The following is a 144179-nucleotide window of genomic DNA, read 5'->3' as shown; positions in this document are numbered from 1 at the left end:
TTACTTAATATTTATTTATATTTATATATATATATAGAGAGTATATTACTTTTAGGATTTAGTACGCCAGCCACCCCCTCCAAAGATGTTTAAGAAACTTCAACTCAGCTCAAAATGTCAGAGTCGAATTTCAAAAACTATATTTCCTCCATCAAGTAATACTATTAAGGCCCGTTTGTGAAGCACAATTGTTTTGTGCCCCCGTTTGAGCAGAAGTAATGTTCTATCTTGGAACGTGTTCAATACCATTCGGAAGCCTTGTTGATAACTGTTCGCGCGGTTTTTGTTCCCTACGCCGGTCGATGGACTCTTCGCGGGCGTGCCAGAGTATTTGTACAAAATACCCAAAATATGTAATTGAACACCAGCCTATCCCTTTTTCCGATGGCTGACTCTAAGGCAATTGTGTGGGAGAGAGACTAGTAAGAACTCCCAGCAAGGTTCTTTTATACCTTGTTTGTAGCAAGGACTTTTTAGAGTGTCTAAATAAATGCAACGGCTGATGAATGTTTGAATGGATGGAATGGCCGAGTGAAGACAGGCGGCAAGAACTTAATCGGTCGCCGGCCGAACGTGATGGCGAGAACTTAATCAATCGCCATCAGCCAAACACAATGGCAAGAATTTAATCGATCGCCACTGAAACGTGATAGCAAGAATTTAATCAATTGCCAACAGCCAAGTAATGACAAGAATTTAATCAATTGTCACTACGATTCAATGGCAAGAATTTAATCAATTGCCATTGAATTGAAAACCTAACTAAAATTGCGTAATTAAAATTGGCATAATTGAAATTGAAAGAAAGTAAATGGCTGAATTGAAATAGTTGACAATGATCTAATCAATTGCCATTAAATTGAAATAAAGAAATTGATAAGAAAATGACGTTGAGTCAATTGAAAACATTTTTAGTTGAAATGCATGTTTTATGGTGGTGCTGGACAAATTGGAATAGGAATACAATACTTCTATTTATAGAAGTTCTATCTCAACTTATTTTCCTAAGTTATTGCTAAAAAATCTCTCCTTCTTTGATTCTTTTTCTTCACAATTTGAACTCAGTCAAATCCTATTGTTATTCCGCTTCCTTTCTTGTTTTGTTTCAGTAGGAAATCTTTATAAAAACAACCTTCCTCGATTTAATCACATGTAAGTTGCCGAGATATTGCTAAAACGTTGCTAGAAAGTTGCTGAAAAGTTACTAATTTTTAGCAACTCCCCTCCTTAAGTTTAGCAGCCCGTTTCATTCCCTTAAATGGCCCAAAAGCCATTTATCGCTTTTATATTCATGACGCGGCTGCCTTTTGTATTTTTTCCTTGTTCCATCCAACTAGAATTCCTATAAAATAGGAATTCAGTTGTCTGATTTCCTTAAAACTTTAGTCTTTCCTTTCCTGTTGATAACCCAACTTGAATAAAGTCAAAAGTTTGTTGCTATATTTTAGCAACTGCCTTGTTAATGAAGTGGCTGAGTAACTTTCTCCAATACTTGCTCCTGATATTTCTTAACTGGCTGATTCCCTTGACGCCATGTTAAAAATGCTTATCAGCTTTTCATTGGTCCACGTCATCGCTGAGATGGCTGCCAAGTTTTGGTGCCAACAAATGCCCCCCAAATTTCAAATGTCTTATCTGCCACTCAGGCCGATTAGATTTTTGGAATTTTTATAACATGAAAGAAACTGGCAGCCAGCGAGCTTCTAGATTTTATTTCTTCCGAACCACCTCTATGTTGGTCTTTATTTTGCGTCGGCCAGAGCCAGGGCTGGCCGATCCTGGTTCTTCTATTATTCCCACAAAGCTGGCTGATACCTCTCAAAACATTGGCCATTTATAAATACATGATAGACCTCACCATTGAAGTTTCCCAACTCTACTAGTAAGGTATGATCGTAATCGGCCGGGATCAAGTTGTTATGTAATATTATTTGGGCCGATCTAACTGGCTTCTCCATTAAAAGAATAACATTCTACCAGTATAGAGCTTTTCTGATGGCTGATCCTCTTGAATTTTTAAACTTTCTTCCGCGAATTTCTTCTCCACTTAACCCTTTTTAGTTTCCATCCCCGCTTTCTTTTCTTGAAATTCGGTTGAGGATGACGAGCTAAAAGAATTCTCTCAGCCAATGATGGTTCTGGCTGAGGATTATATACCATAATCGGCCAAGCATTCTGGTAATCTAGCCGATTTAATTCTGAAATTCTTTTACCTTTCCATTCAGGGCAACAATCGTGTTGTATGAGAGCCTTGACACTCGGAATGGCTGATGGTGTACTCTCGGTAACCTTAGGCTGATTCCCTTCATCAACCTTCCTTTTGGGAGCCTGGCCGATCACATTACTACCTAGTATGAAAATATCATTGTCGACCTCCATGACTTCATCATCTGCTCCCTTTTTGGCAGATATGGTAGATGTTTGAGTGTCGGATGTGGCTGATTTTGGCTTTTTGTACATTGGTCGACCTATTCGCTTAAGGCCATTACCATATTCTTGCTTAATAGGATCAGCCAACTGAACCTTATCGACCGTCGTTGGCTGATTAAGATAATCAATGACCGGTCGATCTTAATTTACCACCAGCGGCTGATTATAATTCGGCCAACCTTCTGGCTGATTATAATTCAGCCAGCCTTCTGGCTTATCTTTGATCATTTTTTCGATGATCTCTATTAAAATTTTGTTTGAAGATTCGGCCTGGCCATTTGCTTGAGCATAGTATGGCGTAGAGGCTGACATATGAATATTCATGTTGTGGCCGAATTGTAGTACATCAGTTGCCCTAAATACTGTTGCATTGTCTGAAACAAGTGTTTCTGGAATCCCAAATCTGTGGATGATGTTTTGTTCCATGAAATTAATCACTGTTTGCTGATCAACCTCTTTGCAAGCCTTGGCCTCAACCCATTTAGTAAAATAATCTGTGGCAACAATCACCCAGTGATGGCCTTCGCTTGATGGTGGATTAATTTTACCAATAAGGTCAAGGCCCCAACCTCTGAATGGCCAAAGTTTGATTATTGGCTGTAATTCTTTTGCTGGTACATTTTGAATCGGCCCGTGTCTTTGACAAGCTTGACAACCTTTTAAGTAATCTATGCAATCTTTCCTCATTCTCGGCCAATAATATCTATACCTGCGAATCAGCCATCTCATTTTAATCCCAGCTTGGTGAGCCCTATAGCTGCCCTCATGTACCTCGGCCATAACCTGAAGTGATTCCTCCTTGCTTATGCATTGTAGTAAGAGCCCATCTTCTAACCCTTTTCTATATAGATCCCCATCTAGAAGCACAAAGTTGATCGCTTTTCTTTTAATACTTCTATCAGCCTTGATGTTTGGATTTTGAAGGAACATTATAAATGGTATCCTCCAGTCATCGTCGACCAAATCTTCTACATCAATTGTCCAAGTATCAAACATAGTATTTCTCAATTCGGCCGATGGCAAAGATCTTCGTGTTATCTTTATCAACTGATCTTCTATTCCGGCTGGTACTCTTATTCCTGAGGCTGTTTGGGCCATGTTGTTGGCCTCCTTATTCTGCCCTCTCGGCCAGAACTTAAGTTGAACATTATCAAATTGATTGATTAATGAAGTGGCCAGAGAATGAAACGGCCTTAATTGCTAACTTAGGCACTTAAAATCTTCAGAAATTTGGCTAAGGACTAAGTTTGAATCTCCCAAAATCTTTACATCTCTAACAGCCATTTCAATTAAAATCTCCAGGCCGATTATAAGCGCTTCATATTCGGCCTGGTTATTTGAACATTTAAAATCTAAAAAGAAAGAGAATGAAGCCTTTCTGCCAGCTGGCGAAATAATAACAATACCTGCTCCTGCTCCATCAGCCGTGCTTGATCCATCAAACATCAAGATCCAAGGAGTCAAGAATATAGCTGATGACTCCAATTCATCATAAACCCATGGATCAATATCAGTTGAAGGATGATCGGCCAAAAAATCAGCCAGAACCCTTCCTTTTACTGATTTTTGTGAGACGTAGATAAAATTGAATTCCATCAAAGCCAAAGCCCACTTACCTATTCGGCCAGTGATCAATGGCCTTGATAGCATATACTTGATCACGTTAGTCTGACAAAGAATGTAAACATCAACAGGCCGCATGTATACTCTCAACTTCATGGCCGAATAGTACAAAGATAAACAAAGTTTCTCAATTGAGGAATATCTGCATTCTACATCAGTCAGTATTCTACTCAGGTAGTAGACAGCTTGCTCCTTTCCATGTTCATTGTCTTGTGCGAGCATACTACCAATTGATTCTTCTGCGGCCGATAAATAAAGCTTTAACGGCCACTTCTTTCTTAGAGGCATTACAACCGGGGGGTTTGCCAAATACTCTTTTATTTTGTCAAAGGCCTTCTGATGGGATTCGTCCCAATGAAATTTCTCATGTGACTTTAATTTCACTAAAGTCGAAAAGACATGCACTCGGCCGGCATGGTTAGAAATAAATCTTCTAAGAAAACCTACCTGGCCGAGGAACCTTTGCACTTGTTTTTTGTTGGCTGGGGCCCTAGCATTTATAATAACTTTGACCTTGTTCTGATCAACTTCAATACCTCGTTTATGTACCAAGAACCCCAAGAAATTCCCGGCTGAAACTCCAAATGCACACTTCAATGGGTTCATTTTCAATTTGTGAATCCTCATCCTTTCAAAGGCCCTTTTCAAGTGTTCCAAATGCTGTCTCTTGGCCGATGATTTCACAACCACATCATCTATATAAATTTCCATGAATCGGCCAATCATATCATGAAAGATAGAATTCATTGCCCTTTGATAAGTAGCCCCGGCATTTTTTAGGCCAAATGGCATCACAATCCACTCAAAAGTACCAATTGACCCAGGACATCTAAAAGCCGTTTTATGAACATCTTCCTCGGCTAAATAGATTTTATTATAACCTGAATGGCCGTCCATAAAAGACAATATTTCACGTTTAGCGGCCGAATCAATAAGTTGATCGGCCACAGGCATTGGATATTCATCTTCTGGAGTGGCATTATTTAAATTGCGAAAATCCACATAAACTCTAAGTTTGCCATTCTTCTTCATTACCGGAACAACATTAAACAACCATTCAACATACCTAACTGTTCGAATAAATCCTGCCTTAAGAAGTCTTTCAATTTCTTCTTTAATTTTGAGCATTACTTCCGAAGACATCCTTCTTGGTGGTTGTTTATATGGCTGAAAATCTTTCTTGATCGATAATCTATATTCTACCAATTTTCTAGACAGGCCAGACATCTCTTCATAACTCCAAGCAAAGCAATCCTTATATTCATTTAATAATTTAATCAAATCGGCCTGGAATTTAGGCTCAAGCAAAGCACTAACAAATAATGGCCGATTATCTTTTTTAGTACCAACATTTATTTCCAATAAAGGATCTTGCACCTCTGCTTTATTATCTTCCATCCTGGAAGGGGCTGACTCCAAATCTTCAAGTTGGATTGCATCCAGCTTTTCGAAACCTTCTTCAATTATATCGGCCGTGCTGGCCGATACCTCTTCATATAGTTGTTCTTCTCTGGCCAGTCTCTTCTCAGCCAGATATGCTTTCAGTCTGATGCAAGCGGCCCTGAAAGCTTGCCGCTTCTTTTCTTCATTGGTTTTGTGATCCATCAGTAACATCTTCAATGTCCTTGATGGTCGACCTGAAAATATCAATTTTCGACTGAGCTGCTTCTGACAATAATTCTTTAATATCAGCATTAATTAAATTCTTCTTCATTGTTGCCGCTGCTGGTCGTCCCATCCTGTTAATGCCAACAAATTTGATAGGTACAACAGTTTCATCATAAAGTGCAGCCTCAGCCGAATACACCCTAGCTATAAAGGGTTTGTTATCGGCCTCAACAATTTTTACCTTATTTCCATCCCAAAAAATCAACATTTGATGCAAGGTTGATGGGATGCACATGTTAGGATGAATCCAATCTCGGCCTAAAAGGAGATTATAGGCCGCGGTTGAATCAATGATAAAGAAAGCCGTAAAGGATGTCTAACCGCCAATAGTAATTTCCAAAGGTAGAATACCTTTGGTGTTACTAGATCCTCCATTAAAACCACTGATGGCCACGTCGGTTGGAACTACATCATCCATGGTTTTACCCAATTTCTTCAAAGTAGTTGATGGAATGACATTCACCACCGAACCATTGTCAACCAAAACCCTATTGATTGGCTGACCCTCAACCCATACTTTAACATACAACGGCCTCAACTGCTGTGTCATGGACAAAGGTGGTTTTTCAAAAATGATTTTATCGGCCTTAGATGGCTGATCCTGAGAGATCAATCCTATCCCAGCCGATGAACTTGTCGAATCGTTCTTAATTTCTGAAGATTCAGCCTTTTCCTCCTGCTTGGCTGACTCAACATCCCTGTTCACCGTTGGTTCCATCCTTGCTTCAAACACAGAAGGCAAAACAAATACCATGTTACAATTTACCTTATCCGGGAGAGAACCAAAACGAATTCTGTACTTGGCCGCATGCTTTGGATCCTGGTCGGGCTGATCATCTTTTTCTTCATAAAAGCATGCCTTATTCTCAAATGATGTAGCGACCTCCATGTCTTCAGCCACCACTAGTTCATTTTTTCTTTCTAGTTGATCATGGTCGATCTTGTCTTCTTTCCTTTTGAGTTCTGCATTTTTCCTTTGCATCCTCCTTTTTTGGGTACGTGTAGGAGGCTGCTTAGGAAACTTTGGGTGACTTACTCGAGTCCATCTGCCATGGTCAACCAAAGGAGGTCTAACCGTTCTTACACGACTAGATTCTTCTCCTTTTTGAACCCATATTTCTGACTGAATTGTTGGTTTCCTTTTGAAACTAGGATAAAAATGTTGTTCTGGCAGGACTCTATTGGCCACCGATGACCGAATGATTCTCACTGCCCTCGGCCCATTTTCTCTAAATATTGATCGATTGATTTCTTCGTGATTCTGTCTAGGCTGATGGCCTAACCTTTCATGGACACTGCGCTTTCTGGTTGATTGGAAATAGCCCCTCTTGTCTGAGTCATTCCTTCGGCCTTTGCAATTTGGACAACAACCATGGTTGATGAGGGTAATTTGAGCTTCTCTTAACTGAATTTCTAAGTCCTTAACTTTCTGCTCATCATTACTGGCCGATGAACTACCAAGAACTTTTGGTAATTTTTCCTGTCTACCATTATCAGCGGCTTTTTCAGTTGCCAAGCTGATTACATTGGTACTGACAATATTAGGAAATGGATCGCCATCGACCCCCATTACATCTGGCTTCTTTTCAGGGAATTTCAATACACCTTCATCGATAGATTTCTGCAATACATTTCTAAATACATAACAATTGTTAGTAGTATGATTCCATGAATTATGAAATTTGCAGAACTCTCTTCCTTTTAAATCATTGGTCGATGGTATATTGTGTCCTTTTGGCAAAACGATTTGTTTGTCGGTCAACAAATGATCAAAAATTTGTTCTGTTTTGGCCAGATCAAACGTATAAACCTTACCAGTATCAGCCGTACCCTTCCTGGCCGATGTAGTCGATGGCTGAGTACCACTGGTGGATACATTTGGTTTTGTTAAAGCGTCACATACATAAGGTTTCTTTAGAATGACTTCGGCCAAATTAGCTTCAAAATCTTCCTCTTCAACCATATCAGTTGAATAAACTTCATAGTTGGGGTCCCTATAGTACGTACCTTTAGAGGAATTTTTTCGTTCTTTCTCCTCTTTGAGAACCAACTCATACCTGGTAGCTTTCTCGGCCAGGTCATACATGTCACGAAATGGAACTCCTTCAAACCTCTTCCGAAGTTCAAAATCAAGGCCGTTCAAAGCCAAACGAATGTACTCCTGTTCTGGAAGAGGTACACGACATCTTAATCTTGCTCTCCTGAATCTTGCAATGAATGTCTCGACCGATTCACTAGGCAATTGACTTAGCCTGGATAAATCGGCCAGAGTAGGTTCTGTCTCCGTACGGTGGAACTGATTGTGGAATAATTCCTCCATCTGTGGCCAATTAAAAACAGAGTTAGGAGGTAGACGAATATACCATGAAAAAGCTGCCCCTGTCAAAGAGTTAGGAAAAAGTCTCAATTTCAACCACGGGCTAACACTGGCCTCTCCACATTGAACCGTGAATCGGCCAATGTGTTCCACGGTCGATTGATTCCCCTCTCCACTAAAGGTTACAAAGTCAGGGACTTTATATCCTCTAGGGAACTCAACTTGGTCTACCACTTCTGGATAAGGAGTTCTATAAATTGGTCGGCCGGCACCTCTAAGTTCCAGGCCATATTCTTCTGTGAGTAAATCAGCTAATTGTCTTCTATCTAACATGACTTGAGGTGGCTGATTTAATATTGGTGGTACCTGATTAAAAACTGGCGGCTGATTAGCCGCTGGTTGATAGCAATTCAGCCAATTATGTGGCTGATTAGCCATATTCTGCCCCCCGAGCCCTACCTGTGGCGGCACATGAGTATACAGTGGGTTCGGTGGCCTCCACCTGATCTGATTGCCCCCCGAGTTCAAAGGCATCCGAGGAGGGTTTGGTAGAATTACCTGTGGCTGCGAACCTACTACTGGTGGCTGATTAGAACCTGCCAACGTAGGCTGAGGATAGCTTTCTGCCCAGGTGAGTAACGTATGAACCGGCTGACTTGATGTTGCACCTGGTTGGAGTGTCACTACTGGCGGCCATGGCTGTGATGTTTCAATGGCCTTCTCTGGCCGAGCAGCTTGTGATAGATTCGGCTGAGAAGCAGATTCCTGATTGTTGGAGCTGCTAGCTTGAGTCGGCTTGTTCAAAATAAAGGCTAAGAGTTGGGACATATTTTCATGCAAGTCGTTGTAGCGTGCTCCCATCCTTCCCATTGCATCTACCAAGGAGCTAACCTGTGCCTGAAGTACGGCTAACTTATCAGTAGGACCTGCTGCAGAGTTCTCAGCCTGTGCTAGCTGATCGCCTTCCTCCAAATCTTCATCAGTAGCCACGGCCTTAGAATTTTTTGTGGGCCGCGGCATATTTGCCTCTTTTATAACACTCTAGTAGTGGTCCCACCGGGCGTGCCAAAACGTGTTCGCGCGGTTTTTGTTCCCTACGCCGGTCGATGGACTCTTCGCGGGCGTGCCAGAGTATTTGTACAAAATACCCAAAATATGTAATTGAACACCAGCCTATCCCTTTTTCCGATGGCTGACTCTCAGGCGATTGTGTGGGAGAGAGACTAGTAAGAACTCCCAGCAAGGTTCTTTTATGCCTTGTTTGTAGCAAGGACTTTTTAGAGTGTCTAAAGAAATGCAACGGCTGATGAATGTTTGAATGGATGGAATGGCCGAGTGAAGACAGGCGGCAAGAACTTAATCGATCGCCGGCCAAACGTAATGGCGAGAACTTAATCAATTGCCATCAGCCAAACACAATGGCAAGAATTTAATCGATCGCCACTGAAACGTGATAGCAAGAATTTAATCAATTGCCATCAGCCAAGTAATGACAAGAATTTAATCAATTGTCACTACGATTCAATGGCAAGAATTTAATCAATTGCCATTGAATTGAAAACCTAACTAAAATTGCGTAATTAAAATTGGCATAATTGAAATTTAAAGAAAGTAAATGGCTGAATCGAAATAGTTGACAATGATCTAATCAATTGCCATTAAATTGAAATAAAGAAATTGATAAGAAAATGACGTAGAGTCAATTGAAAACATTTTTAGTTAAAATGCATGTTTTGTGGTGGTGCTGGACAAATTGGAATAGGAATACAATACTTCTATTTATAGAAGTTCTATCTCAACTTATTTTCCTAAGTTATTGCTAAAAAATCTCTCCTTATTTGATTCTTTTTCTTCACAATTTGAACTCAGTCAAATCCTATTGTTATTCCGCTTCCTTTCTTGTTTTATTTCAGTAGGAAATCTCTATAAAAACAACCTTCCTCGATTTAATCACATGTAAGTTGCCGAGATATTGCTAAAACGTTGCTAGAAAGTTGCTGAAAAGTTGCTAATTTTTAGCAACTCCCCTCCTTAAGTTTAGCAGCCCGTTTCATTCCCTTAAATGGCCCAAAAGCCATTTATCGCTTTTATATTCATGACGCGGCTGCCTTTTGTATTTTTTCCTTGTTCCATCCAACTAGAATTCCTATAAAATAGGAATTTAGTTGTCTGATTTCCTTAAAACTTTAGTCTTTCCTTTCCTGTTGATAACCCAACTTGAATAAAGTCAAATGTTTGTTGCTATATTTTAGCAACTGCCTTATTAATGAAGTGGCTGAGTAACTTTCTCCAATACTTGCTCCTGATATTTCTTAACTGGCTGATTCCCTTGACGCCATGTTAAAAATACTTATCAGCTTTTCATTGGTCCACGTCATCGCTGAGATGGCTGCCAAGTTTTGGTGCCAACAATAACTTATATTTGTTGCAAGATTTTGGAAGCAAATATATACAAAAACATGTTTGGTAAAGGAGTATTGCAAGTTTGGAAAATAAAATGGCTAGTTAAAAAGGTCATTTTAGAGTTTTTTTTTTAATAAAATAGCTAATTAAAAAGGTCATTTTAGAGTTTTTTTTACTATTCATTGCCACAATACTTTTTGTTATAGACCGGAAGCATCAATTTGAATCGACACGCTTCGTGCTTTTACTTCGCTACATTGACCGAAGCAACAACAGTTGCCAAATAGGTCACAAGAGAGCTCCCTCACGGCACGAGTGAATAGTTCTCCATTTTTAACCATGAAATTAAACGATGTAATAAATGATTCATTTGACTCTTCACATATCTGAAAAACCTATGTCAATCTAATGATTATTTAATTAATGTAAAGGGACGGGGGCAAAGCCACAAATTCAATTGCTATTATTTAGCTAAAATTTAAAATTTTCATAAACTAATTGTAATATAATTTTATTTAAATATTAGATATAGCTTATATACAGTTAGAAAATCTAAAAATGAGAAAAATACAACTTAAATAAATAGACAAAAAATTGATATGAGAAAGAAAAATATAGAAGAAGAAATGATACGTTGCAATTAAAAAGAGAAGAGGTGAAGAAAATAATTTCCTTCATCAATTGTTTCAGTTTTTCAAGAATTTGATTTTTTGAAAAAAAAAAAAAAAAACCAGAAGAGTACTTTGATTCCACTCCAGAAAAAGGTATATCATTATTACTCATATGAAGAAAAAAAAAAATTAACTAAACAAAATCTTTCCGGTTCAAACTAAACAAAACTATTAAGCAGATATGATAACTAAACAAAACTATTAAGCAGATATGATATTAGTGTTGTTGACACGGTCTCACTATATTTTAGTTTATCCTCCTTCCCAATATACAAACCAATATAAGCTCATAAGTAACACAATACCAATCCAAATTTGTAGTATATTCTTTAAATAAATTTAGTAATTTTTCAATTTGGGTATATAAAGACAATTGTATTCTTTTGAAAAAAAAAAAAAACCTTTGGGATTGGTTTAACCCGAAAGAAAATGGGTAATGATTATTTTTTAAAAGTTTAAAATTTTATACATGTGTCTAAATTGTATTAGGTCACATCAATTAGGAGGATGAACTTTATCCTTTAAGAGGAGGACCCAAGTATTCTCCGGTAAATAATAATTCACGATATTTTTTCTTATAAACATTATTTTGTAAAAATATTTTGACAAAAAAAGATTCATGCATTTTTACTAAACATGAAAGAACACTAAATTAATATATACATGTATATATATAATCTGAAACTATGATGAAATTTGAGATGAATTATTAATATATTTAAGGGTGAATTACATTAAATTTCCTTTTCTATTTTTTTTGTCAAAAAAAACCCCCTTAACTATTAGAGGGGAGTGATTTAACTAACTTCCGTTAACTAATTATTAGAGGGGGTGATTTAATTCTCAAATATATATATATATATATATATATATATATATATATAACAAATAAATTTCAAGAAAAAAAACCTAGATTTATATATATTGAAAAAAATATATATAGGCATTATTTCTGGTAATATACCTTTAATAAATCTATATAAATGAAAATTAATAAAAAAAAAATAAATGAATGCACAATATAATTCTCAACTATATATATAGCAAATCAATTTCAAGAAAAAAAAAAAAACACCTAGGTTTACATTGGAAAAAAAAAAAAATTAAGCATTATTTCTGTTAGTATCCCTTTAATAAATCTATATAAAATGAAAATCAATAAAAACCAAATAAATGAATGAACAATATAATTCTCAAATATATATATAAATAACAAATAAATTTCAAGAAAAAAAACCTAGATTTATATTGGGAAAAAAACCATTGCAACAATATGTACTCTTCTTCTTGCTCAACTTCTTTTATTTACCCATCATTATAATGTTATATATAATTTGTATCATAATATAATGGTATATATAATATGTATCATTAAATATTATTTAAATATATTTTCATTTTCATCTAACTTTCAGACCAATATAAATCTAGGTTTTTTTTTTTTTATTACTTTGGAAAAAAAATCTAGGTTTTTTTTTTTTTTTTTTTTTTCTAGAAATTTATTTGCTATATATATATTTGAGAATTATATTGTGCATTCATTTATTTGGTTTTTTATTGATTTTCATTTTATATAGATTTATTAAAGGGACACTATCAGAAATAATGCCTAATTTTTTTTTTTTCTAATATGAATCTAGGTTTTTTTTTCTTGAAATTTATTTGCTATATATATATATATTTGAGAATTAAATCACCCCCTCTAATAATTAGTTAACAGAAGTTAATTAAATCACTCGCCCTCTTATAGTTGAGGGAGATTTTTTTGACAAAAAAATAAAAAATGGAGATTTAGTGAAAAATACAAATAGAAAAGAGAAATTTAATGCAGTTCACCCTATATTTAATGACAACTAGTCTAGTTCTCCACTTTGAGGTATCAATATGTACGCTTTTGATGAAATCACCTATGGATGTGTGAATCAAAATTAAAAATATAGGATTTACAACAAGCTGGTTTACTTAAGTGATGAGATGCCAAATTATAACAAATTGGTGAAGTGAAAATATATAATATCAAAAGTGATTAAAAAAAAAATCACCATCATTAAGGTCTATCAATGACTTTTCTATTTTATTTTTAATTTCAAATCACCTCCTAATAATATTTAATTTTTTAAAATTATTTTTAATAATCACAAATACATGCATGTAGATAATGATTAATATTCAATTCTCATTATGATTCTTTATGTTTCTATATTAATCATAAAAACTTAAAATATTTTGATATGAAATTGAACAACTTAATTTTTCACAAGAAATTATGCTATATCATCATCATTTCGCTTACAGAAAAAAAAAAAAATGCTGTCATCATTTCAAACAAATTAACACTTTCACAATCTTTTGATGCAATAAAGTGGAATTTATTGACAATTTAGTATTTTTTTTGCTGCATTAAAGTGGGATGTAATTGTGAAACTATCCATCGTTGAAGTCTATTGAAGAATCTTTTTTTTTTTTAACAACTCCAGTCAGTACTCAAGGTGTCTGTCATTGACTCATTAAGTTGTTTGAAGCGTATCCTTAAATTAAGATTATTTATATATGAGTAAAGTAAAAACTGTAAAACCAACTTCTACTGTATAAAAATTGTACAGAAATTTTTTTCCTACATATAAATCTCTAACATTTGAAAAATTGTAATAAATTGCCTTCTAATAAGGGTTGCTAATCAATTTTGACCAAATAAATTTATTTAAAATCCTATAATACCCTTAAGGGCTTTTTTTGTATTTGAGTCTCTAATTTTTATAAAAACTTTAATAACTCTATAATTTTTATAAAATTGCCAAAATATCCCAAAACGTCAAATATATATTTTATAAAACTACAAAAATATGTCTTTAAAAAAAAAAAATTAAACCCCAAAGTTCTTATAGCACTATTTTATTTTAATCCTTTAGTTATTTGAGTCATCAAATAAAAAAATTGTCTTTACTCGCTCAACTCGAAAATTTTAAAGAATTTTTTTTTAACCCATATTTGCATATTTAGTATCCAAATGTGTCGATACCTCAATGTGTTGAAAAAAACCATTTTTTTTACTGTAGTAGTGTCTCTGGTAGACTTTAAAAAAATAATAAATAAATAAATAAAAATTAAGTATATTTAAGGTTTATTTATTGCACTTCGTCATTCATATATTTGTGAATAGAATACAAGTAGGCTCTTAATTAGTGATTAACAAGACACGTGTAAATAAAAAAATGAATCATTCTCCTTGTGAATGAACTCTTCTAGGTTAGGGGTCGAATTCCTGCTCCCTGGTGAGGCACTACGGTTGAGAATAACTGAGTTGTTTGGGGTTTATCAGAAAGGAGGAGGGTTTTAGGGAAGGAGATCCAAATTTGCTACAAAATCTCCTCAGAAGAACCAGACCAGAACAGGTGAGTCCTTTCCATCACTGTCCATGTTTAATTTCATATTCAAATCTTTGCCTTATTTGAGGTGTGTCGTATCAACTTCACCAATCCGGACACTACATTTTCTTCAACACGACCCTTTATCTTCATCACCATCTCTCAAATCCATATCTACCACTTCAGATCAACACTCATTCACAGTTGATTACCTCACTAAATCATGTGGGCTTCGTCCAGAAGAGGCTCTCTCGGCCTCCAAGTACATCACCATCAAAACCCCAGACAAACCAGACTCCGTTCTCGCATTCTTCAGCAGCCATGAATTCACCGAAACCCAGATCTCACTTCTCATTAGAAGATGCCCTCGGGTACTCATGTCCGATCCCGAGAATACCCTTTTCCCCAAAATCGTATTTTTCCACTCTAAAGGTTTTTTAACCCAAGACAGTGCTAAAATACTGTCTACAACACCAGCTGTTTGGAAAACCAAATCATCCCATCGTACAATTTCTTCAAGGAATTCCTCAAGTCCGAAGAGAAAACGAATGCCGTTATTAAACACTTTGCTGGGATTTTGTTGTATGATCTTCACATATTTGTAGCACCCAATATTGAAGCTCTGAGAGAAATAGGTGTGCCTGAATTGAATATTGTGGCTCTCTTTACAGAAAAACCTCAAGCTTTCACGGCTAATGCTGATAGGTTTAAGGAGATTGTAGAGGAAGTAAAGAAAATGGGTTTTAACCCTACAACAATGATGTTTGGTATAGTAATTCATACACTAGGGGCAATGAGTAAATCAACTTGGGAAAAGAAGGTGGAGGTTTATAAGAAGTGGGGTTTGTCCGAGGATGAGATGTTGGTGGCTTTTGTGAAGCATCTAAGGTGTATGATGGCATCAGAGGATAAGATTATGGGGATGATGGATTTTTTTGTCAATAAAATGGGTTGGGAGTCTTCTATTATTGTGAGGAGGCCAGGGCTTCTTTCCTTGAGCTTGGAGAGGAGGATCATTCCAAGGTGTTTGGTTTATCAAATTCTGTTGTCAAAAGGTTTGATTAAGAAGGATTTTGGCTTGATTAAGATGATGGACTATCCTGAAAGTTACTTCATACAGAAGTATGTGAAAAAATATGAAGAAGAAGCTCCTGAGCTTTTGAAGTTATATCAGGACAAGTTGAATCTTTCAAAGTAACTAGGGTATGGGAAAATGACCATTTTAAGGTCGTACATCTCTAATCCCATCTATACATTGGGTAGTGAATATGCTTTTGTTTGAAATACAACAATGGCAATCAAATTTCATTAATCTCTGAGCAAATTTGTGTTCTCTGTTTTAGTTCCGGCAATTGAAACTTGAAGCTCAACAACATGGTGCATTGAATTCTCCAGTACTTTTGTAGTGGTTAAGGCTTGGTGTGATATGCCATTGTTTGTTATAGTCTGGGAGAGCAGTGTAGGTGATCTTGGTTTAGTTTGACAAACAATTTGGTCTATTAATGATTTGGAATTTCAATTGTAATGATGCAAACATCTGACTCAGTGTTGTACTTTTTTATCCAGCAACTGTTATCTTCCCCTTTCGATTAGAGCATAAATAAATGAGATTATATGACATTGTTCTATTTATGCAAGTGTGACATTGTTGGTTCAATTCATGATTCAGTCCATCTATCATCTTCCTCCCAGTCTGTATTGAGAACTTTCTTTCAGTTTGTCCAGGATGAATTCAGGTTTACACTCTTTTCTTTTGCTGCTTGGTGTTTATAGCACGAATGTTATAGGATGCTCACCTTGGTGCATTGCTGTCGGATACCTCAACAACAAATATATTGACGACGATTAGTCCATAAAACTGGAATGGAGAAGAAAGTGTTACTAGATCAGCATGGTGAATCATCGATTGTTAATCAATATGTTCCCTTCATAGCCCATTTATATAATGCTCTGTTTTTAAGTTCATTTGTTACTTCCTTTGTTTGTGTTGGGAAATGTACAATATTTAAAAACTTTTCGAGGGATTTAAATTCATAGATCTTGATTCATCACATAGAAACAAGTTTTATGCAAAAATAAAAATATGATGTATCATTCAATTAATGGATTGAATACTTACATCAAAGGTCTGAGTAAATCTTTAAATCTTTCTTCTAAAGTGAATGTTCTCATTTATTGTAGATCCCTTAGCAAGATGCCTTCTCCTCGGATCTCTATTTTCTTGGTAATTGTTTTGCCTTTAGGAATCACTCATAAGCCTCCATGAATGACCTTGGAAAACTAGGCTTGTGGAAGCCTCCATTAGATGAGAACATAAACCCTAATTTTCTAGAGAGAGAAAATTTATTCCTTTTTCCTTCTTTCAAAAATCACACCTCAAATATTCATAGACCATGTCTATTTATAGGCAACATAAAGGTAAAGAAAAGGAAATAACAAATCCTTCTCAATCTCTAATTCACATGTCTCAAATCTAATATGATTCCAATATCAAGTTGGGCTATGAGTGAGAATCCATTGGGCCTATTATTTTATTGGCTACAATGAATTAATAATTGACCCGGTCCATGGACCCAATTCAATTAATTCATAAATTAATTTCTACTCCACTAAAGGAAATTAATTGAATTCCAATTAAATAATAAATAACCACTAAGTCAATATTGCACTTTGACCCCTTTATGCATAATTAGTTATCGGATAAATAAAGCCATCAATCCGACTACTTAATTAATATATTTATTTTGGTACCATTGATTATTTCTGGCTCGATCACAATAAAAACATTTATTTGACAAAAATAATAATTTAAATAAATAAATATATAATAAATCATTTTGTCTAAAAACATATGAAGGCCTTCAAATTTACTTTGTGATCAATCATAATCAATACAAAATAAATACAAGTAGCAATGATGCAAATATTTAAAATATAACCCTCTAACTATTAATTACATAACTACCCAAAGTGTTGGTCTAAGGATCCCGAAGAATCCGCCAAACAAATCAAAGTAATTATTAATTAATAAAAGAATCTATAATTTTCTCATGCTTAAGAGTCAAATGCTATGACGGTAATAGGGAGCAATTGCATACGACGGCTCTCGCAATATATCTCAACCTAACGCGGATCCAATTCAAGTCTTAATTTATTATGAGTCCATCCATAATTACCGACTATGAACAATTTATAATTACTATTTATATATCATGCATTGATTGCCATCACATACATATATATAAATATTTCTTGTAATCACAGGGACACTATCAATTTCATAATGAATCGAAACATAATACATTGAATTCACCAATTATATAAATCATAAATATTTCAGATATGTCAGGAACATATGTCACTATAATCCAGATAGGAATTTGCTATGCCAGGGCATATAAATCCCAACAGTTTGTACATGCAAAACAAGGCTGTTTGGAGAATGAGGTTTTAGGGACAAATTGTGGAGGAGCTCTGAAGGGGAATGAAATATATTTAGGGACTCTTATCAAACCATAATTATTTGCATGCCATTCCACACAGCTCAAGAAAAAGCCCCATATATGCCTCAACTTCAAAATGGAACTTCAAAAGCTCCTTAGCAAGTAGAACAAAACTTGTTATAAATTTGAAGTGTAAAGGAACATAAAATATTATGCATATATATATACTACCAATAATAAACAGTCAAAGAAATCCTTTTGAGTGTATTCAATAGACATGCTAATCAATAATTTGAGGGCTTTTATTTTGTTGACTGAAGACTTAGATTATAAAACATTGCAGTACCTTGCAGATGACAAATAATATGTATTATTGAATGCTAATATATATTCTGTATGTGTGTGTGTGTATTGCTGCTTTTTCAGCAGCCAAATTTGGTAGAGGAAACAGCAATTCGTTGCACACACGCAAGTTATATAGAGGCTAACAATTCATTTTCATAATTATTACATAATGTTCTCAATTTTAGCATGAACATGACTATATATTATTGTAGAAAATGAATTAAGATCATTGTGGAAGATAGTTAGGACAAATTATGAACTACCCAGAAACAACTTCTGGGTATAATTAGGACAAGTTATATAATTAGCAAAAAATTCCACTTACCTTGCCCCAGTTTCCAAAGTTCCTAATCCCTCAAGAATGAAAGATTTTCTACCTAATACCTGTTGTAATACTATTTATAAGGTCATTTCTAAACTTACTTGCTATGAAATTTCAATCTATTATTTCCAGTTATTGATCAGAATAAAACACAGAAGAATAAGGAATCCTTTCTTTTGATGAAACATAAAATTACCAAAATACCTTTGCTAAGAAGGGCTTAAACCTCACTTCCACACCAAACATAAAATCTGGAAAAACAAATGTAAGAGTGAGATTTGAATCCAAGACCCCTTAAAACCAAAAGTTGATGATCATATTAGGTTACTTTGTAGCGTTTTTTTAATTAAAAATATATTTACTTAACCCAATATATATATATTGATTCCAGGTGTAAAGATGGATGTTTAAAGTAGGAGGTCAATAATGTAAATTAGCAATTGGGACTAAGTAACAAACACTGTGTGTGTCCTAATTTTTTTAAAATATATTAAAACAATATCTAACACAATGTTTAGTATCTGAGAGTATTTTGTTTAGTTTCCATAAAAATGTCATCAACAAATCTATGGCAGCTTAATTAGGACTGCTATATATATCCTCACTCTAAAGTCCATGCACGAGACTTGCTTGTTAAGCACCTTGGGGTTTCTACAATAGAGACCCAACCTCTCATTATAAAATAGTTGCGCCGCCTCCAAATTAAAGCATTATTCAAATCTAGAGAGAGGGAGGGGTGGTGTAGAGTCTAGAGAGAGAGATCAGAGGGCGAGCGTATCCACAAGCAGGACAAACATTCCTCTTGGCCAGCACGTTTGCTAAAGGACTTCTACGAAATTAATCCCAATTCTGAAGAAGGAATTAATAACTAACGAAAAGTCACGTAATAATAGTTTTCAGAAGAGAAGAAAGTGTTTGGAACAGAAGACGTTTGAATTATCCACTCTTTGTGGTGTTGAAGCCTGTGTGGTAGTTTATGGTCCAAACCATTACCGTCGATGATGATCAACAACTCCACATGTGGCCTAACGATCTTAATACAATCCGGCATATGTACACCTTGTACAAGCAACAATCTGATAAAAATCGTTGCAAATAGACCCTTGATTTGTCTGACTTCTTGGAAGACAACTCGAGGAAGAAGAAGAAGAAGAAAGAGGGTAATGAAACAACTGATCATCAAAAAGGTACTATTTCTTCAGTAATTGTAAAAGTAGAGAATAAGAAAGTTGATGAGACCACCAAGAATATCAAGTTCCCTACGTGGGATAATGAGTTTAACAATCTGTCCGAGCAACAATTGAGACAATTTGGTACCAAGTTGGCCATCAAAACTAGGGTTCAACTCTGGAAGTCTAATTACCAAAAATAAAAATAAAAAATTTGGGATTCGGTTTAACCCGAAAGAAAATGGGTAATGATTATTTATAAAAAGTTTAAAATTTTAAATATGTGTCAAAATTATATTAGACCATATCAATTTAGAGGGTGAACTTTATCTTTCAAGAGGAGGACCCAAGTATTCTCCGATAATAATTCAAGATATTTTTTTATAAACACCATTTTACAAAAATATTTTGACCAAAAAAGATTCATGCATTTTTACCATGATGGAACACTAAATTAATATATACATGTATATATAATCTGAAACTGTGCTAGCAATTGGCGGATGAAATTTGAGATGAATTATTAATATAGTTCTCCACTTTGAGGTATCAAAACGTACGCTTTTGATGAAATCACCCATGGATGTGTGAATTAAAATTAAAAATATAGGATTTACAACAAACTGGTTTACTTAACTGATGAGATGCTAAATTATAACAAATTGGTGAAGTGGAAACATATCACATCAAAAGTGATTAAAAAAAAAATCACCATCATTTAGGTCTATTAATGGCTTTTTTATTTTATTTTTAATTTCAAATCACCTCCTTATAATATTTAACTTTTTAAAATTATTTTTAATAATCACAAATACATGCTTGTAGATTATGATTAATATTCAATTCTCATTATGATTCTTTATGTTTTTATATTAATGAGAAAAACTTAACGTATTTTGATATGAAATTGAACAACTTAATTTTTCACAAGAAATTATGCAATACATTATTAATTTCTCTTAAAATCCTAATCTTACATTTATTTGAAACTTTGTTTTCTTATTCGTTCAATTAAAACTTAGTGAGAGAAAAGTTTCATATTTTCTATTATTTCAAGCTATATCATCATTTCGCTTATAGGGAAAAAAAATAATAATAAATAACTGTCATCATTTCAAACAAATTAACACTTTCACAATCTTTTGATGCAATAAAGTGGAATTTATTGACAATTTAGTATTTTTTTGCTGCATAAAAGTGGGATGTAATTGTGAAACTATCCATCGTTGAAGTCTATTGAAGAATCATTTTTTTTTTTTCCACAACTCCAGTACTCAAGGTGTCTGTCATTGACTCATTACGGTGTTTGAAGAGTATCCTTCAATTAAGATTATTTATATATGACTAATTTATATAATCCTATTAATTTGTATATACATATAAATCCCTAACATTTGAAAATTTGTACTAAATTGCCTTCTAATAAGGGTTGCTAATCCATTTTGACCAAATAAATTTATTTAAAATCCTATAATACCCTTAAGGGCATTTTTGGCACTTGAGTCTCTAATTTTTATAAAAACTTCAAGAACTCTATAATTTTTATAAAATTGCCAATATCCCAAAACGTCAAATATGTATGTTTATAAAACTACAAAAAAAAATGTTTTTTTTTTATAAAAATTAAACCCCAAAGCTCTTATAGCAGTATTTTTATTTTATTATTTTAGTTATTTGAGCCATCAAATAAAAAAGTTGTCTTTACTCGCTCAACTTGAAAATTTTAAAGAATTTTTTTTTTAACCCATATTTGCATATTTAGTATCCAAATGTGTCGATAGCTGTGTTGAAATTTTTTTTTTTTAATGTAGTAGTGTCTCTGGTAGACAATAGACATAAAAATGATAATAATAAATAAATAAAAATTAAGTATATTTAAGGTTTATTTATTGCACTTCGTCATTCATATATTTGTGAATAGAGAATACAAGGCTCTTAATTAGTGATTAATAAGACACGTGTAAATAAAAAATGAATCAGTCTCCTTGTGAATGAACCCTTCTAGGTTAGGGGTCGAATTCCTGCTCTCTGGTGAGGCACTACGGTCGAGAATAACAGAGTTGTTTAGGGTTTATCAGAGAGGAGGAGTGTTTTAGGGAAGGAGATCCAAATTTGCTACAAAATCTCCTCAGAAGAACAAGACCAGAACAGGTGAGTCCCTTCCATCACTGTCCATGTTTAATTTCATATTCAAATCTTTGCCTTATTTGAGGTGTGTCGTATCAACTTCACCAATCCGGACACTGCATTTTCTTCAACACGACCCTTTATCTTCATCACCATCTCTCAAATCCATATCTACCACTTCATATCAACATTCATTCACAGTCGATTACCTCACTAAATCATGTGGGCTTTCGTCCAGAAGAGGCTCTCTCGGCCTCCAAGTACATCACCATCAAAACCCCAGACAAACCAGACTCCGTTCTCGCGTTCTTTAGCAGCCATGGATTCACCGAAACCCAGATCTCAGTTCTCATTAGAAGACGCCCTCGGGTACTCATGTCCGATCCCCAGAATACCCTTTTACCCAAAATCGTATTTTTCCACTCTAAAGGTTTTTTAACCCAAGACATTGCTAAAATACTGTCTACAACACCAGCTGTTTGGCAAAGAAGTTTGGAAAACCAAATCATCCCATCGTACAATTTCTTCAAGGAATTCCTCAAGTCCGAAGAGAAAACGATTGCCGTTATTAAACACTTTGCTGGGATTTTGTTGTATGATCTTCACATATCTGTAGCACCCAATATTGAAGCTCTGAGAGAAATAGGTGTGCCCGAATTGAATATTGTGGCTCTTTTTACAAAAAAACCTCAAGCTTTCACGGCTAATGCTGATAGGTTTAAGGAGATTGTGGAGGAAGTAAAGAAAATGGGTTTTAACCCTACAAAAGTGATGTCTGGTGTAGCAATTCATGCACTGAGGGCTATGAGTAAATCAGCTTGGGAAAAGAAGGTGGAGGTTTATAAGAAGTGGGGTTTGTCTGAGGATCAGATTTTGGTGGCTTTTGGGAAGCATCCATGGTTTATGCTTGTATCAGTGGAGAAGATTATGTCCCCATTTTTTTGTCAATAAAATGGGTTGGGAGTCTTCGATTGTTGCGAGGAGGCCAGTGCTTGTCAGCCTGAGCTTGGAGAGGAGGATCATTCCAAGATGTTTGGTTTATCAGATTCTGTTGTCGAAAGGTTTGATTAAGAAGGATTTTAGCTTGAAGCAGTCGTTGGAGTCTCCTGAAAGTTGCTTCCTAAAGAAGTTGGTGAAAAAGTATGAGAAAGAAGCTCCTGAGCTTTTGAAGTTATATCAGGAAAAGTTGGATCTTTCAAAGTAACTAGTGTATGGGAAAATGGGGAACAGAGTGGACTTTTGGGTAGTGAACATGCTTTTGTTTGAAAAACAACATGGCAATCAATTCACATTCATTAATCTTTGAGCAAATTTGGCATTGTTTGTTATGTGGGAGAGCAATCAAGGTGATCTTGGTTTTGTTTGACATACAATTTCAGAAGTAGTTCAATTTGGTAAATTAGTGGTTTGGATTTTCAACTGTAATGATGCAAACCTCTAACTCAGTGTTGTATTTCTTTTTATCCGGCAACTGTTATTTTCCCATTTCGTGTAGAGCATAAATAAATGAGATTATATAACATTGTTATCTTTATGCAAGTATGACATTGTTGTTTCAATTCGTGATTAGTCCGTCTCACATCTTCCTCCGCGTCTGTATTGAGAGCTTTCTTTAAGTTTGGTTATGATGTTCCATTTGTCCGGGATGAATTCAGGTATACACTCTTTTCTTTTGCTTGGTGGCTGTTTGGAGAATGATGTTTTAGGGACAAATGTTGATGGAGCTCTTAAAGGAAACGAAATATATTTAGGGACTCTTATCAACCTGATTTATTCACGTTGACATGTAACCAAGAGCCAGAAGTATTTGCCTGCCATTCCACAAGCTCAAGAATCTAATCGTGTGGCTTGTCTGAAAGTGAATTGAATCCTAAATCTTCCATGGAGCTCAATGGATCAACGCGTATTTCCCATAGACGTCACCATTTTGCAGAATCAAACAAAAATTCCCAGTAATCCTTAGTTTGTCCCTCCCTGCTACGAATCATTAAGACCAAAATTTGTCCCAAATCTGAATTTCAACTTCTTTTTGGGATTTGTCACTGCAACAGATAAATATACCTCAGAATGAACAAAGGGCACAGTATAAATATAACCCTTTGTTTGTTTTACTTTTAATCCTTTTTCTTCCTCCTCTTCTTTTGTTTCTTTGACTCCGGCTTTTCCACTCTCTTCTCTGGAAGAACACTGTCAAATTCATAGCCACTTAAAGATCAAGTTAAGGCAGCGAACTGTCAAGTCCACCACATTTGTAAAGAAGGGAATCAAGTTCAAAAAGAAAATGCTTTCTTCAAAACCAATAATTCTCACCTCCCCAGATATCAATTAAGAATTTAAGATGTGAATCAGAAAGTAAGAACAGGACTGAAACTATGAAAAGAAGGAGAAAAAAAAAAATTCTTGGGGATCAAACACTGTATTTCTATATGACAATGCATTATCCATTTTTTCACTAAGGGAAACAAATCATAAATTTATCGAACCATCACCTATTTTTTCATTAGGGAAACAACTCATAAATTTATGGAACAATAAAGTGGGACCTTCCAGGTCATGAAAAAAAGAAAAAAAAAAAAAAGAAAAAAACAAAATGTAATAGGGTCATTAACCGAGTAATGTTGGATATCAACTTGTTTAATCAGACTCCATTGGACACTAGCCTAGTGTTGGAGATAATTAACTCCCTCCAACTCACTTAATAGTAAGCTGTTGTTGATAGTTAAATCTCTTATTTATCGAAAGTATTATCATCAACACAAGCATATACTTACACACATTCACACACAATACAATATTTTACATGGTTCACCCAACTTTATAGCTACGTTCATAGATAGAGATTTTACTTTTATGAATCAAGAAGAGAATATACAATCAAATATCAAAACCTCACTTAGTCACTCATCATCTCTTTTGAAGCTATGTCTATACACGGGAATTACATATGTTAGAAAAGTGTGTGAATAAAACTTGCTTGCAACGTGTCCATCACGTTTAGGACTGCAAGTTGGGTTGGCCCAACCCAGCCCAGCCCCAACCCAACCTTAACCCGAATCGGGTTGGGTTGGGCCAACCCGAATTGTACCTAACATGGGTTGTGGTCATAACCCGAACCGAATATTTTCGGACGGGTTGGGTCGGGTTGACGAGTTGAGTTTTTTATTTTTATATATATAATTTTTTTTTTTTGGAAATTTATATATATTATATTATATATATATATATATATATATATATAGGGCAAATCGATTCAGCCTCCCCAATCGCCGCCTCCAACTCTCTTCTCGTTCCCAACTCTGAACTTGCCTTCTCTCTCTCTCTCTCTCTCTGCAACTGCGAAATACTAAATCTACAAGAATCAGAATTTCAAAACCTATATATTTCAGTTTATCTATTTGTTGCAATAATCAAAAGTTCAAAACCGAATATTCTCAGTGTTAATTTTATTTATTTATTTTAAAACCCAAATGTGGTTCCTCCAAATCACCACCACCATACGCCAGAATCTGATGCCAACTGCAGAGCTCCTCCTTCGCCGCCACCCGAAGAAGAAACCGTCAAAGAAGTGCCCTGCGAAGGTCTCAAAGAGACGACCGTCCTCCGCCTGAGCGAGGGAAAGGAAACCCAGATCTCCGGCGAAGAGGCAGGCGCCATCGCCGGAAAAAAGAAACAACATCACATCGAGGCCGGCTGAGGATCAGACAACCACAACCAGACGGCTCAAGAAGAAGCAACCCAGATCTCCGGCAGAGAGAGAAAGAGAAAGAAAAGAGAGAGGAGAAAAAAAAAATAATAAATAATTAATTTTTGGTTTTGTGTTACCCGAACCCAACCCGAATATGTCTAGGTTTTGACAAAACCCATCCCGAACATAACCCGATTTGTGAATTGTATGTGCAGATTTCAAAATTTCTGGGTTGGGGCTGGGCTGGGCTGGGCTAACCCGCCCAAGTTGTAGCCCTAATCACGTTACAATTGCAACGTGAATATGGCTTTGGTTGTCTAAGCACATCTCGTTAGACAAACTACATGAATATCATTCATGCATATACCATAGTCATATATGTTAATACATACCCTAAATAAAGGCTTAGTAGCGTATCCTCTAAGGGAAAACTCGACCGATCTTTTAAAGCATTTTGTTGGGTTTATTGTCAAAGGCTGTGAATGTTGGTCACAACGCTTTGGTCGTGACTGTTTGTAACAATGAAATGATAAGTCCCTTGATTGAGATACCTACATCCTACTAGGTGTGAGTTTTGAATCCTGTTTAAATAAACCAAGGCTGTCATTTGCAATTGGTTCAATTATGAAATTTGAATACTTCTTTCTCCTCCCTCCAAACAATCTCAAATGGTTTTAGCCATTACAAATTTAATCTACGTATTATTGGTAGTGTTAATTTTGGTCTAAGCCAATGGTCAAGTGATCGAAGCCCGTTAAACCCGAAGCCAGTGTGGTTAAGCTGCATAGAAATTAGTTTGAACCAAATAGTTCGAATTGAACCCATTTTTATTCTTTAGTATTATAGGTGCATTTTTTAGCCAGATATAGTATTACACAGAGAATGTTCGTCGTATCCACAAGTTTGAAGTGTTACTAGTGGTGGATGGAGATTGTTGAATCTTAGGAGACAATTGTCATGCAGTCCATCAGCACCTTGCGGGCATAAATTGTCTTAAGGACATAATATTCAATATTAGCCTTGGTCCAGGTTCTTTATTTATTATTATTATTTTATTGCTTCATTTTGCATGTTTAATTAAATGTTGAGTTAAATATTTAATTAATTATTTCTTAACATATTATTATTAGTCCCATAGCATATTAGTATAAGTTTTGTTGTATTGTAAATATCACATGAAGCATAGATTTTCCAACAATATATACTCTTTCTTCTCCTCACAACACTCACTCTTAAACCATTTACATATTTTCTTGGGTAAAGTTCCAAATAAAAAATAAAAAATAAAAAAATCCTACACTATGTTCGAATTTTCAAATAACCCCCTTCAAGTATATTTTATGCATAATACTCCCTGAACTATCATATTTTGTTGCAAAATACCCCAATGCTTAGACTATTTTTCAGTAAATGACCATAATACTCATTCTTATTGAATTTCACTTTTTTAATTAATTTTTCTGATTAAAATAAATTATGAAAAAAATCATACTAATTTGATGACGTATTCTCCATTAAATGTCCATAAATTTAGCTTTAATTTTTTAAAATTAATTGTTTACATAAAAATTTTAAGTAGAAAATTTTAAAACAATTTAATTAATTTCTTAATTTTTCATGAATATATTGTATAAAAAAGAATGTATTTTTTATTTAAGTAATCTATTAATTTTTCATGAATATATTGTATGAAAAAGAAGGTATTTTTTTTTACAATAAAAAAGTTTAAACAGGGTATAATAAGTTTTATTATTAATAATAAAGTTCTAACAATAAGTTAGTCCTTTTAGAAAATGGTAGTTCCAAATTTATTTTATTTTCATTTTTATAATAAATTGATACTAATAAGAAAATTAAGGTAAATAGTATAATTAATATTTGGATAAGAGAGATGATAATAAAAATAATTTACTAAGAAATGATAAATTTAATGAGAATGAGTAAAATGGTCATCTGTGATCGATTTATCCTTAATTGCAACAAATCAATAGTTCAGGGGGGCAATTTGTAGTTCAGGGGGTTATTTGGAAAAAGGCAATAGTTCAAACCCTATTTTCTTTCTTCTCTCTCTCTCTCTAAACATCTCACACCCATCTCTATTTATAAAGTCTCTCAAACCCAATTCTTTATTGGACTAAGTATTCCTCAACTTGCCTATAAGGAGTTACCATATGAGTTTTTAACTCTAAAATAACAATCTTCTGGCTTCCACGTCTAACTAGTTCAACTTTTTTTGAAATGGTTCAATTAGAGTTACAATTATGTCTAACTGATTCAAGAAAAAGTTGAACTAGTTCCAAATAACTTGAACACCGAATTCGAGCCTCAAAAGCCCAATACCGAATTCCACCTGGTTCATAATAAGCGTTGAATGTTGCACATTCGAGCCCTTAAAGTTGCATATCATAGTTCTTTAGTAATGCTTATGTAGCAGTACTTATATCGATTTCTTGGTTTCGGTTATTTTCATATATTCACTTCAAAAACGGTTAATTTTACTTGTTTCGAGCCTTTGGTGATGTTTTCGAGGATTGAGGAAGGTACCGGCTTGCTTGGGATTAAATTAGAGCCCAATCGGACTAAATTCAACTTTTCTCAGTATAGAAGTTTGAACTTTCATTTTGTCTGGGCAAATTTCCTAATTTTCGCTGGATTGCTGTTTTTTACTCTTTTCCAATTCTAATTGGGTCAGAATTCCTCCAAAAGTTGGAGCACGAGTTTAGGGCCTATTGTTGGTCAATAGAGGTCAGAATGAATGCCTATTGAAGGAAGAGAATACATAAGAAAGGACTTGGCGGCTCGGAGCAATCTTCCATTGTTAAAGCTTGAAGAAGGTGATTCCGATCAGATTTGCAGTCCATGGAGATGACGTTCATCACATCATTGAAGCTTTCTATCTTCTCCATGAATAGCTAAACTCCTCCTTAGGAAATTAATATAACCCTAGCCAAGTAACATGGTTTAATTGTATTTATTTTTGGGGAATTCTATATGTAAGTGTATGAATTGCATAACTTTGGGAATTGTTTTGGTTGTGCCAATTGTAGTTGGATTTAATGTTTAAACTTGATCTTAATGAAATCATTGTCTTGTCTTAGAAATTAGTTTTGTTTCAATTGGACTCATGTCGTTCTTATTTTCTATGATTATAGGAATTATTAGTATTCATTCTTTATGTTAGCAAATAATTTAATAGTTCATGCTTAAGAAAGATAAGTTGTATTACACCCTAGTTTAGATTAGTTGGGTAGACAATTCATGCCAACTGAAGATAAACTATGGTTATTGGTTGTTAATATATTTATCATCTTGACATAATCATTGTGAGCTTATAACCGCATGATTCATAGTACATATATAATGAATTTCCCCGGAATTAATATCATTGACCATTGTTATGAGGTTAGTAGTGAAATTCAATCCCCTAAACCCCTTGATGCAGAACAAGTGGCTGAAGATTTTAGAACCCGTTTGAACCGTTAGAAGGTCAAATAGGCAGGCTAGGCTGACCAGTTTTTTTTCATTGCAAGTAGAAGTAAGAAAACTAACAAATCCATCTTTCCTTTTAAATCAAATTAGGGATAATTTTATACTTAACAATACCAACACGGTTCTTGAGGTTCGACATCCTCAATATAGCCCTATACTAGGAATGACTTTAAAGTTTGACCTATCTTTATGTTGTTCCAAGGATCAAATATGAATATGTTTATGTATGATTCTAGATATGAGCTTCAAATGGATTCATAAATACTTTGATATTGAATCGTAAACACTCATCAACCTATTTACCTATTTGTTCATGCTTTGGCAATGATCGTTTAAGCTTTAAGGTGAACTTGTTTCTTTTTTTGAATTGTCTGTTTGTTTATTAAAGTCCCCGTCATCATTGAGTGGACTTTGGATCTTTCTATTAGCAACTTCAATTCTTATGTATCCGTATCTTACCATTAATGTGATCTTGAGTTATGGAGTGCTTGGAATAATCTTTTTTTTTTTTTTTTTTAATCTTTATTGGCTTATTGAGGTCATTCTTGAAATGTGAAGTATCGATAACACTCAATGTAATCGATAACACTCAATATAAATATTAGTCCATAAACATCGTTAATAGTTTGTAATCATCAAAAATTTTAGATTGCCCTTGAATGAAATCTTTAGGGTCGGCTAATTTATTTATTGCTGAAAGCACATGTGACGTCTCACATTGCCCCAGGAGAGGAGGGGGCAGAAGTCTCTCAAATCTATATCTAGCACTTCAAGTCAGCACTCATTCACTGTCGATTACCTCATAAAATCATGTGGGCCTCGTCCAGACAAGGCTCTTTTGGCCTCCAAGTACATCAACATCAAAACCCAGACAAACCAGACTCTGTTCTCGCATTCTTCAGAAACCATAGATTCACCGAAACACAGATCTCACTTCTCATCACAAGAGTCCCTCAGGTACTCGTGTCCGATCCCGATAAAACATTTTTGCCCAAAATCGAATTTTTCCACTCTAAAGGTTTTCCAAAAAAAGATATTGCCAAAATACTGTCTGCAACACCAGAAGTTTGGAAAACAAAATCACCCCATCATACAATTTCTTCAAGAAATTGCTCTAAGTCGGAAGAAAAACGAATGACATTATTAAACGCCAGGCTAGGCTTTTGTTTTATGATCCTCACATATTTGTAGCACCCAATATAGAAGCTCTGAGAGAAATAGGTATGTCCGAATCAAATATTCTGGCTCTCTTCACAAATCAACCTAGTGCTTTCACCACTAATGCTGATAGGTTTAAGGAGATAGTGGAGGAAATAAAGAAAATGGGTTTTAACGCTCAAAGAATGAATTTTGCTTTAGCAGTTAACGCACCGAGGGGAATGTGTAAATCCACTTGGGAAAAGAAGGTGGAGGTTTATAAGAAGTGGAGTTTGTCTGAGGATCAGATTTTGGTGGCTTGTGGGAAGCATACACGGTTTATGGTGGCATTAGAGGATAAGATTATGGGGATAATGGATTTTTTTGTCAACAAAATGGGTTGGGAGTCTTCAATTGTTGTGAGGAGGCCAATGCTTGTTTGCCTGAGCTTGGAGAGGAGGATCATTCCAAGGTGTTTGGTTTATCAAATTCTGTTGTCAAAAGGTTTGATTAAGAAGGGTTTTGGCTTGAAGCAGTTGTTGGAGTCTCCTGAAAGTTATTTCCTAAACAAGTTTGTGGAAAAATACGAGGAAGAAGCTCCTGAGCTTTTGAAGTTATATCAAGAGAAGTTGAATCTTTCAAAGTAACTAGGAGGGTATGTTAAATGAGGAACACAATATCCTTTTTAAGGTCCTACATCTCTGATTCCAACTATACATTGGTTTCTCCTTGTTTACTATTGGGTAGTGAATATGATTTTGTTTGAAATACAACATGGCAATCAATTTTCATCAATCTCTGAGTAAATTTGTATTCTCTGTTTTAGTTCCGGCAATTGAAACTCGAAAGCTCAACAACATGGGGAATTAACCTCTCCGCTACTTTTGTAGTCTAGGTGATCTTGGTTTTGTTTGACATACAATTTCAGAACTAGTTCAATTTAATAATTAGTTATTTTGATTTTCAATTGGTAATGATGCAAACCTCTAAGGTTTGTATTTCTTTTTATCCAGCAACTGTTATTTTCGCATTTCATTCAGAGCATAAATAAATAAATGTGATTATATAAGATTGTTCTCTTTATGCATGTGTGACATTGTTGTTTCAATTCATTATTAGTCCATCTCCCATCTTCCTCCGAGTTTGTATTGGGAGCTTTCTTTAAGTTTGGTTATGTTGTTCAGTGTGTCCAGGATGAATTCAAGTTTACACTCTTTTCCTTTGCTCATTGGTGTTGATAGCTCAAACGCTATAGGATGCTCACATTGATGTACTGCTGTCAAATACCTAAATAACAAGTATATTTTTACCTATTATTGACGAGAATCATCTGACTATTATCCAATGTGTTCCCTTCATGGTGCCCATTTACATAATGCTCTGCTTTTAAGTTCGCTTGTTACTTTGTTCATACATGCAAAACAAGGTTGTTTCAAGAATTATGTTTTAGGGATAATGTTGAAGGAGCTCTAAAAGGGGAATGAAATTAGGGACTCTTATCGACCTGATTTTTTACTGTTATAGTTAATTTCATCATTGGGAACAATTGTAATCCCATCAGTTGAATATCTTATCTGATTTTATGACGTGAGCTGAAGCAATAAATTTGTTCACAAGAAACAGTTTATTTTGAATCCACAATGTAGATGTTTTAAATCAACAAAACAAAGGATAATTTCAAAGAAATCTGATATTTGTATTGATAATTGAATGAATAAAAGTTAATTCTGCACCTACCAGTACACATATTTAGAATAAAAGAAAACCTAATTCTATCAAAAAAACAAAAAGAAAAGGGAAAAAATAAATTTTCTCTAAAAATTCGGAAAAAAATAGAATAATAAACCCAATAAATAAAAAAATACTAAATCTAAAATTTTAGAGTATTTGGACTTCTTTAAGGCTTTGAACAAAAATCCCGAAATAATCGGCATGCCTCATGTAACACAATAAAATGCAATTTCAGAGCCTAAATGAAGGTTTTCAGCCGAAAATCAGCATAGCCCATAAGCTAAAGCTAGTGGATTTTTCTCAATGCATCGTTTCCACCCAAAAAAACACTATTGGTTTGTCGAAAACGGACTTGTCAAACTGTTTGTCGAACTGTTTAGAATTCTATCCTACATTAGTCCCCGCTACTTAAAAAAAAACTTGTCCACTGCCATGAAAATCTTCAAAGCACGACACCAAAGTATTTTCACTAGCACCTTTCGAAATAAATACTTCTTCATTGACAATCTGCTCAAATATTGATACTTGACCAACTTGAAGCCCAAATTCTTCCATACCATCTTGGACACCTGATTTGGAAAAATTATTAACCTACTGATCATCAATTAATTCTTGATTCGAACTCCTTGTCACCATCTTCTACTTTTGTTGTGCTAAAATGTTTTTCTGCATCTACCAACTCTTACAAAGGAATTAATATTTTCACATCCTTGACTTCGCACTACAATAGGTGAATAAAAAAAAATATTCTTTTGGTCAACCTCAATAATGTCAGTCGTTGCCTCAATAAAATTATTTTTATTCTTGATGTCAATATTTTTTTTGTAAATTCCATCTTCTTCTTTTGTTATGCTAAAGTATTTTCTGCATCTGCCAACTCTTTGGAATTAATATTTTCACATCCTTGACTTCACCTTTTTCAACTACAATAGGTGAATAAAAAAAAAATTCATCAACCTCAATAATGTCAGTCATTGCCTCAATAAAATTATTATTAATCTTGATGTCACTATCTTTCTTGTAAATTTTCTCCGTAGACTTTTTAACAGATAGAATCTCTTTCCGACAATTCCGACATTTTCGAAACATCAACTCCTCATAATTTGATGGTAAAAATTTAGCCATGAACATCTGTTTCATCTTGTACCACGACCGAACAAGATGTGATCCATCTCTCCTTCGATGAAACTGTATTTGTTCCCACCAAATTGAAGCCGATCCTTTAAGTTTGAAGGCAACAAGCAAAACTTGCTACTTTTCAGGTACATCAAAATATTCTAAAAATTCTTCAACTTCTTCAATCGATTTCAAGACATCTTCAATAATAAAACTTCCATTGAAAGTAAGTAGATTAAGTTTTACCTGAAATTCATGATTGTTGCGTCTACCTCAATCACGGAATATTCACTCCTCATCATGATAAGAATCATCGAAATAATTCGCATAGGCTGAAGACCTATGTGGATAAATAGGAACATAACCCATGGTTGGTTGGATGTGAGACACATCATCAGTACGAACACGAACTGAACCACGAATCTAGTTGCCACCAATTCCAAAACCAGCTGCTACGAACCGATCTTGAGCTGCCCAGGGGCCTTCACTCTACGATCATCATCGGCAAAGTGGGTGCTACCAAAACGAGCAATCGTCATCAGCCCAGGGTAAATCAAGGGTCTGATATCAACTGACGTAGCAAAAAGTGATAAATTTGTTCACAAAAAATAGTTTACTTTGAATCCACAAAACAAAGGATAATTTCAGAGAAATCTGATATTTGTATTGATAATTGAATGAATAAAAGTTAATTTTGCACCTGTCAGTACAAATATTTATAATAAAATAAAACCTAATTCTAGAAGAAAACTAAAACATAAAAAACCTAATAGCAAAAGGAAGATAACACTAAAAGTCATCCTAAAAATAAATTTTCTCTAAAAATTCAGAAAAAATAGAATAAGTAACCTAATAAATAAAAAATACTAAATCTAAAATTTTAGGGCATTTGGACTCCTTTAAGGCCTTGAACAAAAATTCTGAAATAATCGGCAAACCTCCTATAACACAATAAAATGTTACTTCGGAGCCCTAAACGAAGGTTTTCAGCCGAAAACCAGCATAGCCCACATGCAAAAGATAGTAAGTTTTCCTCATTGCATCGTTTTCACCCAAAAACCACTATTGGTTTATCAAAAATGGACTTGTCAAATTGCTTGTCAAACTGTTCAGAATTCTGTCCTACATCAATCAGATCGAACTATTCAGAATTCTGTCTTACATCAATCATTTAGGTTACCATTTAAAAAATTACGTACCACGTAAAACAGGTCAAAATTTTAAGTGATACAGATTACAGTCTTTTTCGAGCTTTCTCTCGGCTAGAAACGAATACTAGTAATACTAGTAGGGGAGTTCCCACCTCTTAGGGAAAATCCATCAACTGCACCAAAGGACTCAAACTCTCCTTAATGCATAACTGGGGTAACTCGAGTTTCCTAAGGGTATGCCGCTTCTATAACCTTTTCATCTCCCTCACGGGCTTCCACATATGACATTTCCAGGCTCAGAAGCTCCCGGACTTGCTTAATGCTTATGAGGATAAGTAATTTTAGGTTTTAAAATATTTTATTAATGACAATTTTGCCCTCAAATATTATTTTAGGTGTTGTTTGATAAAATAAAAAATTAAGTACTGAAAAATTTAAGAATTGAATTTAAGTACTAGAATTTTTGAGTGTAATTAAAAAATAAATATCTTTTTGATATTTTTAAAAAATTTCATTGTTCAGCATTCCGAGATAAGTAATGTCCCTATAACTTAAAATTATTCAAATTGCATTATTAAATGCACTTAATAGAATAAACGTTAATTCTGAAGCGCTCAACTGAGTTATCAAAACAACACTTTAGATTCTCCAACATTGATCCCCACTCTCTAGCAATTTTTTTATTTTTTTACATTCCAAATTAAACTTATTGATTGGGTTTCTATATTCCCTTTGCATTTATTCTAATTTCTCAAAAGTTTCAACAAACATTGCACTTTTCTTCTCAAATAATGTGAATATAAATAATATTCAAAAAATATAAAAATAATTTATATTGTATGGTCCACTCAAGTTTATAATCAACAATCATGCAGTGCAACCCCTCTCACCATTGTTATGATACAAAACTACTATTTAAATAAAAATATAATGATTTGTGTGTGAATTTTAATATTCTTTTCCTAAATATTTAATTTTATAAGTTATTCATTTTGTATTTTGTATTTTGATTTTGAAATTTTTATGGTCAAATTTTAACATTAATATCCATTATTAAATTGATATGTTTTTTTGGTAAAATTTATTATTTTATATGTGTGTTTATATTTTAATATAATATCATTTATAATAAGATAAGCAAAACAAATATGTAATATATACAACATTCAGATTTCAATATTTGCACTTAAAAAATAATTTTAGTAAATTTAATTTTTAAAATTAATACAGGATCAAACAGGACATTCAGCAATTAAAATTTAAACTTTCAAAATTTAATATTTAAAATTTTTAGTGCTTAATTTTTAATTTTATCAAACATCACCAAAATTTTAAAATTAATATTATTTTTATATATATGTGAATTAGTTCTTCTGGGTTAGGGTCGAATTCCTGCTCTCTCGAGACGGCGTCGTGTGACTGTGTGAGGCTGTATTAAACAGCTTGGGAATTGGGGAATGGGGAATGTGTTTTAGGGTTTATCAGCAAGGAGATCCATATTTGCGACAAGATTTCATCAGAAGAAAGACTAGAACAGGCGAGTCCCTTCCAACACTCTCCATGTTTAATTTCATATTCAAATCTTTGCCTTATTTGAGGTTTATTGCATCAACTTCACAGACCCAGAAACTGCATTTTCTTCAACATTACCCATTATCATCATCATCATCATCATCTCTCAAATCCATATCTAGCACTTCAAATCAACACCCATTCACTGTCGATTACCTTATAAAATCATGTGGGTTTCCAGTAAAAAAGGCTATCTCGTTCTCCAAGTACATGAACTTCAAAACCCCAGACAAACCAGATGTTGTTCTCGCATTCTTCAGAAACCATGGATTCACCGAAATCCAGATCTCAGTTCTTATCAGAAAATACCCTCGGGTACTCATGTCTAATCCCGAGGAAACCATTTTGCCCAAAATCGAATTTTTTCACTCTAAAGGTGTTTCTAGGGGTGTAACCTGGGCGGTTTAGCCCAGTCCAACCCTAGTCCAACCCATGAATTCTAAAATTTGGACATATAAATTCACAATTCGGGTTTCAGTCGGGTTGGATTTTTTCAAAACCCAACCTTATTCGGTTTGGGATGGGTTCAACCCGAACCCAACCCGAAAGCCCAAATTAAACATTTCATTAAAAAAAAAAAATCACGATAAAGAGACCCTAACTTTCTCTCTCCTCATCCTTCTCTTCTCTCTCGCCTTCCTGCTGATCTCCTGTGAAACTCGAAACGCAGCTAAGCTCGCAACGACTCCCTCTATCTCATATCTCTCAGCAACTCCCTCACCTCCATCTCACATCTCTCGAGGACTCCTTCTATCTCACATCTCTGGTGGGTTGAGGTAATAATTAACTTTTTCGATCTTTAAATTATGCTTAATAATAGTATTTGATTTCATGAATTTTCACAAAGTCACATGACTCTGTTGCATTTTCAAAGCGGTTAATGTTTAACAAATCGTGGACGTGAAAGCTTTGTACTGCTGAATTGAATTTTGTTCGAGTTTTTTTGATCTCTCATATACTTTGTTTATGTTAATACATTTCTACAGAGGCTAAAGCTTAACTAAGATGTGAAGCCCAGAACTATTCTATCCATTGCATCCCATTTTCTGTTCAGATCTGGGTTTTGAATTTGGAAGTTTATATGTCTATCCATCTGTAGTTTCTAAATTCATATATTCTTCTTGTTTGTGTCGCGGTTCATCAAAATTGTTAAATATTCATGCAGTTTTTCCTGACTTTCTTTCTTTATTTTTTTTGTTCTCCAGCTTATTAGAGATATGAACATAGCTATTGCAGTTGAAGCCATTCAAGCAATTGGGAATCTTGCAAGGGGCCTAAGAGCCCATTTTTCTGGGAGTTTACGTTTCCTATTTCCTGTTTTACTTGTAAGTGTGTCATTGAATATTAAAAATACTCACACAGCCCAAAAGCTTTGCATGAATACGTGAGAAGGAGACGAGCTATTTTGTTCATTTTGCTTATGTGATAATATTTATACCTTTTTCCTGCCACTCCCTTATCTGTTTGTGTGTGTGTGTGTGTTTGTGCTAATCAATTGCTTATTTGGTAAATCCATATATATATATATATATATATATATATATATATATATATTTAAAAAGACCTTAATTACTCTCCCAAACTCTGTTAAGAGAAAGGAAATACCACTAAGATTAAAAATGTAAATTAAAAGGAGCTTTTAAATAGATGAACTGTTAAGATTTTAGTTAAAATTTCTTGCAAATATTTCTAAATTTCCTTTGGCAATGTGAGTTGAAATCAATAATCTTCTAAATGCATAATGTTGGAACTTCTAGTATGTGGTCTCAGTGACCACAATGAAGTTGTCTTTCTATTATTCTTAGGGACTTGAAGTTTTGTAATGTGGGCTTAGCAACCACATTTTTTGCCTTTCTGTAATGTCAATGTTTCTAAACCACCAATTGAGTACAATTGAATGGAAAGAGTAAAGTATAAGAAGAGATTCTAATTTATAGACCGTGGGACAGATTGGTGGCTTTTTAGAAGTCTGAATGGTATAACTTTGTCTAAAAAATAAATATAAAAAAATCTAAATTGTCTTTGTCTTGATGTTGAGAAATAAGACCTAGAATTACGTTAAAATTAAATTAAAGATTACTATTATTTTTATTATTATTTTCTTGGCTTATTAATTTATTTATGGTTTTTCAATTTTTTTTTTTTTTTGGCTGTTGCATAGGAGGATTATGTGCTTGTTATTCCTTAAAATATTAGAAAGAAGTCCATGGTTGCAACTATTAAGGTGATTCTCTCTCTTATACTTGTGTGTAAATTCCTGCTAATTGTGTTAAACTCTTGTTGGCATTTTGGCTCCCACATTTACGGTAGAAATCGAAGTATATTACGGTAGAAATCGAGTTTATAATAAGCTTGAGAAGAATATAGTTTATAAGTTTAGATTCAGAAGTATATTACGGTAGAAATCGAAGAGAGAAATATAGAAGAAACAAATAGAGAGAGACGGGAATTGATTGGGAAAGATAGAAACAATATGGAAAGAGTATCCCAGAGAGAGAGAGTATAATTTTTATTGAGAAAGGGAAAAGGGTTTAGCTTTCCCCAAAAACACCCAAAGATTGTCCAGTAAACTTTCACAACAAAAGTAAACTGCTCTCTTCATTTTTTATTTTTTATTTTGTGTAATATATTTATTATTCAAGTTTGTAATTGTAATTGTTAGATATTTTATATATTTTTATGTTTTTGCAGGAAGTATTACTTGAAGATGTCAGACATGGAAGAAAGTGGATTTGAAACCCAACCAACTTCAAACTCATCAACTTGTTTTGAGGTAAATCGTAAAAAAAGGAAAAAACCTTATAAGACTACATCTTTTGTTTGGGACCATTTTACAAGAGAATTGTTAGAGGATGGATCATACATGCAAGCCACATGTAATTATTGTCAAAAACTATATAATTGTCCGAGTAGTCATGGTACTACTACCCTTAGTAGGCTCCTTAATAGGTGTTGTGATTATCCTTATAATAAGAATAAAGTTGAAAAATTCTCAGCATCAACTCAAAACCAGGATCCCAATTGGACATTTGACCAAGATGTTCTTCGAGAGGATGATTATTTCACGTAAGGTGTTTTGCACATATTTTGAACCTTATTGTGAATAATGGAATAAATGAGGTAAAAAAGTCCATCTTTCGTATTCGTGAGTTTGTGAAATATGTAAGGAGTTCTCCTTCAAGATTGCAAAGCATTCAAAAAATGCGTTGAGGAGGAAAGAATTTGGAGTTTAAAGTCTTTATGTTTAGATGTTCCTACTAGATGGAACTCAACATATCTAATGTTGAAATCAGCCATTGATTTTCAAAAGGCACTTGAATGTTTGGCAGAGCATTACGTTTGGTGGAACAAGATACAAGTTTGGAAGTTTCTGAGGAGCCGATGAGTGAGGATGATTGGTTGAAGATAAGGGATCTTTCTAAATTTTTAGAGTACTTCTACAATGTCACAAAGCGCATATCAGGGTCTAAATATATTACTTGCAATAAATACTTTCGTGAAGTGTTTGGAGTGCAAATTGTCCTCTTAAAATGGACAAAAAGTGAGGATTTGCGTTTTAGAGAAATGGCTATTAAGATGAATGCCAAATTTAAGAAGTATTGTAATATTCGAAAGTTGAATTTGATCTTGATTATTGCTGTGGTTTTAGATTCATGTTTTAAGATGAAGTATGTGAAGTTTTGTTACAAGAAATTATATTCATCAGAAGAAGTGGATGAGATCATTGGAAAGGTGAAGAGTTTGATGGAAAGGCTTTTCAAACACTACAAATCATTAGAAATAACTTCCCCTACAGGCTTTGGTGCTCAATTAGCTCAAAACCTTGAAGATGTTTATGTGCCCAATGAAAAAGAAGATGGTTTGGAAGAAGACAGAGATTGGAAATTTTTTTTGAGAGAAGAGGAAAATGAGGTCGCTAAATCTGAGTTGGATAGATACTTGGAAGATGGTGTGGAAGAAGATTTATCAAATTTTGACATTTTAAGTTAGTGGAAGGGAAAATCTTCTACATATCGTGTACTCTCTCTTATGGCCCGGGATATTTTGGCCATTCATTTGTCAACAGTTGCTTCTGAATCTGCTTTTAGTACGGGAGGTAGATTGCTTGATAGATTTTGAAATTCTTTAACTCCGAAAATTGTAGAAAGTTTGATTTGTGCTCAAGATTGGCTAAGAGCTTCACCTAATCCAGTTGAGATTGAAGAGACGTTGGAGGCTCTTGAGGTTGTCGAACAAGGTATTGAATACTTAATTTGTCCCCTTTCTGTTTAGATTGTATAATTACCCTTTTACTTGTCCATATATGTATAAATTATACAGTATAATAGGAGAATCTTACATATTTTTAATTTGCATTTTGTAGGAATTGAAGAGACGTTGGAGGCTCAAAATTTCCTCTGATCTTTTTCATCTATGGATGACAAGTAGTCATGATATGCTTGATCAACCAAAGTGCTGCTCATATATTGAGAAGGAAACTGAGAGTAGAGAGACTGTTTGAGGAAGAGTTGCCTGTTAGTAATGAACTAGCTGTATCTGTTTTTAATGTTTGAAATTTTAATTCTAAAAAGGAGAAAGTATTCAGTAGCAGAATATAATAGTCCATTTCATATCAATGGTATTAATTTTGACATTGTTAACTTTTATCTTGTTATTTTGCTGTTCACAAGAGTATGCCTTTGGTTGCTCTCTGTACATTATTGTCCGATCCTTGTTCTTCTTTGTTGCTGAATGACAAGAACAGTGCATTAGATTATTCTCATATCTTTATTTATTTATTTATAATTAATCCTCCTTATTATGGTTATACAAGTATTCAACTTTCAAGCTGTCTGATGGAATTGTTATGTCCCCTTAGGTACTCCCTTTGTTTACCGGTGTTTCACCTTCTTATTTTATTTTATTTTTTTTATTTATTTTTTTTTTTTTGGCTTTCATCCTTGGAAATAGCAATGGAAGATTAAGGTGAAGCTGTTATAGGTTGCAATTTATTAGGAGACATAACTCTTTGATTGGTTAAACTTTCAACCCAGTGAGATTAGAGAATGTATCAATACATTTTAGGATAGTCACTAAATTTAAATCCAGCATAAAATAGCATTAGTAGCTCATTGGCAAATGCTACATGTGTAATAGTCATTTCCTTGCATCCCCAATGGTACCTAAAGATGGATTAGAGGAGGCGAGTTTGGTGATAACAGAAGAGATGATATCCATTGCAATGACAAAAAGTAAAGGTGAAAAAGGGTCCCACTTTTACTCCGTGAATAAGGGGATGTGATGCTTGATTTTATCTAGCTGATGTGTTTAGGAGGAAAATTGAGCAAGTAAAGTGCCTCAAGAATGAAGTCCCGGCGTACCGAGTCAAATGCCTTCTGTAAATTAATTTTTAGTGCACATTTAGGTTATATATTATCACAAATATTTCTTCCCTGAATGAATGATGTTTAAGACTGACCATTGATGGATAGTAGGACATGTTTTAACTTGTTGACCAAAAGTTTGGATGGTGTTACAGCAGGAGATGGGTCTGAAATATAATTATATATATATATATATAAATAAATAAATTTAAAATTTTTTTATTTTATTTTATTATTATTATTTTTTAAAATAATTTTAAAAAAAAAATCAACCCGACCCGACCCGACCGAACATATTTGGTTCGGGTTATAACCCAACCCATGTTGGGTGCAATTTGGGTTGGCCCAACCCAACCCAATTCGGGTTGAAGTTGGGTTGGGGCTGGGCTGGGTTGGGCCAGCCCAAGTTGCACCCTAGGTGTTTCAACAGGACATTGCCAAAATACTGTCTTCAACACCAGCTGTTTTGAGAATTAGTTTGGAAAGCAAAATCATCCCATTGTACAATTTCCTCAAGGCATTGCTCAAGTCAAAAGAAAAAACGAATCTTGCTATTAAACACTTTGCTAGGCTTTTGTTGTATGATGATCTTCACATGCGTGCAACACCCAATATTGAATCTCTGAGAGAAATAGGTGTGCCGGAACGGAATATTGTGGCTCTCTTCACAAATCAACCTGGTGCTTTAGCAACTATTACTGATAGGTTTAACGAGATAGTGGAGGAAGTAAAAAAAAATGGGTTTTAACCCAGAAAGCATGATGTTTGCTCGAGCAATTCAGGCAGTGAAGAGAATGAGTAAATCAACTTGGGAAAAGAAGGTGGAGGTTTATAAGAAGTGGGGTTTATCTGAGGATGAGATTTTGGTGGCTTTTGGGAAGCAACCAGCGTTTATGGTGGTATCAGAGGATAAGATTATGGGGATAATGGATTTTTTTGTCAATAAAATGGGTTGGGAGTCTTCGATTATTGCGAGGAGGCCAATGCTTCTTTGCTTGAGCTTGGAGAGGAGGATCATTCCAAGGTGTTTGGTTTATCAAATTCTGTTGTCGAAAGGCTTGATTAAGAAGGATTTTGGCTTGATAAATATGTTGGAGTCTCCTGAAAGCTACTTCCTAAAGAAGTTTGTGAAAAAATATGAGGAAGAAGTTCCAGAGCTTTTGAAGTTATAGCAGGAAAAGTCGGATCTTTCAAAGTAACTTGGATATGGGAAAATGAGGAACAGAGTGGACTTTTTAAGGTTCTACATCTCTAATCCAAACTCTCTTCTTGTTTACTCTTGGGTAGTGAATATGCTTTTGTTTGAAATACAACATGGCACTCAATTCACATTCCTTGTTTACTCTTGGGCAGTGAGCAAATTTGAGTTCTCTGCTTTTGTTCCGGCAATTGAAACTTGAAGCTCAACAACATGGTGCATTGAATTCTCCCGTAATTTTGTAGTGTTGTACTTTTGGTTCAATTCATGATTCAGTCCATCTTCCATCTTTTCTTTTGCTCGTTGGTGCATTGTTATCAGATACCTCACGGAGAATCATCGAGTATTATCCAATGTGTTCCCTTCATGGTGCCCATTTACGTAATGCTCTGCTTTTAAGTTCACCTATTGCTCCTTTGTTTATTCTGATCATTGACTCAAATTTACATTGCAAGACATTGCAGTACCTTGTAGATGACACAATATATATATAGGGATTATATATATATATATATATATATATATATATATATATATATATATAATTGCATGCTAAGATATATTCTGTATGGGTGTGTGTATTGCTGCTATTTCAGCAGCCAATATTGGTGGAGGAAACAGCAAGTCGTTACACGTACAGTTATATAGAGGCTATGCAATTTATTCTCATAATTATTACATGATGTTCTCAATTGTAGCATGAACATGACTATGGGTATTGTAGAGAATGACTTAAGATGAGTCTAGAAGATAATTGGGACAAATTATGAACTGTCCAAAACAACTAAAATATGCCCTATTCAAAATGCGAAATTTTGTTATTAAAATATATATATATATCACACACAGAATTATATAGGTTTATTGTATGTTTATAAACATATATACAATACACATATAGATATGTGTGTTCAGTGATTGAAATATATATAAGAACTGGGGCTGAGAATAGGAGGGAAGCGGTATAGATGGAAGCGGAGCAAATTTGCTTTGCTCCCACGAAGAGCCCTTCGTACCTCGTTTCCTTGTCCATCCCTCTCTCTCTATTTTATGTTATTTCTCTTACGAGTCCCTTGTAGGGTTTAGTAACACTATAGAGAATTAATGTGATAGTTGGAAAATGTCTGAGAAATAGAAAGCACGTGAATTCAACCATTTGGATTTACAAGCTTTTGTTACTTCATCAGTCAGTTCGTGTCAAAATTGTTGTTTCATAAAAGTACAGTGTTCACTGTCCAGTCCTAGTTTTTCTCTCTCAAGCTACATCAAAATTATATTCCTAACTTGGTTGCATAATTGACATGCGCTTTATATAGGTATTTCACATGGGAACTTTTTTTGAGGGGAACCTATGGCATGACATCTATAATGTTATTTCACCTTTAGTTTGTTCTATTACAAGGTAAATGATGAGTGATTATTGGATGAAGGTGTTACATTGTTGATATACTTGTTAATTTCTCGTTTATGTGGTGTGGGGTGAGGGTCCTGAAACTCAAGGAACGTGCCCTTCTAGTACAACAATAATGAATATATTTATTTATTTATTTATTTATCTATATTTTGGTTAAAGAACAATAGGTATATAGGTTGAAACTATGCTAGCAAATTAGCGGATGAAATATGAGATGAAGTATTAAAATGACAAATAGTCTAGTTCTCCGCTTTGTGGCTACAAACTTATATGTGCGGACGCTTCTTAACCATGTTGAAATGTTTTGAGCAAAACGGTGAGCAACCAAGAGGAGAATGCAAGGCAGATAATCTCTACACAAGTTGGAATGAGTTGCGACAAATGGTATCAAAGCCAATTTCCAATCGAAAATAAGGAAATACTATGCTAGATGGAGCAATTGTAAAGACAGAAAGGAAACCTGTTTCAAGATCTACTAGATTGGAAAATCAAGAGAAGCAAAAGAAGGAAGAAGTCATGACAATTGCAAGAGTTATTCCAGAAGCCAGAAGAGTTCAATTTGGAGATGCGAAAGTAGTTCTAGGTTCAATTATTTGAACTTGGAATTTGCTAGGAATAGATGTGTGGCGGAATGACGAAGAACGACAAAGAAGAAAAAATGTGTTAGGTTCAAGGTGCAGAGATCTTTAGTCGAGGTGGAGTTATGAAGTGGCATGTGAAGATGAATTACGAAGCCAATGTAGAGATTGTTGGGTTTGTGACTCGATATTAAAATTAGTTTCCTTTTCCATTTGAGATGCTTCTATTGTAGAGTTGTGATTGATCTATTAACTCCTTGTAATTAAGTTGTGAAATTCTTGTCTAATAAGAAATTGGGTTTGAAAACTCTATAAATAAGAGAAAGATTTGACACTACGTTATCCGTGCCATCAACCAATTGTATGTTTTTGCATAAGTAAAAAGTTTTATTTTAATGGGTCTTATGAATATGTAAGTATTTAACCAGTTGGTAATACCATGTTATTAGTATAACCGCAGCAATAAAGTTTTTCATCTTTAAATAGAGATGGATTTGGATATAGAGTTAAAAAGAGAGAGAAATAATTATATAAAGAAAAAGGTGAGTTGAGCTTGTGAGAAGAGAAATAGTGTATATATCAGTTCTCAAATAAAGATAGTTGTTTGCTCTATTTTTATCTGTTTTATTTGCTAATATTGTGTGCGCAAACCCAACAAGAATTAATTGTGCACACAGAAGTGTCCCTAAGTAGATAGAAATCATCAACAAATTATTAAATCCATTGTGGTGACTACAAAATGTAACTATGGATACCCTATATTTTTGGAGAGCACTATAATCAATTACTATATATTTTTTATTTTTTAAGTTTCACTTTACAATTCACACTTTTATTTTATTTTATATTTATTTTTACTCTATTTTTTTATCCAAAAAAAAAAAAATCGGCTCTTTAAATTTGTGGTTGCAAATTGCAAATTGTACATATAATTTATACCGAGGTATTTTTACATAATGTGATAATCAAATTCAGAATGTCCTACTAGACCTCTCATGCGGGTTACAAACTTTTAATATTGCTCTAGTAAGGTTCAAAAATTCAACCTCTTGCTCTAGAAATGAGAGATCATACCAATTTCTACTGATAATTAATTTAATTTATGTATTTACTCTATAATATTTTATTTATACTTGGTAACTAACTGAATTTATTTATAAAATACAAGGAATTGTCCTTGCTATTGTCCTTAACGCAAGATTAATTCTATGAACACTAATAATTTTACCAAACTATTGAGTAGCATTGGCACAAATGGCATATAGTTTCAAGGAAAAATTATATTTTGGTGACTAAAACTAAAAAAAGAAAAACATTGCTTTATAGTGACCTCAAAAATTGCTTCAAAGTTAAATGGTCTGTCATTGGTATTTATTTTTAAAGTTTAGTCACTGTTTACCTTTTCTAAAATTTAAGGTCATTTTAAAGCAATTTTTTTTCTTCTTTCAAATTTGGTCTATCAAAAACTAATTTTTCCTGGTTTTCAATACCTCAATGGTATAATAATAATTAAATTAAAAAATCGAGTGTAGCATCCAAATGCTATATTCTATTTTTCAATTTAAAAGTAGAAGATTGAGGGATCAAATTCCCATAAGAGATGGGTTGTAAGTGCTTACATTAACATTAATCATATAGAAACACAATGGTATTTTACATAATCTTTTAACCTGAGTTGGTCATTTTTTAACCAAAGGGGGTGATTTGCACAAGTTTGTAAATTAAAGGGTGTTTATTGCTCAAAAAAAAAAAAAAAAAAAAAAAAAAAAAAAAAAAAGGTACTTTGCCCCTTTTTGAAACTATAGGGGATTTCATGCACTAAGGCCTTAAAATTATTTATAGGCCTAAATTATTTTAAATTCATTCAAAACCTTTACAGAGCTAAATCACTTTTAATAATTATCAAATACATCTAATCACAATTTTTCAAAATATAAATATTTTTAAATAATAGAAAAATAATCACAAACAAGCTCTTAGTGCATTAACCCTCTCCTCTAATTTCAAAGCGTTGCACCATACACTCTCTCCTTTTTTTTTTCATGACGACAAACATCCTCTATTTATTAGTTGTTACAATTTAAACTTTTTTGCTAATGAAAGATTAACTGCCATTAAGGCAATAAATTTTTGTTCCATATAATTTTGTACAAGTTGTCCCTGTATTACTAATTTAGTAGAATATGAATTTTATATTTATATTTAAGTTGCTTTAGATGACGATAAAGGAAATAAAAATATTGTGCAATGGTTAGAATAACTCACATCATTATCTTTTCATTTTTCATTGCAGAGTAAAATTCTCATGCTTCAGCTAAAATTTTTAACCACACACACCAAATATAATAATAATTGTATTAATAACAAATTTATAAAATTAATAAAATCTGTATTTTAAGAACTATTTCCTAAAGCAGTGCACCTCAAAGCAGAAAAAATTAGAGACATGATATACCTATAATATGAGTTAAATAACAATTATAAGTAAATCAAATGAAAAATTATGTGCTAACTTTTTTCTTTTTCCATATGCACTTTAAATTGATCGTAACTTTTGATGTTTGGATATTTTTGGGTCATCAATTTAAATAGTTTTTTATTTATTTAAAATGTTTCATTACTGAATGTGATTTTGGAGGGGGTGTAATTAGGTCGTGGCTAAATTTCTTAATTTTATTTTTAAGCATGATAATTTTCATCAATAATTATATAACTGCATTTTTTATTTATAAGTATTTATGTATTATTTCATCCCTTTTTACAACAATTAATAAATAGAGATAATTTGTTGCACAAAATTATAGAGATTGTTTGTTACATTTTGCCCTTTATAAGAATTTTTACTGTTACACTTTACCATCGAGATTTTACACAAAGGTACTTTCCAGGTGTTCAAATCAGTAATTTTCCTTTGTAAATTCCTGCTATCTGGAGACGGCGTCGAGTGAGGCAGTTTAGTATATTAAGAGCCCGAGGATAGAAGAAGGTTTTAGGGTTTATCAGAAAAGAGGGCTTTTGCCTTCTAGGGAAGGAGATCCAAATTTGCGACAAGATTTCCTCAGAAGAAACAAGACCAGAAAAGGTGAGTCCCTTCCATCACTATCCATGTTTAATTTCATATTCAAATCTTTCCCTTATTTGAGGTGTGTTGTTGTATCTACTTCACCTACCCACAAACTGCATTTTCTTCAACACTACCCATTATCTTCTTCATCATCAGCACTCAAATCCGTATCTAGCACTCCAAATCTACACTCATTCACTGTCGACTACCTCATAAAATCATGTGGGTTTCCTCCAGAAAAGGCTCTCTCGGCCTCCAAATACACGAACTTCGAAACTCCAGACAAACCAGACTCTGTTCTCACGCTCTTCAGAAACCATGGATTCACAGATACCCAAATCTCAGTTCTCATCAGAAAACTCCCTCGGCTACTCTTGTCTGATCCCGAGAATACCCTTTTACCCAAAATCGAATTTTTCCACTCTAAAGGTTTTTCAACCCAAGACATTACCAAAATAGTGTCTGCAGCACCAGGTGTTTTGAGAAGAAGTTTGGAAAACCAAATCATCCCGGCGTACAATTTTTTCAAGGCATTGCTGAAGACCGAAGAAAAAACGAAACTTGTTATTAAACGCTTTGCTCGGATTTTGTTGTATGATGATCTTCACATATATGTAATACCCAATATTGAAGCTCTCAGAGAAATAGGTGTGCCCGAATCGAATATTGTGGGTCTCTTTACCATGCAACCTAGAGCTTTCATCATGACTAATACTGATAGGTTTAAGGAGATTGTGGAGGAAGTAAAGAAAATGGGTTTTAACCCTACAAAAATGATGTTTGGTGCTGCAATTCATGCACTGAGGGCAATGAGTAAATCAACTTGGGAAAAGAAGGTGGAGGTTTTTAAGAAGTGGGGTTTTTCTGAGGATGATATTCTGGTGGCTTTCAGGAAGCATCCACGGTTTATGGAGGCATCAGAGGATAAGATTATTGGGTTAATGGATTTTTTTGTCAATAGAATGGGTTGGGAGTCTTCAATTGTTGCGAGGAGGGCAAAGCTTGTTAGCTTGTGCTTGGAGAGGAGGATCATTCCAAGGTGTTTTTTTTATCAAATTCTGTTGTCGAAAGGTTTGATTAAGAAGGGTCTTGGCTTGATTCAGATGTTGGACTCTACTGAAAGTTACTTCCTAAAGAAGTATGTGAAAAAATATGAGGAAGAAGCTCCTGAGCTTTTGAAGTTATATCAGGACAGGTTGAATCTTTCAAAGTAACTAGAGTATGGGAAAATGAGGAACACAGTGGCCTTTTTAAGTTCTCACATCTCTGATTCCAACAATACGGTTGGTTTCTCCTTGTGTATACTTGGGTAGTGAAATATGATTTTGTTTGAACTCACATTCATTAATCTTTGAGCTAATTTGAGTTCTCTGTTTTAGTTCGGGCAATTGAAACTTGAAGCTGAACAACCTGGTGCATTTAATTATTATCTAAAAATAATTTTCTAGTGGTGAGGCTTATGAACAACCTGATGCATTTAATTGAATCATTCATATTTATATTGTGTATACACACACTATATGTATAACACCTTCTTGTGTAATATATATACACAAACATGAAGCTTGCTTCACTATAATATTTATGTTCTTTGGTAATTAATGTGACTTTGAAATGTTAATTTTTTTCTGTGTTTGTGTTATATAAAAATAAGTGTATGGCTGCAGATTGTCATATTTTACATACACATATATCTGTGGTTTTGTATTTGTGTGTCTACACACTAGATGACACATGCTTTACAAGCCAGCTTGCTTCAATGTTATCTTTGCTCAACTTTGATTTTTAGTACTTAAATGTGACTTCCAATACTGTTTGTTAATTATGTGTGTATTTGTAATAGAATGTGGAATTCTCTGCTCGAAATCTTGGAAAGCTATTATGTGTACTTTTTGTGGAGCAATACTTAATTCCTCTTGTGTGTGTGTATATATATATGATATTATGATGTATGGATATTGGAACTTGTAACTGTTTTATTATTGTTAGAAAAGTTCTATGACAACTTTGTTTTTAGGCTTTTCAAGATTATTTTTCAATGCCAATGGATTTGTTTGTCTTTAGATTCTTCTGTCCAGATTGGCTCATCTTCATGCCTTCATTTAAGCAGAACTTTTTTGTTAATTTGAGCCGTAATGCATGAGTTTAAATGCTGGGAGATGGAAACAATTCTTTTAAAAAAGTTTTGCTTAAAATTGTATTTTATAGAAGTAATATTTTACATGAGTTTGAGTAGTTGGATGTAATTTTGAGTTTATATTTCAATGTTGGAATTTATATTCAAATTCTCGTTGAATTCATATTTGATCCGTATAATATATGATGGGGACTCGAACAAAAAAATTTGTGGACCTTCAACTAGACTATCATTTTAGTATTTTGTCTTCATATCTCATGCATTTCATGGTATGATTACATTTTTTTTTAGTTATAGTGCATTTAATTCAAGTCTTTGTGTCTAAATCGAGTCCAATATTACATGTTTAGCTTTTGGAGGAGAGGATGAGAATGTTAAGTAATTCATCCTGCTCTGATTATATATTTTTTACTTGGTATTTTTTATATATACATATATACAGTATCTTACTTTTAGGGTTCCGTATACTCGGTTAACACCAGCCCCCCTCCAAATATGTTTAAGAAACTTCAACTGAGCTCAAATTGTATAATCGAATTTCAAAAACTATATTCCCTCCATCAACTAATATTATTAATATCGAGTAGTAAAAAAAAATGGATATGAAAAAAAATCTATATATAGAAGAAGAAATGATAAGTTGCAATTAAAAAGGAAGACATAAATAAATAATTTCCTTCATCAATTGTTTCAATTTTTTAAAAATCTAATAAATAAATAAAAGAGTACTTTGATTCCACTTTGAAAAAAATATATCATTATTACCTAAAAAAAAAAATAATTTTTAACTAAACAAAATCTCTCAAGTTCAAACTATAACTTTAGTAACTTATACAAATAGTTGTAGAATTTGTCATTTAGCTAGTGACATTTAAAAATATTAGCATAGATGATATTATTTTCAAGCCTCAATATACTTTAGTTTATCCTCCTTCACGATGATCTAATCCTAGGACTCACCAATGGAGATTGGTATATAATTCAAGATATATATTTTTCTTGTAAACATCATTTTACAAAAATATTTGACAAAAATATTTATGCATTTTTATTAAACATGAGGGAACATTAATAATTTTTATCCTTTTTATTAAACATGAGGGGGTAATATTGGCACTCCATAAACTTTCTCTAGCACTCCAAGTCCTAGTTTTAATAAATAAAATGACTAGACTGCCCTTCTCTTCTTATATTGTGCTTCCTTATCTACTTTTATCTTATTACTCTATTAATGAACTTTTCTCCTCCTTTATCTAACAACTCTATTAAGAAATTAATATGCATAAAATAAAATAAAAAGTCAAACACAAATCAAGAAATAATTCTCTCTATTATTCGAAATTCATGTAAATTTACAAATTCACAAATTATATTTAAATTGAATGGTTGATTATAATCTGGGGGAAGTGCAGAAAACACCCCTAAAGTATATTTTTTGTAGTACTTTTACCTCATATTTGAAAAGGTGTGCAATAAACATCCTGATCTTTTGAAATTGTGCGAAAACAACCCTCAATCAAAAATTAGTATTGTAATACCCATTTTACCCTTTTATTCTTCCAAAAATGCCCATACCAAACCTTACCCTCCACCCCCAAAACCAGGTTGACCCTGAACTGGTTCAGTCTAAAGCTGATTTGGGATAAGGAAAGATCTGTAACCAAACACCCTTTTTCTCCTCCACCTTGCTTCACAGATTTCTAAAAGTCTTGGTTCGTGGACTTCATCTTTCAAGCATATGCTACGACGAAATCCTATTACGAGCCCGTCTTCACCGCTGCTTCATCGCCGTTCAAATCACCGTCGTTCTAGTAAGAACCAGACCCACTGTTGTTCACCGCCGTTCTTGCTGTGGGTTCGGGTCTGGTCGGATGAATCAGAGAGTCTCAGAGTTGGGTTTCGAATAAAAGCAGGTTGAACAGCCGAGCATAAACCGGAAACAATGAACTGAGTCAAGACAAGACGGCGGAATGCAAGGAGTAGCGAGACTGAATTTACCGGCGACCACGGGACTGTTCTCATCGGCGAGCATGGAGGACTTAGTTCTTACCGGCGAGCATGGACTATCGACTGCGATAAAGCACTGAGCTTACCGAGACGGTGGCAGCGAGCAATAATTATAATAGTTGCGACTCCAACGATGGTAGTGAGTTCAGTGGCGACCAAAGATTAATCGGTGGTGGCAAGGTTGAATGAAGGCCGGACTGAATCGGCAGTGCACTGTCGACAGTGCGTAGGATGGTCTTGATTTGTAATCGGGTTTTGGGAATTTTTTATTTTTTTCTTCTCACTGTATCACGGTCTGCTATGCTCTGATATGTATGGAGATTTATAAGATGTCTCAAGGAGTTGAAGAAGATGCTCTTATATTTTTATTTTTATATTTTTTTAATTCTGGTGAGTTTTCTTGGTATCTCTTTTAGTCATTTCACAAAATTTTATTTTTTTATATATTTTATAAAATGTGTCAATAAGGGCATTTTAGTCCAATTTTATCTTCAATGTGTAAAGAGAACTTATTTGCACAAATATCATAGTTTAGTGGTGTTTTTTAACCATGAGAGATACAATATACACTATAAACATACTATGGGATGTTTTTTGCTCTTTACCCATTATAATCTCTTTGCTAACACGATGGATGTTATTATTGGGTGTAATGTTTCAAATCTTTATTTGCACAAATATCATAGTTTAGTGGTGTTTTTTAACCATGAGAGATACAATATACACTATAAACATACTATGGGATGTTTTTTGCTCTTTACCCATTATAATCTCTTTGCTAACACGATGGATGTTATTATTGGGTGTAATGTTTCAAATCTTTATTGAACTGATGTAGTACAAAGGAAAGAGAACTTTCTTCAAACTGTTAAAGATCCTAAGAAGACTAATCTGATATTGCATTAATAGGGGCATCAGTATTTATTGGGTTTAAGTCATTTTGCTTCTATTAAATGAGCCATGTACCTATTAAGTGAGTTGTTTTGTCAATTTTAGCATATTTTATTCTGTTAAATAGAATAGTAACCGTTAGATTAAATTCTTAGTGTCTTATAAAAGAGTTGTTCCAAGTTATATTCAGCAACTTTTTACTTATTATCATTATTTTTAGTCCGCTGTAACAGCTTTTTGCCACTCCCTTTCTTTGGGGTTGAGTTGTGAATGTTTAAGTTGTTCCTCAACTTAATTTGGTTCTCTTTTTCCCTTCTTACTGATTTTTCTTTTTATTTCATAGTTGATTGCATTAATGAATTATTAATTAAAATTTTTAACCAGTTGCAATAACCAATCTTATTATTAAAGTTATAACGCAATGGATCATCTTTGGTTTGCTTTGGCCGGATTGTTTGACGTGTAAGTATAATTTATGTTTTCATCTGTGAAAATATACTCAAAGATGAGAACTCAATAGCGATGGAATTTACCCAATAATAAAAGTAGGGTAGTTTAGTCATTTTATATAATAAAATGAAGAGTTGGAATACTTGTGGAGCACCAAAGGGTGACAATTCATTGTCTGGTTGATGGGTCGTGTATGTGACAACACGATTACGACACCAACACGATTAGAGTCGATACGAATACAACACGATTATTAATCGTGTTAAGATCTCTTGACACAAATACTGCACAATTATTATACGTGTAACACGACACGACATGCACAACCAATTTAACAAATGGGTCAAAACTTGACACGATACGAAATGACAAGAAAAAACAAGTTTAAGTAATTTTTTACACAAACACAATATATTTATTCTACACGTTTACTTAAATAGATCATTTTTTACATGAATACGACACGTTTAGTCAATCGGTTAATTGTGTCATAATCGTGTTAGTAAGTTCAAACACGAACACGATACGTTTAATTAACAGGTTAATTTGTATCGAATACGATAAGTCCAAATTCAAACCCTCTTATCTCATGTCGTATTAATGTGTCCAAAATATAATAGGTAGATTTAACATAGGCTCTCCAATGGGCTTTTAAATGGACGGTCAAAATATAACTTTGCCAAATCTTGTGCCAAATATGCACAAACTATAGCTATTACTATTACTTCTGCCAAACTGAAATATATGGGTTTTGAACTTCTAATTCTTGTAAATTTTGTAGTTTGTTGTTGTACTTATGTACATAGTATATATATATGTTAGTGTTGGTATATATGTGTGTATGCATATGTCTGTTAATCCAAAATTGCCTAAATTTCAAGACTAAGTTGGATTTGATAATTATTATTTTTTATTTATTTTTAATAAAGCAAATAAGCTAAATAAAATACAAACACACACAAAAATAATAATAATAAAAATAAATAAATAAAAGAAAAATTAGTTGTTGAAAATTAGTAGTTAGGAATGGTAGTTGTGTCAAAAAATAATATTTTGGATTAAATGCATTAATAGAGCAAAATTGCTAAAATATAATATTTTGACAATGTAACTCCTCTTAAAATATAAATTTGACGTGCAAAAATAGCATTTTGCATTGGAGATGGTCTAAATAATATGAAACAATAGAAAGAGGGAAAAACATAATAATAATAATAATTGAAGGATGGACAAAATTTTGGGACAAGGCAGCATTAATCTTTTCCCACCTTTTCTCACGAATCAAACACGGCTCAAATTTGAATACCCAAAACTTGGAATGACATCATTGCTCCTCCTTGAGATTTGAGACTTGAACCTTAACCATTAACCTCTTGAAATTACACACTATACAATTGAAAAAAAGAAAAAGTAGTAATACAACAAATAATCAGAGTGTTCATCTCAATCATCTTTCCATGGAGGCGACGAAGATGAAGACTTTGGACAAAACTGAAATCCCTTACCATCCAATCTTTCTACCACAAAATGTCCCAACAAATCCACAGACTCAACCAAATTCTCTCTACACAAGAACTCGTCACTACAAACTCTCTCCACCTCCCTATTCACATCGTGCACAAACACATGGGTCTTCCCTCCGCCGCCTCTCGCCAGCACCCCGGCCGTGAATATCGCCGCCATCCTCCCCGGCGCCGCCGGAAAATTCCCATTTGGCCCGTCCACCAAGATCACATCCCAACCCACTTCGTACACAAAATTGGGAAGGTCGTTAATCCCCAATTTGCAGTCCGAGAAGAGAAGGTTCTGTACAGGTCGGCACTCATTTCGAATTTGCTCTCTCGCGTGGTGAAGAAGGTCGTGTAAATCGCTCACTTTGGTGGTGAATTGGACATCGTAGGCTTCGATTTCCGGGTGTCTCTCTTCGATTTTGCTGACGGAGTAGGAGTTTTCGTCCACGAAGACTGTTCGGCCGTTGTGGTTGAGGGAATTCCAGAGGAGGGTCTCGTGGGTCAGACCGAAAATGAGGAAATTGCAGGGGGTGGGACAGCCCCGGAGGACGGCGGCGACGGAGCTGAGCTCGGCCGCGGACATTTTGGTGGAGGTGGGGGAATTGGGTTTGGCGGCGTAGTGGAGGAGGGCATCGAATACGGGTTTGGGTAATGGAGAGGCTGTCGCGGCGGCGGAGGCGGCGGCGGTGGTGGTGGGAATGAGGTCTCTGGTGGTGCAGATGAGAGTGAGAGCAAAGGCTAATGTGAAGAATGAGAGGATGATGATAAGCCATTTACGGTGAGAAACAACTTGCTTATGTGTAGAAGGGTGGACGACTATGAGATTTGTGGTGGTCTTCATCCTAGAGAGAGGGAGTGATTCTGTGAAACCCGGGAGTTACTTTCTCTCTCTAGATTCTCTCACTACAAATTAAAAAAAGGAGTGGAGAATGCACCTGTCAGTAGGTGATATGATTAAAATGATGATTTTGATTTGGATTATCAGAGAAAATAGATGGTATGATGGGAAGGATCACAAATATGGGTCCCTTTTGATTGGTGGGTCTGGCAATGGTGGTCGGACCCAACTCACCGGAATGTTTGGTATTGTGGACCCTTTATAGATTTTTGACAACATTAAATAGTGAGTGCGGTTTACTATGATTTTATAGATTAATATAATCTTTTCGTTGATTACATTATATAACAGGTATACGAATTTTCTTCCATTAACTACTATGATATAAATGCTTGAATTTTAATATTACTTTCATTTATAGGGCACTTATCAAAGGGATGTTATATTAATTGAGAGCATTTTTTAATAATATTACACACATCACTGGCTCGTTAAAATGATGTAACTTACTTGGGTCCTTACTGTTGAAGATTGACTCTACTTAATTATTATATTACGAAGTATCATATTAAAAACTGATTTAAATACATGTTAAACATGGTGACACGGTGTTCAAGCATTAAATCAACGTTGACAAGATTGACTTTACTTAATTATTATATTACGAAATATCATATTAAAAACTGATTTAAATACATGTAAAACATGGTATTCAAACATGAAATCAATGTTGACAAGACTTGGAACAATTAAGAAAAAGATAAATATCCATCCCATGTTTAAGGCCATTTCAACTTTAATTTTTATGTTTAAAAATTATTAAATGGTCTTGGATCATTAGTTTTATTAAAAAAAATAGTAATAATAATCTTATTCACATAAAATAAAAAATAAAAAAAATTACTATCAACAAACTTAAATAGTGAATGTTGATTAAGTGCTTAAAGGATATGATTTTTTGTCATTGGCTAACTCTTTGAAGTATACTTGATTGGTTTATTCAATCATTTTAGTATGATGACACAATAAATTTGAATTATTTTACAAATTTTCATATATGATTTAATTATAGGAACATGATTAACTTAAAACTAAAACTTTATTAAGAGAAAAAGACTATAGTAAAATAGATGTTATTCTTAAAATAATGCTCACATTATCCTTCATAAAGTAAAGTCAATTTGTAATGTTCAACACTAATTTTGATTGCTTTTAAGGGGCATGACGACGTTAACAGAGATTTGGAAGGTAAATCTTTAAGGTATCGCTTTCGAATAGTACATATGTTATGGGCTCTGCATTATAGATGAAAAATATGATAATGGTAATCTCAAGGCAAACCACTTCCTCAATCAATGTATCTTTAAAAAAACAAAAATTTATGAAGTATTTCTTACATTTTAAAGTGGCAATCACTTGTCCATGGGGTTTTGTATTTATCTTCACCGCCAACTGCTAATAATTCAAATTTTATTGGTACTTAGAAATATCAAATCAGCTATTTTGATTTAAAATTAGAAAAAATTTAATTCAAATTTTATGTTAAATGTCCTTTAATCCTTAACTTAAAACATCAATTTCATACTTTCAAACACAACATGATAGTATCAGTTCACACGCCAAGGGATAATTATAACCAAAAATATTACTTGCTCTGTCCCAAAATACATGACCTGCTTAGGGAATTTAACTTTTTATTACAGTGAGATTTTAATAATTTTTTTATTGTATTGATAAGAGTGAATTTTCAAATACATTGTTATTAAAAGACAAAAATAGCTCTCCATTAGTGTACTTATTTAAGTAAAAGGATAATTTAAGAATATTATAAAAAATAATGAATTTATTTTTTGAATGAAACATGTATTTTGAGACATTCAAAATAGAAAGATGGATAAATATTTTGGGACAAAAAAATATATATATTTAAGAATTGAAATTGAAATTTTTTGATTTTATAATTCTGCCTTTTCAACAATAATAGTAGAAATCTACTTTATAACAGCCCAAAACCACTATGATAATTAACTTAGTGGGAGACAAAAGTGTCTTCCCATCATAAAACAATTCTTAGTTTAATGTTTTTCAAGCATTCACTTCATGTTTTTTGGTTAATTAAAAAAACACTTTTCCCAAGCACCATGTTCATCATTCTTTTGAATGGTATACATAATGCTAAATTGAGTTGGACGGAACATAAAGGAGGCGTCTTTGGTATGCATAAATATTTCGAGTGTATCCCTGCCTTTTTTATTCCCTCACTACATTATTAAAGTGTACAGGTGTAATGACCATTTGTTCCACCTTAGATTCGGACAAAAAAAAAAAAAAATTGAATATAAATAAGTAAATATGTAACATTATCCAATAACTTGAGCTTTTGTGTAAATAGACAACCGTTCACTAATTATAGTTGGTATCAGAGCCAGATCCAATTGTTGATTCGGTGTCACGCCAAGCGCTCCACTCGGAAGGCGTCCGAGTGAGCTACCTCGGGTAGGCAGGGTGACCCGAACGGAACGAGGGCGTTGCGAGTTTGAGTGAGGGAGAATGTAACAAGGTTCATTTGTCTCACATCGAATCCGAATGGAAAAGTGATTGGATATAAAGTAATGGGTATGCAGCACTACCTAACAACTTGAATTTTTTAGTAAATAGGCAAGCGTCCACCCGTTACAACAGATTATAAGGCAAATGTCCGGTAAAAATTTCAAAATCAAGCATACTTTTAATTCGATAATATATATATATATATATATATATATATATATATATAATTATAAATAGAAAAAATAGTATAATTTAATTTTTAAGGAAGGTAATATTCGCAATCCTATTTTTTAAGATTGCACTCCACATACCTTTTTCTTTAAAAAGAAATGATAAAAATATTTCTAAACTATGCTCTCTTTTCCAAAAAATCCCCTGAACTTTTATTTTTACAGTTAACCCCCTAAACTATCCATTTTTTTGCAAATATCCCAATTCCATTCAAGTTCCAGTGAATTATCAATGTTAAAGTGGTGTGTGACATCGCATGAGCTAAGCATAAATTTTAAATGGCAAGAATAACCTTATTACCCATTTAAATCGGGTTGTCTTTAGACCCGATTTAAAACCCACTCTAACTCCCAAATCTAGTCAGATTCTTCAAAGAAACTCATTCTCTCTACCACTCTCCTTCTCTCGTTCTCAAGTAAATCCTACTAGCAGATTCGATGATAGCGAAGATCAGCCAAGGAATACGACGGCGATAGATTTCGATGGTGATAGTAAGAATCAACACGGCGGAGACAAGGTTGAAAGTCTCAACTAACGACGATAAAGCCTGATAATTGGTGATGGTGTTTCGACGGTGAGACCAACCGACGTGGTTGTTGTAGCGGGCCAGCGGCAGTGGTTTCGTTATATGGGTTTGGCGATGATGGATTGAGAATTTTACGGTCACGATTGGGTTTGCTTGGTGATCGCTCTTGGGGTTTTGTGATTGGTTTACTGACAACATATTTTTGAGATTTTGCGATTGGGATTGCTTGATGATCGACAACATATTCTTAGCTTTTGTAATTGGGTTGGCAACTTTTTTAATTAGATCTTGCGGCTAAAGTTTGGGGTTTTGTGATTGGGTTGCCGACTATTGCGGTTCATAGCTAGAGATTGTATCGAAGGGAGAGACAACACTGTGATGTCTTGGGATCTTTTTAATTGCTAGCTTTCTGTGTAAATATGCCCTGTTACTGCAATGTCATCTCTCTTTTTTTTTTTTTTCTTTTTTTTTTTCATGCTTTTCTTGTTGTGCATTTGGTTGTTTATGGCTACTTGTTACGGATTCGGATGGAAAAGTGATTGAGGTATAAATGGGTGAGTATACAGTAATATCTAACAACTTGAGTTTTTGGATAAATAGGTAAGTACCCACCTCTTATAGTTGGTATAAGAGTCAGACCTAATCTTTAATCCAGTGTCACGCCAGGTGTTTGGCCCGGAAGTCGTTCGGGGAGCCACCCCAAGTAGGCAGGGTGGCCTGATCGCAACAAGGGTGTTGCGAGTTTGGATCGGGAAAAATGTTATAAAGGGTCATTTGTCCCCATCGGATTCGGATGGGAAAGTGATTGGGTATAAATGGGCGGGTATATAATATTACCCAACAGCTTAAGCTTTTAAGTAAATGGACAAACGCTCATCAGTTACAATTCATTTTTCCGTTAACGGTTGTTAGACGCCTATCCTTAAAGTGCATCTTTTTAATAGTTGAGGGGGCAGTTGTTAATATAAAGGGTTTTTGTGAAATCCCTTTATAGTTCAGGGGTTTATTGCACTTTACCATTTTTTTTAGGGTAAAGTGCATTAAACCCCCTTGAACTATTGGTCATTTGCAAGAAACCCCCCTGAACTATGATTTTGTTACAATTTACCCCCTTGAACTATTGGCCATTTGCAAAAAACCCCCTGAACTACAAAAAACCCCCTGAACTATGATTTTGTTGCAATTTACCCCCCTAAACTATGATTTTTTTGCAATTTACCCACATGACATTAGCTTCCGGCACCGAAAATTTTGAAAAACCAGTTTACCCTTATAACACACTGCGTTGTTTTAACTTATACACTTCTTACATTTTTTTTCTACCAAAAGATGCTTTTCACCCAACGCAACCCAAAACAGAAAGCTAGAGAGAGAGAAGAGACTAAAGAAATCCGAGGTTGGCGGGATGCCTCGATCTCGGATGATGGCGGCTTGTGCGCAGAGGACTCGGCTGTGATGAGAGCTCGGTTGACTCGGCCATGAACTGTAGAAATGGCAGCGAGCTCAAGGGGGCTCGACGGTGAACTGTGGACGATTGTGTGCTCGAAACACGGACGGCGGTGTGCTCGGCTATGGAGATGGCGAAATGGACTAGCGAGCTTGGAATGGACGGCGGAATGGGCCGGTGAGCTTGGAATGGACGGTGGAATGGACCGGCGAGCAAGGTGAGCTGAACGGCGGGCAAGGCGGTGACAACAATGGGCTGACGCAACGGTGCAGAGAAGTGCGATATATATGGCCGACAGATCTGACGGGTGGTGTAACAGCTATGATGGAGCTTTGACAGGAGACCCACCGATCCCAGCAACAGATTCCTTGGCTTATCCAAACACTCCTCAGACGACATCTACCACTCCGATCCCAGCCACAAATTCCTCGTCTTCATCGTCCCTTTCAGTCAATCAATTTGCGCGGATGGGGTAAACTGCAAAAAAATATTTTTTTGCAACTTTTATAGTTCAGGGGGGTTTCTTGCACAGACCCCAATAGTTCAGGGGGATTTTTTGCAACTTTTATAGTTCAGGGTGGTTTCTTGCACATACCCCAATAGTTCAGGGGGGTTTAATGCACTTTACTCTTTATTTTATAATACAATAACTACTCTTTATACTATTCAATTTATTATTATTATTTTTTTTACCTTCTTTACTTCCATTGGTAGGGTTTTTTTTGGTTAAAAAAGATTAAAAAATAAAAAAATTTGGTCAAAAAAGATAATTTTTTTTTTTTTGGGTTGATGGGGTATCCTTTTTTTTTTTTTTTTTTTTTTCCTTTTTTTTTTGGTCTTGATGACCTTTTTTAGGGTCTTTTTCTTTTTGGGGTTATTTTATTTTATTTTTTGTTTATATGAAAATAGATAATGTATTTTAGGGTGGCAAATGGACAGGTTGGGTTGGGTTGAAAATAGGTGGGTTAACATGAGTCAAGACCCATATTCAATCCGTTCAGAATGAGTTGAATATGAACGGGTTAAAAATGGGTAGGGTTAACCCGTTATGACCCATGGACCCATTAATTATTATTTTTTAATTATTTTTAAATTTTTATCTCAAAAAAAATCTTAAATAGTAGTATAAATATATATATATGTATATCATCATTGAGATCTGTATCTGTGTACAATAAGCCGATGCTTTGGAATATAAGAATGAAGGAAGCATGGTAATGTGCACAGAGAATGAAGCGTCATCATGTCTACCCCCTCTAATGCTTCTAGCCTTTTGATTTCGGGGCTGGGATCAGATCTACATCTTTTTAAAAAAATTATTTATATGTTGGTACTAAACATATGTTTTTTTGTATGTATCTGATTATTTATGTTTTTGTGATTAAATATTAATTTTTTGTCAAACTATTATATACATATTTTTATTCTGTGTTCATGATCTATGAATTTAAGTTCTGGGTCTTCTAGAAGACATTAGTTTTTATCGTAGTTAATATTTTTCTTTTGATTTTTTTATTAATTTTTATTTAAAATCGAACTTTAGTTGTCGGTTTAGATTTTGTTTCCAAATTTTTTTTCCGGATCTGAGTTTTAATGAAAAAATTAAGTGAAATAAGTAAAACGCTGAGGCATATGGGTAACCATTGAATTTTGATTTTTTTTTTTTTTTTAAAAAATTTCTCTATTCAGAGATATTGGTATCCCTTTTTATTTTTTTAATTATTTTTAAAATTTTTAAAATTTATTTATTTATTTATTCTTAAATTTTTTTTATATATTTTTTAAAATTTTTAATTTTTAATTTTTCTTAAGGTTTTAATTTTTTAATTTTATAATTATTTTAATTTTTAATTTTTAATTAATTATTTTTTTTAGAAGAAATTTATAGAGAGAGGGATTGATAAGAGACAAATTTAGAGAGAGAGATGATTGTGAGTAAGAGAATTTTAGAGAGAGAAATGAGTTATGTGTAATATAGAATAAATGTGTATTGTGTGTTTATTATGCGATGGGTGAAATATGGGTTGAATATGGTTAACCATATTCAACCCATCTTGACCCTCAAATTAAATATGGTTCACCCATAACCATTAAAAAGCGGGAGGATATGGGCGGGTTGATGGTTCCTGACCCATTTTGCCACCCCTATAGTATTTAAGTATTCAACATAGAACCTTTTTATTTTATTTTTATTTTTTGAGTCTTGTCAAATGAGACCATAAATATTAAAGATTGGAGACAAGAAGAGGATATTGAAAGGATAGTTGTGTAATATGAAAATAAATAAATAAAATAAATTACTCACTTGTTAAGTGAGGACTAAAAGTGTCATTTCTTTTAAAATGAGGGTGCAAATGTAAAAAATGGGTGTGCAAATATCACTTCCATTTTTTTTTTATATTCCTTCAAGTCTTAGTTTAATGAATATTGCTTATGAGTTGAAACTTGAATAATAATTAATTTAATTAAAAATCAATTAAAAGATCTTGTGTATAATTCAGGATGACTTTAATGCAAATAAATAAATATTCTATAAACAAAAGTCATTAAAATGTTATTTTTTATTTTTGTTAAATTTTTGCTAAAATTTTTTTATATCACATTTTGTAATCTTACAAATGAAAGTTTGAGTCTAAATTTTAAATATAATTTGATAAATGTATAAATGAAAGATTTAGCCGATAAACGGAATATATATCTAGGAATTAAATTTTTTTAAAATGAAAAATTGTAGGACTTGATAGTTTAAAAAGTCCAACTCTTTTTCATTTAAAAATTTTAAATTTGATAAATGATAGTTTAAAAAGAATCTAATTTCACTTCTGGGAGTTCGAATTCCTTTTTCGGTACTTATCCAGTGTATGTATGACGGGGTATTGTATATTGGTAATGAATTATGGGGTGCTCTAAGAGTCCGACACTCTTATGAAAAAAATAGGGTAATTTACACAAAACCTCCTCTATGATTTGCAATAATTACAGGAACTTCCCCTCGAGTTTGGGAAGTTACTCGGACCTCTCCTAATTTTGAAAATATTCTACATGGACCTCCCTTATGTGTGACGGACCGTTAAATACACTAACAGACCTATCAAAATAACTGAAATACCCTCTCCTTGGTATCTGAAATTGTAATACCCCTAATTTTAAAAGAATAGTCTCGGTATTTTAATTAATTAGTTTATTGCATTTTTTTTTATTATTTACTTATTTGCCTGATTGTTTAATTATTTTATTTAATTGAATTGTTTGTTTTAATTATTTATTTTCATTAATGATATGCTTATGTGGCAGTGTATTAAATGTTTATAATTTTTTTCTTGGTTTAAATTAAGTGTTGAATTAAATGTTTTTAATTTAGGGTCTTAACAGATGAAGTTGCCGATTAGTTATAGTTTTATTTTAGTTTTCTGTCTCTTTATATGATTAGTATTAGGGTAAAGTTTTTGGCCTATTTATATTCTTTTATAAGTCTACCAAGAGTTTTAGAGCCCTAATCACGTAGCAGTGGAGGCGACGAGATACAAAGAGGTCTGAGAAAGAACAGAGAGAGGGAAACTTGGGGTTTGACTAAGACTAAGGCTAGGCCAAGGAGAGAACGAAGGGGTGTGCTCGTAGGTTGAACCAAGGGGCAACAGAGGAGTTAGAATAGTGAAGGATTACCGAAAAAGTTAGGAAGACGACGCTGAGATTTCAAAACTGAAATCAAAGGCAAGTTTTATTTTTTGCTCTCTCTCTTTGACACGTGTTCTGTGCATGCTTAGATAGTCTCTAGGAACTTAACGGACATCAAAAATTGATTATGTATGCATGTAATTCAGATGTTAAACTATATTTTATGTGTTGATTAATTGAAATTTTATTGTTCAACAAATTATTTCATATTCTGCTTTAAATCTTGTAACGATGCATACTTTGATTTAAAAGTTTCTGGGAAAGTGCTGGGACATAGACGGACTTTCGAAAACCTAAATAAGACATTACAGAGTGTTTTTAACATCATCGGAGACGAAGATGATGACAAGAAACAGGGATAGAGCCGACTCCCAAGGGAATGGAGCTGGCTCCTTAAGATTTTTGGCCACGGCTCTCTGTGAGAGAGAGAGCTGGCTCCATGGATTGAGGGAGCCAGCTCCTTAGGTTATAGAGCCAGCTCCCAAGGTAGGGGAGCCGGCTCCCATTGGTTGAGAGCTGGCTCTCAACTTTTGAGAGCAAGCTCTCATGCTTAAAGGTGTACTGGAGATGGTTTTGGGTACGGTTTTGATATTTTTGGAGTTCCTGGACTGTTCTGGATTGTTATTAAGTATTCTAAACTTTGTTTTATGATATATTAAAACTCAAATAGCATAATTAACATCTGTATGCTAATGGATTTAACAGTATGGAAGTTTAAACAATTTTTGCATGTTGTTAACGGATGTAAATGATTTAATTGTCTAGTCTTCTTTTAGCAATTTAAATGTCTAGAACATGATTTTTAAATCTGTATTGGATGCATAATAGGGTCATATACTTATTAGATTTGATTATGCTTACCCTAGATTTTAATTGATAAACCATTAAATTCTGTTTTGTCAATTACATGTATGTTATTCTGGATTTTAATTGATGAACTATTAAATTCTGTTCTGTCAATTGCATGGATGTTATGGATTGTATGTACCGGTATGGAACGGTGGCATACTAAGGACGGATTAGTTCAAAATACTAAGTCCTACCTACTCTAGAATAAGGGAATGGATTATAAAATTTAAATCCTACATATATTTAAGTTAGATCAGCTGAACAAGTTGAATGATTAACTGGATTACTTATTACTTTTATTTAAGTCAGATCAACTGAACAAGTTGAATAACTAACTGGATTTCTTATTGATGGATATGATAGGATTTATATATATATGATTATGGTACCACGATATGAGTTTGAGTCTCAGGATCGATAGTTAGGGAGCATATATTCATTGGGATGCATAACTGGCTATGATGGTAGAGGTATACCCTGTTAGGTCTAGGTGCACATGCCCACCTCTAGTGCGTTTTGCATATTGCCTTCTATTCAGGTTGAGACCCCTTTTGTAATCCAGTGAGAGTCCCTTAGTGTAGATATATATATGTATGGACTAGATAGATATTTTTGAGTTGTCTAGGATGTATCTGCTTATCGAGTCTCTGTTTGGATTGTAGTTAGAATAGAATTGTTCGTGGGCCTTACCCACTATCATTTTTCAGGTATCGAATGGTTCTAGTCTTAGAGCTTGTTCGTGCTGAGTAGAAAAGGTCATTCACTCTTTCGACGACGTAGGATTTCCTTTCATGTTTTAGCTTTGATTTATTTTTATTTTTATTTTTATTATTTTTATTTTTTTATCTCAGTTCTTTTCTTTCTATTGTGATTTTTTTAGGGGTCCACTAGATGAATTCTCGAGTTGAACGTATTAGAGGTTTTGGAAAGTTTGGATTATAATAATTTATAACTTTTGAGGATATTATATTTAGAATTATTTTCAGCCTTTATTATTTATTTCTTAAATTCTTTTGTACTCATGCTTGTTCAAATATTAATTATTTGATATCCTTCGGGTTTAGGCTTGGGCCTGATCAACCCCTATCTCAGAGTCGAGGGGTATCACAGAAATTACTAAACTACCCATAAATTACTGAGTAAGCATGACATCAACTTGTCAGTTATACACAACATTTTCTCCAAAAGCGTGTGTAGTGTAACAAACAAGCAAGTCGCATAATCCATCACCAACCTTCATTTAAGTACTTATTTTCTCTCTTTAACTTACCTAAATCCTCTCTCATATAAACTGCAACCATCTGAACCAAATAATCAAAAGGCCAACTCATCTAATTGCATAGATTTCAGTGAGAGCATATATATTCAGCTATGTTTGATTCCGGCCAAAATAATCTTCTTCTGCACTTTTCCGGCATAATCTGACAATATATTGCAGATTTGATATGGCAAAATTTTGGCAATAATATAGGCTGCAAATTAGAAAGATTCCCAAATTCCTGTTATTAGTTTCAATCATTTCCCACTGATTTTGATTAGGTCTCAGGATAGTTTAGTTCTCACCTACAAAAACTTAATTGTAATCATGAAAAACTTCTTGGGAGAATGAATATTTAAAATTTAAAAAATTAATTAAATTTGTTTCATACCTTCTAATTTAGTGGTGGTAAACAAAACATCACATGTCTCCACCCTCACTCCCACCTTTATCTCCTCCACCACCATCCTTGCATTCAGGTGTTGCTCCGCCATCATCGCGGCCAAACTAGTATTGGCACCTCCGTGCATATACTCTCCATCGCCGAGTTCCACCCGCAGTGACTCAGAAACCCCTTCACACTCTCATGCCCAAGTATCTCCCTCTGATCCACCCACTCTTTCACTATTAATCCTTTCTCTTCGAACCCATTTTCTAGTTCTTCCTCTTTTTTCTTCATAACCAACACAAAATTCACCATTGATTTCTTTAACCCAACTGCAATTTCATGTAATTGTGCTTCTGATATCTCTGCTGCGTATTAAATTCCCAAATATTGTCCACTGGTTTTATGATGTGTATTATATATATATATATATATATATATATATATATATATATATACTTTTAAACATAATATGAAATTATATAGACAAGGGTATTTTAGGAATTTTAGTAAAATTAGTAGATGACGTTATCAATTTCTGCTGTTGACTGCCATTGACTCTAATAGAAGGGAGGTCTGTGTAGGATATTTTTAAAATTAGGGGAGGTTCGAGTAATTTTCCAAACTCGAGGGGAGGTCCCTGTAATTATGTTAAACCATAGGAGAGGTTTGTGTAAATTAGCCAAAATAATAATAATAATAATAAAATCTAAAGCCCTTGTTTGTTCTATTCTGGGGACCTGGGGTGCGTGATTCAATGGGCCTAGCATTCATTTGGATCAGGATGGCCCACCAAGTTAGCCCATTCAGAATCTAGGCCCGACTTGACAAAAACTGAGCTTTGTTTATATTTTCAGTTTTCTTTAGTCGATCGATTCGTTTGATTTGAGGTTCTCTCGAGCAAAAGCTAAGTTCAGGTATGTCTTCGATCACCGTAATTAGGGTTTTATTGCATTCATTGCTAATACTGTAAATTTGCGTTTGTTTTCGATTTCACTGAATCAGGTCAATTTCTGTGTGCAAGTTCAACATTCTTAAATCTCTGTTAGGGCAGTGTTTAGAATGCATACATAGTTCTTGGATGCGTGAACATATGTATATATACTCATATACATCTATATAGTATATATGCGTCATATATTTGCATAAATATATGCCGTACCAACTGGGATGGTTCAAGCTGAACTTTTTTTACGGTTCATTCGAATTTCATTATTTTTGAAGTGTCAGATGTAAGTCACTATTTAACTTTTTGATTTTATTCTTTCTTTCTTTTTGTGGAATTCTAATTCGGCTTCAAACGCTACAATTTTAATTCTAATTCTGATTCATAACTAAAGATAAATCAGTTTATAGAGCCATAGTTATCATTATGTCAGGCTATTTGTCTAGTTTGCTAGAAGTATAATGAGAATTTCGTTTGTTGCTTTGCTTGTGTCCAATTTGAGTTATAAGAAATCTATTTGCACTGAATTTACTCAATTTTCTGTACCCAATTTACCGCAGAAAATATATCATTAGAACATGGCTGTAAATGTAAGTAGTTCAGCACAATAGGTTGATACAACTTTTCGGTAAGCATAATTATAAAGTAGAAATGGAATTTGTAATGGCATTGTTTCACACTATATCTTCTCATTTCCGGTTAGAATAAAATTGTATGGTGAACAACTAGCACTGAAATATCTTGGGATGGTTTATAAAGAACAAAACTTCAGCATCACAATAAAAATATTCAAAAATATCTATTTTAAATAGGTCTAAGGAGTTATAGAGATCTTTATAAATAAGATTTTACTGAGGAATGAATATGTTTAGGAAACACTAGATGTATTAACGCTTATCCAAATAGATCATTTTATTGATAAACTTAAGGGGTTTTAGAAATTACTGGATTTAACGCAGGTTTATGGATGAGAGCAGTCACTTTACAAAATAATGCAAAAGTTTAGGTCGAGTCTTCCTCTTCCAATACCTTGTGTAAGCAGAATGTATACTGGATAATATAAAACGGAAAAAAGAATTCATAAATATTATTAAATAACATGCACATAAATATTTGACAGATTAACTGAGGGCTCAAGTTGGGATCAAATCCATTGGCAGGCCTACATGTAGTACTATCTTGGCAAAATAGTTACACCAAGATATGGACTTAGCGAACTTTGGTTCTGTAATGGCCTGCAGTCTTTACTCTTTGTTAATGGTTCATCCCTATGCACATACTTTACAAATTTGTGTTGCTATACACTGGATTAGTCTTACTACTGTATGACAAGAGTTTTGTAGATTTAAAGAATAGTTATTTGGTAGTTGAGTCCAATTTAATGAATTAATGAATTTTGCTATATTAACCTGAAAACACATTAATGATAGCCTTTTCTTCATTTCATTGCATAAATTTTCTGAGTCCTATGCAACTAGACTAATTTAGGATATGCTTGACAGTGCCTTGTGAGTAGTTGCTTAGTGAACTGCAAAAATTGGCATTTGATACAGGAACAAGGTGCAGTAAAAGAAAATGGCAGAGGGAGATGAGGATTTGCCAAGGGATGCAAAGATTGTTAAAACATTGCTAAAATCAATGGGTGTTGATGACTATGAACCTCGTGTTGTACACCAATTCCTAGAACTGTGGTACCGATATGTTGTTGATGTTCTGTCGGATGCACAGGTCTACTCAGAGCATGCTGGGAAGGCTGCAATTGACACTGATGACGTCAAGCTTGCAATTCAGTCCAAAGTCAATTTTAGCTTCTCACAACCTCCACCACGAGAGGTAATGTGATACTTCAATTTTAGTGAATGTTGAATTTTAATCTTGTTTTAAGACTTATCACTACAGTTATACTTGAGTTTTTGTAAACTTTAGCATTCTGTTGAAATATGGGTTCAATTTGGTGGATTCTTGAAATATTGTGAATAATTTATGATTGTTTACAAAAGCTGGCAACCTCCATAGGATTTCTCACAAGGAAAGAAATCAGTTACTACTATTGCTTTTAAAGCAGTTGTTTAACTATATATTTTGCAATGAATGGGAGAATGGGAGAAGTGCAGTTTACTTCTCTCTATCTCTTTCTGCTTTTTTTTTTTTACCCCATAACTTCTTAAGTTGCAATTGAATGATCTTCTGTTGCAAAGAACGAGTTTGTTTGTTTGTTTGTTTGTTTTTTTTTTTTTCTATGGTTTTCTCTCATGTTTACCATTGATTGGCATCTTTAATATGATTAAATGATGGTCTTTTTCATTAAATGATGGACTGCACAATTATTATGCTGGTATGTTCTATTCAGTGAGTCTAGATGTGGGGATAATTCATGGTTGTTGGCAACCTCCACATTGTGATTTCTCCTTATGTAAGAAATCAGTTTGTATCTTTGATGTAGGACAGTTTTATCATACTTAGTAATTTTTATTATTTAGATTTCTTCTTTATTTTATTTTTATATTTTTTATAGGAAGTTTAGTTTTAATTAATTTCTTTAAGGAATTATTTTCCTTTTGCTATTAGGTTTCTTTATATTTTAGTTTTCTTCTAGAGTTAGGTTTCTATTCTTATAAATACATGTACTGCAAAGTGCAGAATAATTTTTTAATCATTCAATTATCAAATAATATATCAGATTTCTCTGAATTCTCTTTCTGTTTCGTGGATTCAAAACACCCATCTTGTGGATTCAAGGTAACTTGTTCCTCGTGAACAAATTTATCGCTTCCGCTTACGTCAGTTGGTATCAGAGCCTTATCTTTTCCTGATCTGATGGTAAGTGATCGTTTTCGTGGTAACCTCGCTGGTGACAAAGATCGACAGAGAGTGGCTCATTTAAGAGCCGAATTTCAAGACTATCAACGTGAAACCCAGCAAACGTTGCAAGATAGCAAAGATTGTTAGGCTTAAGTTTGGTCTAGAGCAGAACCGTGACAACAATAGGTTGCGCAACAACGTAGATCGTGTTCATCCTATTCGTAATCGCAACCCCTTCCCTCCGCATAGTCAGTCAGCCTATGAGGAAAAGGTGTTTGGGGATCATAGAGACGCACGAAGATATCATGATTATGGGGATTATGATTCTAGGAATTTTCCTCCTAGAAGTTTTGATGGTCTCTTTCATGTTGAAGATTTTCTAGATTGGCTAGAAGATTTTGAGAGGTTTTTTGATTACATGGGGATTCCAGAGGATAAGAAGGTGGCACTCATCGCGTACAAATTGAAGGGAAGAGCTTCTAATTGGTGGGAACTGTTGCGGATTACTCGTGCACGACAAAGAAAAACACCGATACGATCTTGGTTGAAGATGAAACGTCTTTTGAAAGCCAAGTTTCTTCCACTAGATTATGAGGAGTATGAAGAGATTCAATTTCAGTCATACCAAGATTACCAACCGTGGTGTACCATGGTTCAGCATTATACCGATATATCGTTGAATTCGAAGCCTCGACCTCTTTCTCCTACGGACAAGTTTACACAAGAAAAAAATTGTTTCCAAGAAACGGAATCTGAAAAAAAATACCTCGAAGAAAAAGAAATTAATAAAAAGAATGGAGTTGCTGTTTTTGAACAACCTGAAAAAAGGAAAAGCTACAGTTGTTTGTGCTAATCCTGTAAAGCAAGATGGCATGTCAACTGGTGTAGATGTGGTGGTTTTGCAAAGTAATAATGTTGTTGCAATTGGTCATGTTATAGCTGACTTGAAAGGCACACAAGTGTTGGTTAGTGCACAAGAGCAAATTACAGAAGTGGCCATTATTTCAGGCTTTCAGCTGAAGGGAAGAATCAGTTTGGAGAAGAAAATCTTGATTCCCACAAGCATGTTTGCTTGAAAAACGTGCCCAGTATTGACCAACCCATAACAGGTTCTATTCCAATGAGATTTCAATACCTATCAAAATTCATTGACTTGCAGTGTTTTAACAATTATATGGGAGGTCATCTTTCTAATGGGTTTCAACTGTGGACACGAATTGGGTGTTTGATTTCCCATGCAATTACCCAACTGCAAGAATTACATCTAATCCTATATTGATTTTTCCGAATTTGGAGTCTGGTGAAGTGGGTCAGAAGAATTTATTTGTTATCATTTCTGCTGAAGTTGGGTATAGTCAATCGTTGCAAAGACTTGTTGTGTCACTTAATTTCTTTCTTTTTGAGTTCCCAATGAAGATTAGAAATCTGTCACAATTGGTGTTTTTTTGGAATTGGACAGTGAAAAAACAAGTTTATGAAGAATCAAGGTCAAGCACTCAATGGTATGAAATCTTATTCACATTAATATATGATGAGTCGCAGCGAAACTCGAGGATGAGTTTTTTTTTAAGTGGAGAAGACTGATGTAGGACAGTTTTATCATACTTAGTAATTTTTATTATTTAGATTTCTTATTTATTTTATTTTTATATTTTTTATAGGAAGTTTAGTTTTAATTAATTTCTTTAAGGAATTATTTTCCTTTTGCTATTAGGTTTCTTTATATTTTAGTTTTCTTCTAGATTTAGGTTTCTATTCTTATAAATACATGTACTGCAAAGTGCAGAATAATTTTTTAATCATTCAATTATCCAATAATATATCATATTTCTCTTAATTCTCTTTCTGTTTTGTGGATTCAAAACACCCACCTTGAGGATTCAAGGTAACTTGTTCCTCGTGAACAAATTTATCGCTTCCGCTTACGTCAATCTTTGCTCCTAAAGTAATTGTTTAACAATATTTTGTGCCATGAATGCAGAAGTACAGTTTGCCTTTTGCTTTCTATATAACTTCTGAAGTTGCAATGAATGATTTTCTGTTGCAAAGAACTAATTTCATTCAATATCTTTTTCTCTGGTTGTCTCTCATGTTTTCCATTGATTAACATCTTTTTTTATATGTTTACTAAGTGGAATCATTGATGATGGTTTACAGAACATAGCAATTTTCATATTGCAAGTTCTCAGAAAAAAAAAAAAAAAAAATAGGCTGTATTACTATCTCTGCTCTCATGGTAATTGTCTAACAATAATTTTGTATGCTTTTTCTTTTTCTCTGGTTCTCTCTGATGTTTTCTATTGATTGGTACTTTTTGTGTGATCAAATGTGATGATATGTATCATTGTCGTGCTTGTGCTGATAAACCATGTAATCTCTTCTTGACAGTTGGATTTAGTGCTGAGTTTTTCTGGCAGTGTAGGCTTTAGAAACAGTTGTTGTCGTAATTATTATTATTATTATTATAGGCAGATGCAGTTATTATTGTTAATTATGTTGTACTGTTTATTTTCTACTCAACCAAGTGTATTATGTTCATGACCAAAGTTGCATAGAAACTGTGTGTTTCTGTATATGTGTTTGTCTGTTTGTGTTGAAAGCTTAATAGCGTATCTAACTTGACCATTTATCAGGTACTTCTAGAGTTGGCAAGGAACAGAAACAAAATCCCATTGCCGAAGTCGATAGCAGGACCTGGAATCCCACTCCCACCCGAACAGGATACGTTGATGAGCCCTAACTTCCAACTTGCAATCCCAAAGAAGCAAACTGGTCAGGCAGTGGAAGAAATGGAGGAGGATGAAGAAGGTGTTGTTGATCCCAATCCCAACATTTCCCAAGAGCAGAAAACAGATTTGCCGCAAAGTACTACTCCTCAACGAGTATCCTTTCCCCTTGGAACTAAACGTCCAAGGTGAGGTGTGCAATTTATCCTATCTCGGCAGGATATCCTTTAGTATCTATAATGTAAACAGAAATGCAGAAAGGAGTTCTATTGTTTTAAGGATTTTGCAGTACCTATACTGCAAGGCTTTATGTAAAAAGTCAAAGAATGATTTGTTTGGCAATGTTAGACTGTACTTGAGTCATTCTTGGTTGAAACTGCACGAGGTATTTTAGCTTTAGCCTAGAGGGTACAAGCTATCCTCATCTTTGGGGAGGTTGAGTACTCGAGCCTGGACGGTATAAGCTATCCTCATCTTTGGGGAGGCTCGAGCCTGGTTGTGTGTTTGCTAAAAAAAAAAAAAAAAAAAAAAAAAAAAGAAGCTGTTGAAGGCCTGAAGCCTCGAGCCTGGTTGTGTGTTTGCTAAAAAAAAAAACAGAAAAAAAAAAAGAAAAAAAAAGGGGGCTATTGAAGGCCTGAAGAGGCTTGCAAATGGCTGTGAGCCATTTGGTCATTTTTACTATGGGCTTCTGTTATACTTGTTGCCTAAAAGCTCATTCTGGCATGCAGATGTAGCTGAAATGAGTGATATCATATAATGGTGGCATGATTGGCACAAGTGTCAGAATAATTTATATAAATGAAGCCATCCCGGACAGCAAATGCACAAGATGATCGGTTGGTGGGGTAACAGAAGTTTTGATATGGCAATTCACATTGCATTACAGAGTATGGTCTGATGAATGTGTGAACTAGGAGTGCAACTTGCAGGTCAACCCGAATTCAATCTGAGCCCAACTTTGATTTTTTACGGGCTCAGCCAACCAATTTAACAATTACGGGGTGGGTTTGGGTTGAAGAATCACAATCTGAAGATTCTGATCACAATCTAAAGATCCTGAACTTAATTAAGGTTGAGTTTGGGTTGAGGTGCTAGCAACTGGATTCCAAACCGAACTTGAATTATAATATTATATATATATATATAAATATTATTTTTTAACCTAAAAGAATTTTTAAATATATATATGTAGGTTTTATAACATTCAAGTCGTCGTCTTGCCAGCCACCAACAATCATGGACATCAAATTCCTCCAGGTTCATCAATCATCTATTTTTTTTTTTCTTTCTTTGTGCATCTTATTCTCATTCAAGACATCACAGGACTCATCTTGCACTCCTCTGCAATGCCTCTCTGGATTGAATTCTCTCACCTCCAACATTGATACACCATCCTCCACCATCTTCTATATATATATATTATTCAAGACTATGCAGCCACATCCGCCATTTCCAATTGCCTTTTTGTGTGATGATCATTATAACTATTTGTTCTAGAGTGAGAAATGAAGTTATTAAATCTAGAGATAGCACTAATTAAACTTCTGCAATCATCACTTCCCTGTAAAGAAAACCAGAGAGCCCTTCTTTGTCTTTCTTAGCCCAAAACCTATTTTGAATTGGGTTAGATTTCGGTAGTGGGTTTTGCTATTTCTAGTGATATATACATATATTTTGGTAATATATATATATATATATATATATATATATATATATAGAAGATGGTGGAGGATGGTGTATCAATGGTTGTGGTTAGAGAATTCAATCGAAAGGGAGATTGCAGAGTGGAAGATGTAGAGAGAAGGGGTGAAGTTGAGCCGAGTAGGAAGCTCTCTCTCTTGGGTGGCCCGATTTGCAGAGTTGGAAACTCTCCGGCCCATCTGATGCTGGTACTAACATTAATGATATTTTCTTGAGTAATGACATTAATCATAATTTTTTTAAGGTAAGTATTATTGTTCCTCAGTTTTGTTCTTGGTTATGAATTGGTCTTTTTTCCTTTCCTTAGGTCAAAAGTAATGAAGGGTAAAATAGTCATTTTATTTAGTATATATTTGGGAATAAATGGTATTAAAAAATTAGGGGCAAATTTGTCTTTTTGCACAATTTTAACAGTATTACAGAAAAGTAAAATTTGACTTAGTAATTTTCGAAAGATGTTTTAATGTAATATTTGACCAAATCTAAGGAGGTGTTAGTGAAATTAACTTAAAAATTTATAAGTTTTGTACTCGGCTCGCCCTGGTGTAATTTAGGTCTTTTTCAATCTTTACTAGCAAAAATTCACACCAATTTCCTTTAATTTTACATTGTTCAAAAAATTAAAACATTCTGTTAGGATGCTACTAAAGATTAGGGTTTTAGTTAGGAAAGGATGGCAACGGGCGGAGTTGGGGTGGAGTTGGCTAAACCCTACTCCGTCCTGTTAGAAAATTCGTCATATTAACTTCGCCTCAACTTCGGAACGGGTTTGTAATTGATATACCATTCCCGCCTCTACTCCGACAAATAAAGTACCGGCTATGTCTCGCTTATTCCATTTAATTGTGGGGGTAAGGCAGGTTATGTTAATTTTGTTATGTGATAAAAAAAAATTAGTCCAAATGTGCTCAAATTGGAGTGATAAATAAACTGATCACGCTTTTAAATTACTAAATAGTGAATATTAATATATTAACTGACACTTGCAGCAAAGTAACAAAAGGCTTAAAAATATTAAATATATATTTTATAAACATATAAAATTTTTAAAAGTACATATATAATCGGGATGGGGTAGGGCGGATTATTACTAAATCTGTCTCCACCCTAAACCCGCTTTGAATTTTTAATTATTTTATTATATCCGCCTCAAATTCATTTAAAGAATTACCAAATTCACCGTAATAAAAACGGGATAGGACAAAAACCCACCGGATCATAGGAGATTGCCATCCCTTAGGAAAGGAATATGATGATGTCTTTCCTTTCCCTCTCCCTCTTTCCACTTCCAATAACTAATTAATGGGAATCGCATTGAAACTGTGCACATGGGCGTGGGCTGGACTCTAGGTGGTTGTCCCAAACAAGTCGCAGTATCCAACTGGTGGTGGTGGGCCATGTGAGGCGCAATTGGCCGTACTCTCTGCACAAACAAAGCTAGAGCAATTGCTTTCCTCTCAGTTGGCTTTCCCTAGCCATTTTTATTTGCTGTCTCCACTACCTTTTAACCTCTCTTCCACTCTTTCTTACAAAAAAAAAAAACCACTTACAAGTGGCAATAGCTGAATTTGCAGGAAAGTTAGGGGCATTACATGCTTTATGTGACAAATCAATCAAATATATGACACGTTTTAGGTAAAATGTTTTTCTTTCACAGATTTGTAGGTTTCTGTTTTTTCTTTTCCTTTCAATTTCATCAATCCAAGCAAAGCGGTAATTTTTCCTACTTATATTTTCGATCCGTCTGCTCCACCCTTTCACTTGTTTTTCTCATTTTTTTTCTAACCACATCTGGTCATGGACTCCAATTCATTTGTCTTCTCATAATTTTTGTAACTCTCATCTCACTAAATATCTTCTCAATGGTCGAACACTATATTATATGTAAGTAGAGATTATCCATTATTCTTTCATGTAGTAATTAATTGTATCATTTCCTTTACTTCTCCTAATTATTCAAACACACTTAAAAGATAAAAAGTAGTTTGAACAAATTGTAGCTTATATACGCAGAAGCAAAGAATGTTTTTAATATTGGCAATAGCAATTTTCTAGCTTCTTAGTTTTTAATAGACTACTGTTTTGCAATATGGAATGGTATGCCCATTCCGCTAAACAATTTCATGCCAATGTCCAGATATGAGTTTCAAAATATTTGAATCATGTTCAAAGATTAACAGTACGGAATCAAAATCCTCCGGTGACCTGTACTTGGTAATGCAATTATAATGCACTTATCCTATCCATGCTGGTCTGGTTTTCACATATTCTTGCATGCTTCAAGAGCGAAGAGCACTCAGTTCTTTAATCAAATCATCCAAATCAGTGAAAGATGATCCACCTTCTTCAACAGCCTTCAATGCCATCTCTTTAAGTGTCCTTGCGCTTCTTCTCCTCTCCTCAGCTTCTTCACCCACCATAATCTCCTTCACCGCCTTCTCTATGGCTTCCCTTTTCACACCATCAATGGCCTCTTCCTTCCATTGCTGAGAACCAACACCAACCCCTATTCTCAAAATCTCAGTCAACAACTTCTCATTAAAGAACTGCTCTGCAAACATCGGCCACGTCACCATTGGCACTCCGGCAGACACCCCTTCAAGCGTCGAGTTCCATCCACAGTGAGTCACGAAACCTCCCACTGCTTCGTGATCAAGAATCAACACTTGAGGTGCCCACCCTCTTATGATTAGGTCCTTACCTTTCGTTCTCTCTTCAAATCCTTCCGGCAACCAATTTTCGTTATCGTCTTCATTCTTGGCTTTCCTCACAACCCAAATGAATTCTTGTCCTGAACCTTCAAGTCCCATTGCAAGCTCATGTAATTGTGAAGCAGCAAAGTTGGCCAAACTTCCAAAGCACACATAAATAACCGGACTGGGCTTCTTTGAGTTGAGCCATTTCAAGCACTCGTGTTTGTCTATGGATGTTTCTTCTCCTCTAGCTCTGTGCTGTGTCTTCAACTTCTCTATTGCATAGCGACACCGGGCCTATCTGCCATGCCTTCCTCCCCAAAACCGTCCTGTAATGATCAGCATAATCAGGTTCAAGCTCGTAGAAGCTGTTAACTACAACTCCAAAGCTTGTCATCTCTGACTCTATAGCTTTGTTTATCAACTTGGTAAAGTCTGAATTGTTGTTACCATCTTCTTTGCATTGATATGCTAGTTGCATTCTAGTCAACTTAACCTCATCAGGAAGGTTAGGCACAATGAAGGGCTCGGAGTCTGATGAGACATTCCTCTGAGGCTTGTAGAGTCTCAAATGCTCCGAAACACATCGAGGGAAAAAACTGGTTCCATGAAAAACAAGTCTAGGAATTAATGTCGAATTTGGCTGCAACATCGGTTGCCCAAGTGTAGAACATGTCCGCGACAAGGCAATCCGGACGACCCTCTTTTAGGACGTGTTCAAGTTGTTCTTGGAGCATTGTGGTGGCCTTAAAGAAGTTGGGAATCATATTGTGGGAGACTTGATCCAAGTTTTCGCATCCTTGGGGCAAGCCAGCTTCCACTGAAGGGAATTTGATGACACTAATAGAGATTTGGGAACAAAATGTTTTTGTTGTTTGGATTGATTTGGTGAAGATAGGGGCATTATGAGCAGTGGTGATTATAGTTGTCTTAGCACCATGTGAAACAAATAGTTTGGCCATGTGAAACAAATAGTTTGGCCATGTCCAAAGTTGGTATCATGTGGCCATGTGCCATGAATGGAAAGAAGAACACATGAAGCTGGCCCATTCAGAATAAGGTCTGAAGAATTGAAGATGAAATGAGAAAAAAAAATAGAGAAATGGGCTAATTTTTGGGTGAGTGTGTGTGTGAAAATCAATTAGTATTGCTATATATATATATACAGGGTATTACGGTAGCTAAAGGTACTCTTGAGCTTCCCTCACAGGTCCACTCAGAGTTGGACCGCAAAACAGCATATGAAGTCAGTTGGACAACAATACAACATATAAAGTGGTTCTTGATGTGCATAAATATATTACTCCATCTGTCTCAAAATAAGTGTTTTATTTTAAAAATATGATCCACAATTTTTAAGATACATTATAAATTCTCAAGATTAGTGTCCCAAAATACAACGTTAGTTACGATTCCAAAACAGAAGTCCTATTTTGGAACAGGAAGAATAATTTGCTTTATGTTATATATATAAAAGTGGGGGGGGGGGGGGGGTGGGTCCCCAATATATATATATGTGTGTATGGGTCCCCAATATGTTAAGTCATCCATGAGATCATTTTTTGAGGCTTACAAAGGAAGACATCATTAGTGGCGCACAGAGAAACTAGCTTTTAAGCCTATAAAAGGCATTGTGTATGTACTGATTTGGATACACTGGAATGAAAAGTTTCTCGTTCTCTCTCTCTCTCTCTCAATCAACACTAGTCTCATGTAATATTACTCTATAGATATATATACATATATTTATTACACTTTAGAAATCATTCAAGTATTTTATTAATATATAAAATATCAACTGCGCTAGGGCCTATAGTCTATGGGCCACCCTAACAATCTAAGAAGATGCATTAGAGTGCCCCACTCCAAACACGTCAGGCCCATTGATCCAGGAAAAACCACCATCGCTTTTTGTTTTCTTTGGACATTTGACATCAAGAATGAATAATATACTGTTCAAATTGAAGGTTATTAATTTTCTTATAGGTGATCTATTACGTGTTCGTGATCCAATTTGAAAGTTTAAGCGATTAGGTGAGGCTAACACTTAACTCATAAATACCCTGCTTTTTTGTACTTTTCCATCGGAATCTAATGTGGGACAAATCCGCCTTATTTCACCAGGTTACTCAGAGTCTCATATACCAGATGGTTAAAAGAAAAAATCAATAATTTACCAACTGTTCTAGAGTCTATAGCCCTTGGGCTGAATGGGTCAGACCCATTTACCCAGTCCAGTTAAAAGATTTGACAGAGTCTAAAGTCCATGCTTGTTCTATACTGCGGGACTGCGGCCTGATAGTGATAGGGTCAATCTATGGGCCTAGCCTTCATTTGGATCAGATTGGCCCACCAAGCTAGAACATTCAGGTCAGAATATAGGCTTTACTTGATACATGAGCTTTATTTTCATTTTAACTTTTGTTTTAGTCGATCGACGCGTTTGATTTGAGCCCTAGCAAGCTAACTTCAGGTATGTCTTCGATTACCTTAATTAGTGCTTGTTTTCGATTTCACTGATTCAACATTCTTAAACCTATGCTAGGGCAGTGTTTATGAATGCATACATAGCTTCATATATATACGTGAATATATGTATATACTCGTATACATCTACATATATGCATCAGTTATCGTAGGGTTTGTTTGAATTTGATTTTTGAAGTGTCAGATATAAGTCACTTTTTTAACAATTAATTTATTTTTTTCTGTGTTTCTGGAATTAGGTCTCAAACAAAAACAGTTTTAATTCTGATTCATAACTTAAGATGCATCAGTTTTTAGAGCCATTGTTATCATTATGTCAGGCTATTCGTCTAGTTTGTTAAAAGCATAATGAGAATTTTGTTTGATGCTTTCCTTGTGTCATATATGGGTTATAAGAAATATGTTTGCACTGAATTTACTAATTTTCCAGCACCCATTTACCACGAAAAATAGATCATTTGAACATGGCTGTAAATATAGTTGTGCCGTACAACAGATTGATACAATTTTCTGTAAGCATGACAACAGTTGAACTAAAAGCTATAAACTAGAAATGGAATTGATAATGATAAAAAAAATATGTTTCACATTATATCTACTCAGTTCCTTTTAGATATGAATAGTGGCAAAATAGTACTGAACTATCTTGGGATGGTTTATAAAGAACAAAACTTCAGCATGACAATAAATATATATATATATATATATCTAATTTTGAATTTTTAAATAGATCTAAGGAGTTATTGAGATCTTTATTATTAAGATTTTACAGTGTAATGAATATGTTTACAAAATACTAGATATATTAACAGCCAAATAGATATTTTTGTTAATAAACTTAAGAAGCAAAAAACACCTATATGATATGCATATATTGCATTTAACCCACTTTACGTTTTCCTAACATTCAATTTAGGCGCAAACGAGGGCCTGACATCATTCAACTGTTAAAGGAACGCTAAAAAGACTAAAATGTCCTTTTTTAAACTGAATTAGAAAAACAATAAAAAAATTCGTTTTGACTTGGGAAGTCTTCTTCCCCAAAAATGAAAATCCATAATGCTTAATAATCCACCCACGTTCATGACCAGTCTGTTCCACCATGATTTCCGGCCACCTAACACCATTAATTCCTCCAAATCTCTGCATGAATCAATTCCCCATGAACCAAGCTATACATAGATTAAAAAATCTGTCAAAATCGTGGCCCGTGTTGGCTGTTTCCAACCTAGAGAAGTTCTAGGTTTCTCCATCCCACCATTTCTTCGAAGCCGACAAACAATTCTTCAATTTAACTAATCAATTCCACCATTCTAATCAATATAGGACTGAAATTATCTAGTAAAACCATAAATTCAACCATATGTATCCTTCGAGCTTGTGGATCAGATTGAGAGCGTACTTGGTCCGGTATTCATTCTCTGGTATTGGGTGTCCGAATTCGGCGAAGAATTTTGGGAAAGACTCGCTGGTGAGCCGTTGTAGACCACCTGACCACGTGAAAGGAAGATCAGACAGTAGAGGAGGTTGAGAATTCTATAACTTGGTTGATGAATGGACATGATCACTCATAGGTGCACAAAACCAATTATTTTATGGACTCAAATAAATATTTTATTAGTATTTTATATTATTTTTATGTTTCGTAGATATAAATTCCATTCCGGACAAGGATCCTCTCCTGCAATGAAGAGGTCCTGCACCAAATCCAACCACTTATCACTAGTGAGCCTCACCCAAGACTTCAAAATTAATGGTTGGATTTGGTGCATGACCTCTCCAGTGCAGGAGGGGATCCTTGTCCATTCCAGAATGAGAAGAAAAGAAGCAAAAATAGCATAAATGTGAGAATTTATGAGTGCAGAAAAGATGTGAGTTTATACCTTAAAATGTGCACCATAAGCATTGTAAGAGTGATGGTTCACTACTTAACCAACTTCACAAGAGGTCTCAAGTTCATGATTTGGTTGCGGTGCAATTGTTCTATATTTTTATACACGGCCAATCAAATTCAAAATTGGAAAATTTTGAATGAATAGGGCTCCATCAAATCAGCAGCAAATATCAGCTCAAATGGAAAATGAGTAGGGTTTTAGGAAAATTTTGATTTTCTTTTATTTTCTTTCCTGTAATTTGATTTTTAAAATTTTCTTTTTCCCTCCTAGGTGTGCCCTTCTAAACTCTATAAATAGGGACTGTAAGAAGGGGGAAGAGATGTGTACAGAGAGAGGGATAATTATACTTAAGAAAAGAATAAATGAAAACATAACTAATTTTATTAAATGAGAAAAACAAGAGAAATAAATACACGTGGAATGGAGCAAGCTCTCTGTTTCACTCTCTCACTTTTTTCCCTCACTCTATACACATCTCTTCCTCCTTCGAAGAATCCCTATTTATAGAGTTTAGAAGGAAACACTTAGGAAGGACAAAGAAAAATATTTAAAAATCAAATTACAGGAGGGAAAATAAAATAAAATCAATATCTTCCTAAAATCCTGCTCATTTCCTTTTTGAACTGATATTTGTTGCTGATTTGATGGAGCCTCCAATTTTGAATTTGACTCGCCATGTATAAAAAAATGAGTGAAGTGTAGAAAATACTCCCGAAGTATGCATACAGTACATATTGTACTCCTCTCGTGCAAAAAATACTCCTAAACTATGACATTTGTGCAAATAGGTCCTCCTTACTCATTTAAGATAAAATTGAACTAAAATGCCCTTAGTTACATATTTTATAAAATATATAAAAAAACAAAATTATGTGAAATGACTAAAATGGGTACCCAAAACCATCTTCTTCAAAAAAAAATTCCCAAATTGTCGGTCACTTAAAACCTCCATTGAAGCTGGTGAGAGAAAATCTTGGAACGGTTTCATCGAACTCCACTTTTCAGCAGCGAAATCCAAAATTACACTAAATTGTTCCGGTGGCTGTGAGAGGATCGACGAGAAAGGATTCAAGGGTGAGCACGAATTGAATATTCGGCAACAACGAACGACATGACTGAACTGATCCAGTTCCGGCGAGAGTATTGTTTGGAAGTTCGGCAATCTTGAAAGACTCGGCAGCTCGATTGAAAAACGGAAAGCTCAAGTTTAGCCAAGCTCTGGCGACTTCTTCGGCCCACCTCTGCGAAACCCAGTTCGGTTTCTTGGGCTTCAGTTTCACGATCAGCATAAAACTCTGGGGACTTGCAGTTTGGACACTGTTTTTGTAGGAACAAGACTCTTCAAATAGACCCAGATTAGCCATGGGTTTGAATCAGTTAAATTCAATGAATAAAGAACAAAATCAAATGGCTCTGATTAATCTAGCTTTTAAGTTTTAACAGACACACACTTCACCCAATTTGGTGTTTGAAGCGGCGATGAGATGGAGTGCGAATCTGGTTAGAAAATCGGGTGAAGTGATGACCGGCGGTGAACTGCTTCTTCGTTCATCATTCGGCGGGACCGCCACACTGTTCTCATCTTGTCGACTACGTCATTTCCCGCCGTCGTCCCTCCTATTTCCACCATCTGATTCGCGGCCTCTGTAACTGCAAAAATCCATGACACCACAACTACGGCGGCATCAGGTTCACGTCAAAGCCCCTTGTCCCCATGTTTCCCGATGAGCCCCCATCTGAACTCCCTATTGCAAATCCACAAAAAATTAATTTAAGCGCAGAAAACCATATGTATATATATATGTGTTTTATATGTGTATATATATACCGTACGCCTATAAGAAGGCCATGGAAGGACTGATGGTAAGAAGGTGCGGCAGATCCTGTTCCAATTCCGTATGGGAGTTCAAGGGTCAAAAATAAGGGAACCTAGCCGTGGTGTGATGAGGAGAGGAGATCTAAGAGCAGGAGGAAATTCTAGAAGGGGGAGTTTGGTATGGGTTTTTTTGGAAATGTAAAAGGGTAAAATGGGCATTATAGCATTAATTTATGTTAATTTTTTTATTTGGGGTTATTTTTGCACAATATGCAAAGAATAAGGGTGTTTTTTGTACACTTTTTTAAATAAGAGGTAAAAGTGCTAGGAAAAGTAGACATCAGGGGTATTTTTTGCACTTTACCCATAAAAAAATAGAAGAATTGCACTTCAACCAAGTCTTGAACTTGAAACCTATTGTGAAGTTGGTTAACCAGTCGACCATCTCTCCTACATTGCTTATGGTGTTCTTTTTCAGGTATAAACTCTAATCCTTTCTGCAGCCATAAATGATCACATTTATGCTATTTTTGCTTCTTTTTCTCTCATTCTGGAATTTACATCTATAAAACATAAAAATAATATAAAATACTAATAAAATATATATTTGAGTGCATAAAATAATGGGTTTTGTGCACCTATTAATCACTATTCTTCCACTCTGAGCAATTCTCTGAGAGACTCTCACAACCATGAAAGGAGGTGAGCTTGAAAAACCACCATAAAAGGAGGCGACCTTGAAAAAAATAAGATAAAAAAATTGGTTACAATGTTATCAGAAACAATCTGATGCTCCAGTTGGGAATGCTTGGCTAAATACTTTGGTGTTTGGAGTTGCTCTAGTGCTTCTAAAACCTCCTGGATTTAGGCTCAGTGCTTAGGCATTGTAAGGCAAGGGTAGCAGCTGCATAGGCTACTTTCTGAGGGTAATGACCCTCTAACTTGGTATCCATGATCCGGAATAATTTTTTTTTTTGTCTCCCAAATATGGTTTTTCCCAATCCACTGGATTCTATTCCACACCAACCTTCGCTTTATCAACAACATGATGTCCGGACAAATATTGTTTTGCCCAAAGTATCATTAAAACCCGTTATATAATAAAATTATTAAAATCTGATACTTTTAATTTTTTTATATTTTTTTATCTGATTGGTAAATCAATGATGAATTGTTGCAAACTGGAGAGAGAGAGAGAGAGAGGGAGAGAGATTAAGAGAAAGTTGTCCGAGAGAGAGACAATAGGGAGAGAGAGACTCCACAAAGAGAGGAAGCGGGGAGTAGAGAGAGAGAGGAAGATGAGAGCATGGGTGTTTTTGGGTTTTTATATGTTAAAAATGTCAAGTGCAATGAACATGACTGCGAAACGGTCATCTCCTAACAGATAAATGACGGCAAGTACTTCTTTGCGACATTTTTTAAAACAATTAGAACTTATGTTCCCAAAATAAAGGATAAGGGTGTTATTGACACAAAATGTAAACTTTAGAGGTGTGCTTTGTATTTCACCCTAAATTTAAATTTAAGGGGTTTTAGAAATTACTGGATTTATTAACACAGGTTTGAGGATTAGAGCAGTCACTTTACAAAATAATGCGAAAGTTCAGGTCAAGTCTTCCTCTTCCAGTACCTTGTGTAAGCGGAATATATACTGGATAATATGAAAAGGAAAAAGAATTCATAAATATTATATAATGACAAACACATGTTATATTTGACAGATTAACCGAATGCTCAGGGTGGGATCAAATCCATTGACAGTCCTACCTGTAGTACTGTCTTGACAAAATAGTTACATCAAGACATCGACTAGATAAACTTGGGTTCTGTAATAGCCTGCAGTCTTTAGTCTTTACTAATGGTTCATCTTTATGCACATACTTTACAAATTTGTATTCTTATAGTCTGGGTTAGTCTTATTACTGAATAACAAGAGTTTTACAGATTCAGTGAATAGTTATTTGGTAGTTTAGTCCAATTTAATGAATTAATGAATTTTTCTATATTAACTTGACACACTTTTTCTTTTTCTGAGTTCTATACAACTAGACTAATTTAGGATATGCTTTGTTGAAAATAGCTTGACAGTGCCTTGTGAGTAGTTGCTTAGTGAACTGCAAAAATTGGCATTTGATACAGGAAAAAGGTACAGTAAAAGAAAATGGAAGAGTGAGATGAGGATTTGCCAAGGGATGCAAAGATTGTTAAAACATTGCTAAAATCAATGGGTGTCGATTACTATGACATCTCGTGTTGTACACCAATTCCTATAACTGTGGTACCGATATGTTGTTGTTTTTCTGTCAGATGCACAGGTCTACTCAGAGTATGCTGGGAAGGCTGCAATTGACTGTGATGATGTCAAGCTTGCAATTCAGTCCAAAGTCAATTTTAGCTTCTCACAATCTCCATCACGAGAGGTAATGTGATTCTTCAATTTTTGTCAATGTTGAATGCAGAACTACATTTTACCTTTTTCTTTCTATATAACTTCTGAAGTTGCAATGAATGATTTTCTGTTGCAAAGAACTGTTGGGGGCACAGCGAAAGCAAAAAAAAAAAAAGAAAAAAAGAAGAAGAAGAAAACAACAATTCAAACCACAACACAAGATATATACGTGGTTCACCCAAAATCAGAGTTACATCCACGGATTACAATTTCTTAGAGCCCAATTCATGTCTCTATAAGAAATTACCATAAGAAATACACTCTAAAATAGAAACTAATAATAATGGGAATTTGAGACATAATTCCTAACAAGAACTAAATTCGTCCAATATCTTTTTCTCTTGTTCTATCTCATGTTTACCATTGATTGACATTTATTTATTTATTTATTACAATAATATTCTGTATCATTGTTGTGCTGAAATTTGGGTACTAAGTGGAATCTAGATGTTGGAAGAATTGATGATTGGTTACAGAACATACTAATTTTCTGATTGCAAGTTCTCATAAAGCAGGAACTTAATTACTATCTTTGCTCTCAAGGTGATTGTCTAACAATAATTTTTTATGATTTTTCGTTTTTTTTTCTTTGGTTCTCTCTCGTGTTTACTATCAATTGGTACTTTATATATGATCAAATGTGATGGTATGTATCATTGTTGTGCTTGTGCTGATAAACCATCCAATCTCTTCCTGACAGTTGGATTTAGTGCTGATGATTTTCAGGTAGTGTAGGCTCTAGATACAGACTACAGTTGTTGTTGTTGTAATTATTATTATAGACAGGCACAGGTATTATTGTTAATTTTGTTTTACTGTTGTATTCTTTTCACGACCCAAGTTGCTTAGAAACTGTGTGTGTGTTTCTGTATATGTGTTTGTCTGTCTGTGTTGAAAGTTCAATAACATATCTAACTTAACCATTCATCAGGTATTGCTAGAGTTGGCAAGAAACAGGAACAAAATCTCATTGCTGAAGTTGATAGCCGGGCCTGGAATCCCATTCCCCCCTGAACATGATACATTGATGAGCCCTAACTACCAACTTCCAATCCCAAAGAAGCAAACTGGTCACCGCAGTATCCCCAATTTGGCACCATGGGGGTGGATTCGAAGGGCGCTGCCTTAGGGAGTTCTGGGTTATCAAAAAAAAAATAAAATAAAAAATAAAAAATAACCAACTGGTCAGGCAGTGGAAGAAATGGAGGAGGATGAAGAAGATGCTGATCCCAATCCCAACATTTCCCAAGAACAGAAAACAGATTTGCCGCAAAGTCCTACTCCTCAACGAGTATCCTTTCCCCTTGGAACTAAATGTCCAAGGTGAGGTTTCCAATTCATCCCATCGCAGCAGGATATCCTTAGTATCCATAATGTAAACAGAAATGAAGAAAGAAATTCTATGGTTTAAGGATTTTGCACTTTATTGTAAAAATTCATAGAATGATCCCAATCCCAGCATAGACTGCACTTAAGTCATTCTTGATAAAAAAAATGCACGAGGTATTTTATCTCTAGTCCAGACGGTATAAGCTCTCCTCTACCTTTGGGGTGTGTGTGTATATATATATATATATATATATATATATATGCTGTTGAAGGCATGAAGGCTTGCAAATGGTATTGTAAAAGAATGCAAATGGCTGTTGAGAGCCATTTGGTCATTTTTACTATGGGGTCCTGTTATACGGCATGCAGATGTTGCTGAAATGAGTGATATCATAAGATTGTGGCATGTTTGGCACAAATGTCAGAATGATTTATATAAATGAAGTCATCCCAGGACCGCAAATGACTAAGCTACAGTAATTGCCTTGGATCAGTTGGTGGGGAAACAGAGTTCGATATGGCAATTCACACTGCAGTACTGAGTAGGGTATGTGTAACGACCCTAAACGGTTACCATAAAAAAAAAAATCGGCATGATCTTCCCTAAAAAATGGGCTTACCACAACATGTTTAAAAGAATTTTAAACATGTCCAAACACAAATATCATATAATACATTCCAACATCCCTTTCATCCATTCATCATGCTTTAACTTAGTTCATTCTATAGTGGTACAACCACATACTATATCATCCAGATACCATAATTACAGTCCCAATAAAAAAAGATTAATATCAAATTTCTATAAATATAATTACAATAATAAGAGTTCACAAATCTCTATACCAAATATAACAAACTAAGATTTTACAAAAAATATAGGACTTAATACAAAAATAGCAAAAAGGTCTTCTAATCCAAATTAAGCCTGTGATGGAAAGTCATCCGCCACTTCTTTCCCGTTTCCTGAAATTTTTTTATTAAATAATAAGGTGAGCATAAAGCTCAGTAGGTAGCACTTAAGACAAGCCTCTTGTGTCCCAGAGAAATCAACCAAGGAATAGACCAATAGGAATGGGGATCATATTATGCCGAGATCATATCACTTAACAATCAACTCAAATATAAACAATATGATGTAATGGGAATGCAATGCATGTCGATGTCGCTCCCCATTTTCACATCTCAAAAATCATCACTTTCAAATTGCTAATATAACCCGCCCTTTGGTGACCCCGCAGCGACACGAGAGAAAGATTGGCTAGTGTCCCTGACCCTTGGTACCCTCGCGGCGTCATTATGGGGTCCAGCTAGCTCAACCACGCTAGGGCGACTTCCTAGTTCCCTCTAGGCTATTTTAACACTTCGGCCCTTTGGTACCCCCGCGGCGACCGGGTTTTCATCACTTTCCTAAAATCCTTATTTTTTCATTTCAAAACAATCTTCCCAATCATGACCCATGGTATGCATGTATGTCTTACTTTCACAATGCCATAGAATTAAGGAATTTTATATTTCACATTTGAACATACTCTACAAATATTGAGGAAAAATTACACATGCCATCACATATCATTTCTAACAAATTTTACAACAATATAGACATGTTATATCAACTATTAGACAAGAAATTAACCAAATAAACACATTCACCTACAATTCACATAGCCTATTTATCACAACTTCTCATATAACATCTACATCATCCACAAGACAATTAATTCATAATCAAGCATGCTTTACAACAATTTAGGAGGAGTAATTCACATATGAGCAAGAAAAACGGGAATTAAGAACCCCTACCTCACTTTTGCACAAAACCCTTAAAATGGGTCTTGAATTTCGAACTCCAATGAGGGCACCAAATCTGGAATTGTACGTATGGATGCGTAGAGCTCGTAGTGGGCTTCGTTTTGCCTCAAACGGCACCTTAATCCGCCAAGAAATGAGGGAGAAATTAAGTTCTAAAATTTGATTGAAAAAGAAAAGAAAAGAAAAAACAGAAAGGGCGTGAGAGAGAGAGAGCAGCGGGAGAAGAGACATACAGACCAAATGTGGTCTTAAGGGCTTAAGGTGGTGGTGGTGGGTCCCACCTATTCTTTTATTTTCTTTTATTTTTTTCTTTTACTTTTAAATTGCACTACACACAGACATTACATTCTCCCTAACTTTAAAAGATTTCATCCCCGAAATCAAGACATACCTGAGGAAGAGAACAACGCTAGGTACTTGGAATGAACCTCTTGTTTAAGCTCCCAAGTAGCCTCCTCGACTCCATTGTGTCTCTAAAGGACTTTCACCATTGGTATCGTCTTGTTCCTCAACACCTTCTGTTGTGTGTCAAGAATCTGAACTGGTCCTTCCTTGTAGGAAATATCCTCATCAATGTCTACATCAACCTAACTCAAAATGTGAGATGGATCTGGCTCGTACTTCTGTAACATTGATATATGGAAAACATTGTGGACCCTGTCCAACTGTGGCGGCATAGCAAGTCTGTAGGCAACCTCTCCTACACAATCCAAAATCTCAAACGGTCCAATGAATCATGGCGACACCTTGCCACTTTTCCCGAATCTCATCAATCCCTTCCGTGGAGAAACCCGTAGAAAAACATGGTCTCCCACCTCAAAGGATAACGGTCGTCTCCGCTTATCCGCATAACTCATCTGTCAGCTCTGAGCTGTAAGTAACCTCTGTCTTATCAACTTAATCTTCTCAATAATCTTGAATACAATGTCGGGTCCTAAGGCGGCTGTCTCGCCTACCTCAGTCCAACAAACAAGAGACCTACAAGGTCTACCATGCAACGCCTCAAATGGAGCCATCTGAATGCTCGCCTGATAACTGTTGTTATAGGCAAACTCAATAAGTGGAAGGTGATCCTCCCAACTACCACCCAAATCAAGCACACATGCCCGAAGCATATCCTCCAAAATCTGGATAGTACGCTCCGACTGACCGTTAGTCTGTGGATGGAATGCCGTACTCAGATGCAACGCTGAGCCAAATGCTACCTGAAGTCCTTCCTAGAACTTCGAAGTGAACTTGGCATCCCTATCTGAAACAATGGTTACTGGAACTCCATGCAACCTTACAATCTCTTTCACATAAAGAACACCAAGCTTCTCTGCATCGTCTGTTGCCTTAATAGGCAAAAAGTGAGCCGTTTTGGTCAACCTGTCAATGATGACCCATACGGCTTCATTGCCACTCTGTGACCTTGGAAGACCTATCACAAAATCTATAGCGATATGTTCCCATTTCCACTGCGTTACAGGCAATGGTTGCAATAAACCGGCTGGTCTCTGATGCTCGGCCTTCACCTGCTGACAGGAAAAACATCTAGTCACAAACTGTGCAACATCTTTCTTCATCCCGTTCCACCAATACTGACGTCTCAAATTGTGATACATTTTTGGTACCACCCGGATAAACTGCAAAGCAAGAAGTGTGAAACTCCCGTAAGATGTCCTCACGATAACATATGGGAACTACCAACAAACCCCTGAACCGTAGACCCCCATCTGCATGCAAGGCCCAATCTTTCACTGTCTCACCACTGGAGATCAAAGCATGAATGACATCTAAATCAGGGTCCTGTCTTTGTGACTCAATCACTCGTACAACAAGAGTAGGCTGAGCCACAAGACTAAATAAGAATGCCGACTCACTGTAAACATCATCATCAAAACACTATAATCCCATCTCTGCCAGATCTTCAAGCATCTTCCACTTCCGAATGGCCAGACTAGCCAAAGTTCCACGAGATTTCCCGCTTAAGGCATCTGCTACCACATTTGCCTTGCCCGGATGATACTGCAAGTCAAAATTCTAATCTTCTAAGAATTCAACCCATCGTTTCTGTCTGTTATTCAAGTCCTTTTGGGAGAAAAGGTACTTGAGACTTTTATGATCCGAGTATACCTCGAATCTCTCACCATACAAGTAGTGTCTCCAATACTTCAAAGCAAACACAACTACCGCCAACTCTAGATCATGAGTAGGGTAGTTGTACTTATGAGTCTTCAACTGTCGAGACCCATAAGTTATTACTCTACCATCCTGCATCACTACACATCCCAAGCCATCACGTGAAACATCACAATAGATTACATAACCTAAGCCACGCTCAGGTATCACCAACACTGGAGCCGTAGTTAACTTTGTCTTCAATTCCTGGAAAGATGACTCATAGGCTTCATTCCATGCAAACTTAATCCCTTTCCGGGTTAAACGGGTCATAGACGCTGCCAAACGGGAGAAATCTTTCACAAATCTCTGGTAATAACCCGCTAGACCAAGAAAACTACGGATCTCAAACACATTCTTGTGCTTCCAATTCAAAACAGCTTTAATCTTTGATGGATCTACTGACACTCCATCTTCTGAAACAACATGCCCCAAAAATTTTACCTCCTGTAGCCAAAACTCACATTTCTCATATTTGGCATACAATCGGTGCTGCTGCAAAATCTGTAAAACAATACTCAAATGGACCTCATGCTCCTCCTGAGATTGTGAATACACGAGAATGTCATCCATGAAAACTACCATAAACTGGTCCAAGTAATCGTGAAAGACGTGGTTCATCAAGTCCATGAATGCCGCTGGTGAATTAGTCAAGCCAAATGGCATAACAAGGAACTCATAATGTCCATACCGACTACGAAACGCCGTCTTTGGGATATCTTCATCCCTGACCCGCAGCTGATAATAGCCTGACCTCAAGTCAATCTTCGAAAAACAACTGGCTCCTCTCAACTGATCAAACAAATTATCTATCCTTAGCAAAGGATACTTGTTCTTGATGGTGGCATGATTCTACTTCCGATAATCGATGCACAACCTCAAAGAACCATCTTTTTTCTTAGCAAACAAGACTGGTGCGCCCTATGGTGACACACTCGATCGGATGAAACATTTCATTCTCAATTCATCAAGCTGCCTCTTTAATTCTTCCAATTCAACTGGTGCCATACGATACGGTGCCATAGAAATCGGCGCAGTACCTGGCATTAACTCAATAGAGAACTCCACTTCTCGGTGTGGAGGCAACTCTGTCAAATCATCCGGAAACACATCCAGAAAATCACGAACAACTATAGGGTAACCCTCTTTCACAACATCATCTTCTTCGGTTAGAAGACTAGCCAAGAAATAATCACCACGACTCCGTCCACAAACTCCATAAAATGATGAAATATGGGAATCACTCCGATCTCCCACGAAAAAGAAACAGTCTCCCTCAAAAGTGCAAACTGTGACTCTCCCTCTAAAACAGTCGATCGTGGCATGAAAGGAAGCTAACCAATCCATCCCGAGAATGACATCAAAGCTAGTCATCTCTAAGAAGATAAGGTCAAACACAAATTCCAGCTATCACAATGGAACAATCCCTCACAACTCGGCTCAAAGACACTGAAACCCCAACTGGCGTATCAACATACAATGCTCGATCCATGAAACTGACCTCTAACCCCGATGCAAGTGCAAATGATGATGAAATAAAAGAATGAGATACACCAGAGTCAAACAAAACACAGGCCCAAGAACCAAGCACTGGAAATATACCTCGGAGAACTGAAGATCCAGGAGATGTATCAGTCGGTGCAAATGCAAAGACACGTCCCTGCGGTGCCTATGCCTGTGAACTACTAATCTGAACACCAGACTGTTGTGCCAACACAGTTGGAGTATCTCTCCTTGCTAGTCGTGAACCCTGAGAAGACACGGCAGGCTGTGGTGGTGGCGGTGGTCTGAAACCTAACTGAACTGTAGCCGATTGTGATGGCCTCTGCTGTGACCTTCTGCCACTACCGGTGCCTGCTCCTCGAGTAGGACAATCCTGGATCAGATGGCCTTGCTGACCACACCCATAACAAGCTCTCGATGGCACAGAAACTGTGGTCGAGTTCATAGGATATCTGGACTTGTAATGTCCAGGCTGTTGGCACTGAAAACAAACAACTCCACTCCTATCAGACCCAGCTGGCAAAGGAGTGATAGGAGTGGATCGTGCAGACTGCTGCCTCTGAAACTAAAATGAACCACTTTTGTTCCTTTTCAAAGAAGATCCCTCTGAAGATGGCCCTGCACCCCTCTTTTACTTCAACTGCTCTCTTCTTGCATCCTTCTCTTTATTATCAGCCTCCAGCATCAAAGCCCTTTCCACTACTTCAGAATAAACCTTAATGAACTGTGCCATGATCAACGGCCTCATCTGATCATTAAGACTAGAAACAAACTTCCGAGTTTTGTTAACTTCATCTCTCACCATTTCTGGAGCAAAGCGAGAAAGTGAAGTGAACTTGTTCTCATATTCCGCCACTGACATGCTCCCTTGAATAAGGTTATGAAACTGGTTTTGTAATTCCCATATTTTGGAAAGCGGAAAGTACTTTTCATAAAACAATTCCTTGAACTTGTCCCAACTCATCTCCTCCACCTTGTATCGATTTGAAACCGACTGCCACTATAGTTTGGCATCCTTAGCAAATTTATAAGTAGCTAGGATGATCTTCAAATGATCCTCCATCACATCCATTGAAATTAGTTGAGTCTCAACTTGATCCAGGTAGTCATCTGATGCCATTGGATCCGCACCGCCTTCAAACATAACCGGCATCAGCCGAGAAAACCCCTTAATGATTTTGAGACGCTTCTGAGCTGGCGTCTCCTCAACTTGAACTGTAGGTTGTGGTGCCGATTGTGACAGAGCAGCAATCGTTGCCCTCACGGAATTTTGCAACAAACGATTCAACTCCAGTGCCACAGAACCTTCACTCACTTCTACGGGTGCTTCAACATTATCCCTATTTGTGGGGAAAACTTTCGGGGGAATCAAGTCCCTAAGAAGTGTGTCCTCATTATTTAGCTCCTCCGGATTGGAGCTGGAGCTCTCACCAACATCACCCCTAGTCGGTCTAGGGCCAACTTCCCTGGTTTCCTCACGCCGTGACATCGTTCTATAAAACAAAGGAAACAATTCAATAACGATAACACTAAGGTCCAACTGTGAACAACCCAACGCAAAAATATACTGTACAAACATTTAGCATGTAATACTATGCAATGAATACATTAATATAAGCATATAAGCACATAAGCACGTAAGCAGTTAAGCATGCTTTTTCATATAGCAAAACACTTTTGCAAATAAGGAAATAACAATGCAAATGACTTCCCAGACAATCCTAGGTAAGTCTCTACCCGTCGTCCTAATGGTATTCGAACCATCGCTCTGATACCAAATTTGTAATGACTCTAAACGGTTACCATAAAAAAAAATTCGGTATGACCTCCCCTCAAAAATGGGCCTACCACAACCTGTTTAAAAGAATTTTAAACCTGTCCCAACACAAATATCATATAATACATTCCAATATCCCTTTCATCCATTCATCATGCTTTAACTTAGTTCATTCTATAGTGGTACAACCACATACTATATCATCCAGATACCATAATTACAGTCCCAAAATACAAGATTAATATCAAATGTCCATAAATATAATTACAATAATAAGAGTTCACAAATCTCTATACCAAATATAACAAACTAAGATTTTACAAAAAATATAGGACTTAATACAAAAATAGCAAAAAGGTCTTCTAATCCAAATTAAGCCTGTGGTGGAAAGTCATCCGCCACTTCTTTCCCGTTTCCTAAAAAAAATTTATTAAATAATAGGGTATGCATAAAGCTCAGTAGGTAGCACTTAAGACACGCCTCTTGTGTCCCAGTGAAATCAACCAAGGAATAGACCAATGGGAATGGGGATCATATTATGCCGGGATCATATCACTTAACAATCAACTCAAATATAAACAATATAATGTAATGGGAATGCAATGCATGTCGATGTCGCTCCCTATTTTCACATCTCAAAAATCATCATTTTCAAACTGTTAATATAACCCGCCCTTTGGTGACCCCGCAGCGACACGAGAGAAAGATTGGCTAGTGTCCCTGACCCTTGGTACCCCCGCGGCGTCATTATGGGGCCCAGCTAGCTCAATCACCCTAGGGCGACTCCCTAGTTCCCTCTAGGCTATTTTAACACTCCGGCCCTTTGGTACCCCCGTGGTGACCGGGTTTTCATAAAACACTTTTCATCAAACACTTTCCCAAAATCCCCCCTTTTCATTTCAAAACAATTTTCCCAATCATGACCCATGGTATGCATGTATGTCTTGCTTTCACAATGCCATAGAATTAAGGGATTTTATATTTCACATTTGAACATACTCTACAAATATTGAGGAAAAATTACATATGCCATCACATATCATTTCTAACAAATTTTACAATAATATAGACATTTTATATCAACTATTAGACAAGAAATTAACCAAATAAACACATTCACCTACAATTCACATAGCCCATTTAATCACAACTTCTCATATAACGTCTACATCATCCACAACACAATTAATTCATAATCAAGCATGCTTTACAACAATTTAGGAGGAGTAATTCACATATGAGCAAGAAAAACGGGAATTAAGAACCCCTACCTCACTTTTGCACAAAACCCTTAAAATGGGTCTTGAATTTCAAACTCCAAGGAAGGCACCAAATTTGGAATTGTTCGTATGGATGCATAGAGCTCGTAGTGGGCTTCGTTTTGCCTTAAACGGCACATTAATCCGCCAACAAATGAGGGAGAAATTAAGTTCTAAAATTTGATTGAAAAAGAAAAGAAAAGAAAAAAAACAGAAAGGGCGTGAGAGAGAGAGCAGCGGGAGAAGAGAGCTACAGACCAAATGTGGTCTTAAGGGCTTAAGGTGGTGGTGGTGGGTCCCACCTATTCTTTTATTTTCTTTTATCTTTTTCTTTTACTTTTAAATTGCACTACACACAGACATTACAGTATGTGTGAACTATAGGGTGCAACTTGGCAGGTCAACACGAATTCAATCCGAGTCCAGCTCAAATTTTCACCGGCTTGGCAATAATTTTTACAATTAGAGTTGGGTTTGGGTTGAAAAATCTCAATGCAAAATTTGCTTGGGTTGAGGTGTGAGCAATTCGAACCCGATAAAAACCTGAATTTTCATATTTTATATAATATTCAAATTATGATCACTTTTTTTCTTTTCAACTTCTTTGGTTTGGATATTAATTTATTGTATGTTAACATTTTGGAGAATTAATTTCCTAAAAATCTGTTTGTAATTGTTTTATAAATTTGCATTAAGCTTTTAAAATTTTGTGTTAGGGAGTAATCTAATATGACATATGGATAACCTGAATTAACTAACATTTTATTTTAAAAATCTCAGCTCGAATTTTAAAATATCAAGAATGGGTTGGGTCTAGGTTGAGTAGTTAAGGTTAGATGGCGTGTTATGATTGTGTTATGCTAAACATTTTATATGTTGGGTTGGATCTGAGTTGTAACCGCTCGAGTTACAATCTTAATGTGAATTGATCGAATTTAGACTAAGATCAGAATCCAATTCATTAAGGAATAACCCAAAAGCAGTCCAATTCAATAATCTAATAAATCAACAAAGTCAATCCGAGTATAAATATGTTGATAACTGGGTCTTCATTCTCATTACAAATATTCAATAAACAAAAGGAGATAATTAAATAAATTATACCAATAAACTATTAAAGTGATTTATTTTGAGTTTCACAGCTGGACTTGTACTGAGTCAATGAGAATTATTATTATTGACTTGTTTGAGAATAAATTTTTTTCCCTAGTTGTGAATAAAAGTTTATAACAAAAGTCAAACCAATTATTAAGTATGTTAATAATCAAATCATCAATCGGATTAAAAAAATATGGAATAAACAATGGGCTGATAAATAAGTAAATTATACCATTGAAGTTCTTATGTTTAAGTACCAATAAGAGAGACTAGTGGATGATCTAAGATAGGAGTATAACATTTCAAAATATAAAATGCTTGCTTGGTATTTGTGTCAGAAGATTGTCATCCCATTTGAGTTTTGCAGCTGGACTTGTACTGACAAGTATTATTGAACTTGTTTGATAATATGTAGCAAAAGTCAATTCAAATCTAGTTATGTTGATAATCAAACCTTCAACCTCATCACGAAAATGATTTTTGCACGGAATATTTACAGTAAATTATTAGACCTACTCTTTTAATTAGTCAATTATGCAATAAATATAAAATTAAAGTCCTCCACTTAGTTATATTTAGTATAAATAATCAATTAAAAATTATTTAGTTAGGCAATTCACTACAACTGGTGTGAGTCACTACTCTTATAAAAATATGTAATAAATAAAGGAAATAAATATATAAACGATAAAATACAGCAACACCCCCTGAGATTTGCCAAAAGGACAGCCATATGAAACTTACTCTGTTTTGGGACAGTGACATCCCCTTTTGATATTTGTAAACCAAACAGAGCCTTAAAACATGTGAAAAGTCAACATTACCATTCACTATTTTATTAATTTTAATTATAAAATATTAAAATAATTAAATGACCAAATTACCCTCAACACCCAATCAATCCTATAACCAGACTTTGTTGCCGCCACCACACTAAACTCCACAACCACCACTATCCCCACCCTCAAACCACCGACTTCACCTTCGAGCTCTCCAAAAGAAGGGAAGGATCAAGCTTTTGGTCTATCACCATAGCAATGTCAGCAACTTCAAAAACACCATGGCAATACCAACAACTTCACCTTATTCTCTCCTCCTGAAAATCCCTAATCGTCACCTTCTCAAAAGCCCCAACACCATCACCTAGGGATGGCAATTTTCTCCAACCCGCTGGGTTTTTGCCCCAGTTCGCTCCTAATGGGGTGGATTTGGTAGCTCCATAAATGAGTTTGGGGCGGATATGGTAAAAGAATTGAAAATCCGAACCGGGTTTGGAGCGGGGGCGGATTTAGTGATGCCCCGACCCCAACCCCCTCCCCGACCCTAATTATATATATATATATATATATATATATATATATATATATATATATATATATATATAAAAGTTAAGTGTCTATTAATATATTTTGACTAAATATTCGCTAGAATCACTATTTACTAAAATTTCACAATTGTGCATGTGATTTAATCTTCAAGAATCAATCAAGGATTCAAGATCTTACTATTTTATCCCAAGTCTAAGAATTAATTCAATAGTTTCAACTTTACTGCAATTAAACGGAGTATGCAGGACGAAGTCAGTATTTTATCTACCGAAGTAGGGGCAGGGATGGTATACCAATTATAAACCCGTCCCGAAGTAGGGACGGGGATGGTATACCAATTATAAACCTATCCCAGGGCGGAGTTAGTATAATGGATTTGTAAATGTGGCGGAGTAAGGTTTAGCCAACTCCACCCCAATTCCGCCCCGTTGCCATCCCTACCGTCACCACCACCACCCACTTCAATGGCTTCCCCCTCAACCAATCTTCGCGCCTCAACAAACCCATATCGATCACCTGTTTGACAATCCAAGTCCAAGATCGCCCAACCTCCACCTCCCAATCCCAAGATCGGGTCTTGAATTTCGCCGTTGGTTAGGCCACTTTGCCTGAAAACGTGCTCAAGCCGGAATAAGCGTGATGGAAATGAGCCACAGAGGGAAAGAGTTCCTCTCAATCATCTAGAAAGCAAAGTTAGATTTGTGTACCCTTTTCAGCATACCCTTCAATTACGTTGTTTTGTTCTTGTAAGGCGGCGCAAGCACCTAGTTCTCTGCAATCCCTCTTAATCTATTGAAACCTCATTCTCTCCTTTTAGGTTGCGGGAACTCTTTATGATTAGGGTCCATCGGTCTGAATTGGGCTTCACCGGATTTAGGGCTCGCTGGACAAAACTAGGTCATGTAGTTTAAAGCTTCGTCTGACTGATGGCTCCAATTTTGAGTGCCGTCATGGGATAGATCAAGACCGGGCTCCAATTTTGAGCGCCGTCTTGATGTCATTGCCGATAACATAGAGAATCAACCGAGCAGTGAGAACACTCATCGCCGCCCTCGTCGAACAACTATTGCCACTGCCTCTGTGAAGCCCAACACGTGACTTGTGTACTCTGGCGTTGGGTAAGCTCACCGATGGAATCGAAGGATGAAGGCCGCAGATCCATTCACTATCGCCGCTTGTATATACATATATATATGTGTGTGTGTGTGTATATATATATGTATTTGTATATATATGTATGTGTGTGTGTATATGTGTGTTGGGGTGGAGGAAGAGAGAACAGAGAGGACAGAAGAGAAGGAAAGAAATGGGAATAGGTTTCTAAGGTTAGAAATGTCATTTCATAGCCAATATAAAAGTCAAAGGTCAAAAATGTCAATTCATTACCATTGGGGTGTCTTTGACAACCATATCAAACTTGAGGGGGTGTCTCTGTGCGAAAATAGGCTAAGTTTCATCTGTGTGTCTTTTTAACAAACCTTAGGGAGTATTGTTGTACTTTACCCAAAAAAAAAAAAAAAAAAAAGAAAAGAAAACTCTGCTATATAAAAATTATGCAAGAAACACTATTGCTATTTAGTATGTGCATATACATCCCTATAATTTGAAAATTTGTAACAAATTTCCCACTTATAGTCAATTTTGACAATTTTTTTATAATAACCCCAAAATACCCTTAATAAAATTTGTATATTCTAGTATTTTTTATTTTACTTTAAGGGCATTTTAGGTATTTTAATCTTCAAATTGAGAAAATGTCATTGTTTGCTCAATTTAAAAAATTTAGGGTTTTTTTTGTACATTTTGTATGTAATAGGGGGATTTTTTTTCACTTTACCGATAAATAGATTATACCAATAAATTAACTATTAAAGTGATTTAATTTGAAATTTACAGTTTAACTTGGAATGACAAGTTTTATTTAACTTGTTTGAGAATAAAATTTATAACAATATGCTTAGAAGTATGAAATTTACTCCATGAGGTCACTCGGGTTTACGCCTTGAAATTTTTGTGTTCTCTGAAATTTTACCTAAAATTTATAACGCTAAGATCTCTGCAACTGAAATTTGTGATGTTGTGTCCCGAATTTGGTGTCGAGTAGTAATGACCCGTTGGATTCAGGGGATTAGTACTCTCTCATAACCCGATATATAAGAGCGTTTAGAGTGCAACATATAAAGTGACAGAGAAAAATAGTGAGGGGCTGAAACTTGTGATCTCTTATTTTTCGCATAGTGAAAACTTTTGTCGGATTTCCACCATGAATGTAGGTTTTGCCAAACCCCGCTAAATCTTTGTGTTTTTTTATGTGTAATGTGATTACGTTTCTATCTTGAATCTTGATTCGCAGCGTTGTCGTAACAGAATTCATTCTAATAGCAATGATCAAACAGAACAGAAAAAACTAAAACATGAATCAGACATAAATTGTTGATCTTATTCAAGAACTATAAGACATGCATAACAAGACTGGCAAGTTTAGATTATTGAAACAGAGTTTGCCAGTATCACCCTAACAAGAACAAATAAGCTTTTTTTTTGCGCATTTCAATCACAAAATGACCTTAACTCTTCGATTAACGCATCCAAATCATTGTAACACGAGCCACCTTCTTCAACAGCCCTCTTCGCCATCTCTCCCAGCACCCTCGATCTGCTTCTGATTTCCTCAGCTTCTTCGCCCACCATTATACGCCTCACAGCCTTCTCTATAGCATCACTCTTTGTAATACCCCTAAAATTAAAAAGGATAAAATTGGAATTTAAATTTCATTCTACGTGCATTTTTTATCTATTGATTTTGTAATTGTTGTATTTTATTTGTTTTATTTTAAATTATATTTTAAATGCCTTATTTGGTTAATTATTTAATTGTCTTATTTTCTTTATTTGAATTATGGTTTGTTTAGTTATCTGAGTTATTGTATTGTTTGTTTTATTTTAAATTATATTTTAAATGCCTTATTTGATTAATTATTTAATTGTCTTTAATAAGTGCTTAAGTAGAAGTTGAATTAACAGTTTTTAGTTAGGGTTTCTTGGAGCCGTCATACAAGTATTTAACGTGTATGTGACTTAAGTTTATGGGCTGACTCTAGTTTAATTAGGGTTCTGCCTTAGTTCTAGTTTAATTAGGGTTTTCTAAAGGCCTATATATATACGTGTATGAGTTTCACTAAGGGTTTTGGAAGAACCCTATTCACGGCACAGTAAAAATAGAACATAACAGAGAGAGAGTTGAGAGAACAGAGGCAATTGTAAGAGCTACCAAGGACAAGAACATAGAGGGTCAAAGGAGGGTTGTGGTGGATTAGATCACACCCATAGGAGGCTTGAAGGAAGTTAGTAGTTGCCGGAAACTTAGAGACGACGCCGGGATTTCATAACTGAAATCACAGGCAAGTTCTTCTCTTTCTCCTTCTCTTTGGCTCGTGTTCTGTGCACCTAGATAATTTCTAAGGATTAATTGGACATTAATTTAACCATGCATGACTATTATATGTTAAGTTTGATTATCTGTTATCCGTGAAATTTATCTATAATAATTGTATCATGTATGGTTGCATCGTCTCTGTTTTTAGAGTAAAAAGGTCGTCACTGTTTTAACATGGTATTGAGTTTGACTGCTATAAACGAAGATCTAATTTAATACTAGATGAGATTTAAACCTTTAAAAATTTATATTAGAGGAAGAATAGAGGGGTTAGAGTGGAACTGTTGTTTCAAATTAATTGCAGTTTAGTTCCTTAAGCATGTTTCAGTTCAGTAGCAAATTTAGTTTAAATTTAAATTCCTGTAATTGATTCCAACGATTGTAATGAACTAATGGGATGCTACTGGGTGTTAATTAGACGCCTAAGTTCAGTTTTAATATCCTACAGAGTGATAGGAATAAGCCGGTGAAGGAGCAGAGAAGCTGAAACGGAGCAGAATGGAGAGAAGGCTCATAGGGGGGAAGAGAGCCGGCTCTAGAATACCAAGAGCCGGCTCCCACCTGATTAGAGCCGGCTCCAAGGTTGTATGGAGCCGGCTCTAGGCTAAAGTGGAGCTTGCTCTAATTTTTCCAAGAGCAGGCTCTTTCTCAATTTGACGCATACAAGTAATTGGATTATGGTTTTGAACTGTAATTGCTGTAGTGTTGTATAAACTATTCTGCAATTACCTGGCTTTTGGTTTTAGTTATTAAATTGCTGTACTGTTATTGATAGTCTGTAATTTTTACATGGTTTTGGATTTAAATTGCTGAATAAATATATTCTGTCAATTACATGGATGTGGAGGATTGTATGCACCGGTATGGGACGGTGACATATTAGGGGACGGTTTAGCTCAAAACGCCTAAACCTAACCTAATAGATTAAAGGAATGGATTTAAAAATATTGAATCCTAATTGTGTTAAGTCAAATCAACTGCAACTAAGTTGAGTGGCTTCCTGGATTAATGGATGATAGTTAAGTCATATCAACTGAATAAGTTGATAGACTAACTAGCTTATTTATTGTATGTCGGTTCAATAAATATTTGAACTACATACCCTGGTTTTGGACGGACTTTATATATATGTTTATGGTACCACGAGATGAGCTTGAGCCTCAGGCTTGTTGGTTAGGGTGCATATATACAGTGGATGCGTAGCTGGCTATAGTAGGTTGAGGTGTACCCTGTTAGGTCTAGGTACTCATGCCCACCTTTGGGTGCGTTTTCGCGTGTTGCCTTCTATTCAGGTTGAGACCCCTACTGTAGTCCAGTGAATGTCCCTTAGTGTGGATATATATATATATGTATGGACTAGATAGCTATTGTTGAGATATCTAGGGTGTATCTGCGTATCGAGTCACTGTTTGGATTGTAATTAGAGAAGAATTTGCATGTGGGCCTGACCCACTCTTATTTTTACAGGTGTTTGTTAGTTCCAGACTTGGAGCTAGATCGTGCTGAGCAGATACAGTTATTCACTCCACCGATGACCAGGGTTTTATTTCATATTTTAGACTTGGGTTTCATTTCCAATCTTTTAAGTTCAGTGAGATATTTTAGGGGTCCACTAGATGGATTCCCGAGTTGTAATAGAAATGGAGAAGTAGGATGTATCAGAATCATTCTTTGTTAATTAAATTTTATTCTGAGGTTTTTGGATTATTATTCTAGTTTCTTTTCAGCAATTTATTTATTCTTGTTTTTCTTATTTGTATTCTGTGTTCGATTATTGCTAATTGATTTGATATCCTCGGGTTATCGGACGTGGGCCTGGCCAACCCACATCCGAAAATTCGGGGGTATCACAGTTGGTATCAGAGCACTCCAGGTTCTGGTGTCTTTAGGAGTGTTTTTGTTATAAGACTTCCGCATTACGTCTCTTAAAAACTTAGAGCCATATTAGGATTCGTTGTACTCTTGTTATGGTTCGGTAGGAGGAGTTGATGTCAATTATATTCCATAGTTATGGAATGGTTGACACTAGGAGGAGGATCGGGTTTAGGGCGAAAGTGATATGGACCCAACGGAGTAAAGGAGGGGGTTGTCAAATTCTTGGTCAGAAACAGAACTTGGGGATTGAAGATTTAGTCCTAAGGTTGGCATTACTGGGGAAGTATATGCCAAGACTGGATTAAGATATCGGTGTTTGGTCAGTATATCGGGGCCGGCACAAATTTCGGATATTCTCATAAAGGAGACAAACGAGGAGTAGGATTCTGAAAAGGGTCCTACGGGAGGAAATTTTAGTGTCTCCAAGAAAGGGGATATTAAAGCTTGAAGATGAAGGATCGCACGGAGGTGATCTCATTCATCAGCAGTATGGTGAATGATACTAGTAGAATTGGTGTAGATCAATTTACATGTGGATAAATTTTTGTCGTCTCTCGGAGAGTCAATTGAAACAGTACTCTTTAGGCAGTTGGAAATCGGATAGAGTTCTTATTAGAACAAAGACATGATTTTATATCACATTCTGGAGCGAATGGGGATTAGGTTGTGACGTTCTATAGTACGTTGTAAAATCACGATGGACAGTTTACATTCCGCGTATAAGGAGGATAAGGGGTAAGCCTTTGGTACTTGCTTAGGCAAAAGAATGTTGCTTTTAAGCTATGGTTACAGACAAGCTTCAAGGTTGGATGATTATCAACGAAACTACGAAATAAACTTTTGTGACATAATTTGTGAACTTAAGTTCAAAGGAGGTTTTCTTCTTTGGAATGGAGGATGTTTTAATTGGGAATTATATTTTGGTTGTTTTGTTGCATTGTGTGTATCTATGTGTTTGATTTTGTTATTCTGTGCTGCATTTTGATATTATGTGTTTCGTTTTGTTGTTACGTGTTTCATTTTTTTTGTTAATTTGTCCGGATTGGGAGTATGGAGTGGTTGGGGACACAAGTATGTGATCAACCAATTATTATTTTGATGACGTGGATAATAGCGCTATGTACGCTAGGATTTGTAAATAAATGGTCATATGATTGGGTAGAAACACAAACTCCTAGCCAATCTATTGGACTTGGATGTGCGTCAATAGGGTACCTTAATTAGGATGGGATAGCTTAATTACCAATACAAGTTGAATAATTTACAATGAGTAGTTAGATATGTTCTACGCTAGGCAGGGATTTGTTTTTTTTACAACACTATAAAAATGGTGGTTGTGAATGTTTCGGGGGATTCGTAGGGTTGTGGTAGGTAAATATCACTGTAATATCAATATGGTTTGGACGGAGGATTTCGGGCTGGTAGGTATTTGTTAGAATAACGCCGAGAAAGGATAATGGACTGATTAAAGTTTTATCAGTCTATTCGAAATCTAGACATGATTTTTTCGAGTGTATCATTTGGAGTAGTTGCTAGTATGTATTTGGAGGAGGAACCAAAGTTTCTACACTATATAAAATGTGGAAATTGTTTTAATGTCCTAATTTGCAACAATTAGTTGTTGCTTTGACATTGATGACTATATGGAGGATGGGAAAAGTTTCATAAGTTTTAGAAGCGGGACAAGGAGTCAAATTGACACTACTTATTGTACGAAGGTAGGGTGTGATAAAGATAGGATGGTGAGACTGGTTATCTATCATAAGGAAGCGGTACCCGGTGTGCGTGAAAAAGTTATACTGCATGGTTAGCTTTTTACGATGCTCCAAATTAAGTATTGGGTGCAGACGGAAGCTGGTGGTACCAGACTAATGGTACTTTTGGAAGACAGCTTTGGGAGGAAGATGCCAGGATTGAGGGTCACAACACTTAGTTCTTTTCTTCATTTGGGCGGATGATATAATGCACTCACGGTCTGCAGCAGTTTTGCGGGTCAGGAGGAAGGACAAAATGGTTTTCTTCCAGTCTAATAAAATTAGATGGTCGAGATGGATCATCAGATATCACTAAATCCTTGCAGTCATTTTCTGTATTGAGGTGGAAATGCTAGAGCATCATTTCATATTTAGTTGGGGGATGATTTCTAAATTAAATCAGCTCAGATCTTGTTTATTTCGAACTAGTGAAATATCAGTTCATATAAATAGAGGGGATTAAAAGACGACTTAGATGCATCAAAGTGGTAATTCGCACTTTGCGTTACGTTCTGGTTGGTGGAAGGGAACATGGATGAGGACACTTGAAACAACTGATAGGAGTTTTCGGTTAGTTGTTACATTCGGAGTTGGGGTCTTAGTTTATACACTAATGACACTTGCTTTTACCAAGGCAATTAAGGGGGTCAAATTCAAATATCGGAGCTAACCTTGGAGGCAGTGTTACCTTACTCAGACAGAGTATAAGGCACTAGAGGAGGATTTGTCGCATCTGTGAATACTGTCGGAGTGACTGAGATATAAAATTTGTAGAAATTTTTCTTGGTACACTCGGACGGTTATACGGAACATCAGGACATCAAATGTCTATTCTAGTGACTAGGTTTAGAAAGAGACATGTATATAACTGTCTAAATGAGTCGCCCCAGTTAGAAAGATAACCGGAGATCATTGGCGATTTTTGTCACTGCTTAAATTACAATGGGAGTAAGACTAATTCTCATAATGTTCACTTTTGGATTTCGTATTAGTTCTACATTGTACTGATAACAGAGGTATAGCTGTGCTTCATATCTCTCAACGGGGGATTGGATCGAGAATGTATATTTGATAATGGAGGAGATACTTGGGATAGATATCCTAGGTTTTTTATGGGAAGTTGGAAGTGTTTACTTCATTTCTCATCTTGGTGGCACCAGGAGGTTTGCGAGGGAAGCAAGGTGTGTTGTCGGGGAAGGTCAGTTGTTAGGTATTAAATTTCTTTTTCAGGGATGGTGTTACTAAAACACTAGGATGGATGCATAGACGTTTTGCCAGTTTATGCTATGGAATTTGGAGGAATGTGGATCTTTATCCTGTATAAACAAATGTAGGTACGAATGAGTAGTTGCTAAATCCAACTTATATGTTGAATAATTTTGTGTTTTCTTTATATTGGACCCGTAGATGGTTCTGGGAAGTTTTGGAATTCAGTGGAGCTCCTACGCAACAGCAGCGTCCACAATGGAAAGATAATGAATGTTAATGAGAATAATTCAGAGTTTCATGAATTTCGAGGACGGAATTCCGTTTGTTAGGGGGGGAGAATGTAATACCCCTAAAATTAAAAAGGATAAAATTTAAATTTAAATTTCATTCTACGTGCATTTTTTGTCTATTGATTTTGTAATTGTTGTATTTTATTTGTTTTATTTTAAATGCCTTATTTGGTTAATTATTTAATTGTCTTATTTTCTTTATTTGAATTATGGTTTGTTTAGTTATCTGAGTTATTGTATTGTTTGTTTTATTTTAAATTGTATTTTAAATGCTTTATTTGGTTAATTATTTAATTGTCTTTAATAAGTGCTTAAGTAGAAGTTGAATTAACAGTTTTCAGTTAGGGTTTCTTGGAGCCGTCATACAAGTATTTAACGTGTATGTGACTTAAGTTTATGGGCCGACTCTAGTTTAATTAGGGTTCTGCCTTAGCTCTAGTTTAATTGGGGTTTTCTAAAGGCCTATATATATACGTGTATGAGTTTCACTAAGGGTTTTGGAAGAACCCTATTCACGACACAGTAAAAATAGAAAGTAACAGAGAGAGAGTTGAGAGAACAGAGGCAATTGTAAGAGCTACCAAGGACAAGAACAGAGAGGGTCAAAGGAGGGTTGTGGTGGATTAGATCACACCCATAGGAGGCTTGAAGGAAGTTAGTAGTTGCCGGAAACTTAGAGAGGACGCCGGGATTTCATAACTGAAATCACAGGCAAGTTCTTCTCTTTCTCCTTCTCTTTGGCTCTTGTTCTGTGTACCTAGATAATTTCTAAGGATTAATTGGACATTAATTTAACCATGCATGACTATTATATGTTAAATTTGGTTATCTGTTATCCGTGAAATTTATCTGTAATAATTGTATCATGTATGGTTGCATCGTCTCTGTTTTTAGAGTAAAAAGGTCGTTACTGTTTTAACATGGTATTGAGTTTGACTGCTATAAACGAAGATCTAATTTAATACTAGATGAGATTTAAACCTTTAAAAATTTATATTAGAGGAAGAACAGAGGGGTTGGAGTGGAACTGTTGTTTCAAATTAATTTCAGTTTAGTTCCTTAAGCATGTTTTAGTTCAGTAGCAAATTTAGTTCAAATTTAAATTCCTGTAATTGATTCCAACGATTGTAATGAACTAATGGGATGCTACTGGGTGTTAATTAGACGCCTAAGTTCAGTTTTAATATCCTACAGAGTGACAGGAATAAGCCGGTGAAGGAGCAGAGAAGCTGAAACGGAGCAGAACGGAGAGAAGGCTCACAGGGGGGAAGAGAGCCGGCTCTAGAATACCAAGAGCCGGCTCCCACCTGATTAGAGATGGCTCCAAGGTTGTATGGAGTCGGCTCTAGGCTGAAGTGGAGCCTGCTCTAATTTTTCCAAGAGCAGGCTCTTTCTCAATTTGACGCATACAAGTAATTGGATTATGGTTTTGAACTGTAATTGCTGTAGTGTTGTATAAACTATTCTGCAATTACCTGGCTTTTGGTTTTAGTTATTAAATTGTTGTACTGTTATTGATAGTCTGTAATTTTTACATGGTTTTGGATTTAAATTGCTGAATAAATATATTCTGTCAATTACATGGATATGGAGGATTGTATGCACCGGTATGGGACGGTGACATACTAGGGGACGGTTTAGCTTAAAACGCCTAAACCTAACCTAATGGATTAAAGGAATGGATTTAAAAATATTGAAACCTAATTGTGTTAAGTCAAATCAACTGCAACTAAGTTGAGTGGCTTCCTGGATTAATAGATGATAGTTAAGTCAAATCAACTGAATAAGTTGATAGACTAACTAGCTTATTTATTGTATGTCAGTTCAATAAATATTTGAACTACATACCCTGGTTTTGGACGGACTTTATATATATGTTTATAGTACCACGAGATAAGCTTGAGCCTCAGACTTGTTGGTTAAGGTGCGTATATGCAGTGGATGCGTAGCTGGCTATAGTAGGTTGAGGTGTACCCTGTTAAGTCTAGGTACTCATGCCCACCTTTGGGTGCATTTTTGCATGTTGCCTTCTATTCAGGTTGAGACCCCTACTGTAGTCTAGTGAATGTCCCTTAGTGTGGATATATATATATGTATGGACTAGATAGCTATTGTTGAGATATCTAGAGTGTATCTGCGTATCGAGTCACTGTTTGGATTGTAGTTAGAGAAGAATTTGCATGTGGGCCTGACCCACTCTTATTTTTACAGGTGTTTGTTAGTTCCAGACTTGGAGCTGGATCGTGCTGAGCAGATACAGTTATTCACTCTACCGATGACCAGGGTTTTATTTCATATTTTAGACTTGGGTTTCATTTCCAATCTTTTGAGTTCAGTGAGATATTTTAGGGGTCCACTAGATGGATTCCCGAGTTGTAATAGAAATGGAGAAGTATGAAGTATCAGAATCATTCTTTGTTAATTAAATTTTATTCTGAGATTTTTGGATTATTATTCTAGTTCTTTTCAGCAATTTATTTATTCTTATTTTTCTTATTTGTATTCTGTGTTCGATTATTGCTAATTGATTTGATATCCTCGGGTTATAGGACGTGGGCCTGGCCAACCCGCATCAGGAAATTCGAGGGTATCACACTCTTCACGTTATCTCCCACAAATTTAACCCATCTCTGAACTCCCACTCCAACGCCAGTCTTCAGAACCTCGGTAACAAATTTTCATTGTAGAACTGTTCAGCAAACACGGGCCAAGTCACCATTGGCACCCCGGCACTCACTGCTTCCAGAGTCGAATTCCAACCACAATGACTCACGAATCCTTCTATTACTTTGTGGCCAAGAATCAACATCTGGGGTGCCCAACCTCTGATGATCAGTCCCTTCCCTTTCGCCCTCTCTTCGAACCCTTCTGGCAACCAATTTTCACTATTATCTTCTTCCTTCTCATCTCTCCTCACTACCCATATAAATTCTTGCCCAGAAGCCTCAAAACCCTTTGCAATCTCCACTAGTTGAGAATCTGGGAATCTCGTAACTGTGCCAAAACATACATATACAACTGAATTAGGCTTCTTGGAATCGAGCCATTTCAAGCATTCATGTGTGTTAATTGATGATTTCTTTCCTCTTACTGCCTTTTCGTCATTGTTTCTATTGGAAAGTACCATCGGGCTAACATGCCATGCTTTCTTTTCCTTCTTGTATAGTTCAGCATAAGCTGGTTCGAGCTCGTAGAAGCTATTAAAAATATTTCCATAGCTTCTGTCTGCTAACTCTCTTGTACTCCCAACCAATCTCGAAAGATCATGAAGCTGCGGTTTTATCATATTGATGTGATCGGGAAGGCCAGGAATTATAAAGGGTTCAGTATCTGATGACAAGTTCTGGTAAGGCTTGTTCTTGGTCACACTGTCCGGTGCACAGTGGAGAAAAAACAGGTACGATAAGCTAATCTAGGAATTCCGTGCTTGGCTGCTAGATCAGTCGCCCACGGGAAGAACCTATCTGCGACTAGGCCATTGGGGTGGCATTCTTGTAGAAGTTGTTCCAAAGGTTGTTGGAGCAAGTTTATGGCAAGGAAAAATTTGATATGGAGCTCTGGTGTAGTGACAAGGTCGAGGTTTTCGAGGCCTTCAGGAAGGCTAGCCTTTTTGGCTGGGAATGTGATGGCTCTGATGGTGATCATGTTGGTAGAAAGGCTTTCTAATCTTTGGATTGCTGGGGTAAAGATAGGGACATTGAGAGGAGTGGTGATTATGGTGGCTCTTACGCCACGGGCTGCGAAGAGCTTGGCAAGGTCGATGATTGGAAGTATGTGGCCTTGAGCCATTAGGGGAAAGAAGAAGAGGTGAAGATGTTTAGTTTCAGGATTCATCCTGTTACCTGTGCAGAGAGAGAGGAAGTGAGGTATTTTCGATGAGGATGTAACTTCTGATTATATGCAATATATAAGTAGGCTTGTCTGCTGGTGGTATAACTTGAAGTCGACAAAATGTAAGCCATGTGAAACACAAGTCCAATCTAGTTTAATGTTTTGTGAAGTTCAAGGCCTATGAAATAATCGTTCAACATGTTGAGATTTTACCTATTGTACAACTGTAGTATTGAATTATTTTCTCCTTAATTTAGGGCTAATTGGTAGGTAATTAGTTTCCCGATTACTGTATATTTAGTTACCTATTTTAGCTAGATATTACTTTATAAATTGAATGTAACACCAACGTGAATATTATTGAATTGAGTTTTGATTCTCATATTCTTTCTCTGAATTTGAAGGTGGTATCAGAGCCATTCTTGAACCGTAACTTTGAATCTCTTTAGATTTATCTTTGAAATTTAAAAACCCATACATACATACCCATACACAATCCAAAGACCCATCCCATACATATACAATCATCCATACCCATCATCCCTTTCACCAATCTGCCAACACAGAATCATCTTCCCTTTCACCAATCTACTTTCGTTGCCATCACAAGTTACTGCCATCACAAGCCGCAGCCGTCACAAGACACAGCCATCATAAGCCACATCGTCGTTGCCGGATCAAAATCACCTTTCATCGCTCACGCCGGATCAGCATCGCTGTCAGCCGTCGCCGGAGCCTGCCGAACCTCTGTCCATAGCTTTGCCGGTTCTTCTTCTCCTCGCTGGATCTTTGCAGGATCTACCTCAGTTGAACCAACCGCCTCTCTGCTACTGAACCGAACCAGCCGCCTTCTCCGTCATCAGATCGCCGGCTCCGGCTGCTATCCACGGCCATCGTTTTCCTTTGCCGAATCTGCCAAAGTTTTTTTTTTCTTTTGTTCTTGTTGTTTCTGTCTCTTAACAGAGACGAATAGTTCTTGAAATTTGTTTTTTGTTTTATTTTTAATATCTATATATATATATCAAAATTAAAAATTAAAAAAAAAAAAAAAAAAACGAAGATGACTGAAAAATCTATTGAATCCTCTGGGACGAAATTAGTTCCCATTTTTGTTCAATCTGAAGGTGTTTTTAATGCAGGGATTAGTCTTACTAAATCTAATTATGACGTTTGGTCCCAACTGATGGAGATGCATATTGCTGAAAGGGAAAAACTATCCTATATTCGTGGCAAGACTAAGCCACCTGCTGAATCAGAAGATGGTTATGATAAGTGGTATGCCGAAAATCAGAAAGTGAAGCGGTGGCTATTAATGTCCATGACTCCAGAAATTATGAAGCGTTATTTATGCTTACCTACTGCCCGTGAAATCTGGATTTCTCTATCAAAGGCTTTTTATGATGGGAATGATGAGTTGCAAGTTTTTGCCTTGAACCAAAAGGCCTTCACCGCCAAACAAAAGGGAAAATCTCTCTCTGAATGTATGGAGAGCTCACTGAAGTTTTCCGAGAAATGGACCATCGAGATAAAGTGGTCATGAAAGATCCAGATGACATTGAAGCATATCGGAAGTCTATCGAGCGACTAAGGGTTCACATTTTTCTTGTCGGATTAGATGGTGATTTTGAACAAGTTCGTGGAGAAATTCTACGCAACGATCCAGTTCTAAACTTGGAAGGCTGCTACTTGTTGGTTCGACGAGAAGCGGTACGTCGTGCAACTCTGAAAGGGGAATCCGAAAACTCTGAAGCTTCAATCATGATGGCTCGAAACAGGTCTAAGCAAAACTGGCAGGATCGTTCTAAACCTTATTAATTTAAAGCCATCAACGGTGCAAACAAGTCTACCTACAAATGCACCCATTGCAATCAGACTGGTCATACCATAAGTCGTTGTTTCGAACTTGTGGGATATCCGGAATGGTGTGATCATAGTCGTTGGAAGAAGAATTCAACGAAGACCTCCACTGCCGCAATTGTTAAGACAGATAATGATGATGCTGACAAGGCCTTGGGGTTGGTAGTAACTGGAGATCATGGTGGTAAGGTTTTAAATATTTCTACACCTGTTGTTAATAGTGCATGGATAATTGATTCTGGTGTTACAGATCATATGACATTTGATTCTAGATAGGTTTCCCCGCTTAATTCCTCCCCACAACAATTTGTTTCTATTGCTAATGGAACTACGACCCAAGTTATTGGGGAAGGATCGTTGACACTCACTGATAATCTAAATTTAGATTCTGTTTTGGTTGTTCCATCTTTATCTTATAATCTTTTGTCAGTTTCCCAAATAACCACAGCTTTATCTTGTGTTGTAATTTTTTGGCCTGATTTTTGTGTGTTTAAGGACATCCAAACAAAACAGACGATTGGTTGTGGTATTAAGCGAAGGAAGCTGTATTACTTGGACTTGCTGTCAAAAAGTTCCGACAAGCTACGACAAGCATTGACAGTAGATGGTTCTGAAGGAGAGAAAAAGAAATCTGAAATCTGGCTGTGGCATCGACGTCTCGGGCATGTTTCCTTTGGTTATCTGAAAAAATTATTTCCTAGTTTATTTAAAATTTTTGATGGTTCTAGTTTACGCTGTGATGTTTGTGAACTAGCAAAGAGCCACCGTGCTTTGTTTCCATTATGTTTGAATAAAAGTCCCCTTCCTTTTATGGTTATACATTCTGATGTTTGGGGTCCTTCCAAAGTTCTTACTTTAGGTGGATCACGTTGGTTTGTTACTTTTATTGATGACTGTACCAGGATGACCTGGTTGTGCTTGATAAAATCCAAAAGTGAAGTGAACTTATTGTTTCAAAAGTTTTATAAAATGGTTGCAACTCACTACAATGCACATGTTCAAGTTCTCCGTAGTGACAATGGTGGAGAATATCAGAGTTTTGACCTTCAACAATATTTGGAAGCACATGGAACTTTTCATCAAACCACTTGTTCCAATACACCCTTGCAGAATGGGGTTACAGAGCGAAAAAATCGCCACTTATTAGAAGTTGTTCATGCTTCCTTGATAGATGCTCATATGTCGTTATCGTATTGGGGAGAAGTACTTGTCTCTGCAGCATATTTAATCAATAGAGTACCTTCTACCTCTGTTGACTTCCAGACACCATTGCAGGCTCTACTGACACCATTGTTGCCCCAACCGTCCCAAATCTACCTCCTCATGTCTTTGGTTGTGTAACATTTGTACACCTCCATAAACATCAACGCAATAAGCTAACTTCTCGAGCGTTGCGATGTGTTTTTCTCGGATATGCTACTCATCAAAAGAGGTATCGCTATTATCACCCTCCAACTCGACGAATGTTTATAACCGTAGATGTTGTCTTCCATGAAGACTCGATGTATTTTTTCTTTGCGTCTGAACGTCAGGGGGAGTACCAGAAAGAAATTCAAACTCTAGATTATGATTATCACATTTTTTAGGACGGCGATTTTGGTGGTAATGACTCACAAGTTGGACCAGCCAATCAGGAATCGGGCGAATTGGATTCAAGTGGTATAAGTTTGGATCAAAGTGGTGATGACCGCCCCAAAATGGAAAGTATGGCGCCAACTCCACCGTTATTCGAGTTTGAGTCCCTTGCAACTGATATATCAAACCAATCGCCTGCTGAGGATGTTCCTAATTCAGTGCCTGAGCCACTCAGAAAACAATTACCACAGCGTCACACTAAAGGTATTCCTAAACCCACATATGAACCCGAACTTTCTAGTAAAGTTAAGTATCCCATGAGTCATTATGTGTCGAACCATCATTTGTCAGAATCAAATTTGTCATTTGTAAATCAATTATTTACTGTATCTATTCCTAACAGTGTGCAGGAAGCTTTAGCTGACCCTAGGTGGAAAGCAGCTATGAACGAGGAGATGAAATCCTTACAGAAAAATAAAACTTGGGAACTCATTGATCCTCCACCAGGAAAGAAACCAGTAGGGTGTCGATAGATTTATACTGTGAAGTATAAAGCCGATGGCACAGTTGAACGCTTTAAAGCAAGATTGGTGGCAAAAGGTTACACTCAAACCTATGGAATTGATTATATAGAGACGTTTGCACCTGAAGCCAAAATCAACACAGTTCGTGTCTTGTTTAGTTGCAAACTTGGATTGGCTATTACAACAATTCGATGTGAAGAATGCCTTTCTGTATGGTAAATTATCTGAAGAAGTCTACATGGATCTCCCACCAGGATGCATGATACCTGAAAAGTATAGTCGGAAAGTCTGCAAGTTAAAGAAATTATTATATGGGTTGAAACAATCTCCGAGAGCATGGTTTGGAAGATTCACAAAGTCGATGATAGCCTTTGGCTACCGTCAGAGCAATTCAGACTACACATTATTCCTAAAGAAACAACAGGGTAAGATCACTGCACTTATTGTATATGTAGATGACATGGTGGTTACAGGGAATGATCCTGAAGAAATGAAGGCTCTCAAGAAGTACTTGTCCAGAGAATTTGAAATGAAAGATTTAGGTCCTTTGAGATATTTTCTTGGGATCGAAGTATCTTGGTTTAATAAAGGAATCTTTCTATCTCAAAAAAAAATATGCCTTAGATCTATTACAAGAGATTGGCATGACAGCATGTCAACCAGCTGAGACGCCAGTGGAAGAAGGATTGAAATTATGTGTTGAGTCCAACCAAGTACCTGCTAATAAAGGAAGATACCAAAGACTTGTAGGGAGATTGATGTACTTAGCACACACAAGACCGGATCTGGCTTCTACATTGAGCATTGTTAGCCAGTTTATGCATGATCCTAGAGAGCAACATATGATTGCAGTTATGCCCATTTTGAGGTATCTGAAATCTGCTCCTGGAAAAGAAATTTTGTTCACTAAAAATACTGGTTATCAAAACATAAATGCATATACTGATGCTGACTGGGCTGGAGCTATAGATGATAGGCGATCTACTTCTGGTTACTTCACTTTTGTAGGAGGTAATCTTGTTACATGGAGAAGTAAGAAAGAAAATGTTGTTGCTCGCTCGAGTGCAGAAGCTGAATTCAGAGGTATGGCACTTGGACTTTGTGAAACTTTGTGGTTAAGACTTCTCTTGCGGGATTTGGGTTATCTACCTGGGCAACTGATTCGACTATATTGTGACAATAAAGCAGCATGTGATATTGCCCATAATCCAGTTCAACATGATCGTACAAAGCATGTCGAAATAGACAGATTCTTCATTAAGGAAAAGTTGGATGGAAAAATTGTGGAGTTGCCTAATATTCGATCTGAGGATCAACTAGCCGACATTCTCACTAAAGCAGTCTCAAATCAAGTGTTTTCAAAAATTTTAGACAAGTTGGGCATGTGTGACATCTATGCACCAACTTGGGGGAGAGTGTTGAGATTTTACCTATTGTACAGTTGTAGAATTGAATTATTTTCTCCTTAATTTAGGGCTAATTGGTAGGTAATTAGTTTCCCGATTATTGTATATTTAGTTACCTATTTTAGCTAGATATTACTCTATAAATTGAATGTAACACCATCGTGAATATTATTGAATTGAGTTCTGATTCTCATATTCTTTCTCTGAATTTGAAGACAACATGGTATAGAGAATCAAAAGAAAGAGAGTTGGAATCGGTGCTATTTAAAATAATTATTTTTGCTTAGGCTCTGTTTCGACATTAAATATATATATTTTAAAATATATATATTTTTTATGTAAAATATTCTTTTATTTTTATTTTATCAATATTTGGCAAAGATTTACGTCGAAGTTGAAATCGAGCCCATCGAGCGGGGCATGTAAAATAATTTGCCGAAAATTTATGAATAAATTATTTTTGTTAAATTTTAATATTTTTTTTCTTTGTCAATATTTTACGACAACCAAACACCAAAAAATATTTTTTTAAAAATATTTTACGTCTAAACAAATGAAACCTTAGTGTAAAATGAACATAATGTAAACTTACAAAACATATCAATCAAATTTGAAGACCTGAGTTATAACACCAATTTTATACTATCTTATAAATTGATATCAACTGAAGATATCATAATCCATTATAAATTGATATCACTTGAAGATATCAATCCTAACTCGTCAGTTAAGTTCAGATATCACACCAATCGTGCAAAACTTTTTTTCGTTATAAAACAAGTTTAACAGCTAGCATGGCAGTTTGAAAAATTTGTGATACAACATGCCAATAATGACATGCAACCTATATCAAAAATATAAAATCAAAGAATTCTTCTGACTGGTGGATTCAGAATTTCTAGTTTGGGTGGGATAACATTAAACATGAATACTAAGGAATTAGTTTGGGCCTTTATTTTAGTATGGTGGCTGAGTTTACTTGGACTTCACTGAATTTTTGGGGTGGGCTAATACTATTAAATTTTTTTTTTTTTTGGGACTGGACTAATATATTAGTATAGTAAAAAAAAAAAAAAAAAAAAAAATTTGAGGTGGGCTACAGCTCACCTTTGCCTACCCCTGTGTTTGCCCCTGAATTTTTGAGTCCTTATCATGGCCTAATACCAGCTCTCCCTAATTTTGTAAAGTAATACTTGCATCCTGCGCAGGGAGGATGAGCTTCATCCTCCCTGCTGACGTGGCGTCCTTCCATGCTGACAAGTGTTCAGAAGTAAAAAATAATAAAAATATGTGTAATACCCATTTGTGCGGGTCAAACCTTTTTTTCACCCCTCTCTCTCTCTCTAATTATAGCCTAAAGAGGAGAAGCAAACCTTAGATTTTTGGGAAAATTAGATCTAAAACAAAGATGAGTAAACCCATTCAATAAATAAAAATACAAAAACTGCAGTAACAAGAATTGATATGAATATACCTGAATGGCGGACAAGTGCCGGAGATAGAACTGTTGAACCTGGGTGTTAGCCTTATCATAAATTAAAGACTTACAAACCTTACTGTCCATCAAACAACTCTTGATCTTATTCCAGTTCTTGGTACTACTAACCCTTTTCTGCAACCAGTTGGAGTAATCACCCAACCTATACTCCTTATACCCTCTACCCGATGTTGCCTCTCCAGCTCCCTTGTTGGTCACCACGAATGCGAAGATAGTGAAGTAGAAGAGAAGCACGATGAGGATGAACATCACGAAGAGGTAGATCCACAGGAGCAACGACACGCGACAACACGCGCCGATTAGGCCGGCCAGTGAGACCAGCATCAGGAAAACGCCCAGCGCGATTTCAGGTTTCTCCAGGAACCTCTCGCACTCAGTTGTTCCCCGCTGTGAAAGCCATATTCCGGCAACGACGATTGGGTTTGCGGCGCAATTTGAGAGAAAGAGAGAGAAAGGGGTTGAAAAACGGGTTTGACCCGCGCAAATAGGTATTACCCATATTTTTATTATTTTTTACTTTTGGACATTTGTCAGCATGGAGGGACGGCACGTCCGCGGGGAGGATGAAGCTCATCCTCCCCGCGCAGGATGCAAGTATTACTCAATTTTGTAGCAATTTTTTGCCTTCTTTATCTTTAGTGTTTTGCAACATGGAATAATATCTGCCCTCTCCCCGGTCCGATGCACTAGAGAGGATTTTCATCCAACAACACGCTCATGTAGTTGATAAGGGCACAAAACTCATTATTTTATGTACTCAATATATATAATTTAGTAGCATTTGCATTATTTAAATATTATTAGATATATGTGTTTGGCTGTAAAAGTGGTCGGCTCCGATGAAATCGGATGGACGTGCCAAGAACTACAGTAGTTCCGAATAGAGATCCAAACAATATTCCAGATGGAAGATTGCAAGACCAGACGACTATGATGAGGTCTGGAATGAACACCGTAGGGTTCTTTTTGCCTTTGAAAAAGGACTTCGGGATAGTTAACTGGTTAAAAATGAACGAATTACTTGAGAAAGTAATTGACTGGAATGTAAAATTATCAACTGAAAAGTAAAGTGCGGGACTAAGACTAATCATATTGAAAGTGCATTGCAATGAAAATAAAGATTGTATTGAAATGCGTATTTGGTTTGGTGTTAAGCAGCCTTCTAAGTTACAATATCATGCCCTATTTATAGAATTTAGTAATGGTAACTTACATATAACTGCTTACTTCCTAAGCTATCATGTGTCCCATGACTTTGCATCTAACCGCTTACTCCCTGGGCTACCATGTGCCCCAAGACTTTTCACTAGAACGTCGTATAGTACAATTCCATTAGAATCGACCAGCTTCCTAAGCTGTCATGTGTCCCATGACTTTGCATGTAACCGCTCGCTTCCTAGGCTGCCACGTGTCCTATGACTTTGCATGTAACCGCTCACTTCTTAGGCTGCCATGTGTCCTATGACTTTGCTTGTAACCGCTCACTTCATTGGCTACCATGTGTCCCAAGACTTTCCATTTGAACGTCGTAGTACTTTTCTATTAGAATCGTCTTAGCACTTTGCTTGAACTAACTTACTCTTTAGCAATGACTTCATATGCAATTATATATGAATGAAGTGCATAGTCTATTGCTAATATATATATAGGAACATATGAATGATGATATGATATGCATGGTCCTATAAAGATGAGTTTCAAATGGATTCATAAATACTCACCATCCTATCTAATCCTTTCTTCACACTTTGTCCATGATCATGTAGGCTTTCAGGTATACTTGTTTTCTTTCTTTCTTTGAGTTGCTTTTTTGCTCGTTGTAGTCCAAGCTATCTTTGGATGGACTTTGCATTTGGTTCCTTGCAACTATACGTTCATTTGTCTCATTTGCTTTCCATAGATATGATCTTGAGTAATGGAATACTTGGAATTAACTTTATGATCTTCATTGAGGTTCTTCTTTGAATGTGAATAATCTATATAACACTCAATGTAAACATTAGTCTTTAAACACCATTAATGGTTTGTTATCATCAAAACCTTTAGATTGTCCTTGAATGGAATCCTTAAGGTCAACAATAACATTACTTTATGTTATATTTCTGATTGAGAAGTGTTTTCGCATAATTTTAAAAGAATATAGGTGTTTTTAACACACTTTTTCAAATAGGGGGTGAAAGTGTTATGTAAAGTATACATTGAGGTGTTTTTTTGTATTTGACCTTTTTTTTATGATTTTATTTATTTAAAAAATGCTTATGTAATCAAAATGAAAAGATCAATGCTATACTTCTCGAATAAAATTAGAGGTATGTATCTCAAATATGATGTGGCGCTAATAAAAAGATGAATATGTACTCAATTTTAATAGATATTATACGTTATTTTTCTTCTTGTTGAAGTATTAACAAAGTTATAATTAAATTAAGAAAGTAGACAAAATAAGCAAATGATTCCGATTATACATATATGTGTGAATTACCCATTAAAGGAGAAGTGAAGACCAACATTAAATTAGGTTTCTCTCTTTAATTTTCTTTTCTCTTCTGCACTTTGGACTTTATAATTATGATAAACATAAAGTTGATCATCTATTTATCAAATTATTTACTCATGTAAAATTTTAAGGTCCTTATTGAAGAGAAAGAGGACTCAAAATATAATTGTAAGAAGTTTTAAGTGAATTATGTATTATCTGATTATTTTTATAATAATAAAAAAAAAATTAGTTGAGAAAGTTAGAATTTTTATTGAAAAGAAATAGTTAACCCCTTAAAACATCTCTAAATAGTTATTTTGGTGTTTAGTTACGATAAATAATTTTTTCTTATTTCTTCTCTCATCCTACCATGTATTCTCTAAGAAAATCTCTTTTAGAAAATTATCATTCGTTACAAAATTATCATCATATTATCTGTTATGTAATTAAAGTTATTTTCGTAATAGAGTAATTTATAATTTATAATATTTTCTAAATGAAAATAAGTGATTAAGTAACTGAGAATTGACACCTCGACAGCCGGGAGGGGGAGGGGGTCATGCGGCCATACTAGTGAACCAACACAACCCCCTCCTTCCCCACAATCAAATAAATTACTAAATTAAAATAATAAGTTTTACTACGGGGTACACGATTACGAAATGAGCGGTGCTACACTGCCCTACTGTATTTCACCCGACATCTACCAACTCATCTACGTGGTTGTCCACGTTGCCATTTTCTCTCTCCGTCTTTTATGATGCCAATAGTTTGTCGATGATGCCCATTTTCTCTTTCTATATTCTCTTCCCTGCTCCGAGCTTACTCAATTTAATGTAAACAAGAAGTGACCTATGGGAAAACTTCTAACGCCACCAGAGAGAATCCCAATCCACAACCGTAGCCACCATCTCTCCTCAACCACAATCGCCACCATTATCTCCCTCCTTATACCGCCACCGCTTCTCAACCACAGCCGCCGCCACCACCACTTCTTCTCCACCACAACGGCCGCTACCATCTCTCTCCACGCAGTATCACATATCTCTTATTTCTTCTGTGTTTGATACACATACATATATTTATATACACAGGCCTATACACACATATTTCCAACTGAAATCATATAGTGCCCAAAATTCAAGGGCGGATCCAGGATTTCTAGTTGGGGTGGGCTAATTTTAACTTCGAAGAGGGTTCATCAGTGAGAGCTTAGAACTTAACTTTGAAGTGGGTTCGCTCCAAGTTGAATCAAAACCCATCAAAAAACAGATCGTTTAGGCATCGCCGTGTCGACGAAGCTCTGGCCTCTTGGATCAACCCGTGTCATCCTTTTGACGCAATCGTCGTCATGAAGCTCGCCGTACCTATTCATAAAACTCGCCGGAAATGGGTTTTCGTTTGGTCACCAATTGGGTCTGTAAGAGGATAAACAACCAACCAGAACCAAGATCAATTAGAACGGAAAATAACGAATCCAGTGAACGGCGAATCATATGGTGAATCCGGTGAACGGTGTCGTAGGACTCATCTGGTCGATAACTGGCACGCGTGCCTGGCGGTTGTGGGAGGTCGGCGTTGTCAAACTCATCTGGACTCTGAAGGGAGAGAGATGAGAGGCGCCGCAGGAGAAAGAATAGAGAAAGATAAGAGGATTGAAAGGGATAATACTCGCCTACGTAACGGTGAGTAGGAAGTTTATCAATGTAATGTTAAAATAACCAGTGTACTTATATTTAAAATAATAAAAATTAAATAATTTGATAATTAATCGGGTTAAACTTAAATGAATCCGAATTAAATCTTAATTCTCCCTCCTCTCCCTCGTTCTTATTTTCACGCTTCCCTAATCTCATCCGCCTCTCTCTCACCCTTTTCTGTCACGCTCTCATATTTTTAGAGAGAGAAACCCCTCTCGTGTCTCTGGATAACTGAAAGAAGAGAAGTAGATGCGTGCATAAGAGGAAAGAGAAGATCAAGAAGTTTTGAGGTAAGTAAATATATTTTCTCTTTCAATTAGGTATTGAATTTCTAGTGGGATCAATTATTTAGATGCCCTCTTCTGATTTTATGTTTCAAATATCTAACTTGAAAGAATCATATTTGTACGGAAAGTTTGGTATTGATCAGTTATTGTTAAAGACAAAAAAACTGGGTAATGACATTTACTACATTCTGTTTCGTAGAAAAAAAAAAAAAAATTCAGTAAGATTGTCCATATAAAACCTATTGCATTTGCCGTAAGATTGTCCATGTAATCTTAGATATGTTTGGTTTAGATGAATTTTTTAGTATTGTAGAACTACTTTTATTTAGTTTTGTACAACTAAAATAGACTATATATAGCCTGCAAAAAAAATAAAAAAAAACTAGTGAAATACAGCTCTCTTGTATGAGTTCAATATGAACTTAGTGGACAAGTCAGAACTTAAAAATGACCATATCTTCAACATCCAGCTTCTTCCTTTACCACACTATATTTTAAGAAGAAGAAGAGAAGTACATGCAGAGGAGGAAAGAGAAGACCAAGAAGTGTTGAGGTAAGTAAATAGAGTCTCTTAAATTAGGGAGTTGTAACTTATAGCTTGATTGGGAGTTGCACATGAAGAAGAACCACCTAATTAGTGAATGATGAAAGGTCCCTCTTGGTTAATTTCTGCATGTGTTTTAAATTTCGTGATTGCAAATTCAATCAATCATTGCCCATCATGACAATCAAATTGCTTGTTAATTTCTGCATCTGCGTGAGGCTTTGCCGTGGACATAGCTCGAATCTAATTGTCTTGCTTCCTTTGTGGCTTAGTAAACTATACCTATATCAAAAATTACGTATCCTTCAAGTGCAACACTGATGTAGGAAATTTAACTCTGCTCATCACTTTAGGAGTTTATAAATTTCGTGATTGCAAATTTAATCAATCATTGTCCATCATGACAATCGAATTGCATGTGTGTTGTAAGAATTAAACAGCTTTAAAAAAAATACATGATCTTTGTTTCTTGGTTTTGTCTTGTAGTTCTCTTTGACCGGTAGTTTTTTCTTTGAGTCTGTCAAAAGGATATGCGACTTTGGCTGGAGGAAAAACTATCAAGGAGGAAATTATCAGATCAATGAGTCAGTGATCAATCACTATAGGGTTTCAAAGTCAATTGTCGTTGTTGGACTATGTTCTCTCTTTTTAGTAAAGATATTTGATTTGTAATTTTTTTTCTATAGAGTTTCAAAGTCAATTGTCGTTGTTGGACTATGTTCTCTCTTTTTAGTAAAGATATTTGATTTGTAATTTTTTTTCTATAGAGTTTCAAAGTCAATTGTCGTGATAGGTTTGTTAGTTATTTGGACCATGTTATCTCTTTTTTAGTAAAAGTGTTTGGTTTGTAAATCATTTTTTCTCTATTAGAATGCTACTCTGTTCAATAATGACACTATCGGTTTTCAATTAGTTTATACGATTTGAATAACAAAATGATAGGATCAATCTCATGTTGAGATTTTGAAACACCATGGAATAAAGAAACCACCACTCGATTCTCCTCCACTTGGGGGAAAAGTCACTTCTAGTTTTCAAGAAGTAAACTTTACACATCTAAATAGGAAAAGAAAAAAATATATTTGAACTTTTTTTTTTTTTTTTGGGGTAAAAACTTTTATATTTTGATTTAATAAATATTCTTAAATCTAAAAATCATAAGGACAAATATGTACAATTGTTATAAAAATATCTGTTTTCGCAATTTATCACTAACCTCAATATAAACCGCCATTTTCACGTATATAAATTGAAATTATAGACTTCTTCTCCTATTGCACCAAGTAATAGTCTAAACTTATGAGAAATTCACATAGTACAATGACCATGAGATTAATTTGCGTGTTTTTTAAATCATATTGTGCCCAAAAGAAAGGGGGAAAAAAAAAACTAAATTGTAATATAAGATATAAATGATAAAGAGAGCACAGAACCCCAAAAAAAAATGGATTGGGCTACGATACATATTCCTCTCTAATGGGCTGAGAAGTCTAAGATAATTCTTAAAAAGGAGGAGTATCATCACTTCTGAGCCGAAACATGTCAAGTCCATATGAGACACTGTTTTTTCATAAAAGAAAATTTATAGTTAAAATATCTAAAATTATGGTAACGACCACCAAATTGGTGTTGTAGAATTAGAATTGAATTAATTGAATTTTGAAAAAAAAATTACTTAAATATCGCAACAAAAGCTTGCATTTAGATTCACATAATTGGAATTGCATTGGATTGAAATTTTAATTCATTGAGTTGGAATTCAATCACTATAATTGGAAGTACCAAATCAACGTCTCAAACTTGAAATTAATAAAATTCAGTTTAAATTTAAGCTGAGCTTTATCTAATTTTAAATTTAAAATACTGATACGATGCACCAAAATATATTTAAATTAAATTTGAAATTAATTTATAATTGAAGTCTAATTCAATACATGACTTTCTCTTTATCGTTTAAAAGCTTACTTGAGCAGTTGAGCTTTGTAAATTTTATTTGTTGGTATGCAACCTGTTCCTTAGAAGTTAGAATTGGCCCGTCACGAAATTCTTGACATCAATAAATATACTAATTTTGTCCAAAAAAATTTGAATTCTTCAAACTACAGAACACATTTAGGAATGAAATTATCATTAAAAAAAATTAAAGATATAATGAGGGTACTCTCAGTACAAATTTTAAGTGATAATTAAAAATAAACTCGTATCGAAATTTACCGTCTCAATAATTTTTGAAGTGAATTAGTAAAATGAAGCATCAAATCGTGGAATGTAGAAAACATCGGACGGTGTGGAGGTGAGGATTACTTTGCTACTGTGCACACGCGAGTAATTTACAGAGGATGAAAAATGAGCTCAGAAAAATTAGGAGTAAAACTAGCGCCGTGACCAACATTTCACATGCAAATCCAAGACTTTTGACTTCGCCTTGTAAAACTAGGCTGTATAGAACATTTCACACTAAAATCCAACAAAAACAGCTGGTTCTGGTTTTGACTCTGCCTCCCATATTTTTTTTCGGAAATTAGTTTTGATTCGCCTATAAAACATGACAATGCGTTATAAACTCTCAATTCAAATCACAAGTGAGAGATATGGCGATGAATCGTGTAGCCGCGTCTGCAATTCGGGCATTCGCTTCACCTGGAAATTCATCTTCATTGATTCTTAATAGACAACTTGTAAGCCATTTTAACATCTCGCAATCTCGTGTCTCATTTATCGACATGTAACAATTGACCATTAGACATGAGCGTGAGCTCACCATAGCTTGAGAGCTGACACTCACCTTTCTTAATATGTTGTTACGGTGGTTAAGTTTAGAGAATTTCTTATTTTTAAAAAATTAATATGGAGTTGGACCAATCTGGTGGAGCCCATACCATCCATTCACAATGTTTTATTTTGAATCTGTCCAAGTATGCCTTGTTCTTAAATGGTTGTGTGTCTCATTGTAAACAGTCCTCTTCTGGAAGCAAAAAGATAGTTGGTGTGTTCTACAAAGCAAATGAATATGCTTCCATGAATCCCAATTTTGTTGGGTGTGCAGAAAATGCCTTGGGCATAAAGGACTGGTTGGAATCCAAAGGTCACCACTACATTGTCACTGATGACAAAGAAGGCCCTAATTGTGGTAAGTGTGTCAACAACAATATTACTCTATGTATTTTATTGCATTCTTGATTGTAGAGGCTAACCAAGATCTTGTGTTTATATGATTCTTTCTTGCAGAACTTGAAAAGCATATTCCGGATCTCCACGTGCTGATAACCACCCCTTTCCATCCGGCCTACGTTACAGCTGAAAGGATCAAGAAGGCCAAGAATTTGCAACTTCTGCTCACAGCTGGAATTGGGTCTGACCATGTTGATTTGAAGGCTGCAGCTGCTGCAGGTTTAACGGTTGCAGAAGTCACTGGAAGCAACGTCGTGTCGGTTGCAGAGGATGAGCTCATGAGAATCCTGGTTCTTTGCAGGAATTATCTGGCGGGATACAATCAAATTTGCAAGGGTGACTGGAATGTTGCAGGTTGTTCTTATAGAGCTTATGATCTTCAAGGAAAGACTGTGGGAACTGTTGGTTGTGGACGTATTGGTAAGCTTTTGCTTCAACGGTTGAAGGCTTTCGACTGCAATCTACTGTATCATGATCGGCTCAAGATGGATGCGGAAATGGAGAAATTAACAGGGGCAAAGTATGAGGAGAATATGGACTCCATGCTTCCCAAATGTGACATAGTTGTCATCAACACACCTCTTACCGAGAAAACCAAGTAAGCCCTTTCAAGACATTATAAATGTTGTTTGACGTACATTTTTGAACTGTAATAAAAACTAATGAGGATAAATACTGGATTGGCTTTAGAGGGATGTTCGACAAAGCTAGGATTGGTAAGCTGAAGAAGGGAGTTCTAATTGTTAACAATGCTCGAGGAGCAATCATGGATACACAAGCTGTTGTTGACGCTTGCAATAGCGGACATATTGCTGGTAATTTCCAACATTTTGAATTTTACGAGATATGGATGTTGTGAGTACATGCAACATTTAACTAGTGTTTTCCTTTTGATTCATAGGTTATAGTGGAGATGTTTGGAATCCACAACCAGCTCCAAAGGACCACCCTTGGCGATACATGCAAAACCAAGCTATGACCCCTCATTTTTCTGGCACTACAATTGATGCTCAGGTATATATTCAAGCTTTAATTTTTTAAAAAATATATTGTTTTATATTTCAATATAGTTGCTTCTTTTGTTGTGTTTCTTATTTGTAACTCAAATACAAAAAATTGGAATGATGCAGCTGCGATACGCGGCGGGAACGAAGGACATGCTGGATAGGTGGTTCAAGGGAGAAGATTTTCCAGCTCCAAATTACATTGTCAAGGCTGGTGAACTAGCAAGCCAGTACCGTTAATGGGAGATGATGGTAGCAAGGCTTGTGCTCAAGTTGTTCTCACATTTTGATCTTGAACTAAAAGAGGTCTGCATCTGCTGCTTGACTTTGTTGTCAGCAAGCAAGTATAAATAATATATACACTGTTCTATTATTATAGAGCTGCAAGGAGTGATCAACGCATGCAATTGTACCAATCTCTCACCCAACTTAATAATATATACATCTTTTATTATATAGCATGGTATTTTGTTGATGCATTGCGTTTATGATTTTGAGAGAAACCCTCCATTGAGCAACAATTTAAAGCTATCCCAATGAATAAGTTTAGTCCTATTTTTTTTTTTTTTTTTATTATAATGATCAAGACAGTTTTACCATTTTTATGACTCGTTTCAGACTTCGATTTCATGAAGTTTGTAAGCTTAAGAACTCTCAATGAAAAATACAACCATCACTAAGCTCTCACAGTTCAATATAAACATAAACTATTTTTCTACAGTACAGTTGGTTTTTTAGTGATAATTCAACTCTAATTTTGACAGTAACTCATGAATAATGATGTTAAAAGGCATTGCTTAAAATACACTTAAATCACTTTAGCTTATTCCAAATCTAACAAGTTTCAGCTTAAGTTACTATGGTATTTTATGTTGCATTATTTTTTCCTATTCACTAAGAAAGGAACAACTAAATGAAAATGACGAGTGAAGTGCATATAAGAATCGGCAAGTTATAAATATAACCAAAAAGTTAAATAAATAAAATTAGACAAGTTATAATAAATATTTTTTTTTGTCTTACTTGAGTCAAAACATCAGCGGTTTGAATTCCACATCCAACATCACTTAGCTCGAATGAATTACCACTATTGAGTGTAGAACCCTGTATATATATATACATACTAGTAAGTTTACCTTGACACATAATCACCCCCCCCCCCAAAAAAATAATAATAATCATAAGTTAATTTCTTCTTTAAATTTAAAATGAATACCTTAATGGATACGTGTTGACTCATAGGTGTTGTGGTCGATTTAATGTGTGATTTACGCCTCCGTTTTTCAAGTGAGCTTTTCAGTCGACCCCGTGGACTTCCAACAGTGGCTTTCTTTTTGACCCCATAAACTTCTTTTGCCACATAATTGGCAAGTGGATCCCCGATACTTCCATCATCTAGAGAAAGTGTTTTCTTCATTAACTCTAAATCCTTAAGCAATTGAATAGAACGTTCATGTGCATATGCAGATAGCTTCTCATGTTCTGCTGCCAAAGTTGCAATCTCACGAAAATTGCGACACAAATTACTATAACGCTTTCCCATAGACTCCTTTGGACTATCATTAGACTTGATCACATGATAATTAATGATACTTCTAGCTTTGGCATCTCCCGTCCACCTCTTCATGATGTATTGAGACAGAATTCTTTTGATATTTTTCTTATCTAACACCTTCAATGCATGTGCGCATAGTATGCCAACAAAAGTGAACTTCATACAACTGCACGTGACTGTTTCTGTTGAACCCTTAAATTTGACCAAATGCTCTCTAGATTTGCCAACAGAAGATACTTTGTACTCAGATGTCATCCCAACTTTACCAACTTTATATATACAATAATTGCCCCAACTCATGTACTCTCTCTGAAACAATTCAAAAACCTCTGGGGTATAAACCTCTACTGCATGTTTTAACATCTCTGCATTGGTTAATAACATTGGTGTAGTTCACGTAATCTAGAAATCTGCATGTAATTCTTCGTATCGTCGATCTGCCAAAAACCTCTCATAATGTTCAAAGAATCTTAAAAGGTCATGTCTAGGTTTTAAGTAGTTCTTCAACACATTGTTCATACTTTCACTGCGTTGTGTGCTTTTCATATCTACAGTAAAAGTGTGTCGTCCGTACACCATTGCCCATTTTTCTCTTACTTCAAATAAATCCTTCAACCTTTTATTCTTCTTTAAACAATAATTCTCAAGCATGTTATTCCAAGCCAATAACCAATCGTCTTCATCTTCATAGTCATATACACACTTGCTAAGATCGTGAGCAAATTCGCTTGATCTATGAAACACATGACTCAAATTCTTGGCAGGGTTCTGATAAATGTGCAAAACACACAATCGATGGTGAGTTTCAGAAAACACATTTGAAATTGCTTTGGCCATTGCTGCAGATTGATCTGTAAGAATTGTCTTTGGTTGTTTTCCAGACATGGCACCAAGAAAAGGCTCAAATAACCACTTAAACGAATCAGCGGTTTCATCATATAATAAAGCTGCACCAAATATCACTGTTTGCTTATGATGATTAACTCCAATAAATGGTGCAAAAGGTCGGCCATAATCATTTGTTCGATAAGTTGTGTCAAAGCAAATAACATCTCCAAAGAGGCCATAATCAGCCACTGAACGTGCATCTGCCCAAAAAATATTGGTGATCATATCATCCTCATCCAGTTGAAGTGAATAAAAATAAGATGAATTCTCTGATTGCATCTCCTGAAAATATTGCAATATAGCCCCAGCATCTCCCTTTTCCATTGTTGTATTTCGTTTTCTATGCATGTAATTTCTGTAATCTTTATCCAAAAATCCAAGATGCTCTCGTCCTCCAACTTCTCTGCTCATTAAATCTACAGTTGCTTTAATTGGTATTCTCGATTTATTTGCATCATCTGCATGTACTTTTTGAGCTCTAGATATACTTCGATTAACTCTTAGCATGTGCTTCATAGGAGTACAATCAATTCATGATTATGGCATCCATGGAACGAAACAATCTTGGATTTCCCATTTTTTTGAAGTAGACATGTCATATTGGCCTCACAACCAACCCTCGAAATTGGTTGATGATACAATGAATTTTTATATCGTTTGTCTTCTTTTCTATGACCTTGTTTTGAACAACAAAAGGTAACCCTTGTCATGAATCCCTTTGAATTTTTTTTTTTTTGATGATGTTTTCTGACATCGAAACCAATTTTTCCACCATATTTGACATAAAACTCATACGGACTATCGTCTGAGCTAAATTCCATCCCAAGTGTTGGTTCTTCACTTCTCTCTTGATTTGCTTTCTTGGATTCATCGCATTTTGAAGATTCTTCATTAGTAGGAGAAGGGCAATAATTATCGGCTTGTAAATTACTTTCGCATTCATCTGGTTGCTCCTTGCTTAAGTTGATATGATCCATGTTCTCCATTACCCTGTATTTAACTAGTTACAAAAATAGGTGGAAAATTGATTTAACTCTAAAACAAAACTAATACAGAGCTTAAAAAAAAATGATCCTGAACCAAGCTTGTATTTAACCTGTACTTACAAAGGCTACGATTTTGTTCTCGGTAGCAGCCATTCACATAATAAAATAGTATTTTTAAAAAATAGAGTTCAAATCAAATGATCTGAACCAATCCATTCAATGGGGATTAAAATATAGAGTGTGGTAAAGGGAGAAGCTGGATGTTGAAGATATGGTCATTTTTAAGTTCTGACTTGTCCACTAAGTTCATATTGAACTCATACAAGAGAGCTGTATTTCACTAGTTTTTTTTTTTTGGCTGGCTATATATAATCTATTTTAGTTGTACAAAACTAAATAGAAGTAATTCTACAATACTAAAAAATTCAACTAAACCAAACATATCTAAGATTACATGGACAATCTTACTGCAAATGCCATAGGTTTTATATGGACAATCTTACTGAATTTTTTTTTTTTTTTTTTTTTTTAACGAAACAGAACGTAGTAAATGTCATTACCCAGTTTTTTGTGTTTAACAACTAACTGATGAATACCAAACTTCGCATACAAATATGATTCTTGCAAGTTAGATATTTAAAATATAAAATCAGAAGAGGGCATCTAAATAATTGATCCCACTAGAAATTCAATACCTAATTGAAAGAGAAAATATAGTTACTTACCTCAAAACTTCTTGATCTTCTCTTTCCTCCTCTGCGCACATCTATTTCTCTTCTTCTTCTTCCGGTTCTCCGGAGACGCGAGAGGGGTTTCTCTCTCTAAAAATATGAGAGCGCGAGAGAGGGGTGAGGGAGAGGCGGATGAGATTTGGGAAGCGTGAGAACAAGGGGGAGAGGAGAGAATTAAGATTTGATTCGAATTCATTTGGTTTAAACTGATTAGTTATCAAATTATTTAATTTTTATTATTTTAAATATAAGTATACTTGTCATTTTAATATTGCGCCACATACACGGTGAGTATAAGTTTTTTATTTGAGTAAGCAAATATTGTCCGATTGAAAGAATAAAGTTGTCTGCCTAGTTGTACCAATCTACATTTGACTAGTGATTGTCGGCTAATGTCAAGTGAACAGCGGTCGGCAAAATTAACATATTTCTTACGAAATTGAAAAAAAAAAAAAAAAAAAAAGAAGAAAAGAATTACACTCACTTTTCCTATGTTTTGGGCAAAATTATTTTGACACTTTCTGGGTTTTGGCACTTGTGCTGAATGACATCCTAACGTTACATTTATTTTTCTACAGATTCATTGATCAAATTTTATAATATGACAATATTACCCTTTTCCTTGTTTAAAAAGACAATAATAACCTTATAATAAAATGAAAAATATATAATAATAATAAGTAATAGAGAGGAAGAATAATCAATGAAAGTTACTGTACGTGATTGCATCATCAATCCACAGGAACTTATATGTTCCCCAAACAAAACCAACACCACCATTTTATTTCTCTCTCATTCTGCAATTAGGATTACGATAAATCTGTTGATGACTTGCTCTGGTTGTTCACTTGCGGACTTGATTTCAATTTCTTTGTTAAGGTTTTGATTCAGCAAAAGAGGGTTTTGAGTTTTTTTTTTTTTTAAACGATCAATCATATACACAGATCCCATGAACCATCATCAAGATGAAGAACAACAACAAGAAGAAGGACCGCTGCCATTAGCTACCTCTGCAACCCAATATACTAACACCACACCCTAAAACCCATTTCCCTTCAGTCGCATAAAACCCAAACAAGACACCATCGCCACTATGGCAAAGCCGTCATGAACCATTCAACAACCGCTACAACAACCCTCACCATCGCCTATTGTCCCTTAAGCCGTCACATCATCAGATTGTTGACATGTTAGCGCTGCTATCCTCTTCTTCGCTGTCTCGATGTCGCCGAAGCACTTTTCATCGTCACTCGCACTGTCGCCGTCCAGTTTCAGATGGTGTTGATGTTATTAGATTTCCAAGATGAGTTGACGGAATTAACCTGGCCTTTACCTAGCAAAGGAGGAGGGAATTAAGTTGGCCTTCGCCTAAAAATTTAAAAATACGTAGTAATGTCAAAGTCGTGTCTTTTCTTAAATCACAAATTTTTTTTAAACAGTTGTTAGTATTCATGCACTTATTCTCACTCCTGTGAGACTTAAAAAGTTTATAGCCTTTGTGCTCTGCTCGCGCTTGCGTGATTTAGGTCTTTTTCAATCTTTACAAGCAAAAATTCACACCAATTTCCTTTCATTTTAGTAAAATTAAAGCATTCTGTTTGGATGCTATAAATTAGGGGTTTGGCTAGGAAAGGAGTTGATGATGTCTTTTAAGGGTGCACATGGTTCGATTCAGTTCTGACATGAATTGAAACCAGTCACAATAGTTTCTTAAAAATGGAATCATGGAATTGAAATTGGAACCGCGTGTATATGGAACCGAACTGTGCGATTCCATGGTTCCTCACCTATATACTTTTTTGCTGTTGATCAACAGTAGATCAGAGAAGTCGTGTGGCCGTCTGAAATGATGTGTGAGTGTAGATCGAAAAGGTTGTCACAAAAAACAGTCGAAGAGGCGGTGTCACATCGCACTGTCGCTGACTTAGATGGTTCCAGTTCTCTCTCTCTCTCCCTCTCCAATAACTAATTAAGCGAAGGATAATGCTTAACTATTCACTGATGAGTAGAGTGAAACTATTCACCCTTATGTGGTCTAATAATAAAATAACACATTACATAGTATCCAACCACAATAACTAATTAAGGGAATCGCATTAAAACTGTGCACATGGGCGTGGGCTAGACTCTAGGTGGCTGCCCCAAACATGTTGCAGTATCGTGGGCCATTTGGGGCCCAATTGGCCGTACTCTGCACCAATAAAGCATGTCGCAGTATCCAACCACAATAACTAATTAAGGGCTTGTTTGGAAGTTTTTTCTACCCTCAATTCTGAAAAAGCAGAAATAAAAGTAGAATTATGTTTAATAAAATTGATTCTGATTTCTATAAAGAGAAAGTGAAATCAATTTGAATGAAGAAAGTGAAAACTGACTTTTTTTTATGCTTTCTGTACTTTTTGCACTATTGCGGGAAATTGATTCCTGCACTGTTACACACGGGTCACTGTTCATTCTAAATAAGCTGTGCGTGATTTGCCGTCTCGTTTATAACATCTCTCTTCTCTCCATGCTCGCCGCTCTTATCTTCACTACACTCTCTTCCAACCATATATCATCCCTGAATCCACCATAATCGAACCCAGATCAAGGCAAGCCACTTCTGTAACACCCACAGTGGAATCTTCAATTTCTTTGATGAGGCTGAGGTCCACGATTCCGGCATCGGAAGAGAGATACAGATGTGAATTCAACTAGATTCACACCTATATACAGAGGTTGTATACATACATACACACACACACACACACACATATATATATATACATGTTTGTAATCATTTGTGACCCATCTCTTACACACAAGATTAGGAAAACAAAATTAAAATTAAAATAATTTCGATACTACTACCATTTCTAGAGAGAGAAAGGGGTGAGAGTATCAATGGCGCAGAAGAAGCAGAAGACTCCTAAGGTGAGCCGAAACCCAGATCTGATTCGGGGCATCAACAAGTACTCTCGCTCCCAGATGTAACACAAGAGAGGTCTCTGGGCCATCAAGGCCAAAAATGGCGGCACTTTCCCTCGCCACGATAAGAAGCCCGTTGAGGCTAAGCCCGCCGAGAAGCAGCCGAAGTTCTACCCCTCTTGTCGACAAGCGCAAACCCAGATCTCTTTCTCCCAATATATATATATATATCGTGTTCACACTTTACTTTATGAAAATAATAATAATAATAATAATTAAATTAAATTAAAATTAAAATTAAAGTTATTAAACTTACTTTATATTTAAGTAAAAGAAATTATTGAATAATATTTTATTTTCTATTTTAGTTCAAGAAATCAAAAAAATAATTTTACTTTTAAAAAAAATGAAAACAAGAAAGTGAAACCGTTAATAAACGGAATCACATCGAAACTGTGCAGATGGGCGTGGGCTGGACTCTAGGTGGCTGCCCCAAACATGTCGCAGTATCGTCGGCCATGTGGGGCCCAATTGGCAATACTCTCTGCACCCAATAAAGCATGTAGCAGTATCCAACCACAATAACTAATTAAGGGAATAACTGTGCAGATGGGCGTGCGCTGGACTCTAGGTGGCTGCCCCAAACATGCCGCAATCGCATTGAAACTGTGCAGATGGGCGTGGGTTGGACTCTAGGTGGCTGCCCCAAACATGTCGCAATCGCATTGAAACTGTGCAGATGGGCGTGGGCTGAACTCTAGGTGGCTGCCCCAATTGACCGTATTCTCTGCACCAATAAAGCCAAGCACATTGTCACGGGCTTAGAATTAGGCGGGACGTCACAACATGCTTTCCTCTCAGTTGACTTTTCCCACTCCACCACCTTAATCATCTCTCTTCCACTCTTTCTTAAAAAAATAAATAAATAAATAAAATAAATAAAAAAATCATGCTTTATGTGACTAATAAGGTAAAAGGTTTTTCTTTCACAGATTTGCAGATTTCTATTTTTTCTTTTCCTTCCAATTTCATCCATCCAAGCGAAGCCGTAATTTTTCCTGCTTATATTTTCGATCCGTCTTCTCGACCCTTTCACTTGTCTTTCTCATCTTTTTTCTAACCTCATCTCGTCGTGGACTCGTTCATTTGTCTTCTCATCATTTTTCTAACCTCATCTCATCAAATATCTTCTCATCTCCATTTTCTTAATGGGCGAACATTATATTATATATAAGTAAAGTTTATCCATTATTCTTTGTAATTAATTGTATCATTTCCTTTCCTTCTCCTAATTATTCAAACACACTTAACTTTAAAAAGTAGTTTGAACAAATTGCAGCTTATATACGCAGAAGCAAAGAATGTTTGCAATATGGATTAATATTGCCAATAATTACCCCAAAATATCCTTAATAAAATTTGTATATACTAGTATTTTTTTATTTTACTTTAAGGGTATTTTAGGTATTTCAATCTTTAAATTGAGAAAATGTCATTGTTTGCTCAATTTGAAAAATGTAGAAATTTTTTTGAACACCAAAGATTTTTTTTTGGCACATTCATTATGTAATAGGGAGATTTTTTTGCACTTTACTGATAAATAGATTATACCAATAAACTATTAAAGTGATTTAATTTGAAATTTACAGTTGGACTTGAAATGACGAGTATTATTTAACTTGTTTGAGAATAAAAATTTATAACGCTATGTTGAAAAGTATAAAATTGGTGTCTTGAAATTATAATGGGAAGAAATTTAGTTAAAAATTTAACTATTTTGCCTTCAATTCCAACTTCAAAAATACTAATTCTATCTTCCAAATACAACATAAGAAATAATTGATTGAAAACATGTAGGTTCTAGCTTCTTAAATCTTCCATATTGTTTTAAAAATCTTATGAAACATATTTACAAAATAATTTCATTTTATGACCTTATGGTTAAGTCAAATGTTGCAACACTTGGCCAATACTATAATCTAATGTATTTCAATAAATAAGATTCGAGCTCAAGTTAAGTTTATTCTCGAGTATCTGACACAATGAAATTTCTGATCTAATATTCTTTTAGTAGTAAATAAAAACCTTAAAATTCACAACATTTACAAATTTTGTCTAAAGCTGCCACCTGCATCTCTCGGGTCTGCAGAGAGGCATCTAAGATAGTGAAGAGGAGACTTATTAGATGACATACAGATATAATACATACATATATAACAACAAGAAGTTCATGACAAAATTTTACGTTAGAATGTGAAAGTTAGCTAATGCAATCCTCTTCTTTATCAGGATTTTATCTAAAATATTTCTGCAATTGGAATTTGTGACGTTATGTTCCGAATTTTGTGTCGGGTAATAACGACCCATTAGATTCAAGGAATTAGTATTCTCTTATAACATAATATATAAGGGCGTTTAGAATTTGAAGTGGAATATATAAAGTGACAAAGATAAATAGTGAGGGATTGGAACTTGTAAAACTTTATTTTTTGTATTTTTCACGTATTAAAAACTTTTGCCGAATTTTCAGGTTTTGTCAAACCATGCTAAATTTTTATATTATTTATGTGTGGTGTGATTACATTTCTGTAGTGTTTCTTGATTCGCAGCATTGTCATAACAGAATTCATTCTAAAAGCAATAATCAAACAGAAACAGAAAAAACGAAAGCATGAATCGGACATAAATTGTTGATCTTATTCAAGAACTACAAGACATGCATAACAAGACTGGCAAGTTTAAATTATTGAAACAAAGATTACCAGCATCACCCCAACAAGAACAAATTACTAAGCTAATTTTTTTGGCACTTCAATCACGAAATGACCTTAACTCTTCGATTAAGGCATCCAAATCATTGTAAGACGAGCCACCTTCTTCAACAGCCCTCTTCGCCATCTCTCCCAGCACCCTCGATCTGCTTCTGATTTCCTCAGCTTCTTCGCCCACCATTATACGCTTCACCGCCTTCTCTATAGCATCACTCTTCACACTATCTCCCACAAATTTAACCCATCTCTGAACTCCAACTCCAACACCAGTCTTCAGAACCTCAGTAACAAATTTTTCGTTGTAGAACTGTTCAGCAAACACAGGCCAAGTCACCATGGGCACCCCGGCACTCACTGCTTCCAGTGTCGAATTCCAACCACAGTGACTCACGAATCCTCCAACTGCTTTGTGACCAAGAATCAACATCTGGGGTGCCCAACCTCTGATGATTAGTCCCTTCCCTTTCGCCCTCTCTTCGAAACCTTCTGGCAACCAATTTTCGCTATTATCTTCTTCCTCCTCGTCTCTCCTCACTACCCATATAAATTCTTGCCCAGAAGCCTCAAGACCCTTTGCAATCTCCATTAGTTGAGAATCTGGGAATCTCGTCACTGTGCCAAAACATACATATACAACTGAATTAGGTTTCTTGGAATCGAGCCATTTCAAGCATTCATGCGTGTCAATTGATGATTTCTTTCCTCTTGCCGCCTTTTCGTCGTTGTTCCTGTTGGAAAGTACCATCGGGCCAACATGCCATGCTTTCTTTTCCTTCTTGTATAGTTCAGCATAAGCTGGTTCGAGCTCGTAGAAGCTATTGAAAATATTTCCATAGCTTCTGTCTGCGGACTCTCTTGCACTCCCAACCAATCTCGAAAAATCATTTTCGAAACCCAGCCTGATATGATCATGAAGCTGCAGTTTTGTCATGTTGATGTGATCGGGAAGGCCAGGAATTATAAAGGGTTCAGTATCTGATGACAAGTTCTGGTAAGGCTTGTTCTTGGTCACACTGTCCTGTGCACAAGTGGAGAAAAAACATGTACGATAAGCTAATCTAGGAATTCCGTGCTTGGCTGCTAGGTCAGTCGCCCACGGGAAGAACCTATCGGCCACTAGGCCGTTGGGGTGGCATTCTTGTAGAAGCTGTTCCAAGGGTTGTTGGAGCAAGTTTATGGCATGGAAGAATTTGATGTGGAGCTCTGGTGTAGTGACAAGGTCGAGGTTTTCGAGGCCTTCAGGAAGGCCAGCCTCTTTGGCTGGGAATGTGATGGCTCTGATGGTGATCATGTTGGTAGAGAGGCTTTCTGATCTTTGGATTGCTCGGGTAAAGATAGGGACATTGAGAGGAGTGGTGATCATGGTGGCTCTTACGCCACGGGCTGCGAAGAGCTTGGCAAGGTCGATGATTGGAAGCATGTGGCCTTGAGCCATTAGGGGAAAGAAGAAGAGGTGAAGATGTTTAGTTTCAGGATTCATCCTGTTGCCTGTGCAGAGAGAGAAATCTACAGAGAGAGAAAGAGAGAGGAAGTGAGGTATTTTTGATGTGGATGTAACTTCTGATTATATGCAATATATAAGTAGGTTTGTCTGCTGGTGGTATAACTTGCAGTTGACAAAATGTAAGCCATGTGAAACACAAGTGCGATCTAGTTTAATTTATTGTGAAGTTCAAGGCCTATGAAATGATTGTTGAACATGGTATAGAGAATCAAAAGAAAGAGAGTTGGAATTGGTGCGGTTTAAAATAATTGTTTTTGCTTAGTCTTCGTTTCAACGTAAAATATTTTTTAAAAAAAAAATATATTTTTTAGATAAAATATTTTTTTACTTTTATTTTGTTAATATTTGATAAAAACTTACATTGAAATTGAGATCGAACTCATTGAGCCGGACATATAAAATAACTTTTCAAAAATTTATGAATAAATTGTTTCTATTAAATTTTAATATTTTTTTTTCTTCGTCAATATTTTAGGATAACTAAATACTAAAAAATATTTTTTAAAAATATTTTACGTCCAAACAAATAAAACCTTAGTGTAAAATGAACATAATGTATACTTACAAAACATATCTATCAAATTTGAAGACCTGATACTACTTAAAACAGCAATTTTATACTATCTTATAAATTGATATCAACTGAAGATATCATAATCCATTATAAATTAATATCACTTGAAGATACCAATCCTAACTCGTCAGTTAAGTTCAGATGTCATGTTAGGACACCAATCGTGCAAAACATTTTCTCGTTATAAAATGACTTTAACAGCTAGCATGGCAGTTTGAAAAATTTGTGATACAACACGCCAACAATGACATGCAATTCAAAAATATAAAATCAAAGAATTCTTCTGAGCCCTTATCATGGCTGAGTCCTTATCATCGCCTAGATGCCAGCTCTCCCTAATTTTCTAGCAATTTTCTGCCTTCTTTGTCTTTAGTGCTTTGCAACGTGGAATAATATCTGCCATTAGCGTTACAAGACCCAGAGATCAACCTAACCGTGGGTCCCACTTCTTGTTGTTGAATTGATCTAGCCCTCCCCAATCCGATGCACTAGAGAGGATTTTCATCCAACAGTCATGTACTTGATACTGGCACAAAACCCATTATTTTATATACTCAATATATATAATTTAGTAACATTTGTATTATTTAAATATTATTAAATATATGTGTTTGGCCTGTAAAAGTGATCGGTTCCGATGAAATTGAATGGACATACTAGAAACTGTAGTAGTTTCGAAAAGAGATCCAAACAATATTTCAAATGGAAGATTGCAAGACTAAGCAACTGTGATGAGGTCTGGAATGAACACCTCATGGTTTTTTTGCTTTTGAAAAAGAACTTCGGGATAGTTAACTGGTTAGGAAAGAACGAACTACTTTAGAAATTAATTGACTGGAATGTAAAATTATTTACTGAAAAGTAAAGTGCAGGACTAAGACTAATCATATTGAGAGTGCATTGCAATGAAAATAAAGATTGTATTGAAATGCGTATTTGGTTTGGCGTTGAGCAGCCTTCTAAGTTACAATATCATGCCCTATTTATAGAATTTAGTAATGGTAACTTGCATGTAATCGCTTACTTCTTAGGCTGCAATGTGTCCCATAACTTTGCATGTAACTGCTTACTTCTTTGGCTGCCATGTGCTGCAAGACTTTTCACTAGAACGTCATATAGTACCTTTCCATTGGAATCGACCAGCTTCCTAGGCTGCCATGTGTCCCATGACTTTGCATGTAATCGTTCGCTTCTTAAGCTGTCATATGTCCTATGACTTTGCTTGTAACCGCTCGCTTCCTAGACTGCCATGTGTCCTATGACTTTGCTTGTAACCGTTCACTTCCTTGGCTGCCATGTGTCCCAAGACTTTCCACTAGAACGTCGTAGTACTTTTCCATTGGAATTGACCAGCTTCCTAAGCTGCCATGTGTCCCATGACTTTGCATGTAACCGCTTGCTTCATTGGCTGCCATGTGTCCCAAGACTTTTCACTGGAATATTGTAGTACATATCCATTGGAATTGAGCAGAGCAATCTTCCAATGGAAAGTGAAAAAATATGGTGTAAACATTGCCCCCCAAATTTGATATGCCTGATATTTTTTGAAGAATTGTAAGGCATATCAAATTTTATATGTGAGTGAGAATTTGCTATGTGATATTCCTATTATTAAGGAATTAAACAATTGTAACTTTTCAGCCAGAATGTACGGACCAAAAACTTTAAACAGCTTATTTAACTAAGACGAAGATTCGAAGCCTCGCGTCCAATTTTGTTGCCTCCCGGGGTTTGGAGGTTTACAAAGAAGACGAATTTGTATATCTTCAGGCCAAATACATAGTTGATTGGCCAAGTTTTGCCACCCAAAAATCACAAAATGTGATTTTGGGACAAATAAAGTACTAGCATTTTTTCCCAAAATTGGAAGAAAAATATTATGACCTTTATATTCTTCGTGTGGAAGAATATACAACGATTGAGAAGCTTGTGCCGTTTTCGAAGGAAATTTTAATTGTGGAAAATCTTCTTCTAATGGAAAAAGTGATAACGGCTTCTTATGGAAAGGTTTGTTGACCTTCCTCTTGGAATGAACTATTTCTGATTGAAGATTCTGCACTGAAGATTACACCTGAAATGGAACCTGCACTGCTGTTGGTGGAATTAACTTCACTGCTGCTGGAATCGACTTCACTGTTTCTGAAGGGTTCTGCACCTTAGGTGGAACCAGTAGCTGCGATGGAAGTGGTGGTGGAATCGACTTCATTGCTGGTGGAATCGACACCATAGGTTCGGGTAATGAGTTTGTATTTTCTGACCAACTTTTGGGTAAGTTAGCCATTGGATGCCCCCCAAACATCATTAGAAATGTGTTTGAGTCTGGGTTATTCCTTCAGCGACCTCTATTGCCTCCTTGATCAGAAGACTCCCTTAGTATGTTCTGCCCCCCACCTGCCATAGGAAAAACCTGAGGCGGTCTTTGAGGAATGGTATGAGGTGGGTGAACATTCTGCTGGCCAACATTGGGTGGAAAATACAATTGATTTCTCAATTGACCTGCCTAAGCTGTACCCTGAGAAGTCCGATATTGATGCAAATTGTTAGTAAAAATATCATGATATACCTATTGAGGTATAACCACATGAGCTGAATTCTGCACTTGCTGGGTCACTAGAATGGACATTGATTGTACAGGTGGCACCTGCTTGTTTGCACTTGAGGCATGGTATGCACAGGTTGATGAGAAGGACTCCCTTCAACAAACGTGGTCCCATGTGACACACGACACTTCAAATTCAGCTCAAAAAGTTGTCGAGGCTTTAATATTTATCTTTAAGACCTACCTCGTTTCATTTAGGTTTTATTTGTTTCATTAATTTAGTGATAAAAAAAATAAAAAAAGGAAAGTAAAGTGAGATTAAATTTTATCAATTCAAAAGAATAAAATAAAAATGAAAGAGAAATTAAGAATCAAATTAAATAATAAAAAAAGACAAAAAAAATCCTTTACAATTTTACATTATATAAATAAGTTGTAATTAATTTGTACGGGTTTTTCGTGGTTTGGTTTGGTTTGATTTTATGAACATTATGATTCGGTTTGGTTTCAAAAATAGTGAAACCGTTATAAATGATTTAGTCTCGAAATATTTTCAATTCGGTCCAAATCGAATTGCGTGCACCCATAACATTTATAGAGTTACCATTACATATTTTTTATTCATAAGCTTCTATTGGATGATGAAATGAGAACACAGATAGTCGACACATGTTCGAGTGACGACACCCAAAATGAAGTGTTAGTACATTCTAGCATATAAGTTTTGCGTTGGGCGTTCAAAAAAAACTTTTACTTTTCACACTTTTTTTTTTTTTTGCCTTCTAATTTACAAATATGCGGGCTGAGTTTCTGACCTTCCATGAATATATCTATAACTCTATTAATTAATCCGTATTTACCAGCATTTCTATGAGTAGCTAGACGAATAGCTTCTTAAGGCCTGTTTGGGGGATGCTCTATCTTGTTCTGTGCCCTTCCCTACAGTGCAAATGGACACTATTAAGGACACTAACTTGTTTGGCATGGGTTGTATTGTGTCCAACAGTGCAAGAACAATTCGCAAGAATGGGCAAATTTACGGAACAAAAAAATTCTTATTCCAAAGTGTACCCAAAATAAAGCCGGCCCACTATTCACTGTAGAAAGGAGAACAACAGGCCAAAGTTAGAGCATTCTGAGAACACATATTTAAAGAATCGGTAGAACATTGCCCTAATTGTGAACTTGCCTCCATCTCTATTCTCGTTCTCAATTGTGAACTTGCCCTAATTTATGAAAAAACACTCTGAACTTGCCTTTTCTCTCTCTCTGCAACTACAAGCTACAAAATTTACAAGAATCAGAAGTTCAAAACCCACCTCCATCTCTATTCTCGTTCTCAATTCTGAAGTTGCCCCCTCTCTCTCTGCAACTGCAAACTACAAAATCTAGCATATCTGTGAACTTGCCCCCCTATCTCTCTCTCAAAAACCCCATTGATTCATACATAGATAAGCTCAGACTTAGCTTTTTACAGCTAATTGAAAAGGACCCTTTTGGCTTTCTGATCTTATTTGACTATTTCTATTCCTCCTTCTATATCAGTTCTCTCTAGGTAAACAGGTAGATTAACCCAAAAATTACCGAATACGATTTGTGCGTTGCTGAAAACGATCTCTATCTCAGCTCTGCGTTTTCCGGCGAACCCCACCTCAGCGTTTTCCGGCGAATCCAAAGTTTCGGCACGTAGATCTGTCACTCCGGTGAGCTCTTGTGCGCTCTCTTCTGCCTATTCCGACGAACCCCACATCTGCGTTTTTTTAACTGAATTTTTGTTTGATCCAAATTCTCAAATCTCTTGCAATTTCTTCACCTGCTATATATATATAGCAAAATAGCTTGAATCCTCATTTTTTATATTTGTCTATCTGAAATTTTTAAAAAAATTGTTAGATAATATAATATATGATAAGATTTGTTTTTCTAATATCAAAATAGCTTGAATCCTCATTTTTTATATTTATCTGAAATTTAAAAAATTTAAATTTAAATGGAGAAAGAAAATAATTGTGACTTATTATTAGATAATATAATATATGATTAAATTTGTTTTTCTATTTTTAGTAAAAAGGTACTATGAAGAAGCAAATTTTCTATTTACCGGTTTTTATTGGTAATTTTTTAATAAAAAAAACCCAACACTCTGTACTAATTTCATGCAATGAAATTTATTGGTAATAAGGTAATTTTTTAACAAAGGATACCCAACAATTTTTTTTGGTAACTTATAGTTTTGGAATTTGTCACTTAAAAAAATATATATTTCATGATTTTTTTTTTAGTGATTTTGGTTATACTTTTACTATTCCAAACATGTTTTGTTCTCATATTTCTTAGAATAATATACATTACCAAACATGTTCTACCATGTTTTTGTTCCAAAATTTTCAGAGCAAATTTATAACACCAAATATGTTTTGTTCTTATTTCAAAACATCACATTATAAAACACTTATTTTGTTATATGTTAAAGTAATACATTACATCACACTACACTTTTCAAACGGACTGTTAGTCTTTGGTGGCCAGGTCTCTCAACAGGATATCCAGAATCTTCTGCTGTCCTGTTAGAGGAAAACTTCACCATCAAAACTTTCAGTAGTAACTTACTGACCCTTTCTTTTTCTTCGTGTCGGGGGGATTCAAATCAATGCATCGTTGTTTCATTTTTATGATGTAATTTGACTTTACAACTCAGCTTTTTAAATTTAATAAAAAAAATTTAAAAAGTAAGAAGACACTTCAAAAAAGTTGTTACTAAAAAATAATTGTCTTCAAAAAAAAAAAAATTTGTTGTCTCCCAATAAAAAATTGTCTCCAAAACAATTTCTTCACAGGTACTCTCACATATCCCATTCGAAGAATAATTGTCTCCAAAAAAAAAAAATAAATAAAAAAAAAATTTTGCAACTAGTACAAATATATACATATTGATTGCGTTGTCGATCTCTGCCTTTTCTTTGTTGTTGTTTGTTTGTTTGAAAGCAATCTCACAAAGCTATTGATTTCGATAGAAATGGTGGATTGATTCTCCTACAGTTTCAATCACTTGCCCTCTTGTCGTGTAAGGTCATAGATGATGAGACAGAGAAATGGGATTGGTCACATAGGCACGTCAATCCACACCAAAACCATTACAAAATTTTAAATGGACACAGGGAGAATATCAAAGGAGGGATTTTTTTTTTTTTTTTTTTTTTTTGTAGAAATGGGATTGGTCACTAGCCATGCAATTGGATCGAATATGAGGAAATCTTTCTAGCCGACAAGAACAGGTCCCACTTCTCCTCACAAATGAATTATATTCGTTTATACAGGGAACACTCCATCAGACTTCATGTGGACCCGTTCGCATTAAAAGAATACG

At 35.3% G+C, this 144179-nt stretch overlaps 13 protein-coding genes and 4 pseudogenes across 14 annotated transcripts; 9 read left to right on the top strand and 8 right to left on the bottom strand.

Annotated features, from left to right (window-relative positions):
* Window positions 1-2016: 2016 nt before the first annotated feature.
* Window positions 2017-5658, bottom strand: LOC132301321 (uncharacterized). The gene is made up of 4 exons (XM_059798585.1): window positions 5400-5658; window positions 3709-5282; window positions 2584-3564; window positions 2017-2541 (listed from the first exon to the last, which is right to left on the bottom strand). The coding sequence occupies exons 1-4, from the start codon at window positions 5656-5658 to the stop codon at window positions 2017-2019; spliced, it is 3339 nt and encodes a 1112-aa protein (XP_059654568.1).
* An 8681-nt stretch (window positions 5659-14339) lies between these two features.
* On the top strand, window positions 14340-16448 carry LOC132301320 (uncharacterized). Its single transcript, XM_059798584.1, has 2 exons — window positions 14340-15059; window positions 15113-16448. Exons 1-2 carry the CDS (start codon window positions 14528-14530, stop codon window positions 15673-15675), a joined length of 1095 nt encoding a protein of 364 aa, XP_059654567.1. The 5' UTR covers window positions 14340-14527; the 3' UTR covers window positions 15676-16448.
* Window positions 16449-22258: 5810 nt separating this feature from the next.
* On the top strand, window positions 22259-22834 carry LOC132301318 (uncharacterized). Its single transcript, XM_059798583.1, has one exon. It carries the CDS (start codon window positions 22259-22261, stop codon window positions 22832-22834), a length of 576 nt encoding a protein of 191 aa, XP_059654566.1.
* A 7446-nt stretch (window positions 22835-30280) lies between these two features.
* On the top strand, window positions 30281-30841 carry LOC132301317 (uncharacterized). Its single transcript, XM_059798582.1, has one exon. The coding sequence runs from the start codon at window positions 30281-30283 to the stop codon at window positions 30839-30841; it is 561 nt and encodes a 186-aa protein (XP_059654565.1).
* A 16581-nt stretch (window positions 30842-47422) lies between these two features.
* On the top strand, window positions 47423-48595 carry LOC132301316 (transcription termination factor MTERF15, mitochondrial-like). Its single transcript, XM_059798581.1, has one exon. The coding sequence runs from the start codon at window positions 47423-47425 to the stop codon at window positions 48593-48595; it is 1173 nt and encodes a 390-aa protein (XP_059654564.1).
* A 5462-nt stretch (window positions 48596-54057) lies between these two features.
* Window positions 54058-55324, bottom strand: LOC132300018 (protein IRX15-LIKE-like). Its single transcript, XM_059796940.1, has one exon. It carries the CDS (start codon window positions 55216-55218, stop codon window positions 54310-54312), a length of 909 nt encoding a protein of 302 aa, XP_059652923.1. The 5' UTR covers window positions 55219-55324; the 3' UTR covers window positions 54058-54309.
* Window positions 55325-61167: 5843 nt separating this feature from the next.
* On the top strand, window positions 61168-61274 carry LOC132302113 (small nucleolar RNA snoR100; annotated as a pseudogene).
* Window positions 61275-66970: 5696 nt separating this feature from the next.
* On the top strand, window positions 66971-72973 carry LOC132300016 (transcription initiation factor TFIID subunit 9-like). 2 transcript variants are annotated; one of them, XM_059796938.1, is made up of 3 exons: window positions 66971-67053; window positions 68636-68915; window positions 72518-72973. In XM_059796938.1, the coding sequence occupies exons 2-3, from the start codon at window positions 68658-68660 to the stop codon at window positions 72800-72802; spliced, it is 543 nt and encodes a 180-aa protein (XP_059652921.1). In that variant the 5' UTR covers window positions 66971-67053; window positions 68636-68657; the 3' UTR covers window positions 72803-72973. The 2 variants fall into 2 exon arrangements, with proteins under 2 accessions (XP_059652921.1, XP_059652922.1); XM_059796939.1 differs by having other exon boundaries at window positions 67004-67053; window positions 68585-68915.
* A 3402-nt stretch (window positions 72974-76375) lies between these two features.
* LOC132300014 (scopoletin glucosyltransferase-like) lies at window positions 76376-78058 on the bottom strand (annotated as a pseudogene).
* Window positions 78059-85363: 7305 nt separating this feature from the next.
* LOC132300017 (transcription initiation factor TFIID subunit 9-like) lies at window positions 85364-87230 on the top strand (annotated as a pseudogene).
* Window positions 87231-100459: 13229 nt separating this feature from the next.
* On the bottom strand, window positions 100460-110332 carry LOC132300015 (scopoletin glucosyltransferase-like; annotated as a pseudogene).
* Window positions 110333-111372: 1040 nt separating this feature from the next.
* LOC132301315 (uncharacterized) lies at window positions 111373-111852 on the top strand. The gene has a single exon (XM_059798580.1). The coding sequence runs from the start codon at window positions 111373-111375 to the stop codon at window positions 111850-111852; it is 480 nt and encodes a 159-aa protein (XP_059654563.1).
* Window positions 111853-115811: 3959 nt separating this feature from the next.
* On the bottom strand, window positions 115812-124437 carry LOC132301314 (tetraspanin-8-like). Its single transcript, XM_059798579.1, has 4 exons — window positions 124397-124437; window positions 119155-119176; window positions 117149-117592; window positions 115812-115877 (listed from the first exon to the last, which is right to left on the bottom strand). Exons 1-4 carry the CDS (start codon window positions 124435-124437, stop codon window positions 115812-115814), a joined length of 573 nt encoding a protein of 190 aa, XP_059654562.1.
* A 336-nt stretch (window positions 124438-124773) lies between these two features.
* LOC132298708 (formate dehydrogenase, mitochondrial-like) lies at window positions 124774-127168 on the top strand. The gene is made up of 6 exons (XM_059795090.1): window positions 124774-124860; window positions 125141-125312; window positions 125411-125951; window positions 126044-126168; window positions 126255-126367; window positions 126484-127168. The coding sequence occupies exons 1-6, from the start codon at window positions 124774-124776 to the stop codon at window positions 126595-126597; spliced, it is 1152 nt and encodes a 383-aa protein (XP_059651073.1). The 3' UTR covers window positions 126598-127168.
* On the bottom strand, window positions 127103-128296 carry LOC132301313 (protein FAR1-RELATED SEQUENCE 9-like). Its single transcript, XM_059798578.1, has 3 exons — window positions 127574-128296; window positions 127381-127461; window positions 127103-127108 (listed from the first exon to the last, which is right to left on the bottom strand). The coding sequence occupies exons 1-3, from the start codon at window positions 128294-128296 to the stop codon at window positions 127103-127105; spliced, it is 810 nt and encodes a 269-aa protein (XP_059654561.1).
* Window positions 128297-128314: 18 nt separating this feature from the next.
* Window positions 128315-129786, bottom strand: LOC132301312 (protein FAR1-RELATED SEQUENCE 5-like). Its single transcript, XM_059798576.1, has 2 exons — window positions 129553-129786; window positions 128315-129310 (listed from the first exon to the last, which is right to left on the bottom strand). The coding sequence occupies exons 1-2, from the start codon at window positions 129784-129786 to the stop codon at window positions 128315-128317; spliced, it is 1230 nt and encodes a 409-aa protein (XP_059654559.1).
* Window positions 129787-136090: 6304 nt separating this feature from the next.
* Window positions 136091-137843, bottom strand: LOC132300012 (scopoletin glucosyltransferase-like). Its single transcript, XM_059796937.1, has one exon. It carries the CDS (start codon window positions 137673-137675, stop codon window positions 136236-136238), a length of 1440 nt encoding a protein of 479 aa, XP_059652920.1. The 5' UTR covers window positions 137676-137843; the 3' UTR covers window positions 136091-136235.
* Between the last annotated feature and the right edge of the window lie 6336 nt (window positions 137844-144179).

Source organism: Cornus florida, unplaced genomic scaffold (assembly GCF_030987335.1).
Source record: "Cornus florida cultivar Cherokee Brave unplaced genomic scaffold, ASM3098733v1 CherokeeBrave_3.0.0_Hap2_Chr03, whole genome shotgun sequence".
Lineage (NCBI taxonomy): Eukaryota > Viridiplantae > Streptophyta > Magnoliopsida > Cornales > Cornaceae > Cornus > Cornus florida.
This window is presented reverse-complemented; position numbering and strand designations above follow the sequence as displayed.

Excerpts from the sequence above, each read along its gene's own strand:
- LOC132301321 (XM_059798585.1), bottom strand. The coding sequence starts at position 5,658 with ATGGATCACAAAACCAATGAAGAAAAGAAGCGGCAAGCTTTCAGGGCC. Across the intron at positions 5,283-5,399 it reads TTTATTGGAAATAAATGTTG|AGATGTCTGGCCTGTCTAGA; the intron begins GTACTAAAAAAG and ends GGAGTTATGAAG. Across the intron at positions 3,565-3,708 it reads AGATTTTAATTGAAATGGCT|TTCTGGCCGAGAGGGCAGAA; the intron begins GTTAGAGATGTA and ends GTTCAACTTAAG.
- LOC132301320 (XM_059798584.1), top strand. The coding sequence starts at position 14,528 with ATGTTTAATTTCATATTCAAATCTTTGCCTTATTTGAGGTGTGTCGTA. Across the intron at positions 15,060-15,112 it reads CACTTTGCTGGGATTTTGTT|GTGTGCCTGAATTGAATATT; the intron begins GTATGATCTTCA and ends TGAGAGAAATAG.
- LOC132301318 (XM_059798583.1), top strand. The coding sequence starts at position 22,259 with ATGTCCGATCCCCAGAATACCCTTTTACCCAAAATCGTATTTTTCCAC.
- LOC132301317 (XM_059798582.1), top strand. The coding sequence starts at position 30,281 with ATGTCCGAATCAAATATTCTGGCTCTCTTCACAAATCAACCTAGTGCT.
- LOC132301316 (XM_059798581.1), top strand. The coding sequence starts at position 47,423 with ATGTTTAATTTCATATTCAAATCTTTCCCTTATTTGAGGTGTGTTGTT.
- LOC132300018 (XM_059796940.1), bottom strand. The coding sequence starts at position 55,218 with ATGAAGACCACCACAAATCTCATAGTCGTCCACCCTTCTACACATAAG.
- LOC132300016 (XM_059796938.1), top strand. The coding sequence starts at position 68,658 with ATGGCAGAGGGAGATGAGGATTTGCCAAGGGATGCAAAGATTGTTAAA. Across the intron at positions 68,916-72,517 it reads CACAACCTCCACCACGAGAG|GTACTTCTAGAGTTGGCAAG; the intron begins GTAATGTGATAC and ends ACCATTTATCAG.
- LOC132301315 (XM_059798580.1), top strand. The coding sequence starts at position 111,373 with ATGACTGAAAAATCTATTGAATCCTCTGGGACGAAATTAGTTCCCATT.
- LOC132301314 (XM_059798579.1), bottom strand. The coding sequence starts at position 124,437 with ATGCTTCATTTTACTAATTCACTTCAAAAATTATTGAGACG. Across the intron at positions 119,177-124,396 it reads CTTCAAAAATTATTGAGACG|ACTAATGTTTACATTGAGTG; the intron begins GTAAATTTCGAT and ends TGGTGTTTAAAG. Across the intron at positions 115,878-117,148 it reads GGCACTTGTCCGCCATTCAG|AGAAAGAATATGAGAATCAG; the intron begins GTATATTCATAT and ends CTTCAAATTCAG.
- LOC132298708 (XM_059795090.1), top strand. The coding sequence starts at position 124,774 with ATGGCGATGAATCGTGTAGCCGCGTCTGCAATTCGGGCATTCGCTTCA. Across the intron at positions 125,313-125,410 it reads CAAAGAAGGCCCTAATTGTG|AACTTGAAAAGCATATTCCG; the intron begins GTAAGTGTGTCA and ends TCTTTCTTGCAG. Across the intron at positions 125,952-126,043 it reads CCTCTTACCGAGAAAACCAA|AGGGATGTTCGACAAAGCTA; the intron begins GTAAGCCCTTTC and ends GATTGGCTTTAG.
- LOC132301313 (XM_059798578.1), bottom strand. The coding sequence starts at position 128,296 with ATGTTATTAACCAATGCAGAGATGTTAAAACATGCAGTAGAGGTTTAT. Across the intron at positions 127,462-127,573 it reads GTCAACACGTATCCATTAAG|GGTTCTACACTCAATAGTGG; the intron begins GTATTCATTTTA and ends ATATATATACAG.
- LOC132301312 (XM_059798576.1), bottom strand. The coding sequence starts at position 129,786 with ATGGAGAACATGGATCATATCAACTTAAGCAAGGAGCAACCAGATGAA. Across the intron at positions 129,311-129,552 it reads GTGGAAAAATTGGTTTCGAT|CACATGCTAAGAGTTAATCG; the intron begins GTCAGAAAACAT and ends ACTCCTATGAAG.
- LOC132300012 (XM_059796937.1), bottom strand. The coding sequence starts at position 137,675 with ATGAATCCTGAAACTAAACATCTTCACCTCTTCTTCTTTCCCCTAATG.